Source organism: Sus scrofa, chromosome 6 (genome assembly GCF_000003025.6).
Source record: "Sus scrofa isolate TJ Tabasco breed Duroc chromosome 6, Sscrofa11.1, whole genome shotgun sequence".
NCBI lineage: Eukaryota > Metazoa > Chordata > Mammalia > Artiodactyla > Suidae > Sus > Sus scrofa.
The window spans coordinates 89,058,119-89,182,800 of NC_010448.4; the positions used below are offsets into that span (position 1 = coordinate 89,058,119).

Consider the following 124,682-nt stretch of genomic DNA (forward strand, 5'->3'; position numbering starts at 1 on the left):
AGGCAGGAGTGCTCTGGGGACTCACAGCCTGACCCAAGGGTAAACTGAGGCACGGCTCTCCTCATTTCCAGGCACCGCAGGATGAAGCTCCAACCCAGGAAGCATGGGTCCCAGGTCCACACCAAGGACCGATAGAGGCTGGGGGGAGGATGTGTCGAGGGAGGAGAAAGGAGTGAAGGAAGACTGCCCAGTCACCAGATGGGAGAAAAAGGCCCACTGCCGGTCCCAGGTCTCAGGTGGGTCTGAAGTCTGTCTATAGAGCAAAACCTCCAATACTGCCCGAATCTTGGAAACATTCTCAGGATTCCCAAGTCCCAGAAAACGAATTGCAGAACCCCCCATCTCGACCCGAACCACACTCGGGACAGCGAGTTCTCTTGGGGTCCAACCCCAACATTTCTCTTCCTCCTTATCCTGAGCACCCCCACCCCAGTCCCCGGACTTCCCTCTCCGGACCCAGCTCTCTTCAGTGCCCACTCCGGAACAGAACCTCGGTCCCGCCCTGCGACCCCGCCCTCTCGTCCGGGGCCCAGTCGGACCGTCTTCCCTCCGGGCCCGACCTCGCCCTCCCCAGCTCCCGAGCCCCCGAGCCCCCGGACCGGGTCCGCGGACCAGGAGGAGGCGGGGAGGGGCCGCCGGCAGCACCGCCCCCGCCCCGCGGCCGCTCCCTCCCGGTTCCGTGCCTCCCGGCCTCCGCGCCCCGCCCGCCGCTCCGCGGCCCCTCCCGCGCCGCTCCCGCCGCCCGCCCGCTCGCCCGCTCTGCCTCCGCCGCCCAAACTTTTCTCCGGGCGCGTCTCCCCGCGGCGGCCGCCTGCCCGCGCGCCCCCGGTCCATGGGCGCCCCGCCGCAGGGGGCCTGACCCCCGCCGCCAGGTCCGCCCGCCGCGCCATGGCGGCCCGCGAGCCCCCGGCCGCACCTGCGGCCGACGAGCCGGGGGGTCCCGGCGGTCCCCCGCGCAGGAAGAAGTCCCGCTCCGGCGCGTCCGGCCTCCGCCGCGCCTTCAGCTGGCTGCGGGGCAAGCGGCGCAAGAAGAAGGCGGCGGGAGCCGAGGGTGCCGAACCGGCCGCCCCCCGGGCCAAGAAGGCGGACGACAAAGCCAGAAGGGCCAAGGGTAAAGGCCGAGGTAAGGCGGCCGGGCACCTGGGCAGGCGCCGGGCGGCGCCCAGGGTGCGGCCAAGGTGACGCCGCTGGGGGTCCGCGGCGTGTCGGAGGGGGGTGACTCCTAGGCGCCGGTGCTGGGGAAGTGAGGAGCCCAGGGCTCAGCCCGAGCACCCTTCCTCTGCGCCGCCCCGCCCCCAGAATTTCCCAGACTCAGCCCAGCTCTGCTCTAGTGGGAGGGGACCCTCCAATTGGGGCAGGGATCCCCAGGCTTAAGCAGGAAGTGCTGGCCGCCAGGCTCTGGGGATGGTGGGGCAACCCCTCCTCCCCCAGCTCGCTCGGTTTCTGCCCTCTGCTGAGTCAGGGGGTCAGAGACTTGACTCTGGCCTGGGGCCAATGGGAGAGGCAAATGGCCTCGCATCTCTGGTGGGGGTCCCTCTGGGTCTGGAAAGTCGACCGGACTCAAAAGGTGGTTTAGCCTTGGAGGTGGATCTGGGTTTCCATCCCCACAAAGGACCCAGCACGGAGCACGACAGGCATTGGGTTCTTCACAGTGTTAGCGTTTCCTATCTGGCCCCCTTCACCACTCACCTGGGCCAAACCGCAAACATCCACCTCCTGGGGTGGTGAGCTCAAGATAGGAGCCAAAGGCCTCTCCCACCACTCCTTCCCCCAGCCCTGGTAGAAACGTGTCGAAACGTGTCGAAAGTGTGCTTGCTGGAGAGGGAAACTGAGGCCCAAGTTAATGGAGAGGCTGTACCTGGGTGGAGGCTGGGTACTTGAGACACTACAATTAATCCCCTGCCTCTAGGCGCCTTCCACCTGATGGATGGCAGCCTGAGGGGAAGGGTGGCTGACCTGGCCCATCCCTGCTGGGGTCCGTTTTCTTCTGGCCACTTGGCTTGGTCCTTCCCTCATCTTCCTCTCTGTTTCTGTCTCCTGTTGGAGAGGGAGGGAATGAGTCTCTGCTAGAGGGTGGGGCTCCCTTGGGGCCTGCTGTCCTAGGAAGTCTACTTTGCCTGTGCTCCTGCTGCATTGCCAGAGGTGAGGAAATGGCGGTGTACGTCGGGCCCATCCCATTCTGCCTGTGTTTACCCTCCCAGTGTCCTTTAACCGCCTCCTCCTCCGGAGAGTTAGAAGGAACACTTTAGGGATCAGGAAGAGGGTGAAAAGCCTCTTGTGTGATTGCATCCGGCCTGATCTTCCTTTTGGATCTGCGCCCTGCTCCCCTTCGGTCCAGCCACAAATAGAAGTTGGGTGCCGGGGCTGAGATGACTGGGCCAGGCCCTGAGGGAAGGTCTGTGTGAGAGGTCTTTCCAAGGGCTCTGTAGCCCCAACAATATCTGAAGCCTGTCCCAGGGCTGCCCCTCTGAAGTCATCCTCCTGTCACTCAAGGGGGCATGGGTCAGAATTGCAGCAGAATGGATTGTGGTCAGACTGTCAAGCTTGGAGACAGAAGGCTAATGGTATATCCCAGGGCAATGGACCCTTTCCCCCTGGGAGACCAGCCTGGAGGCAGGCGCTGGAAAAGCTGACCCTGTAGGTGTCTGCTTAGGCAGCCTGGGTTAGGGGTCACTGGGTCAGTGGTAGGCCTCCGCCTGCCTTGTGTTTGGTATTGGGTAGCACTGGGCTTTCTGGGCAGCAGCCGGCCTGATTTGGGCCCACGTGCTTGGACAACACCTCCCTGCCTCTGGCTGCTGTTTCCCCAGGTCTGGGGGTGGCCCCGGGTACGTCTGGAGGAAGTCTCGCTGCCTTTTGCTTCAATCTCCTATTATTCCAATTGTTTCCTTGTCACCTGCCTGGCCAAACTTCTTTTCTGTTTATTAAGAGAAATAAATCTGATCTCTCTAATCTCCACTGGCACTGCTGGTCAGGAAGGGGAAGCCCAAAGCAGGCTTAACTCTTTCTGGGGAAACTGTTTAGAATGGAGATTGGGGGAGATGGGGAAGAGGCACACATAGACAATTCCTGGGAGGTCAGGGGTCTTTGCTCGGGGAGGTAATTATCTCCCCAACTCAGATGTTGGACCAAAGAGCCATAGATGCAGGTCTTGGCTCCCCTAATCTGGATACCCTACTATAAATGGGAAAACTGAGCTTGGGATAGATTTTGAGCCTCTGTCTTCCAGGACTCCCCTGCTTCCTCATTGCCCTGCATAGACTTAGAAAGGAAAGAGAGGAAGTCTGACATTTATTGATTATTTTTAATGTGCCAGGAGCTCCGCATCCATTATCTCATTTGCACCCATTTGCAGGTGAAAGGACTGAGGTTTAGAGACAGTGAGCAATTGATTTGCCCACCTGGGATCTTCTGCCTCCAAAACTGATCCCGCTTCTATATGGTTCTCCCAAGGACATAGATCAAGGGGTAAGGCTTAAAGATCTTCTCATCCAGGGAGTTCCTGTCATGGCGTAGCAGAAACAAATCTGACCAGGAACCATGAGGTTTCGGGTCCAATCCCTGGCCTTGCTCAGCAGGTTAAGGATCCGGCGTTGCCGTGAGCTGAGCTGTGGTGTAGGTCACAGATGTGGCTCGGATCAGCCTTGGTGTGGCTTTGCTTTGCTGTGGCTCTGGTGTGGGCCGGCAGCTGTAGCTCCGATTCGACCCCTAGCCTGGGAACCTCCATATACTGCGAGTGTGTCCCTAAAAAGCAAAAAAAAAAAAAAAAAAAAAAATCTTCTCATCCAACCTATTCTACAGAAGGGAAGAGGCCCAGAGAAAAGTGAGGGAATGTGTTTGTGAGAGTATCAGAGTCAGACAAATTAATGAGAGTTCACATCCTGGCTCAGCAGTTGGCAAGCCCCATTAACACTGGGCAAGCAAGTTCTCTGTGGCCTCACTTATTCCATTACTGTCTCTGGAAGACGGGGGACCTTCTCATTGGGGTGACCCTCTGGCTGGACATATCCTTGATGAGTCTGTGAACTTTTCTGGCTCTCCAAGATTCTCACAAGAGAGGATGTGAAAATTAGATGAAAGTGAAGTCACCTCTGTAATGTAAGGGGTCACTATTATTGTTTGTTGAAGCACTTGAGTTGTAAGGACCCAGTCTGGAAGGAATGGGCTCTGAGGCTGATAGGACAAGCCCTTCCTGGGCCCTGGTCTGCCCCTCATGGGCCATGTGACACTGGCAGATTATTAACCCCTCCAGGCCTCAGTTTCCTTATCTGTAAAACAGAGATAACAAAGCCTGGTTTACAGGGGTGTTTCAAGGATCAAATGAAATAACAGACATGTAAGTGTATTGTCAACTGTGGAGCACGGTCTGGATGGCAGCAGGTTGCTGCCACTGTGATGCTGAGGACGTGGGCATTAGCTAAGTCTATCCTGATCCATGTTTGGAAAACAACCCACTGGTTCCACCTCAGATACCCTTGATGATGATGGTGATGGTGACTGAGGGGGATCCACAGAACGTGGAGTCTTACCTTTGTCCAGCGGAGGGCTCAGGCCCAAGAAAAAAAGTAAAAAACAAAACCAAGCCAAAAAACAATCAGGAATCCATATTTTACAGAAATATCACCTGGACTCTAGACAAGTATGTGGGGAGGAAGTGTTTCCAGGACAGATGCCAGGACTGGAGCCCGGCAGATAATCAGGGGAGGCTTCCTGGAGGAGGTAGACAGAGTGTGGAAGGAGGGCAGGGTGCTGGCTAATTTAAGGGGAACAAGAGGGCTGCTACGCAGCAGATGCCTGACAGGCATTTTCATGAATGTCTTTCTTTGCTGTCCTCACAGGACCGCAGGAGGAGGTCAGTCATTACTATTTAGATGAAAAAATAGGCCCAGAGGGTGGAAGTAAGTTAGTCAAGGTCACTCAGCTTCATTCATAGGAAAAAGACAAATTCCTTACTGTAGCGTCAGGCACTGTTCAGGGTAACACACATACTTGGGACAAGAAAGGCGAGGTTCTGGCTTGCACGGAAGTGGTGAACACAGCGGGGCAGTGACAGAGCCCCCCAGCCTGCCTCCAGAGGCCACACTCTCCAAACAAGAGAAGATGAGGTTGGATGTGTTTCTTTTTTTTTTTTTTTTTTTTTTTTTTTTTTTTGTTGTTGTTGTTGTTGTTGTTGCTATTTTTGGCGCTCCTCGCTATGGAGTTCCAGCTAGGTTGAATCGGAGCGTAGCCACCGCCTCGCCAGACCACAGCAACGCGGATCCGAGCCGTGTCTGCACCTACACCACAGCTCACCACGCCGGATCGTTACCCACTGAGCAAGGCAGGACGAACCCGCCTCATGGTCCTAGTCGGATTCGTACCACTGCCACGACGGAATCCTGGATGTGTTTCTGACTCTGGGGAGTAACCGCTGCAGAATCTTAGGACCAGTTTCCGGAGAAGGAATATACAGCTTCCTTCAGGCCAGTGGGGAGGGGCTGGGGGTGGGGTGGGGGTGGGGGTGGGGATGGTTCCAATACCCATAGTGAGAATTTAGCAGCTACCCTGTCAGGCTCAGCAGATTTAACCCCATGAACTTTGGCCACTCACTCAGGAGAGCTGTCCTTGGCATGGGGTTATGGAGAGACCCTTGAGTTTGGGTTCTGCTTTGTCAAGTCCTGTCCCACTCTCCTTGGCAAGACACTCCTCAGTCTTCACAAAGATGGAGTTTAATGGCTCTGACCATTTTAGAATTCTGTGTGTTTGAGAATGGGCTGGAGGAGCAAGCTGGGAGGGGCTGGGGACCTGGGGGTGGGAGCTGTGTTCAGGAAAGGAGAGCCTACCTTTGGCCAGTGTGACGTTGGGACCCAGTGGCCTGAATATCTGACCCATAAGGAAGGTGGGTGAGAAGGAGGTGGTGTGAATAATGCCAACTCTCCCAGTTGAGGAAGGGGCCCGTATAGCTCTAAAACCAAGTGAGGACCCAAAGGCACTCTGGTTAGCGGTCACTTTGCCTTTCTGAGGTCAGGGTGGTATGTGTTTGCCTGTCAATAAACACTCCATGTATTTCCACATTCTCCACTATTGCATGTGCTGTTCCCACACCTAGGATGTGCTTCCCTTCCCTTTTCTATCCAGGACTTATCTTCATAGGTCTGGTACAGCATCATCATCTATGTAGTACTCCGGGGAAATGACAGCCCCCAGACTCTAGAACAGGGTGTTTGAGAGATGTGGAGTTGGACAGGCTAAGCTTTTCCTGCCACCTTCTTCTTGGGGAAGGGTATCTCAGTGTCTTTCGCCTGGGGCCTGGACTGATGGGATGTGGGCAGGGCTCCCTCTGCTGTGGAATACATCCAGTTGGGGAGTGGCTCTCATAGTGGAGTCTAGTTTGGGTGTACCTCTGCCAGGTCCCTCTGAAGGGATGAGCATTGTCTGCCTTGGGTCCATATGGGAGAGGGGGTCTCACCGATTTATTCCACCAATACTTAGTAAGTATTTACTATCAGGTACTAAGTACCTATGGTGTGCCAGACCCTGTCCTGGGGGTGAATGAAAGACAGGGGCCCAGTCCTCATGAACCTCACAATTTGAGGCGAGGTAGCAGACACTGAACAAGGAATTAAGGGTCAAGAAGTGTGGACCAGGGAGTTCCTGTTGTGGCTCAAGGGGTTACAAATCCAAGTAGTATCCATGAGGATGTGGGTTTGATCCCTGGCCTTGCTCAGTGGGTTAAGGATCCAGTATTGTCATAAGCTTTGGCATAGGTCACAGATGTGGCTCGTACCTGGCAGCTGCAGCTAGACTGGGAACTTCCATATGCTGCAGGTGCAGCCCCAAAAAAGCAAAAAAAAAAAAAGTGTGGACTAAGGAGGGAACAGAGTGATACCTAAAGGAGGTCAGAGATGGCTTCCCCAGGAGGTGACACTTGAGCTAAAATGGAAGGATGAGGGGAAGCTGGGGTTGAGGGATTTGTAGAGCTGGAATCAGGGAAGGTACCTGCTGGGACCAGCTGGCTGTTGAGTTCAGTGGGGCACAGGGATTGCCATACCTCACTGTTTTGAACATCCTAAGGGCAGGAGCCAGGGTGACAGGGCCTGGCACTAAGTGCTTTTGGGTGATAGGTGAATGATCCAGTGTTGGCAGAGCACGGGCATCTCCAGATCCTAGCTGCTCAGAAATGATGGCCTGAGATGTCACAGGGAGCCTTCGTGGCACATACACACGGGCAACTGAGGCTCAGAGGAGGAAGCGGCTTGCTCAGGGTCATACAGCCAGCCAGTGTTAGAGGCAGAACAGGAGCCCACACCTGCCAGGTTGGCCTCAGCTTCCCTGCTCCTTTGTTCTGACTTCAGATGGAAAATCCCATTCCAGAGAGGTGCCTCTAACAGGGGTGGGAAGAGAGGAGCAGGAAGCCGAGGCCAAGAAGGCCTCATCCATCCCCTCCCTTACCTCCGACACCTTCAAGGGCCTGTTCCAGCTGCCTCTCCCTCCTCCTGGAGGCCCCCCAGTCCCCACCCATGGCACGCGGCCCAGGTTCTCCTGGAAATCCCCCTCAGGCTGGGGGGCCACCCCCCACCTCCTGCCCCTGAAGCAGGGCTGCCAGCAAGGGTCTGCTGCTTTGGGGGTGGCCAGAAAAATCTACATTCCGTTGTCTGCAGAGGGCGGGGGCTGTCACTCACCTGCCCCTTGGAAATTCCCCTCTCCCCAACCCCTCAAAGCAGTCTCAGCTGCTCCAGGCCTGTCACATGCCAAAGAAAACTAATGAGAGGAGGCATTATATATAGTTTAGGCCGCAGTGAATGTGGTCCGGTGGGGGAGCAGGTATACACACCTCCACCTGCCATCTATAGACCCCATGGCTACCTCCACCTCAGTGGCTGACTTGGGAAGGAAGTAGGTAGAAGCAGCTTCCTTGGGTGGGAGGGATGAACTCTTTGTCCACCTCCTTCAGTATTATACCCCCCCCGGATTCAGCAGCCTAGCCCTGGTACCCATTCATCCATGGGTGCTCTGTGCTGGCATGGAAGGGAGATGGAGACAGCTTAGTCTGCCAAGGTTTAAACCCTGGATCTTCTGGCAAAGTGCATGCTTCCCAGGAGGCTGCTGGTGGGGTCTATTCTAAGTAGGGCCTCCTCTCTGCTTAAGGACACCCTTTCCTCCAAGCCCCTAGCCTTTACTACTATTTGCCAGGAGGGTCATGAGACACTCACTTGTTTGCCTTATGGTTCCAGGAGTTCTGCTCCATGCGCCTTCCATACCACCTACTTCTTCCCATCGGTCTTATCTCAGGCTCTCCCATGCACTTGGTTCATGGTAGTACTCTTCCTCCTGGATCCTGGAGCCAGCACACGTTGCAGTGAAAGAATGGAGGACTGGGAGAGTGCCCTGGGCTCCCTGCCTGTGCCTCTTCACCTCCATCCGTACTCAAGTGCCATCATCACTATGTCCACCAGTTTCTGTTCAACTACCTCAGCCCTGTGCTGAGCCTGGGGCTACCAAGAGAGGATCACTGTCCTAGAGGAACTTGTTTTCAGGTTGGAATGGGGAGGTCGTGAGACAAGTGCTGGGATGGTGTCACACAGGGTGTTGGGGGAGCCTGGAGAACTGAGCTGGGGGAGGACACTGTTGAGCAGGGCTTTGGGGACCAGGCAAAGTTGGAAGAGAAAGGAGCTTGTGTGAGGCCTGGGGGCATGGCAAGCAGTTTTATGTGGCTGGAGCTCTGAGAATGAGAAGGGTGTGGTCAGAGATGAGGCTGAACTGGTGGGCGGGGGCAGCTCCTGCAAGGTCTCCTGTGAAGGCCAAGGCACCCGCTGCATGCCAGACAGCCTTCTAAGCTCTTTGCATGCCTGTCCTCTCAGTTCATGCCAAGGGATTGGGACTTTACCCTTGGCTTTTCTCTCTGCTTCCCCATACCATCTTTCCCCTTTATGGGCCTCAGGGTCCCCACCTGTAAATGAAGGGAATAGAGCTAGCAGATCCCTGAGACCTCATCCAGCTCTGACATTAGGACTCTCTTGTGCAAAGCAGGGAGCCTGGTGTGCACAGAGTGCTATATAGTGTATGCTCAACAACTCTTTTCTGGGTGGGTGAATAAAATGCAAGTCCCTAAGGGACTGTACTGTTGTCAACCTCAGTCTCTTAGCAAGAGACCCTTAGGGAGGATGTGGATCAGCTTTAACTCTTCCATTTTGCAGGGAGGGAACAGGGCATCTTGGAGCTACTGGGCATAAGTGTGGTGTAGGGGAGGGACTTTTCCAGGTGGCAGAAGGCCAAAAGGGGATTAGAACCCAGGGCTGTGGAGTCCTAGCCCATCAAACTGTACACCATGATAGCTCTGGTTGGAGAGACAGCAGAGTGATGATGGAAAAGGAGACTCACTGCCCTGATGTGGGGTCCTGGGCAGGTCCCTGGAGGCAAGGACACTTGTAAGGGGCCTGGAGCAACCTGGAAGGCTTTCAGAAGAGGTGTAGCTTGGCCTGGGGTTTGAAAAACAAGGACTTGTATAGGGGAAATGAGAGAGGGGCACATAACTCCACAGATGCACATAGATGGGTGGTTTCATGTATGTTTACCATATGCTCCATTATACCCCCCCATGTAGTTATGGGTATATCAACAGACAGTTGTACAGTCATACTGATTCACAAAAACACATGCAATTACACAGTCTTAGAGACATTTTCACTTATATGCACACAGGCAGACTGCTATACACTTAAATACACAAAAATCACTGATATTGGAGTTCCTGTCGTGGCTCAGTGGTTAACGAATCCGACTAGGAACCATGAGGTTGCGGGTTCGGTCCCTGCCCTTGCTCAGTGGGTTAAGGATCTGGCGTTGCTGTGAGCTGTGGTGTAGGTCGCAGACTCGGCTCGGATCCTGCGTTGCTATGGCTCTGGGTAGGCCGGTGGCTACAGCTCCGATTCGACCCCTAGCCTGGGAACCTCCATATGCCGCGGAAGCGGCCCAAAGAAATAGCAAAAAGACAAAAAAAAATATATATATATATACATATATATATATATTTAAAAAAAATCACTGATATTCAGCCACCTCTGGAGAGAGTCACAATTACATAGGCAGAGACACAAAAGCACACATCCAAACCTATGTAAACAAACTCAATTATATGGATACAGGCATGCAGTCACACACAGATGATTACACGGAGAGGAATCCACACATTCAGGGTCACAGATACACAACTACACAGCCACATTCAAACACACAATTACAAATGCTCAATTACATGCCCTCATTCAAGGTCATACAGAGGCAAAGGCAAAGTGAAGGTGTGGGTAGCCTGGAGCAATGGGTATTGGAGTCAGTCTAGGTTTGAGTACTGGCTGTGTAGCTTAATGCCTTTTGACTCTGGGCTAATCATTTGACTTTATGGAACCTGTTTTCCCATCTGTAAAGTGGGGATGATAAAAGTACTTACCTTATAGAATTGTTTTGTGAATGAAATGAAGTAATGCATGAAAGCAATTATCACAGTAAGTACTATATAAGAGGGTTCTAACATTTTGAACACCATTACTGCAGAAATACCGTCAGACAGATATATTTGTACAAACAGAGATAGGAGATACACAGACCTGTGACACTCACGGGGTGGTGGTGGGTGGGCCTTAGCAGCAGCAAGGCTCCAGACCTGGAGCCCGCGCCCCTAGTTCTCCTGGTTCTACAGTCCTGAGGCAGCTCCTGGGCTGGGAGAGCGAGTGATCCGTCGGCCCCACCTGGACAGGCCCAGCCTTTCCCAGAGCGTTCTGGGCGGGGCGGCTCAGCAGGTCTCCCAGGTCCTAGGAGGGGTGGAGCCAACGGGACGTGCGCCAGGCCCCGCCCCCCTACCGGTCCCGCCCCGGCCCGGCCATTGGCCGCAGAGCTCGGGGGCGTGGCCGAGCTGGGGCTGGGGGCGCCTGCGGTGGCCGCCCGCGCTTCTCTCTGCCTCCCTCCTGTGGCTGCGGGCCCGGAGGCCGGGCTGGTTGGGCTTCTCTAGGGTTCCCGCGCCGGCTCCCGCGCCCACCATGGGCAACTCACACCACAAGAGGAAGGCCCCCAGCGGCCCCCGGGCCCGCAGCTTCTGGCGGTTCGGGCGGTCGGCGAAGCGGCCGGCAGGTAGGGGTTGGGAGTGGGGGCGGGGCAGGCGGGGAGGAGGGTCTCCCAGCCGCAGCCGCCGCCGCCGCTGCTGCCCCCTCCCGGGGCTTGATGGGTGTGAGTGTGGGGGGGGGGCGGGAATCCCCCGCACAGACCCCACCCCTCACATGCACACAGAGGCACATGTACGCACGAATACCCACGGGCAGGCACGGGTACATGTTCAGAATTTACACGGTCACATACATAACACCCACTCCGATGTACCGACATGCAGAAAAAATCATATACACATTCACACCCACGCCATCGCTGTGGGGCTCACAGATCCTGTGACAGGTACATATACCTATGTATATGGTTTACACAGCCACACGAGCTACACCGCACGCGCAGATTCAGACACAGCCATGTAGGTACAGTTGTCCAGCGTCTTAGGCACACGTATGTACACACAGGTTCAAACTATACAACCAGCCAGGCTCACACTTAGGCTCAGAGACAGACCCTAAAGCACTTATACACACTTGTTCCCCAGGCTTTAGCCCCCACTGAAAGGCTGAAAGTTTGCAGGAGGGAGGGGAGACAAAGGTGGAGGGGAGAAGCAGGAAACAAGGGGCTGGAGACTCGAGCCGCCTCCATCTGGCGTGACCGGGAGTCGGACTGGTTCTCTGGGCTCCCTCCCCACCCCCATCCGCTGATGGCTCTCTCTGTCCCCCTTCCCCCCAGCCGCGCTCCCCGTGGTCGCTGCCGCATCTCTCCCCCCTTTCAGTGCAGCCACCCAGCTGGAACGCAGCCCTTCCCGGCGTGCTGCGGGATCCCTCCGCAGGTCACATTCCGTCCTCTAAGGGGGGGAGGGGGCAGAATGGGGAAGGCCTCTAACCCAAGCGCTGTGGGAGCTCGGATTCCTGGTTTCCCCCAGCGGGTGTGGCGGTTTAGGGTATGCCCAGATACTAAAGGGAGTTGGAGGAGGGCCTGACGAGAGTGTCTAGTTCCTTCACCTGATGAATCAAGACATGGGGTAGGGGCAGGGACGTCGTCCCCCCCCCCCCCGCCCCTACCCCCACCCCGCCCCACGAGATAAGGGGTCTCCAACAGAACTGAGTATCTGCTGGTCCTTGGGATTGAGAGAATCCTGGAGAAGGTGGCTTGGGGCGCTTCCCAGCTGTGGTGGGAGAATCCACCCATGTCTACCTAGGGTGGCCCACATTCCTAGAGGTTCTGAATTGAGCCTGATGATCTCATCCCTCAACGCAGAGGTTGATAGAAAGGGCCGAAGCTGGGAATTAAGGGGTCTGGGTTCTCATTGTGGCTCTGGTATGGGCTCTGTGACCTTGAGCAAATTGCTTTCCCTTCTCTGGACCTGGCTCCTAGAGGAGGACCGTCTGTGAAATTAGGGTGGCTTAGCTTAGGTTTCTTGGGACGCTTCAGTTCTGGCTAGCCATTTCATAGTTAAAGAGACTGAGGTCTAGAGAAGGTGGGCTTGTCCAAGGTCATTGCCTGCAGTGCTTTGAAGATTAATCATGATTAGTAGGAAAAGGGTTAAGTAAATTCTGGTAGGCTTTTTGAGGCTCCTCCTAAGATGTGTTGATGAGAGCCTTCTGGATCTTCATCTAGTCTCCTTGTCCCAGTAATCCTGAAATCCAGGCCGTGCCCACCTGTCTCTCTTCTTGGAATCTGCACTGAGAGGGTGGGGCTGGGGCTGGGGATCTTCATCTGCCACTCTAATCTGATGGTTTCCTGAGAACTAACTGTGGGTCCAGACTTGTGACCATTTGTGGTGGGGGAGAGAGAGATTAAGAGGGCTGTGTTTACAGTCTTTTGCCTGCTGGTCCTATGGAAGTGGCCTGGGGCTTCTAGCAGCCCTTGTGCTCTTTCAGTTCCTGCTGGAACTCAAGGGTCAACCAGGCTTTACAGGTGTTCCTAAAAAAAGAGAAAGCAGTGTCAAGGCAACACAGAAGTAAATGTGGGGGCTGGGGAATGTTCTAGGCTATATATTAAAAGGCCTTTGGCTTGGGGTCAGTTTTAGAAAACTAGGGAGCTGGTCTCAACTTGGTCGTTGAAGTAACTGTAAGGTTGGATTTAGTCCTGAATTGTGGATTAAACGAGAGAACCTGGGCAGGGATGCATTTCAGCTCTGGCGTATGGTCATGAGCAAGGGCATGGGGTTGAGACTGGGTATGGAGGTTGGAAAGAAAAGTAGTTGAGGCGTCTTCTTTGTGCTTGGGAGGAGAAAACGTTCCATTGTGAAATGCAAACTTCATTCCCTTGGGTTTTACTTCTGCTGAGGCTTCCCTGGACTCAGCCTTTGCTGTCACAAAGGCTTAGGAATGGGACTGGGGCTTGAGTGCTTATTTGACTGGTCTGTGAAAGGATGCGGAAAAGAATGCAAGGTGAGCAGAGAGACTGGAGTCTGTAGGCCATAGGGAGCCAGTGAAGGTGTCTGAGCAGGGGAGGAGCTACTAAAGTGGTGTGTGGAAGGAAGATGGAAGGTGCAGGCTGGACAGGTTGGGGGGTGGAGTGGGGAGAGTGGAAGCTCATAGAACAGTCTGGAGACTGTTGCAGTAATCCAGGGAAGAGGTGATGAGGTGAGGGCTGGGAACAGGGTGAGGGCTGTGGGAGTGGAGAGGAGTGGCAGCTGCAGAGACACTGCCAAGGAGGTGGCAGAAGTGATAGGACCTGGGGTTTCCAGATGTTGAGAGTAAGGGCCAGAGAGGCTCTCTGCTTGAGGCTGCTTGCCTGGGGGATGGTAGCAGAGATAATGCAGAGATAAACGCTAGGCTAAACCCTTTACATTGATTAATTCATTTGTCCTCCAACTGTCTTTAGAAAGCTCGAAGCTATTATTGCCCCCATTTTACAGATGGGAAAGCTGGAGCTCAGAGAAATGAAGTCACTTGTCCAAGGCGATTCAGCAAGGAGGTTGCTGAACAGGGATTCAAACCCAAGCCTGTCAGATTCTGAAGCCTGTGCTCTTAATCGTTTTAGGGACAGATGGGTTTTCTCATGATGGAGGGGCCTGCAGGTCCTCTGGACAAAGAAAGCCTGAGCCCTGGGGGATCTGGACTCTGTAGGGGACACAAGTGGAGGAAGCACTGTGGTGGAGGGGCAGGAGTTGAGAGCTAAGCATTTTTTTTTTGCCTTTTCTAGGGCCGCTCCTGCGGCATGTGGAGGTTCCCAGGCTAGGGGTCTAATCAGAGCTGTTGCTGCTGGCCTACGCCAGAGCCATAGCAATGCCGGGTCCTTAACCCACTGAGCAAGGCCAGGGATCGAACCTGCAACCTCATGGTTCCTAGTTGGATTAGTTAACCACTGTGCCATGACAGGAACTCCAAGAGCTAAGCATTGAAGGCCCCAAGGGCTCAGAGGGAGCTAGCTGTTGGGCAGTGGAAGGGGAAACCGAGATTCCCGTATGTTACAGATGCCCTTGGACCATAGAGCCAGGGTGAGGGTGGATGGGGAGAGGCCTCTGTCACTGCAGGAAAGACTGTAGCTGGCTGGAATCATTAGGCCTCGGTTCTCTGGAATCCAGCTCAACCTTCCCCGCCCCAGGCCAGCTGGGGCCTTGGTCCTGGGAAATTTGGGGGATTGGTGGAGGATGTGATTTGGGAGCTCAGGGAGCATCCCTAGCACTCTACCCTCCTGTTCCCAAGTATTATACTGTTAGGTTTATATCCAGGGCCCTCCTCTAGGTAGGGTTTATTGTCCTTCTTTCCAGATGACAAGACTGAGGGACCAAGTCATTGGTAGAGTCAGACTCCCTCTGCCTCTGGACCTGGATCGCCAGGGGCCACTGCTGGGAGAAGGCCTGCTCTTATTCCCTCCTCTGCCCCCTTTCTTCCTATGTCTCCCACCTTTACCCGGGTGGGGAGACTTGTGACCGTGTTTAGACTTGCTTGTGGGAGCCCTGGGCTTCCAGATAAGGGGCTGGCCCAGCCCTCTCTGGTCTGAGGGATCTGAGATAAGCTGAACCCCCTTACCGCCCCAGGCCCTGACCCAAAGTGGGGGACCACTGCCTTCCTTCTAGGGGAAGAGTCATACATGCCAAGGGCTCTTTAGAGATCATCCCTCCAACTCTCCCACCTCACAGATGAAGAAACTGAGGCCCAGAAGAAGGTAGTGCCTGGCTCAGGATCTTGCTACAGTTGAGGGGCAGTGAGAGCTCAGGCCTGGGACCCCTGACTCCCAGGGCAATGGGATATCTGGTCTGGGCTCTGAATTTCCCCTCCTCCCAAACAGGGGTTAGGGCTGCCAGATAGGGCTAAGTCACTGAGGAGCTGATAGGGAGCTGATGTTAAGTGTCCTTTATCAGACCTTATCTTAATAATGGTTCTTAACTCCACTTGAGGTTTGAAGAGAGCTCCGGAAGTGGACGGGAGAGGAGGCCTCTGGTGGCATGGGAGGAACAGGGCCGGTCCCAGCTGGGCTCACATCCTGACTCTGCCATTACTAGCTGTATGACCTTGGGCGAGTCACTAAGCCTAGGGGAGTGCCTCTGTATGTGAGGGGATTTAGTGAGACCCCTGTGTGTCTCAACTGACAGTTGACAATAAATGATAGCTTATTTTCCTTGTAAGTGGAAAGGCCCCCACACCTGGAGAGGCAGAGGCTCTGCTCTCTCTGATGACAACACTTTGTATTTACACTTGGTGGCCTGGCTTTAACTTTGCCAGGCCCTCTGTAAGGTGGTATCTGTCCCACGTTACAGATGAGACCGCGGCCCTGAGAGGCTGATGGATTTGGCTAAGGCCTGGAATCCAGACTGTCTGACTCCCGGCCTTTTTCTCTCCTGGCTTCATGGTGGCTGCCTCTCCGGCATCTATAAAATGAGGATAATCATGCCTTGAAGGAACAAAAGAAAGGGCTTTGGAAAGTCAGAATCGCACCCTGGCCGAAAGAGATTATTATGTCATTGTCAGCAGCACATACTGACCCGGAAACTCATTATGACATTTATTAATATTGTGGTAGCTAATTCCTCCCTGTGTCACTGCCCGCTCCCCCAGGCGTCTGTGGGATGGGATCCTCCCTTCCCTGTCCCAGGCACTCCCTGCCCCCCAATATTTACCTTAGAACCGGCCTGTCTGCTCAGCCTTGGCTAGGGCAGGGCTTCGGACTGAGAAGAGGAAGGAGGGGGACTCCCTTTGTGCAGCGGCAGGGTGCAGAGCTCCCCCACTTTGGGCAGTGACCGAGGCTGCACCTCCCCACCAACTTCCTCATTAGCACCACTAAGGCATTTGAAGGGAGACCCAGGCCCCAAAGTGGGCTGGGCCACTGCCTGGTTGGATGACCTTGAGCAAGTCACTTTCCCTCCTTGCGCTCATTTGCTCATTTGTTAAAAGGGAACTCACACCTACCTTTCAGGTTTCTTGTTCTGTGAGACAGAAGAGAAAGTGTCTTAGAACTGTAAAGCGCCTCCACCTGCAAGTTAGGTTCACGTCCCTTTGTCTTATCTCTAAGAGTAAGATCTACGCATGCTCAGGCTTCTGTGGGAAAACCCTGGGCCTCTCTGGGCCTCGGTTTGCCCACCAGTACAACACTGAGGGGTTGAGACTTAGGGCCGCCAAACACCCTGAATCCTGGCCCCAGCGCGAGGCCACCTGGGCCGCTGGGCCCTCCCCCTTCATTCCTCTCCCCTGAATCAGGCCGGCCTGGCTGTGGGCGCGCCTCAGCCCCCGCCCCTTGCTCTGGAATGGGGCAGGTTGAGGCCTCACCCGGCAGAGGATGTTGCCAAGATAGTGTGTACGCATGCGCACTGTGCGTGGCCTTGGGGCGCAGAGCGCGGGCTCCCTCCCCCATTTAGTCTTTCCTGTCCCCAGGCTCAGGAAAGCCCCTGAGTGGTGGGTACATGCACCTGCCCTGGTGTACACGCAGACGCCCAGCAGGGCCCTGTGTGAATCTGGGCAGTGGCTGTGCGTGCGGAGGACGTGGACTAGGGAGGCGTGGGTGTGCTTTGTGGACGTGGTCGTGAGAGTGCCCGTCTGTGGGAGTGGCCCTCGTGGGCCACTTGGGAGGTGTGTGCCACCCATCTCTGCTGGTGCACTGTACCTAAGCCTGCAGGTGTGTTTCCTGGTGTGCCCTGCGTCTTGGGAGGTGTGGCTGGGAGCAAGGTGTCTTCTGAGATCCCTGGAAGCCTCCTCTTCTTTCCCCCCCGCCCCCCCCCGGAAGGTAGGGGAGGCAGAGGCTGCATGGCGAGCCTCAGCCCCAGGCTGCACCTCTGGACTGTGCCAGGATAGACAGTGCTGGAAAATGGACTCCGTGGGGCCTTGGGCAAGGTCCTTCCATTTTGGGGGCCCCAGTTTCTTTATGAAGCGCCTGCCCTCCTGAGGCTCTTGCTGAGCCCAGCGGCAGACAAGCCACAGGTGTGTAGACCTGTGCCTGGGGTGGCTCAGAATGGCCTCAGGCTTTGGTCAGGGCCCGGGTGGGTGGGGGGAAGGGTGTTGCTGAGGGAACCAGTTGTTACTGGTTTGTGAGAGCCTTGGATCTGGCTGGGAATTTGCAGCCGTGGCCCTGATTGCCAGGTGGCCTTGACTGCCGGCTGAGCCTGGAACCTTGATGAGCTGATGGCCCCCACCTCTGTCATAGCGGAGCTCAGCCCTTAGTTTCCCTGCTTGGGGGAGCTGAGCATGACTCTGCCCTGCATGGTTGAAGTCTGCAGGTTTGCAGCCAAGTAGAGCTTGGGAGGTCACTTAGCTCTCTGAGTCCCACAGGTTCATGATCAGTTACCAGGAGCGTTATCATTGAGTACCTGCCTCACAGGGCTGTTGTCAGATCTGTCGGAGCAGAGCTGCCTTCCACCAGCCCCTGGCCTGAATGAATCAGCCTGCACGTGTTGGTCTACTGCTCTTTTCTGTTTGAGAGGAACTAATGAGCGGACGGGATGGGTCTGGCCTACGAGGGAGGGAAGAGGGGAGAATGCAGTCAGGAAACCTCAAATTTGTGGGGATTGTAGGGGCCTTCAGCTCTTCTTCAGAGGGGAGATTGGGTTTGTAGTTGGCACAGTGGACAAAACTTGACTTTTGGATTCAAGTGGTCTTGGGTACGAATGCTGCCCCCTCTGTTTATCAGCTTTATAATGCTTGCCCTCTCTGGCCTCTGTTTCTTCATCTCTAAAACGAAGATAGGAGTTCCTGTTGTGGCCCAGTGGGTTAAGGACCCAGTGTCTCTCTGATGATGTGGGTTTGATTCCTGGACTCGTTTAGTGGGTTAAGGATCCAGCGTTGTTGCAAACTTCAGTGTGGGTCGCAGATGTGGCTCAGATCTAATGTAGGCCTCAGGTGCAACTTTGATTCGACCCCTAGCCTGGGAATTTCCATATGCTGCAGGTGCAGCCCTAAAAATTAAAATAAAATGGAGATTAAAGTGCCTACTTTTTAGGAGTGTTTAGATTTCAGTGATTTGTGGATATATACTATGCAGCCCCACAGAGTTGGTGTTGTCCAGAGTGAAGAGCTGTCTTTGGGAGTGGTCCCTGAGAAGTGGCACAGCAAATGGGGAAGGACCAGTAGAAGGATCTTGCATCATGGGAGCCACTGTGAATTCTTAGATTCCTAGGGACTCAGAGAGAGAAGGGTGCTGTGGGAAGAGTGCCCTCAGGTGAGTTTGGGGGACAGCACTTTATGGTTAACAGACCTTCTCTCTTCCACAGTCTCAGCTACTCTTTCTTGGTTTTTTTTTTTTTTTTTTTTTTTTTTAAAGGGCCACAGCTGTGGCATATGGAGGTTCCCAGGCTAGGGGTCCAATTGGAGCTACAGCTGCCGGCCTACACCTCAGCCACAGCAATGCAGGATCCAAGCCACATCTGTGATCTACACCACAGCTCACAGCAACGCCAGGTCCTTAACCCACTGAGCGAGGCCAGGGATCGAACCTGCAACCTCATGGTTCCTAGTTGGATTGTTTCTGCTGTGCCATGGCGGGAACTCCTCAGCTACTCTTTTTGGAGTTGCCGGGGTCTCTCTTTTAACACTGTCAGTACTCAGCTTAACCTTCAGTACCCCCTTTACCCCTCCTGGGCTTCTTCTTTTTTTTCTTTTTTTTTTTTTTGTCTTTTGTCTTGTGTCTTTTTTTGTTGTTGTTGTTGTTGTTATTGTTGCTATTTCTTAGGCCGCTCCCGCGGCATATGGAGGTTCCCAGGCTAGGGGTTGAATCGGAGCTGTAGCCACCGGCCTACGCCAGAGCCACAGCAACGCAGGATCCGAGCCGCGTCTGCAACCTACACCACAGCTCACGGCAACGCCGGATCGTTAACCCACTGAGCAAGGGCAGGGATCGAACCCGCAACCTCATGGTTCCTAGTCGGATTCGTTAACCACTGCGCCACGACGGGAACTCCCTTTTTTTGCTTTTTAGGGCCACAGCTGAACCATGTCGACGTTCCCAGGCTAGGGGGAGAATCAGAGCTACAGCTGCCGGCCTATACCATAGCCACATCATCACAGGATACAATCTGTGTCTATGACCTGCACCACAGCTCATGGAAATGCCAGATTCTTATTAACCCAGCGAGCAAGGCCAGGGATTGAACCTCATGTTTCCTAGTCTGATTCATTTTCACTGCACCATTACGGGAACTCCAGAGCAATCTTCTGTTTTTTTTTTTTTTTTTTTTTGGTCTTTGCCATTTCTTGTGCTGCTCCCACAGCATATGGAGGTTCCCAGGCTAGGGGTCTAATTGGAGCTGTAGCTGCCAGCCTATGCCAGAGCCACAGCAATGCAGGATCGAGCCTCGTCTTCGACCTACACCACAGCTCACGGCAATGCTGGATCGTTAACCCACTGAGCAAGGCCAGGGATTGAACCCACAACTTCATGGTTCCTAGTCAGATTCGTTAACCACTGCGCCACAACAGGAACTCCCCAGAACAATCTTATAAACAAGTTATTGGCCTTGTTTCCTATAAGGTCATGGCTTGTATGTGATGGAGTAGATTTGAATCTGGACTTAACTTCCCTCCATGTACCTCCCCTCTGCCTCCTACTCTTTTTTTTTTTTTTTTTTTTTTCTTTTTTTTAAGTTATAGTTGATTTACAGTGTTGTGTAAAGCCCCTCCCCCCCGCCCCCTTTTTAGCCACATCTGAGGCATACAGAAGTTTCCCCGGGTAGGGATCGAACCTGAGCCACGGCAGTGACAATGCTGAATACTTAACCACTGGGCCACCATGGAACTCCCCTGCCTCCTACTCTTACTGCCCTCACCTATGAGCTGTTTCTTGGCTAATTCTGTTCTCCCTGCCTGGTGACAGTCACTGAGTCACAGAGTGAAGCCAGTGGGGAAAATCCTGGGACAGAGGAGCAAGAGGTCTGCTTTGAAGGCCTGGCTCTGTTGTGTTACCTTGAAGAGTTCCCAGTGCGTCTCTGGGCCACTGATGGGCCACCAAAGTGGGAAGATAGTCCCTTGGAAAATCTGGGGCTGAATATATACCTGAGGGGTTGTTAGCACCAGCCACTTGATTCCCCTCTGGGCATCTCCCTGGCTTCCCAGCACTGTGTCCTGGGCTGGCTCCTATCCCCTCCAGGGACCTCTGCCAATGGCTTTGACATCCCGACAGGCGGTCCTGGGCTTCTGCCTGGCTGCTCCAGGCTCTGAGCTCCTTCCCCAGGGAATCACTCTCACCAGCCAGGAGGACTTAGGGGTGGGCATCATGCCAGGTCTAGTCTGGTGGCTCTTCCACCTACCATCTGGCAGCTGCGACCCCTGCCTTAGCTCTGGCTCCTGACCGTTCAGAAAAGGACTTGGGGCCCGGGGTAGTGGGCTGCTCCTGGAATTAAGTATCTTTGAGTCATCCTCTCCCCAGGAGCCCCGCCTCCAGAGCCTCTGGGCCTCCGTTTTTCTGTCGGTGTCTGGGAGGGTTCATGCCCCGGCCCGCACTTGAGGGGCGGGGTCGGTGGAGGGGCGGGATCAGTGGCGAAGGTGGGAGGAGGTCCTGGAGAGCAGCCCCTCCCGCTCCTGTGACTGGAGCGGTGGCTCTGCAGCTGGGCGGCAGACTCATCCCCTCTGCTCTTGGTTATGGTGAAGGCAGCCGCGGGCGCTCTGGAGAGGTAGACTAGGGGACGGTCCGACTGGCGCCTGCAGCCATGGTGGTGTTCCTGGGCCGCCACCTCCCGGCGCTCCTTGGGCTCTTTAAGAAGAAGGGTGAGTGGGTGTGGCTGGGGGGTTGGTTGAAGGACCCTTGACACCCCCGTTTGCCCAGAGTCTTATGTAGAATGGGGGACCAAGGCTGGGGAAGGTGATGTGGTGGGGGATGGGAGCTAGTGAAGAGGCCAGACTCCCCTGTCTGCCGCGGTGCCTTTGTCCAGCTGCTTTCCCACCGCCTTTGTCTGATCTCTGCTTGTGTGTGGGAGGATGGATCTAGGTGTCTCTGACCTTGAAACCTGCCGTCCTTGGGCAAGACTGCCTTCCTCTAGGAGTACCCTCACTTTACCACCTCAGTTCTAAGAGGTAGGGCACCCCCTCGCAGGTCAGCCCAGTGTATGGGGAAGGATGGGGTGTGGGGAGCAGCGTAGAGAGGAAAGTAGTACCCCTGGAAGTTGGGGAGCAGATCAGCGAAATCGTACTTAGAGGCCGGGGAGTGAAGTTTTGGGGGGCATAGGGGGAGGAGCCTGTGTGCCCACTTCCTTCTAGGAACTGGGCTTTCAGGCCTGGATTAAGATGTGGGGGGCAGAGGGCCCCCAGTTTGAGTGTGATTTAGAAGTCCCTTCTAGGAACCTGGTGTTCAATCCTGCCCCTTTCTGACTCCAATAAGCTGGGTGACCTTAGGCAAGACCTTTCCTTTTGGAGCCTGTTGGTGGACTGGTAAAATCAGGAGGTTAGGAAGAGGATCGCTGAGAGACCTCCTCGCTCTGAACTGGTGGAATCCTGGAGGATTCCCTGGGCAGGAGCTTGGCTGCTAAAGAAAGGGCTGAGGAAAGAGGAAAGGGCAGGGCAGTTGTCTGAACTGAAGACCCTGGTCTCGGGGCGGGGCCCTTTAAAGGGCTTGTTTGCTTCTGTCCCTCCGCAAGGTGCTGCCAAGGTCACATGACCCTCTCAGAACTTTTCTTATGTTGTGGGTTCCATGTAAAGGGGGGCTGGGGCTGTAAAGTGCTGACACAGCCCCCTATTCCCAGGATTAGATGACCAGCTCCTTCGTGGGCGGGGCTTGTAACTAGATCCTTTGTAATGGATCTCTGGCTCCTCTGCACCAGGGGCCTGGGCCTCCGGGAGAGGGGGACACCTGGGACTGTTCCCCCCAGAGAGCTGGAGCTGCCTCTTTTGGGAGTGGAGGGGCCGGGTCCCTCTTTCCCCTCCCCTGCCTGTCTTTCCACTAAGGGACAGCTACATGGGTGAGTAGGGAACCCAAGAGGCCCTATTCTTGGTTTGGCCCACACCTTAGGACTTCCTGGGAATCTAGTTATGACCTTCTCTAGTGCTCACCCCTTCCTAGTGTCCCACGGTGTCTTTTTCTTGGAACTGGGCCAAGGGGGTGTACAAAAATCTGTTTTCCTGTAAAGTGGAGCTTGGAATCTGGAGATAAGAGAAACGTATTTGCTATGGGCTGTGTGTACACTGGGGTACTTGCATGGGACCCTGAATGGTAGTTGTATGTATGTTTGGGAGCTGTTTGTATATATGCAGGATGGAGACTGGGTGTTGTGTGTCTACATAGGGGCTGGGTGTGCTCTGGTGTACACAGATGTGATTATACTCAGATGCTGTTTGTTTGTATACATACTGAAGCCTGTGGGTGTTGTGTGCGGATGTGGGGGGCGTATGTGCCCTGGGCATAGTGCCCTGGATGGGGCCCTTTGTGTGGGGGGATGCTCAGATGTATATACCCTTGGTTGTAGTTTGTGTAGGTACTGGGGGTCTGTCTATATTGAGTGTATACCCCAGGATTGTGGGCTGGGAGTTCAGACTGGGAGAAGTGGGCATTGCCTATATGTGCAGGTGCCTGTGCACCGCCGAGGCCCACATGCCTTTGGGCCTCACTTTCCCTCCTCCTCCATCCCACTAGGGTCTGCCAAGGCTGAGAGCGACAAGCGTCTAAGTGCAGGGCCCAGCCAGGGGCCAGGGTCTGTAGTGGATGAGCATCAGGACAATGTCTTCTTCCCCAGTGGCCGACCGCCTCACCTGGAAGAGCTGCACACGCAGGCCCAGGAGGGGCTCCGCTCCCTCCAGCACCAAGGTAACCCCCTTCTCCCCTCCAGTGCTGCTCTCAGCTCCCAAGGTCGGGGGCCTAGCTCAACACACCTCTCTGCTGTCTTCCAGAAAGACAGAAACTGAACAAGGCTGCCTGGGACCATGGAGACACCCAGAGCATCCAGGTGAGCCCTCCCAGTTCAGCCCTGACTCTTCCCTCCCTGCTTGACCTCTGGCAAGTGCATCTTTGGACCCTTCTGGATCTATTTCCTTTCTGTATCATAAAGGGCTAGATGAGATGCCCCCTGAGGGGCTGGTCCAGGGTTCCTCTGGCTGATGCCTGCTCAGTGCTAGGTGATGCTGCAGTGGTAGGGGGATGGGGTGGAGGGAGGCGAACCTGAGTCCGAATTTCCAAAGGGGGGGCCTGAGAAGGCCAGGGTAAGCTGCACTTAGCCTTGGGGCTGGTCGGGTCTGAGGCCAGGGCCTGATCCTTCTTCCCCCAACAGTCCTCCCGGACAGGGCCGGATGAAGACAGCATCTCCTTCTGCAGCCAGACCACGTCCTACACGGCCGAGAGCTCCACAGCAGAGGATGCTCTCTCCATCCGCTCTGAGATGATCCAGCGCAAAGGTGTCCGCTCACCAGCCAGGATTCTTGGGCTGGGGAGAGGGGTGGCAGGCATCATCTGGGTCCCAAGACCTGCATCTTCCCCTTTTCCTCTTCATCTAGCATTTCTCAAGGCTCTGTGATTCAGTGAATTCGGAAGATATAGTACCCTGTGTCCTTTTGGAGATTCATGAACATTAACCAAAAAGTAGGACTGTTAAGAGTTGGGGAACCTGGATCTGAGCCTAGCATTGCTGTTTACAGCTGTGTGATCTTGGGCCAACCTTTAACCTCTCTGTGCTTCGGTCTGATGTTCTTTAAAAATGAGGAGAAGAATACTAAGTGTTTAGCATACTATGGAAATGATCCTTATTGACCTAGTAGAGCCTTCAGAAGGCTTCCTGAAAAGAAGCTTCTAGCTTTATTTAACTTAGCTTTGCCCATGACACCTTGACTGGAAATCTTTTTTTGCAGAGCTCTTGCTAAGAGTCTTTAAAAGTAGTGCTTTGCAGACTGTGCCCCCAGACCTGCTCTAACAGTTTGTCTCCCCTGGACTGGCCCCCAGGCTCCACCTTCCGACCCCATGACTCATTTCCCAAATCATCTGGAAAGTCAGGACGGCGGCGGCGGGAGCGGCGGAGCACGGTGCTGGGACTGCCACAGCATGTGCAGAAGGAACTCGGTGAGCACCGATGAGGGAGGTGTTGGGTGGGGAGCCCTGGCCACCCCCTCCGCTGACTCCCTCGTCTTCCCTGTCCATTCCAGGCCTGCGGAATGAGCGTGAGGCACCGGGTACTCCTCGGCCTCCTGGCCCACGGGATGCTGTCCGAATCCCCACGGTGGATGGCCGCCCGGCAGGCCTGGCCTCAGGGCCAGGGGCCAGGGTGTCCCTGCAGGCGCTGGAGGCAGAGGCAGAAGCCGGTGCCAAGGCAGAGGCCATGCTGCAGCGCCACATCGACCGCATCTACCGGGATGACACCCTCGTTGGCCGGTCCACGGGCGCCCGGCCCCCGCCACTCACCCGGCCCATGTCCCTGGCAGTGCCGGGACTGACAGGAGGGGCAGGGCCTCCAGAGCCCCTGAGCCCCGCCATGTCCATCTCGCCCCAGGCCACCTACTTGTCAAAGCTGATCCCCCACGCAGTGCTGCCACCCACAGTGGACGTGGTGGCCCTGGGCCGCTGCAGCCTGCGCACACTGAGCCGCTGCAGCCTGCTCTCAGCCAGCCCGGCCTCCGTCCGCTCGTTTGGCCACTTCTCCTCGGCCTCCAGCCCGCGGCCCCGCAGCCGCCATCCTTCTTCCTCCAGCGACACCTGGAGCCACTCTCAATCCTCTGAGACCATCGTGTCTGACGGTTCCACCCTCTCCTCCAAGGGTGGCTCTGAGGCCCACCAGAGGGCTCCGTGGCCAGCAGCAGCGTGGCGCCCCCTCCCCAGGGGGGCAGCGGGAGGGGCTCTCCCAGCGGGGGCAGCACTGCCGAGGCCTCAGACACTGTCAGCATTCGGAGCGGTGGGCAGTTGTCTGGCCGAAGCGTGTCCCTTCGGAAGCTGAAGCGGCCCCCGCCACCTCCCCGCCGGACCCACTCGCTCCATCAGCGTGGCTCAGTGGCACCTGATGGGCCCTTGGGGTTGCCTCCCAAGCCCGAGCGGAAGCAGCAGCCACAGCTGCCCCGGCCCCCCACCACTGGCGGGTCAGAAGGGATGGGGGCAGCACCCTGTCCATCCAGCTCAGCAGGCAGCTGGGCACCTGTCCTGTCTCCAGGTGGCTCCCGGCGTCCCCCACGCTCCCCGGAACGGACACTGTCACCCTCCAGTGGATACTCGAGCCAAAGTGGTACCCCCACCCTCCCTCCCAAGGGTCTAGCAGGGGCCTCTGCTTCCCCAGGCAAGGCCCAACCCCCTAAGCCAGAGCGCGTCACTTCTCTTCGATCTCCCGGGGCCTCTGTCTCCTCCTCCCTCACGTCTCTGTGTTCTTCCTCCTCTGATCCAGCCCCCTCGGACCGCTCTGGTCCACACATGTCGACCACCCTGGGTGACAGGTTTGTCATACCTCCTCACCCCAAGGTGCCTGCCCCCTTCTCCCCACCTCCTTCGAAGCCCAAGAGCCCTAAGCAAGCTGCCCCTGCTCCGGCTGCCCCTGCTGTGATCCCCGGGCCCATTTCCATCACTGCTACCAGTCCTGAGTCCCCACCCACTCCCCAGATATCCCTGACTCCACCGCAGGCATCTCTGGTTGCCTCCAAAGACCAGTCACCCCCACCATCCCCACCCCCATCTTATCACCCACCCCCCCCACCCACTAAGAAGCCAGAGGCTGTTGAGGAGGCCCTGTCTGCCCCAGAGACTGCTGAGGAGCCCCTCCAAGATCCCAACTGGCCCCCACCCCCACCTCCTGCACCAGAGGAGCAGGACCTTTCCATGGCCGACTTCCCTCCACCTGAGGAGGCCTTCTTCTCTGTGGCTGGCCCTGAGTCTGCAGGCCCTTCCCACCCCCTGGAGCCCTCCTCAGCCGCTGTCTCTATCCAGAACCAGCCCTGTGGTACCCCAGACCCTCCTCCAGCTCTGCCAGCCCCGCCTGCTGCTGGTTCTGTCACAGGGCTTCTGGCCAAGGTCCCTGGGAGGGAACCAGTGGGATGCAGCAGGGGTGGGGGGCTTCCCAGGGAGGATGCCGGTGCCCCCCTGGTCACACCCTCCCTCCTGCAGATGGTTCGGCTGCGCTCTGTGGGTGCTCCCACAGTGGCTCCAAACCCAGCGTCAGCACCCTCAGCCCCCCAGAAGCCACTACGAAGGGCCCTATCAGGGCGGGCCAGCCCAACGCCGGCCCCCTCCTCAGGGCTCCACGCTGCTGTTCGACTCAAGGCCTCCAATCTGGCTGCCAGCGTGGGCCCTGTGAGTGCCCAACCCAATGGACCACCTGAGGCAGAGCAACGGTCCCCTGCCTCTACGGCCAGCTTCATCTTCTCCAAGGGCTCTAAGAAGCTGCAGCTGGAGCGGCCCCTGTCCCCTGAGACGCAGGCTGACCTCCAGCGGAACCTGGTAGCAGAGCTTCGGAGTATCTCAGAGCAACGGCCACCCCAGGCCACAAAGAAGCCACCAAAGGCTCCCCCGCCCGTGGCCCGCAAGCCTTCTGGGGGAGTCCCCCCACCCACCTCCCCCAGCTTCCCTCCGGCTGAGCCCCTCACTGCTCCTCCCACCAACGGGCTCCCTCACGCCCAGGCCGAAGACAGGACTAAGGAGGAGCTGGCGGAGAATGGAGGTGTCCCACAGCTGGTGGGCCCAGAAGAGCAGAAGCTGGGTGTGCCTGGCTCAGGTACTGTGAGCAGCGATGGGGTCAAGGGAAAATAAGGCTCAGGAGTCCTGCCATTAGCGCTTGCTCTTAAGATTTTTCTGGCCTCAAGTTGCCTGGGAAGGGTGGCCTGTCACCTCTGATGAGCTACAGTCAAGGAGCATGTTCCATGAGGCTTTAGTTGGAGCCACTGAGTGGGAGTCCCAACTTTGCCGTTTTATCCACCCATCCGAGCCTCACGTTCGTCACGGTGAAGTGGGAGGCGGTGAGACACTGTGGTGGCATAGGGAATGGATGTAGAATGCCTAGCCCGGTGCTGTTGGCGTGGTTAGTAAAGTGAGGGGGTGAGGATGTGCCCTGGGCTCTTAGTGGCCAGAACCAAACTAGGAGGCCCCTTGCTGAATGTCCCTTCTTTTCCGTCCACAGGCCCGCAGAAGGAGCTGGTCTGACCATCAGGCATCTCTCTGGCACCACTGGCCCATCCCAGGAACATAATCTCAGGGACCTGTGCGGCTCCAGGGATGAGAGGATACGGCAGACGCTTAACCTGATGGGGGGACGCCTGCAGCCTTAACCTCCACGGCCTTTGATATTTATGCAAGCCTGGTGTGGGTCCTGTCCTCCGCGTCATCCAGCTCTCATGCCTTTTCCTGAATGGATTCACTTCTGGCAGCTGCCGCTTCAGTCTTGGCCTTAGTCTCATCTTGAAGGAGGTAGGGGGTGGGAGTGAGTGGCTGCGCCCCCTGCTGGCCTCAAGGCCACAGAGTTGGTTACAGAACACCTCACCTATTTTGTTTTGTTTTTTCCCATTTTCTTTTTCATGTCCAAATCATGCACATGCTGTAGTCCAGAATCAAAGCACTTTTGAAAAGTAGCTGCATGTCCATCCTCCAGGGCCCATGAAGACACATTCCAAGGGCCTGTTTACGTGGCAGCAGCATCAGTCCCCAGCAGCCAGCCCATGGCTGGGACCAATCTGTCCCCCTCCTCTGATCTAGCTTGCTCCTTTTCTTCTTGGAGGTGGGCAAGTCGTATTCCCGCAGGCTTCTCCAGGCTTGAGGCGGGAGTGGGGCTGTGGAATTCCAAAGCACAAAAGGTGCAGCGGGGGCTAGCCTTCCTGTGCCTCAACTTAGCACCAACCGCCCTCCTGCCTTCTAGGGTCTGCCAGGTGCTCCACGCAGGGGACGGGAAGCAGGAAGCTGCCAGGGCCCAAGGGAGTGAGGGAGAGGGAACCAGAGGGGGGCCCACAGGTTCGTTCTGTCCTCAGAGAGCAGAGCAGAGTAGGGAGTTATCTCATGGGGCACTTGGCTCCACTTGATCAGGTAGGGGTGGGCCAGCACGACCCTTCAGATGGAGAAGCCCATGGGCTGTGGCAAAGCTCACCCCTCTCAGCTCGACAGGAAGTATTGAAGACACGGATGGAGGGGAGGGTCTGGCCGGGAGGAGCTTATCTGGCCAGCGGGCCCAGACCTGGCCGCATGGATTTCATCCCCTGACCCTCCTTTCCTCTGCTGCTCTGGCGTGTCCTTTCTGCAGCTGCTTTTCAGCACAGGTGGTTCCACTGTGGGGAGCTGATGCTAAGTGACAGGATGGGAAGCAAAGGTGCATTCTATTCCAGATCCTTCCTAGTCCGTGTGGGGGCACTCAGCACTCCTAGGGGCCGGCTGGGTAGGCCCCCCTTGATAGCAGCCCCTGCTATGCTCCTCCGGGAATTTTCACCTTTCCTTTTTCAACCTGCGCCACCTATCTGGGTTAGCTGGTTTCCACACTGGCCCCAGCGGCTCCATGGGGATGGTCCTAGTGCCTCCTTCCACCGCAGTGTGGCTGTCACCAGGGCCGCCCTCCCTTGGTCCTTGAGGACAACAGTGGCTTGGGCTTAAGACTGGCAGGGAACCTTGCTTTCAGTTGCTTTTCCTCTACCCAGAAGTGAGGCTGACCCCCTCCCAGGACAAAAGCTAGGAACAGGGGATGTGGGCTGAGAGCTCTCTCTCACCGTCTTCTCCCTGTAGCTATAACCCCTTTCCTACCTTGCCCTTTGGGTAACGGAGAGCTGCTGTTGGGCATGTCTTGCTCCTGACCAGTGAGGTGGGGAAAGAGGACGGTCAGGAAGCACTGCTATGCTCAGAGCTCCTGACTCAACCCCCTGGGGAACCAAGAACCAGGACCAGGCCAAAGCTTACAGGATGCCAGGCCCTGGCAGCAGCCTCAGAGCTGCTGGAGGTGGGAGGGTGCCCACCTTCTGGATCTCTGGGCCAGCCCTCCTTGTGGTACTTGAGCTCCTTATCTTCAGTTAGAATCCTCCGAGCTGGTTTCCCCACAAGGAGGGTGGGACGGAGTACAAAGGAGAAGGGCGGGTCTCGGGAAGAGGCAGCCCTTCTTTGGCCTCTGGGGCAGATGAGCTTGACCTAGTGCACATGGAGACCAAAAGCCTCTGATTTTTACTTTCCATAAAAATGTTAGAGAAGTATGTATATATACATACATATATATATATATTTCTTTAAATTTCTGAGTCTTTGATATGTCTATATAAGCAATTCATTCCCTCTCCCCTGAAGCTGGAGTGAGACACATGGAAGAACTCTGTGTGGGTTTCATTTGAAGGTGTTAAATAATTAAATGATTAAAACTTGGCTGTGGTTGCTGCTGCTTAATGGGGCAGGGTAGGGCAATGCTTTGGGCCCACATTTCGAAGGGAGAATGTTTTGGACCGGAAACCGAGCCTCTTCTGTTTAACACTGCCTTTCAGTGTTAAGGTGTCCTCTGTCCGGCCTCGTCCGCCCCTGCCTGCCCCCTTACAGGGTCAAAAGCCCAAGATCCAAGCAGCCCTCGGCTGGGCGATGGGCCCAGAAGCTGCTACACACTGTGTGCTTCCCTCCTGAGATGTTCCAGCTCACTGACCGGTCCCATCCACATATCCTTGTCCAGACGTTTTATTTGAATTCATGACAGTGATGCTTAGTGGTTCTGATTGATGGAGAAGTACCCCCACCCTCCCTAAGAAAACCCAGGCTGTGCCACCCACCCTAATTCTGATGTTAACAACACACAGCTGGTTTAGGGAGGGTCCCCACCCAGCAGGATCAAGGAAAATTCCAGGAGCAAAGCCTCAGGGCTGGCAGGCACTGGGGAAAGCTGCCAACCACTTGGTAGACCACTAGGTTCTCTGTTTTCCCTTCCCTTTCCTTTTCAAATCCCACAGTTTCCTGTTGGGGAGAGGCTGTAATTAGCCCAGTACAGGCACAGCTCCCAGCCAGAGGCACAGCTGCTGGGAGAACTCTAGGAAAACTGGCAACCGATATTTTTCCAATTAGAAGGACTGTGGCATAAACTTTTTGAGTTACATTATTATATTGAAACCAGATTTCTCAGGTCAGCTGCCAGGGGTAGAAGGCAGAGCTGGACTCCCGTGCTCCCCTGCCCTCATCACTACTTGGCAGGCCAGCCTCTCCCTGCAGGCACACAGGATGATCCTGGATTCTGGGGAGGCTGAGCTGCCCCTTACTGAGTCCTGCCCCTATCAGAGTCTCAAACTTTCTGCTTCAGTGTCCTGAGAGATGGGTAAATGGGTGATGGATGGATGGAGCAAATTAAGGAGACGGCAGATGACTCGGGATGACGGGAGAAAGGATGACACAGGGTTGGCTAGCTGATGTTCCCTCCTTTCAGCGATTTACAGGAGATGGACCCCAGCTTGGTCATGAAGTTAGTTTGCTTCCACTGTGCGATGCACTCCTCAGAAATTTTAAAGTCAGCCTGGACAAGAAAAACAAAAAGCGATTATGTAGTGATGGTGGTGGACCTGCAAGAAAACAAAGACTCTTATACTACTAGTACTATAAAGTAACTCAGCTGCTCTAAGAGAGCAGTTTGTGAAAAGCTTTCACTTTGAGGTGTCTTTTGCCTAAGCTAAATTCATTTTTTTAGGGATTTAGTTTAAGAAAATAATCATGAACAAGTACAAAGAACTAGGCCAGCCATCAGTGCACTCTAAGAGGGAAAAACTTAACCTCGACATCTAATAAAGTTTTGGTTAAATGATGATAATTATGATATACCACCACATACGTGATGAGGTTCCCCCCTCAATACTTAAAAAGATGGGGACATTTTTGAGGCATAAAGGTAAATTAAAAAAGCAGAATAAACCCATGGTAATACCTCAAACTGAAACTATATTATTACTGCTGGGCAGAGAAAAAGTGCAGAAGGAAATGATCACTAATGACATTTTCCAGGATCTCTGGGTGGCAGGACGATGGATATTTTCTTTTCTTTGTTTTCCCCTACATTTTAGACATTTATACAATGAAAACTCATTTTATAGCCAGAAAAAAATGAGTGAGTCAAAGAACCAGCTTGGAAAACTAGGAAAGAACAGAGGAGACAAAGCCGTGTGCCACTTGCGGGAGGATGGAGAGAGGCAGAAACCACTCTAAACGCCCTCCAGAAGCAGCGCTTCGTCTAGCCGAGGAGCTAAGGCATAAACTAGAAAAAGTCACCCACGTGGTGGTAATTCCACGAGAAGAGTGAATGTGTACGTTCACGGAGGTAGCCCAAGCACCCAGAACAGTGACTTGGGCTCGCCGTGTGCTGAAGGCATGAATGAATTCGGGGCAGGCCATGCACGTCAGCGCCCTTCAGGGCAAAGAAAGAATGGGAGCTCTAAGGTCAAGGTGGGCAGGAGGGACCCGGGAGGGCTCTGGTCCTGGCCCCGGCACTTCTGGTGACCCGTGTGGCTTGGCAGGTCTCCTGGCAGGTGAAATGAGGATCGTCTCCTGTCACAGACTGCAGAGCAGATGAGGAAATGTGTCAAGTCCCTCACACAGAGCCTCAGCCTGCCAGTCTGAGTACATGCAAGGGCCCACAGGCTCCTCAGGCACCTCATCTGAAAGGTCTGGAACAAAGAAGGAAGACGCAGGCTTAGACGCAGGAAGGCCCAGCTTCCTCTGGATTCCTGTGGATGCAGTCTGGGGACACAGGCAGCCCGGATAAGAGAGAAAGAGAGCAGCTCGTTACCTGCAGCTTCTCAAAGACTTTCTTCTTGGGCTTAAGCTCCTCATCTGGTTGGCCCTTCTCATAGCCCTTCACAAACACTCGCTCCCCAGGAGCTGAGCCTGCAGGAGGGTCCAGAGGCTCAACCTTGCGGCTTACCCCTTCCCTGGGAAGATACACAGGACAAGAGAACAGTGAGGCTGTGGATGGCGTCCCGCTGCCATCGAGGCCAAAGCACCAGGCCTTGACCAGGGCCCTAGTGGGATTCAGGGCACCCTCCACGCCAGAGCCAGGAGTTCCTCACTGCTGTACTGTCTCTACATCACCGGCACTGGGTTCACCTGAGCTAAACGGAAATCCTATGTCAGGAGAGAGTCCAAACTCTGGGCTTTCTGGGGAGGAAGTATGACACAAGAGCCAATAACTGGGTTCGGATCCTGGCTTTACCTCTTACTAGCAGTGAGACTTGAGCATACACACAGCTTTGAATCTTCAATCTGTTGCTTTGTTTTGTCTCTTTAGGGCTGTACCCATGGTACAGGGAGGGTCCCAGGCTAGGGGTAGAATCCAAGCCATAGGTGCTGGCCTTCGCCACAGCCATGGCAACACCAGATCCGAGCTGCACAGATGACCTGTGGCAATGATGGATTCTTAACCCACTGAGCAAGGCCAGAGATTGAACGCACATCCTCATGGATATTAATGGGGTTCTTAACCCACTGAGCCACAAGAGAACTCCAATTTCTTTTCTTTTTTTTTTTTTTTTGTCTCTTTGCCTTTTCTTGAGCCACTCCTGCGGCATGTGGAGGTTCCCAGGCTAGGGGTCGAATCAGAGCTGTAGCCGCTGGCCTACACCACAGCCACAGCAATGGGGGATCCAAGCCTCGTCTGCAACCTACACCATAGCTCATGGCAACGCAGGATCCTTAACCCACTGAGCAAGGCCAGGGATTGAACCTGCAACCTCATGGTTCCTAGTCGGATTCGTTAATCACTGTGCCACGACAGGAACTCCGGGAACTCCAATTTCTGTCTTAATAAAGTTAACTTTAGGTAAAGTGCTTCCGCATGTCCTTGTACAATAAATAATTCCTCCATGCATTATCTTCTGGGTAGTGTTCTCAGGCCCGCAGCTGGCACGCGGAAGGCATCATGTGGGCTGAGCCCCGGCTCTTCCCGGCCTCCCCAGGCCCTGGCCCCACCCCAAGTCCTCACTCACACAGAAGCACACAGAAGCATGCCTTGGGACTCGATTCCTCTCATCTTCTGGGGTTTCAGATTGCACAGCACCACCACCAGCCTGTCCTGCAGGTCCTCCTTGGGCACAAACTGCACCAGGCCGCTCACCACAGTCCGAGGCTCAGCTTCCCCCACGTCAACCTTCTCCACATACAGGCTGTCTGCATCCGGGTGCTGCGGCAAGACACCGGTCTCAGATGTATCACAACAGAAACAGATCGCGGGGCCTGGTGAACCCTCTGACTTCAGAAAGGACCATCCCCTCCCTACAGAGGCCCTGGAGGAACCCTCTAGGGCCAACTCTCCAGGTCCAGACAGCAGATGTGAGAAGGGGCCCTGAAGAGGGGCCCAGATTTGAGTAACAGGAGCCTAATTACTTGTGTCTGAGGTGGAAGGAACCCTCGACAGAGATTAAAATGGCTGAACTGCCGGGTGGCCCTGTGTGCGCCAGGGCAGGCCCAATCCCAGAGGATGGAGGACGGGGGAGGACAGCTGCTGGCTCCACTGTCAGAGAGCACCGGCAGCTCTCAGGGCAGTTTTGGTGGTTGGTCTACATGGTGAAAAGCAAATCAGTACAGAGAGGAAAAAACACCCAGACTACTGATCTCAGGCCCCTGGTTGCATAACCGCCTGTCTGTGGGAAAAGGGAAGTCCTTCTCCCTTCACCATGTTCTGGGGTGGGGAGAGGGAAGGACAACGTGGCTGATGCGAGACAAGGCCTGCGGCTAGTCCAGACAAGCTGGGACCAGGTGAGTCCATCAGACTGGATGTGATGGATAAACAAAGCTCCCTCTAACATCCGCTCCGTACTCGGAGTTCCTGGCTGTTTGGTTGCATAAGGTCCAGAGTCAGCAGAAGGAAAGCCTGATGCCTGGAGTGAGATGCCGGGGTTCTAACTTGCGCTAAGACCTCAGGGATGTTACTTCCCATCCCGGGCCAGGTTTCCTCCGGATGGAAGCAGACAAACCTGACCCCTGTCTGCCTCTCTAGGACGTGGTCAAAAACAAGTACCTTGTCCACACTAATGACTCTCCCCACGCGGATGTCCAGCCGGGACGGGATGACCTCCTCTGGTTCCGAATTCTTGGCAGGGCCTTTGGCGACTGGCTCTGGGGATGAGAAGAACCCAAGGCTCGAACTCTCCTCCTTCCCACAGCAGGCCAGTGGCTGATTCCACCAAATGAGGACACGAGCAGGACTTAGTGCAGAATCCCCACAATCTACCCACTGAATTAGACCTTTTTGAGAACAGCGGCCTCTGAGAAGTGACTGGCCAGATTTCATCTCTCTCTCCCTCAGGTATTGGGCTGGAGGGGAGGGAAGGGGCCCGTGTAGCTTTGCCACCATTCACAAATTCCACATACATGTCCTGAGCCTTTTCTGAGACGGCCACACAAACCTACCAATATTAACATCTTAGCATCATGGTTACGTGGATGGCCAACCAACAGCCAGTCGGGAGCATGCGGAAAATCTACAGAGGAGCTTCCCTAAGGGGCCCTGCCCAAGCAGCCTGTCACCCTCATGGTCTAAGCCAACCAGTCTCCTTAACCGAAGAGGTGGATTTTGCAAAAGGACCGGAGTACGAGTCTCCCACCAGCACTCGCAGCAGTGCTGGCATGGCAGGATGTAATCATGGCACAGAGCTGCCCAACTCCAAATCAAAATGACTGGAGTTCCATCTCAGGAGCCAACGGGGCATGACATTCCCGCACTTCGGATCCCCCGGCTTCTCAGGCCTGAACTGCAGATGGAGCCTTTTCTGAGGCCCACCGCCAGGCCTCTACCCCGCAATGTCATCCGCCCACCACCCCTCCCCTCGGCTGGCCTTACTCTGCTTGGAGGGATCTGGGTAGGCAGCGCTGGACAGTTTCTTTAGAGCAGGGGTATTAAACTTTTCCCGGATGGGATCCAGCAACTTGTTCAAGGCGACTTCAACAGAATTCTTTAGGTCTCCAGGGTGTACAACCTGCAAGTGCACAAGGCCAGGTGAGAGCGGGCGCTTGAACAGGGCACAAGACACGTGAATCTACTCAGAATAATGTGCGCGTGAGGATGCAGGGTGTTTTCACACCTCAGAACAACCCTGTGAAGATGCTGGAGCAGGGAGGGAGAAATGGATTCAGCACGGTTATCTCATCTGCCCAAGACCCAGGTCTTCTGACTCTCAATTCCACACTGACCTGAGGCATTTTAGAGGCTGAATGCTTTTATTAGTCAAGTTCTTCTAGTCCCTTCATTTATGCTCAGAGTAGCAGCATAAACCAGGTGTTATTTACAGGCAGGGAAACCCAGGGGCTAGAGACAGCCTGAGGGGAGCCAAGCACGCAAGAAGGAAGACTAGGGCTCTGGCGGGACACCACCCGGGGTGAGTCCCAGCTGGCTGGGTGACCCCGAACCAGGCACTCGCCCCTTCCAATTTTGCGATTCTTCATTTAAAAAAATGACAATAATACCTATATCTGCTCGAGTCGGAATGAGGATTAAATCACACAGCGTGGGTGAAAATGGTGAGGAGTGCTAGTCCGTGGCAGGAGCTCACCAATTCAAATTTTTTTCCCTTGTGTCCTGTCACTAGCACTCACACCCCCCAAATCTGGCCTGAAAGGACCTTCTAAGAGATTCTGAGGGGATGTCCCTTAGGTATGCATACACGTAATAAAACAATTACCTATGGTTTTGTTTCTGATGTTATTTCTACCCTTGGGAATGTTTAATTTTTAGCAATAGAAAAGCTTTCTTTTTTTTTTTTTTTGTTGTTGTTGTTGTTGCTATTTCTTGGGCCGCTCCCGCGGCATATGGAGGTTCCCAGGCTAGGGGTTGAATCGGAGCTGTAGCCACCGGCCTACGCCAGAGCCACAGCAACGCAGGATCCGAGCCGTGTCTGCAACCTACACCACAGCTCACGGCAACGCCGGATCGTTAACCCACTGAGCAAGGGCAGGGACCGAACCCGCAACCTCATGGTTCCTAGTCGGATTCGTTAACCACTGCGCCACGACGGGAACTCCTAGAAAAGCTTTCGACTTGCACTGTCCAGTAAGGTAGCCACGAGCCTCAGGCAGATATTTAAATGTAAGTTAAAATTCAGCTTCTCAGTTGTACTGGTCACACTGTGTGAGGTTCGACAGCTGCACGTGGCCAGTGGCAACTGTGTTACTAGTGTATAGACAGAAGCGCTGCTGGTTAACACTGCCCTGGCTCTTCCTTCAGAAGCATTTCTGGAGTTCCTCTTGTGGCACAGCGGAAATGAATCCAACTAGTAAACCGTGAAGTTGTGGGTTCGATCCCTGGCCTCGCTCAGTGGGTTAAGGATCCAGTGTTGCCGTGAGCTGTGGTGTAAGCTGGCAGCTATAGCTGATTTGAGCCTTAGCCTGGGAACCCCCACGTGCCCTGGGTGTGGCCCTAAAAAGCAAAAAAAAAAAAAAAAAAAGGAAGAAGCAGCATTTCTTCTACTCCTTCTCATCATTCCCACAAAGGACTGCTCACAGGGCTGAGGAATGGGGAGCGTGGGTTCTGTGGCCCACCTCAGACTACAGACAGAAGGGTTTCAGAGCAACGGCTGCCAAAGAGCCAAAAGATGGGCTTTAAGGGCCCTCAGACCTCACTGAGTCTTTTCCTCCACTTGGTGCTCACACCCGCACTGCCTCCGGGGGTCCTCTGGCCTCGGCCTGAACCCTCAGTGATGGGGACTGCAAGGTCAGGGGGGCAGCCCTGGTCATCACCACACAACTAAACAAGCCTCCCTGTGGTCCCCACCCGATGCGGCTGGCTGAACACACCAGTCGAACAACTTGCTTCCCAGCTGAACGTGCTCAGTTCCTTCAACTGTGACTTTGCGACATGGTTTGCAGTCTGTTTCCTCTCATGGCCTCCTTCCTCTCCCCACCAGCACACCCCAGGCTGTCAAATAACCCTCACAGAACTGAAGTTCAGGGCTGAAGGCACAACCCCAGAGCACCCAAAACAATGGAGAACTGACTGGACGATCAATTCCCTGGTTTCGACTCGACATTTCTGGTGACCCAGGCCAAGACCTCACGAACACTCTGACAGCCCCACGGCAATGCCTGTTCAGCCCAAATTCACAGTCAGTCCAGACCTCCCCCTTCACTCCCCATATACAGTTACCACTCCCTTCCTTCATGCTCTGGCCCTGCCTGCCCCCTGCAGGTGAGTCTAAAGGCCCACCCCCCGTGGCAGACCCTAGTCAGGCCGACCCACTCATGCTTCCTACACAACACACTGCGTCATTTCACTGTGTCTGTGCACAACTCCCCTCATAAGTTTTCTCCTTTTTCTTTCTTTCTTTCTTTTTGTTTTGTTTTGTTTAGGGCCACACCCATGGCATATGCAAGTTCCCAGGCTAGGGGTCCAACTGGAGCGGCAGTTGCCGGCCTATGCCACAGCCACAGCAATGCTGGATCTGAGCCACGTCTGCAACCTACACCACAGCTCATGGCAATGCCAGATCCTGAACCTGCTGAGCAAGGCCAGGGATCGAACCCGTGTCCTCATGGATGCTAGCTGGGTTCCGTAACGCTGAGCCACAACGGGACCGCCCTCCCCTCAAAGATTTCCTCATGAACTCCTACTCCTCAAGTGTAACGGTGTCTGCATGTTGTCCCCTCCCCACAGCTTTCCCAGACAGCTGATCTCTTCCTCCTGTTCTACTTGCACACCAGGTACACATCTTCACTGCAGAGTAACCAGTAAATGGTATTTATGCACACGTCTGCCTCTTCTCCTGGACCACAAGTTTCACGAGGATTTAATCCTCTGTGTAACATCAGCCCCTGGCATGGTGCCCAATGCATGGGCATCTAGTAAGTCTTTTGTTAAACTGCTGAAATGTACATCCTCTATTCTGTCCTTGCACAGTAGTGTCCCTTTTCTGAACCTTGATTTTTGCACCTGTCCCCACAATGCTTCAACCTGTTGGGTTTGGACCTTCATTCCAGGTTAGGCCCTTTGGAGAGTGATGAGGACACCAATATATTAGCCGTGTGCCATTTGCTAATCTGACCCGTGAGCCACTTGAATCCTCATCTAAGCCATGAGCACAATCTACAGCCCTGAGAGCATCACGGCAGAGCCCTGTGATGCACAGTGGAAACCTTGGCGAGGCCAAGATGGAGAGGCTTATCAGCATGAGTCCAGCAGAAATTACGCCCCCTCTGGTATTACCTCATCAGCAAAGTCCTTTTCCAGGTCCGAGTAAGCTGTGTAGGTTTTGTTTCCACCCCATTTTTCATCTCGAAGGATCACAAACTCTGTAAGAAAAAAGATGCATGCCAACGAACCCACTGATAACGGCAGAGTCAGCATTCCTGGCCGGAATGTATGGGGATTTGCAATTTCTGCCATATATTCTGAAATTCATCATATGGTATTTTATTGTTTTGAAACTGGACGAGTGGTAAGGTGGCAGACCCAGCTAGCATCCAAGCTCAGGGCAGAGGAGGGCGTCTTACCTCTCTCTTGTATTCTTTTAGTCCGACATGCCTGCCCCCTTCATTTCTACCACTGCTGCTCACCCTGCCATCCCTCTGCCCCTCTTAGACCCTAACCTGGTAACAAACACACAACTCAATGATATACCCACTTCAATTGCACATTAATACATGAGAAAGCAGAGCAGAGCATCAGGAAAGCTAGCCCCTGGAGGAAGATTCTGTGACAAGCTTCAAGTATGATCCCAGCACTGGTTTTGCTATTTCAGTCTGGCCTCCGAGAAGAAAACAGGGAGTGTCTTACCAGACTTGAGGGGAAAGAGGACATGCTTGATGAAGGACAGGACGCCATTGTTGTCCACGTTCCCTGGCTCACAGAAGGCCTTCTTCAGTTTTTTCTTCACATCCTCTTTCCGATCAAGGAGATCAATCTTGGACTCCTAGAAGCCAGGAAGGGGAAGAGGACCTCTTGTGGTTGAAAATGACAATATGCTTAACTAATCTGCTTTTCTTTCTTTCCTTTTTTTTTTTTTTTTTTTTTTGGTCTTTTTGCCTTTTCTAGGGGCTGCTTCCCACAGCATATGGAGGTTCCCAGGCTAGGGGTCCAATCGGAGCTGTAGCCGCTGGCCTAGGCCAGAGCCACAGCAACGCAGGATCCGAGCCACGTCTGCAACCTACACCACAGCTCACGGCAACGCTGGATCCTTAACCCACTGAGCAAGGGACCGAACCTGCAACCTCATGGTTCCTAATCGGATGCGTTAACCACTGAGCCACGACGAGAACTCCCTTTCTTTTGGTCTTTTTAGGGCTGCACCCGTGGTAAAAGGAATTTCCCAGGCCAGGGGGCCGAACCAGAGCTGTAGATGCTGCCCTCCGCCACAACCACAGCAACAGCAGATTCCGAACTGAGTCTGTGACCTACACTACAGCTCATGGCAACGCCGGATCCTCATGGATACTGGTCAGATTTGTTATCACTGAGCCACAATGGAAACTCCTGCTTAACTAATCCATATTTTACTTGTTTTGGACAAAGATTTAAACATTAAAGGACTTTAACAAAAGCAAAATTAATTAGAGTGGAGGATCATTCACAATACGAAATAAGAGTATTTTAATTTTTCTCTCTTCTTCTTAGGGCTTGTTTGCAGCATATCGGATCATTTATACATATGTAGCTGGAGAATAAAAGGCCTGTGTTTTTTCACCTAAGACTATATTATAAGTATTTCTCAGTGGCTAGCTGGTCTTCACTTGCAATTTTTATGCTATATTATATTCCCAAGTATTAGTGACTACATAATTTTTCAGCAATTCTACACTGTTAGGTTATGTTCTAGTTTTTACAATTACATACACTGCTACAATGAACACCTCGCAGAAGTCCTTTTACCTTCTCTAGTATTATTTCCTTAAACCACCCAAAGCCACTGGGCCCTAAACTGTTTTGTGATAGGCGTATACCAAGTGACATTGGCACCGGCAATGTTTGGATACATGCTTCACAGCAGTCACCAACACCAGGTGTTGGGTATTATTTGTAGCCATTTGTCCTTTTCAGGGTAATAGGCTGTGTTCCTTGTTTTGGAGTGAATGAACTCATGCTCACTTGTGTTCAGTGGTCACCAAGCTCTGGTCAACATATGACTGTATGTGAATCACCTGGGGTGCTTTAAAAAAACATAAATTATGGGCTTCCACCCAAATCTAATAAGTAAAAATGTCTTGGGGTTGGGCCAGCCATGTGCATTTTTTTTTTTTTTTTTGTCTTTTCTAGGGCCGCTCCTGCGACATATGGAGGTTCCCAGGCTAGGGGTCTAATCGGAGCTGTAGCAGCTGGCCTACGACAGAGCCACAGCAACGCAGGATCCGAGCCGAGTCTGCGACCCCCACACCACAGCTCATGGCAACGAGGGATCCTTAATCCACTGAGCAAGGCCAGGGATCGAACCCGTAACCTCATGGTTCCTAGTCGGATTCGTTAACCACTGCACCACGACGGGAACTCCAGGCATTTGTATTTTAAGAAGCTCTCCATGTGGTTCTGACATAGTCACCTTTAGGAACTGCTGCTGGCGCTGATTTCCAGGATTAAGATAGTAAATGTTATCAAGTAAGATGAGCAATATACTTTGTCAGAGAAACAACTGACACATGGAGCATCGTAATGAGAGAAAAACGAATGAGTCTATTCCTTTAAAAATAACAACAACAGTTTATATTCACCAATTCCTGATCGAAGTCAGGAATTAAAGAATTAGGTGAGTGTCCAAACATGATTGCAATCAGAATCAATTAGTAGGATTTGAAAAAAAAAATAAAGATTTCCTGAGTTGTTCCCCCAAACCACTTTATCAGAATCTTTAAGGACAGGGCCTCAATCAACTCTCTCTCTCTCTCTCAAAGGTTCCCTAGGTGATTCTAAAGATCAGTCATGTTTGGGAACCCAGAATGCAACCTTCCTTTGGGTTCCATGAACTCCTCTATCCTGTGCCCTTAGGGATCAGTATTTTCCCCAAGCAATACTTTTAAATGTTAAAAGACATCATATTTATCAAAATCATTTTATCAGACCTCACCCTAAGGATCAACATGCTAATTGGTGAAATGCAACCACAACCTTCTCATTAAATAAAGTTGAATTTTATCCCAGTTCTATGGCTGAAGAAATTACTTTTGCAGGTGCTTTTTATCTAAAGCAGTAAAAAGCTTAAAATTATGACTGGATCTCATTAGGACTGCTTCCTGGGTCCTTCAATACTTAAGAACCACTGGAATTAATTGGATAACTTAAGATTTCTTGTAACTCAAATATCTGAGAATTCTAGTTAGAACACGTTACTGTCCTTTCTAGCCCTCAATTTCTTTATCTCTTGCTGAAGACTTCTCAAGTTCGAGTTGACAACCTACCTCTTCTGAAGAGCTCATTTTGCTGCCAGTTAATCCGGGAACCATAGGATTCATCAGATGGACCCGTTTTGAGTAGCCAAGCGCAGGTAGGTACTGAGGGGTTAGAAAGAAACACAGAAAAGCAGGTATTAGTATAAATTCCCCCTTAGTACCCTGATCTCATCTAACCTGGCCAGCCACTTAACAGTTTGATATGCTCCTTCCAAGACTTTTTCTACTGAATATTACAACTTTTCTTTCTTTTTTTTTTGGAGGAGGGGGTGCATCTGCTGCACAGGGAGGTTCCCAGGCTAGGGACTGAATCTGAGCTATAGCCACTGGCCTAGGCCACAGCCACGGCAACACCAGATCCAAGTTGCATCTGTGACCTATACCACAGCTCATGGCAACGCCAGATCCTTAACCCACTGAGTGAGGCCAGGGGTGGAAACTGCGTCCTCAAAGATACTAGTCAGATTCGTTTCCGCTGAGCCACGACAGGAACTCTTTTTTTTTTTTTTTTTTGTCTTTTTTGCCTTTTCTAGGGCTGCTCCAGTGGCATATGGAGGTTCCCAGGCTAGGGGTCCAATCGGAGCTGTAGCCACCGGCCTATGCCAGAGCCACAGCAACACGGGATCTGAGCTGTGTCTGCAACCTACACCACAGCTCACGGCAACGCTGGATCCTTAATTCACTGAGTGAAGCCAGGGACCGAACCCACAACCTCATGGTTCCTAGTCGGATTCGCTAACCACTGAGCCACGACGGGAACTCCTAAGCAGAGATTTTAGAGGCTGCACAGTACTGGAGAGACAGATGTTGAAGTTTAGTCCAATCAAAGCAGAGAGGGCTTTGTGAACACCTGGAAATTTCAGTTTGAGACCCTCAAACGGCCACATCCTAAGATAAGATCCACATCACAGGAGGAAAAGCAAACTGAAACAGACCAGTTCTAACAAAGCCTCAAACGGACCCTTAACAGGATCGAGGGAATAAATCAGTAATTTAACAGGCTACAGAAAACACAACACTCTATAAACATAATCCAGAGCCTCTACACCATATCTATGGTGTCTTTGACATAATAAAAAGTACTAGAAATGGGAAGCAGAAAAAAGCGACTCACGGTCAAGAGGGAACAGTCAATAAAGGCAGATGTGGACAATTCAGATATTGGAATAAGCAGATCAGGATGTTCAAAATAACTATGATTGATGTATTAAAGGAAACGAAAAGATTGACAAAATGGATAAAAGATGGAGAACTATAAAAGAGAATTGCAACCTATAAAAAAGGAATCAAACGGAATTTCCAAAATAGCACAGATCAATACTTGATGGATTTAACAGGAGATAGGAATGATGAACATGAAGAAATGTCGGTAGATAATATCCAAACTAAAGCAAAGAGGGAACAAAGAAGGGAAAACAACAGAATAGGCTATGAGACATGTGGGACATGGTCCAGAGGTCAAATCTATGTAAAATTAGAGGAGAGAGAGAGACTAGGACAGAAACAATATTTAAAGGAAATAGTAGGGGATGATTTTCTAATTGTGATGAAAATATTGACCCTCAGAATCATGAAACTCAGCAAAATCTAAATAGGATAAATACAAAGAAAACTACAGCTAAAAACATCACAGTCAAATTGCTGAAAATCAAGAGGCAGAGGAAAACCTTAAAAGCAATAAGAGAAAAGATTTATTATCTGCAAAGGAGAAACAATGATATTTATGGGTGACTTTTCAATGGACACTATTTTTTTAATTCTTTTTAAAAATAAGTATAGTTGATTTATGCTGTTGTGCCAATTTCTGCTGTACAGCAAAGTGACACAGTCATACATACATATACATTTCAACAGAAACTATCTTAAAAGCCAGAGGCAACAAGATAACTCCTTAAAGTGCTAAAAGAAAAAGAACTGGGGAGTTCCCATCATGGCGCAGTGGCAACGAATCCGACTAGGAACCAGGAGGTTTCAGGTTCAATTCCTGGCCTCATTCAGTGGGCTGAGGATCCAGCGTTGCTGTGAGCGTGGTGTAGGTCGCATAAGCGGCTTGGATCTGGTTTTGCTATGGCTGTAGTATAGGCCGGCAGCAACAGCTCTGATTAGACCCCTAGCCTGGGAACTTCCATATGCCTCAGGTGTGGCCCTAAAAAAGACAAAAAGAAAAGAAAAGAAAAAGAACTGCAAACTTAGAATTTTACACCGAGTAAAAGCAAAAGAAAGATGTTCGCAGACAAAAGGAAGTCAAAAGAACTCATTACCAAGAGACCTGAATGGCAAACACAAAATACAAAGGGGTCTTTAGGCTGAAGTAAAATCATCCCAGGTAGATACACAGAGGCACAGGGAAGAATCGAGAGTATCAGAAAAGGTAAATGGGGGAGTTCCCACTGTGGCTCAGTGAAAACGAATCTAACTAGTATCCATGAGGACTCAGGTTCCATCCCTGGCCTTGCTTAGTGGGTTAAGGATCCGGTGTTGCCATGAGCTGCAGTGTAGGCTGCAGACGTGGCTCAGATCTAGCATTACATGGTTGTGGCATAGGTCAGTGGCTTCAGCTCTAATTTGACCCCTAGCCTGAGAACTTCCATTTGCCGCAGATGTAGCCCTAAAAAAAAAGAAGAAAAGAAAAGAAAAGGTAAATGGGGGTAAATATACGTGAAAATTGATCGCTTAAAAAACAGTTATAATCAGGTCTCTGGGATTTAAAATATATGTGAAAGTAAAATATATAACAATAGCACAAAGGGCAAAAGGGTTTTTGCTTTTTTTTAAAGGGTGTCAAATGTGAAAAACTTATGGTTTCCAAATGAGACAGGTTGTGGGGTGGGGGGCATGCACTGAGGGTTGGGGATGGATATGCCTTAAAATTTGTTTGTGGTGATTGCTATACACCTAGAAATGTAATAAAATTCTTAAATAATTTTTAAAAAGGGTGTTAAATGGGATAAAACTATTCTAGGTTCTTGCATTGTTGGGAAGTAGTAAAAATACCTAACAAACTGTAATAAATTATAAAGATAGATGTTTTAATCTCTGGGGCTGGGCTGGGCAAAACTTTTCAGTAAAGGGCCAGATAATTAACATTGTAGGCTCTGTAGGTCATATATGACCTCTATTGCATATATCTAATTTTTTTTTTCTTTTTTCATTTTATGGCCACAACTGTAGCATATGGAAGTTTCCAGACCAGGGTTGAATCAAGCTGCAGCTGAGGCCTATGCCATAGCCACGGCTATACTACATCTGAGCTGAATCTACAACCTACCCCTCAGCTTCCAGCAACACCAGATCCTTAACCCACTGAGCGAGGCCAGAGATTGAACCTGAATCCTCGTGGAGACTATATCAGTTCCTTAACCTGCTGAGTCACAATAGGAACTCCCTTTTTTTTTTTTTTTTTTTTTTTTTTTTCCCTTTGGCTGTGCCTTTGGCATTCAGAAATTCCTAGGCCAGGGACTGAACCTGTGTGCCACAGCAGTGACCTGAGCCTCATTAGTGACAATGCTGGATCCTTAACCAGCTAAGCCAACAGGGAACTCTAAGAAATACTTGAATAATAATTATAAAAAGAATATTTACATCGTAAACATTTTCCCATGTATTAAATCATCTGAAAATCACTTAAAAATATTATACAGGGAGTCTTCTGTTGTGGCCCAGGAGTAACAAACCAAACTAGTATCCATGAGGATGTGGGTTTGATCCTTGGCCTTGCTCAATAGGTTAAGGATCTGGTACTACTGCAAACTGTGGTGTAGGTCACAGACGTGACTCAGATCTGACATTGCTGTGGCTGTGGCACAGGCTGGCAGCTGCAGCTCAGATTCCACCCCTAGCCTGGGAACTTCCATATGCCTCACCTGCGGCCCTATTAAAAAAAGAAAAGAGCCTTTCCTTGGAAACTGAGCTGTTAGAAAAAAAGCAGGAGCTCCTACTGTGGCACAACAGGATTGGCAGTGTCTTGAGAGTGCTGGGACACAGGTTCGATGCCCAGCACAGTGGTTAAAGATCCAGCATTGCCACAGCTGCAGCTTAGGCTGTAACCATGGCTTGGATCTGATTCCTGGCCTGGGAGTTCCAAATGCTGAGAGGCAGCCAAAAAAGAAAAAGGAAAGAAGCAAATTCAACAGGCGTAGAGGCAGCTTCCAGGTGGCAGCAAGAGCACAGACTACTGAGTCACACAGATCTGAGTGCTAATTCCTGCTAGGTCACTAAGTGTGTGACATGGACAGTTCCTTACTCTCTACCGTCAGCTACCTCATCTGTAAAACAAGGAGAATAACAACTACAAGACGATTGCTGGGACTGAAACTTTTACGCATACCCCTGAGGCTCAAAAGAAAAAAAGGCAGGAAAGAGGACACTAACCTTCTCTGCAAAGGTGAAAATCTTTCTCTGATCAACGCCTCCAAATTGGGCATCCACTTTCAAATATTCTTCATCCAAGGCCTGTGGAGAGAAACACACGAGCATAAATTCCTACCATATTTCTTCTATATGGGTCTGAGAAATCGGAAACTTGAAAACCACTTGATTTCTACTAAAAGGTAGAACCTGAAAGCAAATAGGCAGCACTCAGCCAGCTTGTTGGCTTCAAGAGTTAGATACATATTTGCTGAGTGCCCACAGTGGATAGTATTCCACATGGATGTCATGGGGTAAAAAAATAAAGAGTCTTGGAGTTCCTCAGCAGTAGAGCCAGACTAGTATCCATGAGGACTTGGGTTCGATTCCCGGCCTCAATCAATGGGTTAAGGATCCGGTGTTGCTGTGAGCTGTGGTGCAGGTCACAGATGTGGCTTGGATCTAGCATTGCTGTGGCTGTGGTGTGGGCTGGCAGCTGTGGCTCTGATTCAACCCCTAGCCTGGGAACTTTCATATGCCATAGGTGCAGCCCTAAAAAAAAAAAAGAGAGAGAGAAGAGTCCCTACCCTCAGGATGCTCAAGATGCAGTAGGGAAAGGAGGGAAGAAGACATTCCACAGTTATGCCAAAGGTACCCAGCGAATAAGGCAGCCTGTGACAAGCATCAAATAACCGATATAAGAAGCAAGCGTGGAATTCCCGTCGTGGTGCAGCGAAAACGAATCTGACTAGGAACCCTGAGGTTGCAGGTTCAATCCCTGGCCTTGCTCAGTGGGTCCGGCGTTGCTGTGAGTTGTGGTGTAGGCCATCAGCAACAGCTCTGATTAGACCCCTAGTCTGGGAACCTTCATATGCTGCAGGTGTGGCCTAAAAAGACCAAAAAAAAAAAAAAAAAAAAAAAAAAAAAGCAAGTGCTGTGAGAGCTTAGGGAAAAAGGCAAGACTCAACTAGTGAATGGTTACTATCACTTACTACTAAGCCCTACTGCCAGTCCTGTGGATACAGAGATGAGTCAGACCCAGATTCTGCCAAGAAGCCAATTACTTAGTTGAGGAGAGAGACACATAAACAGATACTTTCAATACAGCATGCCAAGGGTTAACTTACATGTTTATTTAAGGAACCTGCTAACATGAAGAAAGAAATGATTGCCTCTACCTGGTCGTAGAGGTGGCGGTGAAGGCTTCTTAGAATCAGACTGTGGGCTGAGCTTGGTTTTGAGGAATATGTAAATGTTTTTCTTTCTTTAAAAAAATTTTTTTCTTTCTTTCTTTTTTTAAGGGCTGCACCTGTGGCATATGGAAGTTCCTGGGGTAGAGGTCAAATGGGAGCTGCAGCTGTCGGCCCATGCCACAAATACGACAATGTGGGATCCGAGCTGCATCTGCGACATGCCACATCTTGCGGCAATGCTGGATCTTAACCCACAGAGTGAGGCCAGGGTTTGAACCCACATCCACAAGGATACTAGTCGGGTTCTTAACCTGCTGAGCCACAATAGGAACTCCTATAGATGTCTTTCACCATGTACAGGAAACAATGTGAGAAGGCATAGAGGTGTGAAGTGTTCAGGGAAATTATGAGTGATTTAGTCTGTAAAAGCATAAAACCCAAGGGATGTGGGAAGTGGTGAATGACGAGGTTAGAAAAGTTGGTGAGGACCCTGAGTGTCATGTGAGGGTGCCTAGCATCATCCTGGCCAGCAGATAATTTTAAGAAGAAACATGAGTCATGCACTGTAGAAAAGTCACACCAGTATGACGGCAGAGTGTGGAGTGTTGGCCCGTGGGCTGGAGACAAACAAAACAGCTAGAAGGTTGCTGTGAGAGTCCAGATGAGAAGTAACAATGAACCAAGTTGGTGGGGATGTAGAGCAAGAATGAATTTAGGAGTTCCCGTCATGGCTCAGTGCTTAACGAATCCGACTAGGAACCATGAGGTTGCAGGTTTGATCCTTGGCCTCGCTCAGTGGGTTAAGCTGTGGCTGTGGTGTAGGCTGGCAGCTGTAGCTCCGATTAGACCCCTAGCCTGGGAACCTCCATATGCCTCGAGTGCAGCCCTAAAAAAAGGACAAAAGACAAAAAAAAAAAAAAAAAAAAAAAAGAATTTAAGAGATTTTTAAGAAGCTAAATTGATAAAATTTAGTGTCCAATTGGATGGTGGGGTGGGGGGAAGAGGAAGAGAGAAAGAGAAAGGTGAGCAAGCACTTAGAATCTAGAATGGCATTGTCCAACAGAACTTTCTGTGAGGATGGAAACGTTCAGTTTCTGTGCCATCCAACAGGTTAGCCACCAGCCACACATGGCTTGTGAGCAGCCTGAAAAAAAACCAATGTGACTGAAGAACTAAAAATTTAGTTGTTACCTTTAATAGCCACGTATGACTATGGCTAGAGGCTACCAGAGTAAAAGTGCAGATATGGAGTGTCTGACTAAGGAAAGACTCGATTTTCCTTCTTCAAGTTTTTAAAAAATGTATTTACTTATTGGCTACACCTGTGGCATATGAAGTTCCTGGGCCAGGGACTGAACCCATGCCACAGCAGTGACTTGAGCCATAGCAGTGACAATGCCAGATCCCTAACCAGTTGTGCCACATGGGAATTCCTCATTTATCTTTTTTTAATTAAAAAAATTTTTTTAATTGAAGCATAGTTGATGTACAATGATATTAGTTTCTGGCACATAGCAAAGGGATTCAGTTTTATATGTATACAAATACGTTACATAACATAACATAAATATAACATATACTATATAATTATACAGTATTATAAACATTATATAAAATATATATTTTTTAGAGTCTTTTTTTTTTTTTTTTGTCTTTTTGTCTTGTTGTTGTTGTTGCTATTTCTTGGGCCGCTCCCGCGGCATATGGAGATTCCCAGGCTAGGGGTTGAATCGGAGCTGTAGCCACCGGCCTACGCCAGAGCCACAGCAACTCGGGATCCGAGCCGCCGCGTCTGCAACCTACACCACAGCTCACGGCAACGCCGGATCGTTAACCCACTGAGCAAGGGCAGGGACCGAACCCGCAACCTCATGGTTCCTAGTCGGATTCGTTAACCACTGTGCCACGACAGGAACTCCTAGAGTCTTTTTCATTATGGCTTATTATAAGATATTGAGGGAGTTCCTGCCCTGGCTCAGTGGAAACATATCTGACTAGCATCCATGAGGATGCAGGTTTGATCCCTGGCCTTGCTCAGTGGGTTAAGGATCCGGCGTTGCTGTGAGCTGTGGTGTGGGTCTCAGAGCGTTGCTATATGGTTGTGGCATAGGCCAGTGGCTACGGTTCCAAGATTTGACCCGTAGCCTGGGAACCTCTATATGCTGTGGGTATGGCCTCAAAGCCAAAAAAACAAAAAACAAAAAACAAAAAAACATATATTGAACATACAGGTGCTTGTGCTATACGGTAGGACCTTGTTGTTTATTTTATGTGTAGTAGTTTGCATGACCTGATTTTATCATATCAAACAGTAGAGAAACATACAAAGGAAAAGCGAAGTCTAATGACTTTTATCCCACCTTTCAGAGCTAATAACCAGCAATAGCTTGGTTTGACTCTTCCCATGCTTTCTCCATGTTCATACAAACACACACACACATGAAATATGTTTATTTTGCTTAATTGGAAAAAGGATCATGCCTAAAATTCACTCCTTACTCTTCAATTAAAGGATCATTATTACCATAAAGAAGACCTGTGAGGTGAGCAGTGTTTTAAAGGACAGATGTGTAGGGAAGACTTAGAGTTGAAGAAGTCAAAAGAGTGTTCCAGGAAGTTGGAGGGAGGGACCAAGGGAAATGAAGGCAGGAAGGAAGGCCTACAGCTCGGTGAAGGCGCAGTCGGTACCCGGGTCTAACTGGGGCTAAGAGAGAGCTTTGTGACCAGTCGTTCCAGAGCAGCAAAGATGCCGCTTCCGGGCGACGCCATCCCCCCACATACCTGCAGCCCTGGGTACAGCAGGCCGCTCAGCAGGGGGTGCTCCACCTGCTTGACCACCTCCGCTCCAGCCTTCTTGGCGTCGTGCTGAGTGACCACGGAGGAGAGGCGATACACATCTAGCGTGTACTCTCTGAGGAGGAAGCAAGAGGGGACAGCAGTGAGACTGTGCCCAGGCCTCAGCTGAATCCGAAAGCACAGTATTACGCCACTCTTTCAATCTTAAGATGTTTAGAACACTGCCTGGTAGTTTCTAAAATGTGAGCAGTCCACGCTCTCTTTTAAAATACTGCTTTATTTTTACGTTTTTCCTTTTTTTTTTTTTCCTTTCTTTTTCAGCATATGGAAGTTCTCAGGCCAGAGACTGACTCTGAGCCAGAGCTGTGATCTACACCACAGCTGTACCAATACTGGATCCTTAATCCACTGTGCCAGGAGGAAGATCGAACTGGTGCCTCCACAGTGACAAGCTGGATCATTAACCCACTGCGCCACAGCAGGAATGCCTTTTTTTTTTGGTTGTGTCTGTGGCATGCAGAAACTTCCAGGCCAGGGATCAAATCCAAGCCACAGCGGTGACCCAAGCCACCACAGTGACAATGCCAGATCCTTAAATGCTAGGTCACCAGGGAACTTCCTTCACTTATCTCTTGAAATACAGCTTCTCTGCCATTCCCCTCCATTCTCTTCTCTGGAATGTCTATTAAATAAAACAAAAGAATTTCTCGAACTGTCTTCCATGTCTTTTTTTTTCTTATAACTTTAAACACATGTAAGGAATAATGAACAATATTAAAATAGACTATCTATCATTCAGTTTAAGTAAAGGGACGTAGGAGTTCCCTGGTGGCCTAGTAGTTAAGGACTTAGCATTGTCACTGCTATGGCTTGGGTTTGATTCCTGGCCCAGCTCTCCAGAGTAACCATTAGCCTAAACTTTTGTGCTTCTTTCCCTCCCACCCCGCCACCTCCCAGGGCCACACCTGTGGCACATGGAAGTTCCCAGGCTTGGGGTCGAAGTAGAGCTGCAGGTGCTGGCCTACACCACAGTAACCCCAGATTGGAGCTGCATCTGGGGCCTATGCCTCAGCTTGTGGCAACACAAGATCCCGCTGAGCCACAACAGGAACTCTTCCACTCTTCCTTTTTTCTTTTTTTTTTTTTTTTTTTTTTTTTTGTCTTTTTGTCTTTTTGTCTTGTTGTTGTTGTTGCTATTTCTTGGGCCGCTCCCGCGGCATATGGAGGTTCCCAGGCTAGGGGTTGAATCGGAGCTGTAGCCACCAGCCTACGCCAGAGCCACAGCAACGCGGGATCCGAGCCGCCGCGTCTGCAACCTACACCACAGCTCACGGCAATGCCGGATCGTTAACCCACTGAGCAAGGGCAGGGACCGAACCCGCAACCTCATGGTTCCTAGTCGGATTCGTTAACCACTGCGCCACGACGGGAACTCCCCACTCTTCCTTTTTTATACTGTTTTTATACTGTTTTTTATACTGTTTGAATCCCTAAAAACTGTGCTGTAAATATTCTTATGTGTATCCTGGTATACATGTGCAAGTTCCTTTTTATATGCTTAGAATTTCTGGATCATAGAGGATTTGCATCTTCAACTTCAGCTCAAGATAATATCAAAATACTTTCCAAAGTGGCTTTTTATCAATTTTATTACTTACTACTGTCATTATTTTAAATTTTGCCAATTTGGTAAGTATGAACAGTTTCTCACTATAGTTTTAACCTATATTTAAGGGAAGTTAAGCATTTTCCCATAAATGTACTGGCTATTTGGTTTCTTCTGTGAAATGCCTACTTAAATTTTTCCGATTGGACTGACTCATTTTTTGACATTGACTTTGTAGTTTTTGACATACATAATACTGGACGTTACTCCTTTGCCAGTTATATTATGTCATAAATATCTTCTCCCAGTTAGTGGCTTGTCTTTTCACTTTGCTCTCAATGTACTACTGAAGGTCTTAATTTTAATGAAGTTGAATCCATCCATCTTTTCCTGTGATTATCTACCTATCTATCTATTTATTGCTTGCCTCACCTGTGGCATACAGAAGTTCCTGAGCTATGGGCTGAATTGTAGCTGCAGCTGCAGGGCTGCACCACAACTAAAGCAACATGGATTTGAGCTGTATCTGTGACCTACGCCTCAGCTTATGGCAATGCCCTATCCTTAATCCACTGAGCAAGGCCAGGGATTGAACCTGCACCCTCATGCATACCGTGGTTGGGTTCTTTAATCCACAGAGCCACAATGGGAACTCCTTTTCCTATGATTTGTGATTTTGGTGTGTCTTATTTAATTTTCCCTGACCTGTGATGATAAAAGTCTTTTTTTTTTTTTCCCTTGAGGCCACACTTGTTGTGTATGGAAGTTCCCAGGCCACTGCTGTCCTCAGCAGTGACAAGGCCAGATCCTTAACCCACTGAGCCACAAGAGAGTCCAAGATAATCTTACATATTGCCTTTTAAATGGTTTTTTTTTTTTTTTTTTTTTTTTTGCTTTTTAGGACTGCACCCATGGCATAGAGAAGTTCCCATGCTAAGGGGTCAAATTGGAGCTACAGCTGCTGGCCTACACCACAGTCACAGCAATGCCAGATCTGAGCCGCATCTGCGACCTACACCACAGCTCATGGCAATGCCAGATCCCCGACCCACTGAGTGACGCCAAGGATTGAACTGCGTCCTAACGGATACTAGTCGGATTTGTTTCCACTGAGCCACAATGGGAATTTCCTTAAATGTTTTATAGTTTGGCCTTTACAATTAAATCTTAAATCCACTTGGAATGAAGGAATCATTTTTTTCCCTATATGGATAACCAACTGTCTCTGTACAACCATTTTTTCTTAAAAGTATTTCTGCTTTGCTGACTTGTAGTGTCAGCTCTGTCACATACCTAGTTCTCATATTTGTGAGGATCTATTTCTGAACTCTCTATTCTGTCCCAGAGGTTAAGCCTCTAACCCCATGTTATATAAAGGACAAAGGGCTTGGAATCCAGAACACAGAAGGTATTCCTAAAAAAATTTTAAAAATGGGTCAAAACACCTGCATAGATATTTGAATGACAGAAAAGGAAACACGAGTGGACAACAGAAACATGAAAATAAACTTTTTAAATAAATATTTTCAGATATTTTACCTTAACACTTGAGTGGTAGTTTGGGTGCGTCAGATTTTTTTGGTTGGAAATTTCTTTCTAAAGGCTTTGCTTTATCCCCTTTTAGCTTGCAAAGTTCCTTTGGAGAAATGCAAAACCATTCTGATTCCTGACATTTTGTATGTGACTTCTTTTGTCCCTGTGTAAGTTTATATAGTACTTGTGCTTTAAAATTTCAAGATAATGCACTTTAGTATGAGTTTATTATTTACATTTATTGTATTAGGCCCTCAGTTGGCCCCTTCAATCTGGAAACTCATGCAGAGATGTCCTTTAATTGTCCTTAAGTTAGTATTTCATTAATGATTTCCTTCCTTCTGACTCTTGGTTTTCTTTTCTGGTACACTTATTTTTCAAATATTGGACTTTCTGGCCTAGAACTCCACTTTCATTTTTCCCTTTTTCTTTTTATTGCGGTCAGTGAGGCCACGAAAACCGAAGTTCAAGCACGTACAATTCAATGAGCTTCCAACATGTAGTCTTCGGTGTTCCTCTTGTCACATTTTACAGATTCTAATACACATTTTTCTTTCCTTTTTATGGCTGTACCTGTGGCACATGGAAGTTCCCAGGCTAGGGGTCCAATTGGAGCTCAGCTGTGACCTATGCTACAGCCACAGCAATGCCAGACCTTAACCTACTGAGCGAGGCCAGGGATCGAAGCTGCATCCTCACAGACACAACGTCTGGTCTTTAACCCAATGAGCCACAATGGGAACTCCTCTAAGTCACATCTTTTAAAAACATAGCATTTCTGAGATCTAGATGACTCTTTTATCGCCAGGGATCAAACCTGTGCCACAGCAGCGACAATGCCAAAACCTTAACTTGCTGAGTTCCCATGGACCTCCAATTTTAGATTAATTAAAACACAAATCTCTGTATTCCCACTTTCACTTGGCTTCTGGCCACTGAATATTTTTGACTAATTTGTGTTTTGTTTTTTGTTTTGTCTTTTTAGGCCTGTACCTGCAGCATATGGAAGTTCCCAGGCTAAGGGTCGAATTGGAGCTGTAGCTGCCGGCCTATGCCACAGCCACAGCAACACTGCCCATTGACAATACATCTGGTCACCCAAGAGCTCTAAGGGAGATGTACAATGGGATTAATGTTGTTTACATGCATGCTAAGACAACATCCATTCCGCACCCCACGTATCAAAGAGTAATTTCGATTTTCAAGTCTCATTATTCTAGAAATGTGTTCCGTAAGGCTATAGCTGCCACAGGCAGTTACTCCTCTGATGGATCTGGAAAAAATAAATTGAAAATCTTCTAGAAAGGATTCATCATTCTAGACGCCATCAAAAACATTCCTGATTCATGGGAAGGGGTCAAAATGCCAACATTAACAGGCATTTGGAAGAAGCTGATTCCAACCCTCACAGATGAAATTGAGAGGTTCAAAACTTTAGTGTAGGAAGTAACTGCAGACGTGGTGGAAACAGCACGAGAACTAGAATTAGAAGTGGAGCCTGAATTGCTGCAATCTCATGCTAAAACCTAAATGGATGAGGAATTGCGTCTTACGGATGAGCAGAGAAAATGGTTTCTTGAGATGGAAACAACTCCTGATGAAGATGCTGTGAAGACTGTTGAAATGACAGCAAAGGATTTACAATGGTACATCAACTTAGCTGGTAAAGCAGTGGCAGGGTAAGAGGATTGACTCTAATTTCGAAAACAGTTCTACTGTGGGTAAAATGCTATCAAAAAGCACTGCCAAGCTACAGAGAAATCATTCGATTCAATTGATGTGGCAAACTTTATGGCCGTCCTATTTTAAGAAACTGCCAGAGCCACCTCAGTTCTCAGCAACCACCACCCTGATCAGTCAGCGGCCATCAACATCAAGGCAAGACCTTCCATGAGCAAAAAGATTATGATTCACTAAAGGCTCAGATGATGGTTAGCACTTATTTGTCTTTTTGCCATTTTCTTGGGCCGCGCCTGCGGCACATGGAAGTTCCAAGGCTAGGGATCAAATCGGAGCTGCAGCCACCAGCCTACACCAGAGCCACAGCAACGTGGGATCTGAGCCGCATCTGCAACCCACACTACAGCTCACGGCAACACCGGATCCTTAACCCACTGAGCAAGGCCAGGGATGGAACCCACAACCTCATCATTCCTAGTCGGATTCGTTAACCACTGAGCCACGACAGGAACTCCTGGTTAGCACTTTTTAACAACAAAGCGTTTTTTGTTTTTCGTTTTTTTTTTTTTTTTGGTTGCACCCATGGCATATGGATGTTCCCAGGCCAGGGATCAAATCTAAGTCACAGTCGTGGCAACGCTGGATCCTTAACCTACTACACCAGACTCTCGACTGAGCCTGCAACTCAGTAGCAACCTGAGCCACTTTAGAGACAGTGGTGGACCTGCTGCATCACAGAGGAACTCTACCAACAGCAAGGTTACTTTTATTTATTTATTCTTTATTTTTTTGTCTTTTCTAGGACCGCTCCCGAGGCATATGGAGATTCCCAGGCTAGAGGTTGAATCGGAGCTATAGCCACTGGCATATGCCAGAACCACAGCAACATAGGATCCTTAACCCACTAAGCAAGGCCAGGGACTGAACCCGCAACCTCATGGTTCCTAGTCGGATTCGTTAACCACTGCGCCACGACGGGAACTCCTCTTTCACATTTCTTTTATCCTTATTTGTTGAAGCTGGAAGGAGAAAGGGAGGCTGTGGTTCACCACTCTCCCACACTGTGAGGTTTGCAAGGCCAAGGACTTTGTTATGGTTACTTATATTTCCAGCAAACAGTATGGTTCTTAACAGCTAGAGTCCAACAGCTTCTTATCCAAATTTAAAAAGTGCATAGACTTCCCAGATCTGTAATTAGCTAGAAGCGTCAGAGCCAAAAAGGAGGGGGGATGATCAAGTACTTACTTGCTGAGCTGGTAATCAGTGCCTTTGATGAACTTGAGCTTCTCCAAGGGCACCCCAATGCTCTCTAGCATCGCCTTGATCACATTCTCATAGTAGCTGGTTCGGAGTTCTAGAAGTTCCCATGGGGCTTTCATGTTATCCAGGTATGCGTGAAGATCCGCAAATAGAATTGTTACCTGGACATCAGAGATAAGGGGCCACCAAAACGTGAATGTGTCGAAGCACTTCCAAATGAGCGGGAGAGGACTGGTTAAGTCACTCTTCTGGCCATTCCCCAAGGGCAACTGCTTGGATTATAACTTTAGTTCTTTTTTTTTTGTCTTTTTGCCATTTCTTGGGCTGCTCCCGCGGCATATGGAGGTTCCCAGGCTAGGGGTCTAATCAGATCTGTAGCTGCCAGCCTACACCAGAGCCACAGCAACTCGGGATCCGAGCCACGTCTGCGGCCTACACCACAGCTCACGGCAATGCCGGATCGTTAACCCACTGAGCAAGGGCAGGGATCGAACCCGAAACCTCATGGTTCCTAGTCGGATTCATTAACCACGATGGGAACTCCTATAATGTTAGTTCTTACCTCACATCCTGCTTTTAGGAAGTCCGCGATTTTGGACATAGGCACGAAGTAAGCCACATGGGGCTTGCCTGTGGTTGCCGTCCCCCAGTAAACTTTAAGTTCCCGCTCCTTTAGGATCTCCTTCAGCTTTTCTTCCCCAAGAACCTCCTGTTGGCAGAAGCAGAGGAGCTGGTTTAATGCTGGTGCCCCACCCTGCTCATCCTTTACTCTGTGACAAGAAAAACAAAGGTGTGTGTCTCGGAGGGTCCAGGCTCTGAGCCAGCAGGGAGGTCCAGCCAGGTTCTCCGTGTTGGGAGACAGCCAACCTCAGCCAGTGCTGTTGCTAGTACCACTCCAGTGGAATGACACTGACGTTACGGGAATACAGCATGTCCCTGACTGGACCTTCCCCAACTCACATTCTTTCCTTTCACAGCCAATTTCTTTTATTTATTTATTTATTTATTTATTTATTTATTTTTAGGGCTGCACCCATGGCATATGGAGTTTCCCAGACAAGGAGTCCAATCAGCTACTGCTGTCAGCCTACACCACAGCCGCAGGAACGCTGGATCCGAGTCACGTCTGCAACCTACTCCACAGCTCACGGGAACGCTGGATCCTTAACTCACTGAAAGAGGCCTGGGATCAAACCCGCCACCTCACAGTTCCTAGTTGGTTTCGTTTCCGCTATGCCACAATAGGAACTCCCACAGCCAAGTTCTTGAAAGGTGTCTCTTCTGTTCTCCATTCCTCAACTCCCATTCTAGTTTGAATTCCATACAGCAGCACACCATTGGAAATATTCTTGCTAAGATCACAGATAGCCTCCCGGTTGCTAAATTCAGTGAATATTTTTTTTTTCTTTTTCCACCACACCTGTGGCATATGGAAGTTCCCAGGCCAGAGATTGAATCAGAGCCGCATCTTTGACCTCTGCCACAGCTGCGGCAATGCTGGATCCTTAACCCGCTACACCAGGCTGGGGACTGAACTGGCAACGCCACAGAGACAAGCCAGATCATTAACCCACCACACCACAGCAGGAACTCCAGGGACTACTTTTTAGTGCTCACTCCCCCCAAAACAATCTCCTCTTTTGGCTCCTCTATTTTACTCTCTTAGTTTTCCTATTTCTCTGACTGCTGGGGCTCAGATTTCTTTGCAACTATTCTTCCTAGTCACGAGACACGAGCAATCCTTAGGGCCCTCTCTCTTTTCTTCCTACTCTCTTCTCCCTGACCTTCTTCAGTTGCTTCAATCACTCCTTATGAACTAGTTAACTACCAAATCTCCTGCTCACACCTATACAGAACATACTCTTGTTATCAAAACAATTAACTCAACTCAAGTGCATCCTATTTGAAATTGGACTCATGCTTTCACCTTCCTGCCTCACTCCCTAACCATGTTCTTCACCTATAGTTTCACCCCTAGTGCAGTAAATGGGGTAACACCATTCACTGAACTGCATAAGTTACTCTCAAATAGCTCTGAAGTCCTCCTACTTCTCTCTGCCTCTATGCCACCAACCTAGACTTGGTCACCATCACATCACATCAAGACCAGTGTAACAGCCTCTTAACAGGTCTCTCATATCTACTTTGGTTCTCTCCAATCCATATCCCTAAAGGAAGCTGGAGAGGTCTTTAAAATGGCAAATCTGGTGAACTCATTTACCTATTTGAAAGCTTTAATAATTTCCTTTTGCCCCAAGACAATATTGGAAAAATCCTAAAGCTGTATGCTACTGATAAGAGAGATTTTAGTGTTTCCTAAAGTAGTGGTTTGAATCATCTTATCAGCAGGGCTTGTTAAAATTCAATTTGGGTTCCAAGCCAGCTGGAGGCTGATCCTGCATCCTCTGAGCCCCTGGCTATTTGGACACTTGGAAAATTTTCACTACTCAAGGAAAGGTTGTTATCACTTACCCTTTAAAACCTAAGTCATCACCATTAGCTTTGTGTGTCATTTGTCCCCAACCTCTATTTTATGGAGAGAGGCTAAGAAAGGATATGGCTAAGGGGAAACATGCAAAACATCCCTCTGGTTAAGATCAAGTTATGAGTGAAAAGAACCCAAATGTCTATCAATGGACAAATGAAGAAACAAAATGTGGTATATCCATACAATGGAATATTATTCAGCCATAAAAGGAATAGAGTTCTGATAAATGCGAAAACATGGATCAAACTTGAAAACATTATTCTAACGCAAAAAACCAGATGCAAAAGCCCATATACTATGATTCCATTTCTATGAAAGGTCCAGAATAGGCAAATTAGAGACAGAAAGATTAGTGTTTCCCTAGGGTTGGGGCAGGGGAGGAATGAGCAGTGATTGCTAATGGGTACAGGTTACTTTTGATGATGAAAATGTTCTGGAATGAAATAATGGTGATAATTGCACAACCCTGTGACATCAAATTTCACAGAGCTGCACACTGTAAAAAGGGGTGGATTTTATGGCATGTGAATTCCATCTATTAAAAAGAAAGAAAAACAAGCTGTGGCCAACCAATGTATCACTGCTCTTAGAATACACCCCGATTTTATTTTATTTTTTTCTTTTGCTGCACCTGAGGCATGTGGAAGTTCCCATGCCAGGGATCGAACCTGCACAACAGCAGCAGCCTGAGAAGCTGCAGTGACAAAGCAGATCCTTAAACCACTGTGCCACAAGGGAACTCCAATGCCCCAATTTTATTTTATGTCTTTTTAGGGCTGCAGCCACGGCATATGGAGGTTCCCAGGTTAGAGGTCCAATCGGAGCTGTACCTGCCGGCCTACGCCACAGCTCATGGCAATGCCAGATCCTTAACCCACTGAGCTAGGCCAGGGATCGAACCTGCGTCCTCATGGCTGATAGTCGGGTTCGTTAACCACTGAGCCACCATGAGAACTCTCAATACCTCAATTTTAAACACAGCCTTCAAAGCCCTCATAACCTGGTCCCTGCCTACTCCTCCTAAACAAACAAGTCTAAACAAACAAGTAAAATATATAGTTATGTCAGGCGGTGATAAATTCTAAAGGGGAAATAACAACAGAAAAAGGTAGAGCAAGAGATGAAGCAGTTCTGGTGGCAGGGGGGTTGTTATTTACATAAAGCAGTCTGGAAAGGCCTTCTGGACAATGTGACAATAGAAGCCTGAAAAAGTCAAGGGAATGAGCAATGTAAATATTTACTAAGTGCTTGATCCGCATTTTGCTCCCTTTACTCCAGCCAAGTTAGCCTTCTTTCTGAACCAGTGTTCTCTCTCCCCTCTGCTTCCCGACCTGGGTTCCTTCCACCTGACAAGTTCTTCCCCTCATTATTCTGGTTAACATCTACTCCTGAAGGAAACAGCCGGAACAAATGTGGAGTGAAGAGGTGATCTGCATCGTTTAGAGCGCAGTTTAGAGATCACTTCCTCAGCCTTCCCTGACACTCCCCAGCCCTCCCTCATAATTTCTTTTCAAGAAAGATCTCTGCATAAAGTACCTTCCACTGCTTGTTTCAACCGCAATTAAATGTCTGGATTATGGGTCATTTTCAACATCTGGTTTCCTCCGGATATGCTCTGGGAGGGCAGGGCCCTGATGTATCCACAGCTCCTAGCACCGCGCCTGGCACATAATAAAGTGGGTTGGGTGGGAGCCCTGGATTCAAAGCCTGGCTCAACACAAGTAACTGCACGCATGAGGTGAGCTCAACCGTGATTTCTGTGGTACCTACGTAACGGCTGCTAGACTGACTGACTGACGGAAGGGCAGTGAAGACTGCAGCTTCTCTCAAGGCTGCGGAGTGCTCGGCCCCACAGCCTTAGAACCCTGAAGCCCTGCTCAAGATCACAGGACTTCCGGCCCCCTGTCCGCATCCGCGCACTTCCAACCCCGAGGCTCGACCTGTAGGTTCCGGGTGATAAGGTGCAGCTTCTCTTCAGGGCTCAGAGCGTCTCCCATGGTTTTGTCGATCCCGTCTCCGGCGTTCCGCCCGACACCCGTGCGCCTTCGGTGGCTACCGCCACCGCGTGCAGGGAACTGTCACGCGGGTCCAGTTAGGTTGCATCAGCTGAGCTCGTCGCTCGGCTTGCTCGGTCTGGACCCTTCTCCTGCTAGTGGCCAGGAGAGAGTCAGGAGCAGTGGAAAGTCGAACGAGTCGATGAGACGAAAAGGGGTGGAGCAAATAGGCGGGGTAGGCAGTGCAGGGGCGGGGTTGCGACGCCTGCGCCGGGCCCAACCCTCTGGTAGGCGGGGCGGTTTCCTGCCAATCACTAACCGTTTGCCCTCCCCCTGGCGTTGGACCGGCTGCCTCGGGGTGGGGGAGGTCGGGGAGGGGGCGATAAAATGGCGCAGGGGGCGGAGTGAGGCGCAGTCGTTCGTCTAGGTTTCGGCCCGGCTTCCGGAGGTGAACAGCCGGAGGGAGGAGGGGGTCGGCGTTCCTTGGCTGGGCGGGGGATGGGGGCGCCTGTTGCTTCTCCAGAGGGCCGCGCACACCGTCCGCCCCTCTGAGGGGTTGAGAGGCCCTTGCCCAGCTGGGAAAGGGCTTATTATCATTTCTGAGGTGATGGCGGCGGGAGGGGGATAGTGTCTCTGCCTCCCCACCTCCTTGTCGGTGGGCGATAGATGCCCCTCACTCTGCCGAGGCAAAGGGAGGCTGTCTGGTTACCCGAGAGCGCGGAGCGAGGTCCGTTCTCTCTACCCAGTGGGGGTGGGGTGGTGGAGGTGAGGGGGGAGGGTTGCCTCTGCCCCCTACACTGCGGCGCGGGTTGGGGGGGGGTGACTATTTTTCCGGCCGCGCCTTGCGGGCTGGGGAGGGGAAGGCAGACCCGCCCCAGGGGAGAGCCAGCCCCGGGTCCAGCGGACGTCAGGGTGGGCAGCCGTCTGCAGGGTGAGGGTGCATCGTTACCAGCTGGGGGGGCCGCTTTTGCCCCTGCTGGGGGAGGGGTGGGGTGCCAGCCCAGCGCTTCTCCCGCCTTCCGCGGGGAGGCGGGAATTCTTGGTCTTTAGGGAGGAGGGAAGTGCGAAGGCCCTGCCCCGAGGGCGATGCCTATAGCACTTACAAGGGAGAGCTGGGGGAGGTAGAACCGCATCCTACGAAGGGTGGACTGCGGCCCCCTTCCTCCAAGCTCTCGAGCACTGGAGGCGCCACCAGTTCCTTCCTGGGCGGGATGGCAGGCATTTGGCACCTCAGGGTGGGCCCTGGAGAGGAAGTGATTCAATTGCCCACCTGCTACCCCAACCTGATCTCCAGTTTCCTGTGGATTTGTTAGAGGCTTCAAGCTTTAACAAACCTGTCTTAAATCATTTCAAAAACATTTTCTTGTTAAAAAGAAACCTGTTGCTGCAGCTGAGTGGTATTTGGTCTCTAAGCCCACGTGGGAGGAAAGTTCTGGCATCTTTATCTAAGTGAAGCCTTACCTAAAACAGATTTCCAGCCCTGGGTTGCTTTTCTGTCCTGCATTGTTTACAGTTATCTCAAAGGTAGTTGCAAAATTCTGACAGATAATTTCAGTTTACTTTGATTCAGTTTAAATGTTAATGCCCGTTTTATATAGTGATAAGCCTAGTGAGTGCCATTAGTGCTGTCTGTCTCACATGTATTGCATTTAGGAAAAGTTGGAAATCATAGGTCCAGCCTTTGATTGAGGAAGTTTGGTCTCTTGGAAACAGTCCTTGCCCTTGGCCATACCTGTCAGATACAAGTTGGTAATGGTCTTGGTTTTAGAGCCTTGAAAGAGGGTATGGGGTTGCATCTGTTGTTGCAGTTTCAGTGACCTGAGTAAAATGAGGCTTTGTGCTTTCAGGCAGTAAGTTTTCTTGGGTACAATAAAAATAGAAAGGGAACCAGTTTCTGAGGTTGCAACCAGGAGGTTAGAGAACAGAGCGAGGGGGTGGTAAACTGAAGTGAAGAAGTGGGTGGACAGGTGAGAGAGACTTGGAAGGACAGAATAGGGTCAAAGGAGGATGGGGAGCAGAGGAATTAAGAGACTTGAGAGATGGGAAAAATATTTTTCCCTTAAAAATCAGGAGATCTCATATTTTAGATCACTGCAAAGCAAATGCCAAGGAAGTCAGATGATGGTAGAATGGCAGATAGAGAAGTGCTCATGTTGTCTTGTGGAACTTCACTTTGGAACTTCAGTTTTATCTGAGATTTTATTTTCCTCCCTTCAAATTTACTAAATTCAGCTTTCATAAACATCCCCTCATTTGATCCTCGTGATAGATAATCTGTGTTTGATGTTAACAGCCCCTATTTCACAGATGGGTATTCTCATCCATATTGAAGTTCAGAGACCTCAAGTGAATGACAGAGGTCTCTAAGTTTTAGTCCACTGCCTCTATGTAAGATACTTAAGTGGCCATTAATTTGCAGAATTTGCCTGATATTTCAGATGTCTCTACAGCCTCATTTTTAATCAATTTATTGTGACAATGTGGTTGGTAGTATGCTGGGTTAAATTAGAAGGGATTAGAGCATATTGGATAATTTCTTAACAAGCCAGGACCAGGGGAAGTTTCCCATCAGCTTAATGCTCTTTTCCTACCATTCCTAAGCTTCTTTTAAGGCTGACTCTTAAGGGAAGCGATGATGGTGGGGTGAAATAATAACTATAGCCACTACTTATTTAGCTTTTAACATTGTACCTCTACTATGCTAAGTGCTTTATGTGCATGAACTCATTTAATTCTTGTGACAACTTTAATGCGGTAGGTACTATGATGATCCCTATTTTACAAGGGAGGACAGTTGAAACTTCAGATTGTTATCATTGTATCTTTCCCCACTGAGACTTCTTAAATTTTAACACGCTTTTAAAAAAATTATTATTTATTTTGGGCTATGACCATGGCATGTGGAAGTTCCCAACCCTCGCTGCAGTTGCAACCTGTGCCACAGCTGTGGCAACAGCAGATACCTTAGTCAGTGGGTCAGGGATCTGGCAGTGCTCTGAGCTGTGGTATAGGTTGCAGACGTGGCTTGGATCCCGAGTTGCTGTGGCTCCGAAGCAGGCTGGCAGCTGTAGCTTCAATTCAACACCTAGCCTAGGAACTTCCATGTTGCGGGTGCGGCCCTAAAAAAGGCAAAAAAGTAAATAAATAAATAAAAAAAAAATGACCTTTATAGGGCTTTCATATTGCGGCTCAGCAGTAACGAACCTGCCTATTATCCATGAAGATGCGGGTTTGATCCGTAGGCTCGCTCAGTGGTTAAGGATCCAGCATTGCCGTGAGCTGGGGTGTGGGTCACAGACTCAGCCCAGATTTGGCATTGCTGTGGCTGTGGTGTAGACCAGCAGCTACAGCTTTGATTTGACCCCTAGCCTGGGAACTTCCATGTGCCGCAGGTGAAGCCCTAAAAAGCAAAAAAAAAAAAAAAAAAAAAAAAAAAAAAAAATAGCATTTATAAAATAACTGGAAATCTGAACTAAATATTTTATAATAAGGAATTCTTGTTATGTACAGATGAAATGATGTGATGCCTGGGATTTGCTTCAGAATAATCTGGTAAAGGGGGCAGTGGGTGGGACAAGATTAGCAATGGGTTGATAGTTGTTGGGGCTGAGTGATGGGTATGGGGGAATTCATTATACTATTATATGTCGCTTTTCTATGTTTTAAATTATAATAAGTAGTTTTTAAATGAGGAAATAAAATTTTGAAAAGAATGACTTGTGTAAGTTAAAAATTATATGTATATGGTATTGTTTTGCATGCTTTTACTCCTAGACCTTTCAGAACATCCTGTGAGAAGCTCAGAAGAGCCAGCTCTGTGCCTCTGGATGTCAGGTGGCATAGGAAGTGATGTTTTCAGTGGTTGAGAAGAATATTGGTCCTGTGAGTGCACAGTACAGTTTGCAAGTAATGATATTTTTCTTCCAGTGAGATTTGGCCACATTCAGGGGTATTTCTCAGATTATTCCATTCTGCTTGGGAAATCAAGGGAAACCTATGCATAATAAGGTGGCTTAAATTACTTTTGCCAAGAGACCAAAAGCTCTTTTTGATGTCTGCATCCTTCATAAGATCTTAGAGTAGATATTGTATTTAGAAGGCTCTGCTGCTGACTGCCTCTGGGCTAGTCTGTTCACAAGGGTGGTAGGAAAAACGAAAGAAAAATCATTGCCTTTGGAATTAGGCTTGGGTTGGGACCCATTCTAGCATGTAAGCTCTTTGTTCTAGGTTAAACTACTAATGACTCTGAGGTTTAGTTTCCCGAGGGTGAAAATCTATTGAACTCTTCACTAGGTCAAGCAGGTGCTTGGACTGTACCTTTTGGAAGGAGTTGGAGAATGGGGATATGACTCAGAAAGAGCTTCTCAGGAATGCAGCTGCTTAACCCCAGTGCCTATGATACTTATGCTTGACAACCACCAACTTTGTTAAGTGAAAGAAAAGTTTTTCCAAAAGTAAACTTTTTTCTTACTGCTGCCTAAAGAAGTAATTTCACTCTATAAAATAACCCAATCACTGGGCAGAGAAATTACTTTCTCTCTTTTTTTTTTTTTTTTTTTTGTCTTTTTGCTATCTCTTTGGGCCGCTCCCACGGCATATGGAGGTTCCCAGGCTAGGGGTCGAATCGGAGCTGTAGCCACCGGCCTACACCAGAGCCACAGCAACACGGGATCTGAGCCACGTCTGCAACCTACACCACAGCTCACGGCAACGCCGGATCGTTAACCCACTGAGCAAGGGCAGGGACCGAACCCGCAACCTCATGGTTCCTAGTCGGATTCGCTAACCACTGCGCCACGACGGGAACTCCAAATTACTTTATTGAGACACCTGCTTCAGTGCCTAGGACTCTCTCACAACAATTACTAGAATATTGGTAAAGTAAGATAAAAAGCCATTGGAGTTCCCTTGTGGCTCAGCAGGTTAAGGATCCAGTGTGGTCACCGCTGTGGCCCTGATTATAGCTGTGGTGCCTGTTTGATCCCTGGCCTGGGAACTTCTGCATGCCATGGGCACAGCCAAAACGAAAACATAAAAACTAATAAAAAAGTCCATAGCAACTCTTAAGTTTAAATATAACAAATAGAGTTATATTGAGGGATTAGAGTTGTAAAATATGTCTCACAGCGCCTAGTTTGTAATGGGTACTTAATATTTCTTCCCATTCTATTCCATCTCATTTCTAAGATCGTATTAAAGTATACAATGTAATGATTTGTTATATGACATTACATTACTTTAAGGTATATAACAATGATTTATATATATATATATATATATATATAGCAAAATAATTGCCACAGTAAGTAACATACATCACCTCACATAGTTAGAAATTTTTTTTTTAGTGATGAGAACTTTTAAGATCTCTTGGCAACTTTAAAAAATATAGTATTGGGAGTTCCTGTCATGGCGTGGCGGAAACGAATCTGACTAGGAACCATGAGGTTTTGGGTTCGATTCCTGGTCTCGCTCAGTGGGTTAAGGATCTGGCATTGCTGTGACCTGTGGTGTAGGTCGAAGACGCCGCTCGGATCTAGCGTTGCTGTGTTCTGGTGTAGGCTAGTGGCCAGCTCCGACTGGACCCCTAGCCTGGGAACCTCCACATACCGGGGGTGTGCCCTTTAAAGACAAATAAATAAATAAATAAATAATATAGTATTGTTAACTATAATCATCACACTATATATTACATAGGTCCCTTCTAATTCTAAAACCTTTAATCCTTCCCATTTCCTTCTCTTTCTCTAGGACTTTATTTTCCATACCATTTTGTATTTTCTCATATTGGTGCTTAACATTCAGTGTTGTCTCCCTAGGAAGATTATACATTCCTTGAGGGTGGAAATCATATCTTTATTTCTTAGAAATCATATAGAGGCATATTATCTAGCTCAGTGCTGTGTGATGAAGGTAGTTGAGAAAATGTATTCTGAAAGAATGCATGAACCAAACCTAAAATTCAGGGTGCAGTATGGGGCGGAAATTCACAGTGAAAAAGCCACAAGAATTTTGCAAATTTTGGAGTTCACTGTTCAGGCATTTCTTATAGCTTCTCAGATGTTGACATGTGATAGATGAATATCAACTTTCTATCACCTTTGCCATCTAGAAAATAATTATATAGTAGGTCCATTATTAGCTACTTAAGAACTAGGTTTTTTTTTTTGTTTTGTTTTGTCTTTTTGCTATTTATTTGGGCTGCTCCCGCGGCATATGGAGGTTCCCAGGCTAGGGGTCGAATCGGAGCTGTAGCCCCGGCCTACGCCAGAGCCAGAGCAATGCAGGATCCGAGCCGTGTCTGCAACCTACACCACAGCTCACGGCAACGCCAGATCGTTAACCCACTGAGCAAGGGCAGGGACCGAACCCGCACTAGTCAGATTCATTTCCACTGAGTCATGACGGGAACACCAGTATTTTACTTTTTTACTTGAATATTTACATATTATTTGTACAATTAAAACCTAGTTCTTGGAGTTCCCGTCGTGGCACAGTGGTTAACGAATCCGACTAGGAACCATGAGGTTGCAGGTTCGATCCCTGGCCTTGCTCAGTGGGTTAAGGATCCAGCATTGACCTGAGCTGTGGTGTAGGTTGCAGACGCGGCTCAGATCCCACGTGGCTGTGGCTCTGGCATAGGCTGGTGGCTACAGCTCCAGTTGGACCTCTAGCCTGGGAACCTCCATATGCCATGGGAGCAGCCCTAGAAAAGGCAAAGACAAAAAAATAAGCACAAAACATCATGGGTACAATATATCATGTGGAAAAAACATGTGAAAATAAGATTCAGTACAAAGCATCTTGTGGTTAGCTAATCTTTAACAGTTAAAAAGGTTACAGACATAAGAATTTACAAATCTTGTTTTTAGATTAGTGCTTATCTTCAAAGTGTCATAGGAAGACAGTATGAGAAAATATTAATCAACTTTTTTTTTTTTTTTTTCCTCTTTAGGGCCACACCCGCGACATACGGAGGTTCCCAGACTAGGGGTCGAGTCAGAGCTACAGCTGGCGGTCTACACCACAGTCACAGCAATGCCAGATCTGAGCTGCATCTGTGACCTACACCACAGCTCACAGCAACACCAGATCCTTAGCCCACTGAGCGAGGCCAGAGGCCAGGGATCGAACCCACAACCTCATGGTTGCTAGTCAGATTCGTTAACCACTGAGCCACGACAGGAACTCCTAAATCAACTGTAATTAACTAAAACTTAAAAGTCTCTTAGAAGATCAGAGGCAACTGATTATGTCTTTTTAATCATGAATAATATATGTCTAACCTTGTCTTAAATCTGTAGTACATCCCAACTTCTAAAGCTTACGGTTGATTATAACTAGTTAATGGATAAATGCTATATATTTAACTGAATTGAAATTTTTTTTTTTTTTTTGGCTTTTTGCCATTTCTTGGGCCGCTCCCGCGGCATATGGAGGTTCCCAGGCTAGGGGTCTCATTGGAGCTGTAACTGCCAGCCTATGCCAGAGCCACAGCAACGCTGGATCTGAGCCGCGTCTGCAACCTACACCACAGCTCACGGCAACGCCGGATCGTTAACCCACTGAGCAAGGGCAGGGATCGAACCCGCAACCTCATGGTCCCTAGTTGGATTCGTTAACCACTGCGCCACGACGGGAACTCCTGAATTGAATTTGAATGGGGAAAATCCATTTAGGGTGAAGTTTTTATTATTATTGTTTCAATTTTATTAGGTCACAAATCAGTAAGAAAAACAAATAATAGTAAAGACTAAGGGAGGACTGGGTAACAAGTGAAAAACAGGAAAAACTAAGTCACCCAAGGAACAATCCACATTTTGGGGCACAAACATGGACATTGTTCTCGGGAAAAACCCCAGTCCCCTCTATCGTGTAAACAGGAGAGCCATATGTTTTATGGTCAGTTCTTGGAGAGGAACCGTTCAGGCAGGCCCTTTTCCTTAACAGAAGCCCATCCTCAGATTTACACGGTGCAGGTGAGCTCCCTCTCTCTGTCAGGACCTTGCCCTAGGGCCTACACCGTTACGCAAGCTTACTTTCCTTGGTTTCCTGCATCTCCTTGGCTCCCTGGCCTTGCTCAGTGGGTTAAGGATCTGACATTGCTGTGACCTGTGGTGTAGGTCGCAGATGCAGCTTTGCGACCTACACTGGCATTGCAGTGGCTGTGGTGTAACTGGATCCCCCCACAGGTTATAACAGTTACCAGTTTTGTGTTGTATTTTTCCAGACCTGTTATTTGTATTTATGTATGTATTGAAAATGAGAGTTTTGTATGTATGATCATGCTTATAACTTTTAGATCTTGGTGGAATCTTAGACATTGCCTAATCCCCATTCTCCATTCCTTCCCCATTAAAAAAAAAAAAAAAATTTGTATCTCTTCCCCATTTTATAGATGAGGAAACAAGTCCCGGTTAAGTGGCATGCCCCAATTATCACAGCTAGTTCATGACAGAACCAGGACCACAGCCCAGGTCTTTGGACTCCCCAAGACAGTATTCATCTTACTGGAGCAAATTATATTCTTAAGAAAGTATAAATTATTGGGAAGACAAAACTAGTTCCTTAGTTGCATAAGTTTTCTTCTAAAGATTTTTCTTTGATGTTCTTGACTCGAAATCCAACTTTCTGGTATTTAAAAAAAAAAATGAAGATCAAAATTAATACATGGAGCACCTTAAAGCATAATGCAGTTGACTTTGTAATTAGCAGAGTTGAAAGTGATGAGAAGATCCTCTAATTTTCTTTGTGCCTGCAGGAAGGTGGGAGTCAATCATTTTGACAAGTCTCCTGAAAGGAACAGCTAGCAGGAGCTGAACCCTTTTTCCATCTGGTCTCGTGGCAAAGGCAGAGATCACTGCAGCTCTACACAGTATGAAAGACAATTCTTTATCTTCTTGTATGCTTAAGGCCTTTTTTAAACTTTATTTTAAAAGTAATACATGTTTTTTAAAAAGTATAAACCAAAAACCCAAACATTTTACATATGTATTTGTTTTGTTTGATATTATTATTCCATGATAGTGTATGCAGGTCTACTTCATTGTGTTTTTAAACAGTTGTAAAGTGTTCCGTAGCGTGAATGTACATTGATTTTACTGAATAGTTCTGGTGATGTACATTTATGTTGTTTCCAGTATTTGGATATTTTGAATAATGATGCTTTGAACATCCTTGTAAATCTATCCTTGTGACTTTGTACAGGTACTTCTGCAAGATAAATTTCTAGAAGTGAAATTGCTATTACCAAATTACTCTCCGCAAAATACTGTACTGACTTATACTCTCACTGACAGTGTATGAGGATACTTGTTTCTTACATTTTTACCAACCTAGATTATTGTGTCATCTTAATTTTTCTCAATTTGATAAGGAAAAAGTATCTCATTGTTATATCGTTCCCATGAATCTGGTAAGGTTAAATATCTTAAAACTATATCTCATGTTAACAAGTCACAGGGCAAAGAATTCGAAATACTAAGACATCAGCACTTTCTAGAGCAGATTGGAGTTGATATAAAGATATTTCCTCTTCCTCAGCAAAACTGCCTCTTATTTCTCCAGGTATGACGTGCTCACTAGTGCCCTCTGAACAGTCTTCTGGTGCCTCTCTCTTGCCTAAAGACAGTGCCCCATTTTCTTGGGGTTCCTTGGATGAAGATGGATTGGATGACTCCTTGCTGGAGCTGTCTGAGGGAGAAGATGATGGCCATTTCAGTTTCACGGAGGAAGAGATTCAGGAGCTCTTGAAAGATGATGACCTATCAAATGAGCACCTTTCTAAGGAAAGAGGGTTGCTTAATGGTGACAACAGGAATGTTGAGAAGGGAGGTAAAGGGAGTCAAATTCTACTTGACACTCCCCACGAGAAAAATTCATTGTACAACTTGGGACCAGTTACTGAGACCCCTGGCCTCTTCAAACTACCTCAACTAAGTACATCAGTTGGTCATGGACCAACTCCTAAACCATTGAACCGACGCTTTGCACTAGAAAAGAATCTTATAAAAGTAACAGTTGCACCATTTGATCCAAGAGTTTGTGATGTTGTACTTGATAAGGACAAGACTGATACATCCAAAGATATTGAAAAACCCTCCTCCCTTGGAGAAGAGATGAGAGAAGATGGTCTTAGTCCAAAGGAGAACACACTTTGCACAGAATCTGAAGGGATCAGCCCCAGTAACTCTGCCTATAATGGGCCCCCATTCCCTTCTTCAAACAATAACTTTCAACAAACTGTCTCTGATAAAAATATACCTGACAATAAGAAACCCACACCTGCATCCTCTCAGATCTTGGACCATTCAGAGACTCCTAATTTGGGGTCATCCTGGAGAAACAGGTCACATAAACCAAATCTTGAAGTGAAGTTTCCGGTTGTTTCCAGTTCATCAAACAAAGTAAGTATATTTTTGTAAAGACAGAGGAATGAAATTATTTTCATTCAGAAGCCATATAGCAGCTTTGTGTTAGATAAATTGAAGTTTGTATCCTGACTAGTACTGTGATCCTGGGCAAATTATTTAGCTTCTCACAATTTTTTTTTTTTCCCTCCCTGCAGTATAAGTTTCTGGGTCAGGGATCAAACCAGAGCCACAGCAGTGACAATGCCAAGTCCTTAACCACTAGGCCAGGGAAGTCCTCTTCACGATTTCTTACCTATAAAATGGGCTAAATAATACTTCACAGTAAAAGTTAATTAAATATTTATAGTAACTGGTACATAATATTAAGTGAATCATTTATTGGATAAAACTAAGATAATAATAATTTTGCTATTATTTCTCCTTTTTTGGGGGTTTCAAGCTAAGTCTTAATCTTGAATTGCCATGCTGTGCATGTTAGATAAACCAGTTCTGAGTCAGCCACTGAAGAGGTGGAAAACCTTGCGCAGTTTACATAATGTCTTTGAGCCTGATTGCCTATCTGTCAAGTGGATATAATTGTCCATACTGCTTAGAGTTTCTTTTTTGTTTTTTTCTTGGGATTACCACCGCTATCTGATTGAAAGCACCTACTTTAGTGTCTGGTACACAGAGGGTTCACAAGTATGTTTAGGTAGACTTTAGTTCAAGAATATTTCCATAAATAATGTTTTCAGTTTTCTTATAACTAAGGGCCATCTTTCCTTCTTCATTCCTTCTGCTCTGAATAAAAGAAGGATGTTCTTGACAAGGATTCTGGGAAGCTGAAGGTCCATGAGAAAAGACTAGGCAAAGTCATTCCTGTTCTGCAAGCCAAAACAAGGTAACAGTATAGTGAAATATTCTGGTTTCTCTTTGTTCTCTTCAATTACTTTCTTCCTTTCCTGAGTTCCTCCTTAGTGTGGGGAAAAAACTCTGCATCAGGGGTAAGCATACTTGAAGTTCTGGAACTAGCAGTAACTGTGTGACCTTGGACAAGTCAAATATTCTCTGAACTCAGTTTCTTTGTCAGTAAAATGAAGCTAATGATGCCTTCTCTGCTGTCTTGGGGTTATTTTGAAGAGGAAAAAGACATATTAGTGAAAGCACTGTATAAATGTATGATTTCTTTTCCTGTGTGTGAGGGAAGCCTGATCATAGATATCATAGGAAGTTAGAATAATTTTGACAAAAATGTTAAGATATAGCTATGTAGAAAAACATTTACTCATCTCTCTCAACTTGCTTATGACTGTCCTTGGGGAAAAAATTTTATAGAGGTTGCAGATTTGGGTCACCTTTTCAGTCTCTTCTCTCGTTGCCAGGAGATGGCAGTGTCTCTCCATGGCCCTTTTCAATTAGCAAGGCTGTATTTTTAGGTTGAGTCAGATTGGTTTCCTTACAATGAGTTAAAAAAAATTTTTTTTTTTTGATTACACAATATTAAGTTTATTTAGCTTTAAATTTTTTTCAATATTGTAGATAGGGCTAAAGTCCTCCTTGACTAACACCTCTAATCTGTTTTCTGGTGGTGTTTTTTTTTTTTCTTTTGGTTACCTAAGGGAACTTTGTGAATTGCTTACAATGGAAGTTATACCAGAGTACACAAGTCAGGCCATTTGGAACAGTAATAAATACACTATCTCATCCACAGACTCCTCGGTACAGTGTAATCGGTATAAGCAAGGACCAGAAATTGTTCTCGTCAAGGTCATCAGTGTTTTAATTGCCAGATCCAGCTGGTTCTCTTTGGTCTTTTATCCTATTCAGTTTTTCTGTGACTCTGAAGTTAGAGCTTATTTCCTAACTAACCTTGAATTACTCAACAGATGCTTTCTCTATGGAGTAGGTAGTCTTTACTTTGCTTCTTTTTTTTTTTTTTTTTGTCTTTTTAGGGCCACACCTGTGGCATATGGAGGTTTCCAGGCTAGGGGTCTATTCACATCTACAGCTGCCAGCCTACACCACAGCCACAGAAATGCCAGATCCGAGCTGTGTCTGTGACGTACACCACAGCTCACAGCAACACCGGATCCTCAACCCACTGAGTGAAGCCAGGTATCGAACCCACAACCTCATGGTTCCTAGCTGGATTTGTTTCCGCTGCACCAGGACGGGAACTCCCACTTTGTTTCTTATCAAGAGGTTGTAGCTGTTTCTTTTTTCTCTCAAGTTCATACTTGATTTCAGCTTCATACTATGTGAATAACAGTGTCTTTTTGTCATGGGATCTTAGAGAGTATTTTGCTTCTGAGAGTTAGGTCTTCTCACCCATCAGCAGTATGACTTCTGTGTACAAAGCACTGTACTGATGGTTCTAACGGATTGTTTTTCTTCCTTCTGGTTTGCTTTGTTCAAGGACTAATGTTCCGACGTCTTCACCATCAGATCTAGAAAAGCAGAAGCAAAGTTATCTCCGGAATGTCATAGCTCATATAGAAGACCCAGTGGACTCCAACCAAGGTAACATAGTAACCAAAGAATTGCATGTAAAAGATGTGGTAGGACTTTTTTTTTCTAGGGGTGGAATTGGAGCTGTAGCCACCAGCCTACACCATAGCCACAGCAATGCCAGATCCAAGCCATGTCTGTGACTTACACCACAGCTCGTGGCAATGCTGGATCCTTAACCCACTTCGAGAGGCCAGGGATGGAACCTGCATCCTCATGGATCCTAGTCAGATTTGTTTTTGCTGAGCCACAATGGGAACTCCGAATTTTCTTAAATTGGTGAGAAAGATAACTTCCTTTACCCCAAGATATTCACCTCAAGGGATAGCCTAACCAGATAATCATCAAGATGGTTTGGCTAATCAGTATCAGAGAGGGGTCAAAGGAGACTCATACTAGTACATGAAAAGTATAACCAGACTGGTTATATAGTTGAAGGCTGTAATTAGACCTTTTTTGCTTCAGATTTTTTTGTCTGAAAAATAGTAGAAGTGGATGACTAGGCACTGCTTAGTAATCACTATTTTTTTATTTGAAATTATTTTCCCTGTTGCCTTCAGCATTTAAATGTAGAGGAGGGGAGTTCCTGTCGTGGCGCAGTGGTTAACAAATCCGACTAGGAACCATGAGGTTGCGGGTTTGATCCCTCGCCTTGCTCAGTGGGTTAATGATCCGGCATTGCCGTGAGCTGTGGTGTAGGTTGCAGACGCGGCTTGGATCCCAAGTTGCTGTGGCTCTGGCGTAGGCTAGTGGCTACAGCTCCGATTCGACCCCTAGCCTGGGAACCTCCATATGCCGTGGGAGCCGCCCAAGAAGTAGCAAAAAAAAAGACAAAAAATAAATGTAGAGGAGGGCATTTCAAGTACCATCTTGCATCTTGGCATCTGAATTAAAGCTCTTGAAAGGTTTTGACGACCTTCCAGTTCCTTCAGTCTGAGTTTTCCCTGGTTCACTAATAGCTATTACAAACAAAATGGCTAGATTCTTTCTCCAGCCCTCAAGAGACTATAGTCCATGTTATTATTTATCCTGAACTATTGGCTGATGGGGAAAACCCCTGAAGGGAAACTTGTGAGCTGTACTGCAGTTGTAGAGGTTAGAAAATATTGATAAAAAATTCCTTCTCATAAAAATAACTTCATATTCTGTTACCTTTAGCTTCTTTCTCTATTCATTCAGCAAACCTTTCTTGAGTACTTGCAGTGATGCTCGGTTTGAAGATTAGGAATTGGAAAGGTAAAGAGAAGTAAGGTAGAGTCTTGGACCTCTGGGAATTGATAGTCCAGAGAGGAAAGGTAATTACACTGCAGTATTGACTAATGCTCTGGCAGAATTATGTATAAAGTGCAGTGGGAGCAGGGAAGGAGCCCTTCTGTTTGTGTCCGGGGAGAGTGGATGATAGGGAAGGAGGATGCCCTCCGTAGGCTCCACAGAGAAGATAATTTAGTTCAGTTACTCTAAGATCTATTGTAAATCAGTAGGGAGGGTTTTAGAAGAATTTTTGGCCAAAGATCAAAGGAGAACTCCTCTTTCTTTGACACATCTTGAATTATTCAGATGTTTTCTTTTTTGTTTCGTAAGGCTATGAGTGAAAGGTTTAGAACTCTGAGATATCAGCCAGAAGAATTTTTTATTCCAGGTTCTTTTATTTTTTACTCGAAAATTTCATGGAGGCAGTCAAATACTACTCATACTGATTGCTCAGCCCTCTGCTTATGAGATCCCTTTGCTTGAACTATTTTATTAAATTATTTTAAAGGACTTGTGGAACTAGAGACACCCCCACCCTATCCCTGCCATCATTGGAGGGGCAAATTTTTAAAAGTTTGTTTGTCTTCAGCCTCTGTGGAAGAGACTTGATCGTTACTTTTCCTCTATGAAGTAACTTTGTTTTATATCTTAGGCAGTTGACAGTGATGATATCCTGTCACATTTTCCTTTCTCACTTGGGACAGTTAGAAAAGAAAATTTCATAAGAAAAGCAATGAAAACTGGTCATATCATCGCTTCTTTTTCAGTCCCTTCCTCATTCATCAGTCCCTCTTCCATTTTATCATAACAATCTATATCCCCTAAGGAACAGTTAGAGTAACTAGTATAGAGGGAAGTCAGCTTACTTACTCTAGGTAAAGGGAGAACAAAGTCTGGTCTAGACTCAACTTCTGGGTACATATCCTAGCACCACTGCTATCTGGTGTTGTGACCTTGAGCCAATAAAAAACTAAGTTTTCTCATTTATAAAATGGAGATTATAATGAAGCTTAATTTATATGAAAATTACACATTTAGGTCATAGTATAATGCATAGAATAGTATCTAGCCCCAGCAGCTAATATTTATTGAATATTTACTATTATTGGCAAGAAAGTGTATCGTCTCATATTGAAGTTTTTATAGGTAAAATAGTGTGATGTCAGGAGTTTATTTTTTTTTATTTTTTAATTTTTTTGTCTTTTTGCTATTTCTTTGGGCCGCTCCCGCGGCATATGGAGGTTCCCAGGCTAGGGGTCCAATCGGAGCTGTAGTCACTGGCCTACGCCAGAGCCACAGCAACGCGGGATCCGAGCCACATCTGCAACCTACACCACAGCTCATGGCAACGCCGGATCGTTAACCCACTGAGCAAGGGCAGGGACCGAACCCACAACCTCATGGTTCCTAGTCGGATTCGTTAACCACTGCACCACGACGGGAACTCCCAGGTGTTTATTTTTAAATCTAAAAACAAACCAGAAAAACCCAACCTGGAAAATTAGAGAAAACAAATTTACAAAAATGTTAATAAATGAAGCTGGGTGATGGGGAGTGAGCTCATTATACTCTTCGCTACTTCTGTGTATATTTGAAAATTTCCGTAACAGGTTGCTTTTTTTTTTAAGTGCATCTTTTTGGGGATTCCTTTTTGACATCTAAGAATTTTCAACATTACCAGTTCCTCTAAAATTTTCTTTTCTGTCTTCCAGGAACCTAGTGTGATACTTAAGTTCTGTGTCACTTTCCACTGCCCAGTGTTCATACATATAAAATTTAAAGATTTTATATACCATATTGCAGGTGGGATGTGGCTATATTCTTCATCTCTTTTTTCTTTATGTATGAATTACAGGGTAGCCAAAAGCAAAAAGAAGGAGCACAGTGCCTCCTGCTCTTCTTTTTGAGATGTTTAGTGCTGTTTCACTTTGGAAAAGTGTTGACTCCTCAGGGTCCTTGTTAGATACAGAGAAATTAATAGGGGACATGTTCAAAATTAGTTCCTCTCAATTCAATTTGAATTTTCTCCATTAGGTTAATTGTCTTTTTTCACCTTGTCAAGTAATGTGTATACAATTGATATAGAATGCAAAAATGTAAATCATCCTTTAACCCCATTATTCTTATGTAGATATGTCTTTTTGGTACCACATAAGTCTTTACAAAGAAATATCAACCACTTCCTTCCTGACATCCGAGCTAATAGAGAACTTTATATGGGATTATAAATCCTTAGAGTAGAAAGAGACTGTTAAGATCTTCTTAAATCTGTTCCATATATCTTTGCCAAGTGACTATTCAGTCTTTGCTTAGATTTCCCCCCCCCACTAGAGTTCTAAACTCTACCTCATGAAGTAGGCCTTTCGTTGCTTAGAAAATTCTACTTGTTAGAAAGTTAGTCTTACATCGAGCCAAAGCGTGCTTCCTTTTAATTTCGAGTGGTAGTTTCTAGTTCTGCCCTAGGATCACAAAAAATAACTACTCTCTTCCATTTACTTAATGTATTTAGGGACCTTTCCATGTTAAATACCTCAAATTAAGATTTTTAATCATTACAAAGTATCATACTTTATTATTCAATCTTGGATAATTAGGTTTTATATATATGTGTGTGTGTATATATATATATACACACACACATATATATATGTATATCCCTTTTCATTAGTAATGCTTCAGTGAAATTCTGGTCCATAAATGTTTATGTCCAACTCTTATTTCTATAGGATGAATGCCTAGAAGTGGAATTGCTGGGTAAAGTATTAAACATTTTTAAAACTTTTATTACATGTTACCAGATTGTCCTGCCCTCCAAAATTGTATTGATTTTTGCCACCGATTTGTTAGGTAAATTTTCACATTTTGCTTTAATAATTAGTGAGGTTGAACATTTTTTATATGTTTATTGGCAATTCACATTTAATCATAATTTTTAAAAATCATTTAATATGTAGTCCATATTCCAATTTCCCCAGTTTTCCCAAAAGTGTCTTCTTGTAAATTGTTTAAACAGGATCTAATCAAGGTATATGTGTTATCTTGTAATACATTAAGAGAGACTAAGGAATTATTGTCTCCTTGGTCTCTCTTAATCTAGGTCACCTGTTTTGTAGATTGTCTCACATTCTGAATTATGTCTGATTGTTTCCTTGTAGTGGTGTTTAACTTGTTCCTCCATCCCCTGTATTTCCTGTAAACTGGAAGTTGGATCTAGAGGAGGAATTAGATTCAGACTAAGCATTTCATAAAAGATGGAATAATTCATAGGTACCATTGTGTATTCACCCCGGATCAAGTTAGGAGGCACCACCTGATGACAGATTATTCCACTAGTAGTGATGCTAAATTTGATCACTCTGTTAAAAAGTTAACTGCCTGGAGATCCCATTGTGGCTCAGTGGTTAACGAATCAGACTAGGAACCACAAGGTTGCGGGTTCAATCCCTGGCCTTGCTCAGTGGGTTAAGGATCGGGCGTTGCCATGAGCTGTGGAGCTGGAATCCTGTGTTGCTGTGGCTGTGGCGTAGGCTGGCAGCTACAGCTCCGATTGGACCCCTAGCCTGGGAACCTCCATATGCTGCAGGAGCAGCCCTAGAAAAGGCAAAAAGACAAAAAAAAAAAAAAAAAAAAAAAGTTAACTGCCTGGAGTTCTCGTCGTGGCGCAGTGGTTAACGAATCCGACTAGGAACCATGAGTTAGTGGGTTCAATCCCTGGCCTTGCTGAGTGGGTTAATGATCCAGCATTGCCGTGAGCTGTGGTGTAGGTCGCAGACTCGGCTCGGATCCCGCATTGCTGTGGCTCTGGCGTAGGCCGGAGACTACAGCTCCGATTGGACCCCTAGCCTGGGAACCTCCATATGCCACGGGAGTGGCCCAAGAAATAGCAAAAAGACAAAAAAAAAAAAGTTAATTGCCACATCTCTTCATTCTAAGGTGCATTTTCCCCTTTGTAATTACTAAATCATCTGTGGAATGATGTCTTGGTACCATTTGAATATCCTGTCCTTGACAACATTGATCACTTAATGATTTGAGCATTCACTGATCTCTGCCTGAATCAGCTACTACATGGAGAGTTGCATAGAAAATGTTTGTTTTCTTTTTTTCTTGTCTTTTTGTCTTTTTAGGGCCTCACCTGCGGCATATGGAGGTTCCCAGGCTAGGGGGTCTAATCGGAGCTGTAGCCGCCGGCCTACACCACAGCCATAGCAATGCTGGATCTGAGCCACGTCTGTGATCTACACCACAGCTCACGGCAATGCTGGATCCTTAACCCACTGAATAAGGCCAGGGATTGAACCCGCAATCTCATGGTTCCTAGTCGGATTCATTTCCGCTGCACCACGACAGGCACTCCGAAAATGTCTGTTTTCTAAATATACCATTTCTTCTACAATTATTAGCTAGCGTTCTTGTATAAAGATTTTAGTTTTTTCTTTCTTTCTTTTTTTTTTTTTTAGGGCCACACCCACGGTATATGGAGGTTCTCAGACTGGGTTGAATTGGAGCTGTAGCCACTGGCCTGTGCCACAGCCACAACAATGCCAGATCCGAGCTGCATCTGCGACCTACACCACAGGCAACACTGGATCCTTAACCCACTGAGCAAGGCCAGGGATTGAACCTGTGTCCCCATGGATGCTAGTCAGATTCGTTTCTGTTGAGCCATGATGGGAATTCCCAGTTTTGTTGTTTTGATTTTTAAATTTTTTGGGGTGGCTGTGCCCATGGCATGTGGAAATTCCTAGGCCAGAGATGGAACCTGCACCACAGTAGTGACAACACTGGATTCTTAATCTACTGCACCACCAGGGAACTCCCAGCCATTTTTAAGTGTACAGTTCAGTTTTGTTCAGTTTATTCACATTGTTGTGAAACAGATATCTAGAACTTTATCTTGCAGATCTCAAATTCTATACCCATTAGAAAATAACTAGGCTTCCAACCTCCCAAAGCCCCTGGTAACTACCATTCTACTTTGTTTCTATGAATTTGACTACTTTAGATACCTCATATATGTGGAATCATACAGTACTTGTCTTTTTGTGACGGTTTATTTAACTTAGCATAATGTCCTCCACGTTCATCCATGGTGTAACATGTGCCAAAATTTCCTTCCTTGTTATGGCCAAATAATATTCCACTGCATGTACATACCATATTTAGCTTATCCTTTCATCCGTTGATAGACACTTGGGTTGCTTCCACCTCTTGCCTGTTCAAAATAGTGCTGCTATGAACATGTGTTTAACAGATATCTCTTCAAGACCCTGCTTTCAATTCTTTTGGATATGTACCCAAAAGTAGGATTGCTGGTAGTTCTATTTTAATTTTTTTTTTCTGGTCTCATCCATGGCATCTGGAAGTTCCTGGGCCAGGGATCGAACCTGTGCCACAGCAGCAACCCCAGCGGCTGCAGTGACAACACCAAATCCTTAACCCACTGTGCCATAAAGAAACTCCTAATTTTAATTTTTTGAGGCGTCTCCATACTGTTTAATACAGTGGTTGCACTATTTTAGAATCTCACCAACAATGCACAAGGGTTCCAGTTTCTCTACATCCCCACCAATGCTTATTTCCTGTTTTCTGGTAGTAGCTATCCTAATGAATGTTAAATCAATATTCATTATTTGTATTACAACTAAGTAATATCGTTTACTGCAAGCCAAGTAGTATGCTACTTATAGCTTCATTTTTCTTTCTTGAATTATTTGCTTTTCTGGGGTTGTTAATTACCTCACTTTTGGGATGGAAATTTTCTAAAATTAGGTTGTGATGTTGGTTGTACAAGTATAAATATAATACAATTCATTGAATTACAAAAATTACCTCACTTTCTAAAAACTACAAATGAATTTATCTTTAAATTTTTTACAAATGTGACTTATATCCTTATCAATGTTCCCCTTTCTCTCCCTGCAAATGCTCAAACACACCCAATAATCTGTCAATTCCTGTTTTATTTTTTTCTGGAGACCTTCTTCCTAGAGCCTTCTGTTCTTTTGCTCCAATCTGTACTGTTTGTTCCTCTAGGCCTGCCTCAGGGCTGACATCCCAGTATTTCCCTTTGCTGCCCTTCTGGGTAAAATCCTGTTTCTATTTCTTCCTTGTGTGTGTGTGTGTGTGTGTGTGTGTGTGTGTGTCTGCATTCAAGGCATGTGGAAGTTCCTGGGCCAGGGATCGAACCTATGCCATAGCAATGACCTAAGCCACGGCAGTGACAACACTGGATCCTTAATCTGCTGAGACACCGAGGAACTCCCTCTTTATTGATCTGTCTTAGTGGAGAATATCCTCTAAGAATTTCTAAGTAAAAGTATATAAGAGATTCATTTTGGAAGCTCTTGCATATTGGAAAATGTCTTTATTCTATCCTTATACTTAATTAGTGGTTTGATGGAGAATTCTAAATTGAAAAATCGTTTTTGCTCAGAACTTTGTTGTTTTTGTTTTTGGCTTTTCAAGGCCACACCTGCAGCATATGGAAGTTCCCAGGCTAGGGGTCAAATGAGTGCTGCAGCTACAGGCCTACACCACAGCCACAGCAGTGCCCGATCTGAGCCGCATCTGCGACCTCCACTGCAGCTTGGGGCAACATTGGATCCTTAACCCACTGAGCAAAGGCCAGGGATTGAACCCACATCCTCATGGATACTAGTTAGATTCATTTCTGCTGTGCTACAATGGGAACGCCTTTCCTCAGAACTTTGAAGGCATACATCCAGTGTTGACCTTAAGAAGTCTGGTTTTGGAGTTCCTGTTGTGGCTCAGTGGATTAAGAATTGGACATAGTGTCGGTGAGGATGCAGGTTTGATCCCTGGTTTCACTCGGTGGGTTAAGTATTCAGTGTTGCTGCAAGGTGTGGTGTAGGTCGTGGAGGCAGCTTGGATCCAGCGTTGCTGTGGCTGTGGTGTAGGCCTGTAGCAGCACTCATTTGACCCCTAGCCTGGGAACTTCCATATGCTGTAGGTGTGGCTGTAAAAAGAAAAGAAAAAAAAAGAAGTCTGGTTTCAGTTTTTTTCCTTTGTATGTAACCTGTCTTTTTCTCTCTGGAAGTTCTTAGAATTTTCTCTATCCATTGTATTTAAATAATTTGTACTTATTACTGAAATAATAAGTACAATACTGTTGCAGATATATCATTGCAGATCTTTCTTTTTCTTTTTCCTTCCATTCTTTATACTGGATATTCAGTGGGCCTTTTAAATTTGGATTCCTTTGAATATAATTTCTTATATTTCTTTGATAGTTGTTTCTTCCCAGTATAATCTATTCTAAGAAATTCCTAATAGTTGGATATTGAACTTCCAAGGATTAGTCTTCTAGGTCTCTTGTCTTTTCTCTCCCTTTTCTGCCTCTCTCTTCATTCTGCTTTCTGGGATATTTTCTATTCTTTTATTGACTTCTTTTTTTTTTTTTTTTGTATTTTCAGGGCTGCACCCGTAGCATATGGATGTTCACAGGCTAGGGTTCATATCAGAGAGGCAGCTGCTGGCCTGTGCCATAGCAACACCAGATCCTAGCCGCATCTGTGACTTACACCACAGCTCTCAGCAATGCCACATCCTTAACCTACTGAGTGAGGCCAGGGATCAAACCCACATTGTCATGGATACTAGTTGGGTTTGTTAACCACTGAGCCTAGACGGGAACTCTTTTTTTTTTTCTTTTTTTTCTTTTTTAAATATGAATGCTTAGTTGTTCTAGTACCATTTGTTGAAAAGATATTCTTTCCATGGGTTTATTTCTGAATTCTCTATTGTCTTCCTTTGATGTATGTGTCTTATATCAATATTACACTGTCTTGATTACTGTCATTTTATGGTAAGTCTTAAAATTGTTTGGTCTTTTAGACTTCCATAAATTTTTTATAAACCAATTTTAGGTTGTCAGTTTGTTCAAAAATACCTGTCAGGTATTTCATTGGGATTGTGTTGAATCTATAGAACAGTTTGGGGAAAGTTGACATAATAATATTGAGTCTTCCAACCCATGAACAGGGTGTATTTCACCATTTATTTGTGTTTTTAATTTCTCAGCAGTTGTATGTACAGGTTTTGTATATATTTTGTTAAATTCTTTCATGGGGATCTTACACCTTTTTTTATGGTACTGTAAGATAATTTTTAGTTTTCAATTTCCAGCTAGTTATTGTTAGCATATAGGTATATAGTTGATTTTTATTGACCTTATGTCCTACAACCATGCTAAATTTTTCTATTACTTTTGTTAACTTTTTAAGAGATCCTTAGAAGTTTATATGTTAACATGATATTATCTGCAAATAAGGACAGTTTATTTCTTCCTTTCTAATCTATAAGCCTTTTGTTATCTTAACAGCACTGCCTAGGACCTCTGTTACATTAAGTATATTAGATGTAGTTTTATCATAGATACCCTTTATCAGATGTAGACATTCCCCTTCTATTTGTAGTTTGATGAGAGGTTTTTTTTGCTTTTTGTTTTGTCTTTTGTCCTTTTAGGACCACACTCACGGTATATGGAGGTTCCCAGGCTGGGGGCCGAATCGGAGCTACAGCTGCCAGCTTATACCAGAGCCACAGCAACACCAGATCCGAGCTGCATCTGTGACCTACACCACAGTTCACAGCAATGCCGGATCCTTAACCCACGGAGTGAGTCCAGGGATCAAACCTACAACCTCATGGTTCCTAGTCAGATTCGTTTCTGCTGCGCCACAACAGGAACTCCCTAGTGGGAGTTTTTATCATGAGTGAATGATGAATTTTGTCAAGTGAATTTTTTCTGCATTTATTTGAGTCATATGGTATTTCTCCTTTATTCTGTAATATCATATATTTATTGTTTTTAGGTTTTCTTTTTTTTTTTTTTTGTCTTTTGTCTTTTTGTTGTTGTTGTTGTTGTTGTTGCTATTTCTTGGGCCACTCCTGCGGCATATGGAGGTTCCCAGGCTAGGGGTCAAATCAGAGCTGTAGGCACCGGCCTACGCCAGAGCCACAGCAACGCAGGACCCGAGCCGCGTCTGCAACCTACACCACAGCTCACGGCAACGCCGGATCGTTAACCCACTGAGCAAGGGCAGGGACCGAACCCGCAACCTCATGGTTCCTAGTCGGATTCGTTAACCACTGCGCCACGACGGGAACTCCTGTTTTTGTTTTTGACTCTCATCCCAACTTGCATTCCTTGGATAAACACACTAGGTCTTAATGAATTGTCCATTAGTCAATTGCATAGTATTTTTAAGAGCTTTTTGTGTCTTTTTTTTTTTTTTTTTTTTTTTAATGGCTGCACCCATAGAATATAAAAGTTCCTGGTGGAGTTCCCGTCGTGGCGCAGTGGTTAACGAATCCGACTAGGAACCATGAGGTTGCGGGTTCGATCCCTGCCCTTGCTCAGTAGGGTAACGATCCGGCGTTGCCGTGAGCTGTGGTGTAGGTTGCAGACGCGGCTCGGGTCCTGTGTTGCTGTGGTTCTGGCGTAGGCCAGCGGCTACAGCTCCGATTGGACCCCTAGCCTGGGAACCTCCATAGCCGCAGCAGCGGCCCAAGAAATGGCAAAAAGACAAAAAAAAAAAAAAAAAAAGAAGTTCCTGGGCCAGGAATCAAACCCGCACCTCTGTAGCAACCCAAGCTGCTGCAGCTGGATTCTTTTTTTTTTTTTTTTTTTTTGTCCCTTTATTTCTTTTTTAGGGCTGCACCTGTGGTATATGGAAGTTCGCAGGCTAGGGCTCAAATCAGAGCCACAGCTGCTGGCGTCTGCCACAGCAACTCAGGATCCAAGCCACGTCTGTGACCTACACAATGATAAGAGAGATTTTAGTGTTTCCTCAATGCTGAATCTTTAACCCACTAAGGCCAGGGATCGAACCTGTGTCCTCATGAATACTAGTCGGGTTTGTTTCCACTGCACCATGACAAGAACGCCTTGCAGCTGAATTCTTAACACTGCACCACGCAGGGAACTCTGGGTTTTTGTGTCTTATTCATGAGGAATATTGATCTTTAATTTTTCTTATATATATATATATATATATACATATATATTGTCCTCCTCTAGTTTAAGTATTATGGTGACACTGGCTTCATAAAATTCTTTGGGAATTGTTGTCTCCTCGGTTTCTCAGTTTGTGCAGGATTGGTATTGTTTCTTCCTAAACTGTTTGGTAGAATTTACCAATAAAGCCATCTGAACCTAAAGTTTTCTTTTTGGCAGGGTTTCTAGCTACAGCTGTAATAGATAACAGGGCTTTTCAGAATTTCTTTATCTTCTTGAATCCATTTTGGTAATTTGTGTCTTAAAAGGAATTTGTCCATTTTATCTAAGTTGATGAATTTATCGGCATAAAATTATTCATAATACATCATTATTCCTTTGATTACTGTAGGAGCTGTAGTGATGTTCATTATTTCATTTCTAATTTTTTTTTTTTAACAAATCTAGTTAAAGGTTTATCAATTTTAGGAGTTCCCTGGTGGCTCAGTGGGTTCAGGATCTGAAATTGTAACTGCTATGGCTCAGGTTGCTGCTGTGATATAGGTTCAATCTCTGGGCTGGGAACTTTTGCATGCTGTGGGCGCAGCCAAAAAAAAAAGGTTTATTAATTTTTACCCAAAAGTAACTTTTAGTTTCATGTTTCTATATTGTTTTGGCTATTTTCTTTATTATTTCTTTTTCATTTACTTTGAGTTTAATTTGCTCTTGTTCTCTAGCTTTTTTTTTTTTTTTTTTTTTTTTTTTTGCTTTTTAGGGCTGCATCCACGACATATGGAAGTTCCCAGGCTAGGGGTTGAATCGAAGCTACAGCTGCTTGTCTACACCACAGCCACAGCAACGCGGGACCTGAGCCGAGTCTGCAGTCTGCACCACAGCAACTTGCCAGATCCTTAACACACTGAGCAAGGCCAGGGCTCGAACCCGCAACCTCATGGTTCCTAGTCGGATTCGTTAACCACTGAGCCACAACAGGAACTCCACCGTTCTCTAGCTTTTTTTGTGTGTGTGTGTGTGTGTGTGTGTGTGTGTGTGTGTGTCTTTTTTTGTTGTTGTTGCTATTTCTTGGGCCGCTCCTGCGGCATATGGAGGTTCCCAGGCTAGGGGTCCAATCGGAGCTGTAGCCACCGGCCTACGACAGAGCCACAGCAACTCGGGATCCGAGCCACGTCTGCAACCTACACCACAGCTCACGGCAACGCCGGATCGTTAACCCACTAAGCAAGGGCAGGGACCAAACCCGCAACCTCATGGTTCCTAGTCGGATTCGTTAACCACTGCGCCACGACGGGAACTCCTCTAGCTTTTTAATGTGGAAACTTAGGTCACTGATTTGAGACTGTTCTAATTTCTATAGGCATTTAAAGTCTCAGGTTTCCCTTTACATGCTACTTAGGTGTGTCTCACTTTTTTTTTTCTCTCTTTGTAGGGCTGCACCTGTGACATATTGAAGTTTCTGGGCTGGGGGTCTAATCAGAGCTATAGCTGCCAGCCTTTGCCATGGCAGCGCTGGATTCCAGCTGCATCTGCTACATACACTGCAGCTCACAGCAACGCCGAATCATTAACCCACTGAATGAGGCCAGGGATTGAACCCACATCCTCGTGGATACTGGTCGAGTTCTTAACCTGCTGAGTCACAATGAGAACTCCACATCTTACAAATTTGATGTTGTATTTTCATTTTCATTTGGTTCAAAGCAACTTCTAACTTCCCTTGTGATTTTTTTTTCTTTGACCTATGGGATAATATAGAAGTGAGATGCTTGATTTCCAAATATTTGTGAGTTTTCAATTAATCTTCCTGTTATTAATTTCTAGTTTAATTCTTTTCTGGTCAGAAAATATACTTGGTGTGATTTCAGTCCTTTTAAATATACTGAGGCTTACTTTATAGGCCAGCATATGGTCTTATTTTGGTGAATGTACCATGTGTACTTGAAAATGTATATTCTGATGTTGGTGGAATGTTCTATAAATTTCAGTGAGGTTTTGTTGGTTGATGGTGGTGTTCAGTTCTATATCCTTCCAGATTTTCTTATTAAAAGAGGAGAGGAGTGATCATATCTCCAACTCTCACTGGGGACTTTTTTTCCTTCTATGGCTGCAGGCTAGGGCTCAAATTGGAGCTGCAGCTGCCAGCCTATGCCACAGCCACCACAGTGCTGGATCTGAGCTGCATCTGTGAACTATGCTGCAGCTTGCAATGACACTGGATCCTTAACCCACTGAGCAAGGCCAGGGATCAAACATGCATCCTCGTGGACACTACGTTGGCTTCTTAACTTGCTGAGCCATAATGGGAACTCCTAGTTGTGGATTTTTTTTGTTGTTATTCCTTTCAATTCCATCATTTTTGCTTTTTTTTTTTTTTTTTTTTTTTTTTGCTGCATCCTCAGCATGCTGAATCCAGGTCCAGGGATTGAACCCTTGCCACAGGTGTGGCTCGATCCACAGCAGTGACAACACTGGGTCTTTAACCTGCTGAGCAACCAGGGAACTGCCTTGCCTCAAGTATTTCGAAACTGCCATTGGATGCATATACATTTAAGAATATTACGTCCTCATGATAAATTAACTCCTCTATCATTATGAATTGTTTCTTTTAACTCTTAGTAATATTCCTTGTTTGGGGGTCTAATTTGTATTATAAGTATAAGCCATCCTTGGAGTTCCTGTTGTGGCTCAGCAGTAATGAACCCAACTGGTATCCATGAGGATGTGCGTTCTATCCCTGGCCCTGCTCAGTGGGTTAAGGATCTGGTTGTGCGGTGAGCTATGGTGTAGGTTGCAGACATGGCTAGGATCTGGCATTGCTGTGGCTATGGGATAGGCTGGCAGCTGCAGTTCTGATTGGACCCCTAGTCTGGGAACTTCCATATGCTGTGGGGTGGCTATAAAAATATATATATATATACATATATATATATATATATATAGCCATCTAGGCATCCCAGCTTTCTTTTGACCAGTATATGGATGATATATTTTTTTCATCCTTTACCTTTTAACCTATCCATATCTTTTTTTTGGTTGTACCCACAACCATATGGAAGTTCCCAGGCCAGGGGTGGAATCTGAGCCACAGCTGCAGCAATACCGGATTCTTAAACCACTGTGCCCAGCCAGGGATCAAACCTATCCATATCTTTATGTTTAAAGTGAATGTCTTATAAACAACTTATACTTAGTTGGGTCTTGCTTTTCATCCTTCTGTTCACACTATCTCTTTTAGTCGAAGTATTAGTTCAGTCACATTTAGTGTAATTATCAGTAGAATTGGGTTTAAATCTACCATCTCACTACTTGTTTTCTATTTGTCTATCTGTTCTTTGTTTCTTCTTTCATTTTTTCCTGCCCCTCCCCTTTTTTGTCCTTTTTTGTCTTTTTAGGCACCCACCCTCAGCATATGGAGATTTCCAGGCTAGGGGTCCAGTCGGATCTGCAGCCACTGGCCTACGCCACAGCCACAGCAACACAGGATCTGAGCCGCATCTTCGACGTACACCATAGCACATGGCAATGCTAGATCCTTAACCCACTGAGCAAGCCAGGAATTGATGCTAGTCAGGTTCATTAATCCCTGAACAACGATGGGAACTCCCCTGCCTTTTTTTTGTTTTGAGGTTTTTTTGGTTTTTTTTTTTTTTTTTTTTTTTTTTGTCTTTTTGCTATTTCTTTGGGCCGCTCCCTCGGCATATGGAGGTTCCCAGGCTAGGGGTTGAATCGGAGCTGCAGCCACTGGCCTATGCCAGAGCCACAGCAACGCGGGATCCGAGCCGCGTCTGCAACCTACATCACAGCACACGGCAACGCCGGATCGTTAACCCACTGAGCAAGGGCAGGGACCAAACCCGCAACCTCATGGTTCCTAGTCGGATTCGTTAACCACTGCGCCACGACGGGAACTCCTTGTTTTGAGTATTTTTTGGCATTCTCCTTTATCTCCATGCTTGACTTGTTACCTGTATCTCTTTGCTTTATTTTCAGTGGCTGTTCCAGGATAGTAGTTCTCAAAGTTTTTGGTCTCAGAACTCATTTATACTCTTAGAGATTATTCATACTTTTAAAAAAAGTTTTTATTATTGTTTTTGTTCCATTTAGCTATGCCAGCAGCATGCAAAAGTCCCCGGGCCAGGGATCAAACCCGAGCCACTACAGTAACCCGCATCATCTGTGACAACACTTGAGTTCTTAAATGCTAGGCCACCAAGGAACTCCAGATTATTCATACTCTTAAAATTGAAGGGAGTTCCCACTGTGGTTCAGTGGAAACAAACCCCACAAGTATCCATGAGGACACGGGTTTGATCCCTGCCCTTGTTCAGTGGGTTAAGGATCCAGCATTGCTGTGACTTGTGTAGATTGCAGATGTAGCTCAGATCCTTTGTTGCTGTGGGGCTGTGGTATAAGCTGGCAGCTATAGCTCTGATTTGACCCCTAGCCTGAGAACTTCCATATGCTGCAGGTGTGGCCCTAAAAAGACAAAAAAAAAAGAAAAAGATAAGAAAAAAATTGAGAACCCCAAAGTGTTTTTGTCGGTGTGGGTCATAGCTGTCTATATTCAACCACATTAAAATTTATAACTAGAAGTTCGAATGTGGAGCAGCAGGTTAAGGATCTGGCATTGCAGCAGCTGTGGTGCAAATTGCAACTGCAGGTTTGATCACTGGCCCAGTAACTTCCATGTGCCATGGTATAGCCAAAAAACAAGTAAAGAAACAGTTATAACTGATAAATTGTGAAAATATGTATTAATATATTGAATATATTAAATATATTCAATATATTAAATATATTCAATAATATTAAATATTCACATGTCAATATTTGTATTTAATATATTTAAGGTAATAAATTTATTGCATGTTAACATAGTGGGTTTTTTTTTTCTTAAATAACTATATTTTTCAAAACAATACCAAAAATTTAGGGAGAAGAATGCATTGATTTACATTTTTGCAAATTTCGTTAACATCTGGTTTAATAGAAAATTACCAGCATCTTGTGTTTCTGTATTCCATATCATGTCATGTAGCCTCTTGAAAACTCCACAATATACTTTTGAGAGAATATAAGTAGTAAAAACAAGTTACACTCTTAGTTTTGCCATGAAAATAATTTTGATCTTGTGAAATCTTAAAAGGTTGTTGGGGACTCCCAGGGATCCTGGGACGTACTTTGACAACTGTTTTTTTTTTTTTTTTTTTTTTGTCTTTTTGCCATTTCTTGGGCCGCTCCCGTGGCATATGGAGGTTCCCAGGCTAGGGGTCGAATCAGAGCTGTAGCTGCCAGCCTATGCCAGAGCCACAGCAACTCGGGATCCGAACCGTGTCTGCAACCTACACCACAGCTCACGGCAACGCCGGATCGTTAACCCACTGAGCAAGGGCAGGGACCGAACCCGCAACCTCATGGTTCCTAGTCGGATTCGTTAACCACTGCGCCACGACGGAAACTCCAACAACTGTTTCTGTGAGTGTACAATAAAGATCTTTAATTGGCCTACTTTTTTTTCTTTTTGGCCACCCTGTGGCACATGGAGTTCCTGGGCCAGGGATCAGATCCAAGCCACAGCCACAGCAATGCCAGATCCTTAACTCACTGAGCCAGGCTGGGGCCAGGGATCGAACCCATGTTTCAGAGCTGCCAAGATGCCACCGATATCGTTGTGCCACAGCAGGAACTCCTTAATCAGTCTACTTTTAAATAACATACCACTTAATATATATTGTGGTAACAACAATACCCTTCCAAATCTCCATTTTTTTGTTAGTGTTTTCATACATTTCACATACACATATATTTTAAACTCTTCAGTACATTGTTGTTTTTGGTCTTTTAGGGCCGCGCTTGAGGCATATGGAAGTTCCCAGGCTAGGGGTCCAATTGGAGCTGCAGCTGCTGGCCTGCACCATAGCCACAACAACACCAGATCCTAGCCGATCTGCAACCTACACCATAGGTCATGGCGTTGCCGGATCCTTAACCCACTGAGCAAGGGCAGGGATCGAACCTTCGTCCTTATGGATGCTAGTCAGGTTCGTTACCACTGAGCCACGATGGGCATACCTAAACAGTCAGTTATCTTTTAAAGACATTTTTTTTTTTTTGGCTGCATCTACAGCATGTGAAAGTTCCTGGATCCCTAACTAGCTGTGCCTCGGGAGGATATCCTAAAGATATTTTTTAAATGAGAAAAGATCTTTTATGTTTACTCACATATTTACCATTTCTGGTGCTCTTGATTCCTTTCCATCTTATATTTTCTTTTATCCTGATAAACTCTTCAGTTTCTTAGAGTGCAGGTCTGCTGATGATGTCTGTTTTTGTTTTCTTATTTACAAAAGTCTTTGTTTTGCCTTCATTAAAAAAAAAAAAAGACTTTGGAGTTCCCGTCGTGGCGCAGTGGTTAACGAATCCGACTAGGAACCATGAGGTTGTGGGTTCGGTCCCTGCCCTTGCTCAGTGGGTTAACGATCCGGCGTTGCCGTGAGCTGTGGTGTAGGTTGCAGACACTGCTCGGGTCCCGTGTTGCTGTGGCTCTGGCGTAGGCTGGTGGCTACAGCTCCGATTCGACCCCTAGCCTGGGAACCTCCATATGCCACGGGAGCGGCCCAAGAAATGGCAAAAAGACAAAAAAATAAAAAATAAAAAAAAGACTTTATTTTGAGAAATTACAGATTCATAAGAGGTTTCCAAGCTCACCTCAGTTGTTTCCTTTCCCTTTCCTTATGGATGACAATTCTGAGTGTTCTGAAAAGAATTATTTCATACGTTTTGCCCAGTCTCTAGTTGCAGACAATGGAGGTAAGCCCGTTCATTATGATTATAAGTGACATTCTCTATTTTGACTTTTTTACTGAAGATCATAAGCAGCAATGGTTATGTAAGTTCTTTCTGCATTTGCCATTAGTGTCGAGGACATTCATACATCATTCAGTATCCCCTATATATTACAACACTTCAGAGATGAGTTATATAATAATTCCTCTTTCTTTTGCTTTTTGCCTTGTATGCACAGAAAATCAGTCAAGACTTATATTAGATCATCACAGTTTTGTTGACCTGGAGATGACACATTTGCATTCTTGCTTTCTACTTAAGTTTTTTTTCCCCTTTTTTAATCCTATTTTGTTAATCTATTGTAAAAGCAGTAGCCTATATGCCTGTAGCATGTTTTTTGTTTTTCTTTCCTTCTCTCTTGATTCCCTCCCCTGTATTAGGTACTTTTTTGATTGCATTGAATAGCAACACTGTTTAAGTAACTGAGTTTAAGGATATACAGGCAAAGATGAAGATTGGAGGCTCAACAACATAACTAGGCCTCATAGTAAAAAGAAGCAGCCACAGAGCTGGGCCCCCTCAGAACCGGATGCCTTTGTTCCTTATTGAATAGGTTTTCCTGCTGAGTTAGTGATTCTGATACTACTTATTTGTCTCTATGATGAGTGTTTCTGCTACTCTCTATTAGCTGTAGCCAGTGTCGGCTGTCTCCTAGAGCCCTGCCTGTCTGTGCTGTTCTCTCTCTTATTACTACAGCTCACGTTCACATTCCAAAGGAGAATATCTGATTGATTCACTTAATGATGTGTTGGTGCCTGGCCAACTCTTCGGTCACTATCCCAGTGGAGAGATTCTCTGTTCTTGGGTTTGTGGTACAAAGTATGGTGATGTATAAAACCTGTCAGAGGGGCTGTTGGCATAGCAAGCATTCAGCATTATCATTCCTCCTCCTTTATAACAATTGACTCACTTTTAACCTATTAAGGATGGTTATTAGACTGGATTTTCTCCCAATTCAGTCAGCTGCATATTTATAGATTAAGGTTTAGGTGAACTGCTAATCTCATTCCTGAAATGTTGAGGTTTTTTTCTTCCTAATTTCATTCTTAGATGAATTTCATTCTTAGCCGAAAAACAAAGGATGATCTTCTACCTTTTAGCCACAATTTAAAATAAACCCTTGGTACTGATTGTTGGTCCAAGAAAGCCCATCTGTTAGAAACTATGAAGAGAAGAGAAAATTCAAATGTTTCCATTCTTGTTAGCATCTCTAAATTTGGAGGAAGAAGAGATTGAAGCTGTGAGCTGAAATAAAGTTTTTGGATTAATAACCCCACATAGGATTGAATCCTGGCTTTCCCGTTTACTAGGTGATAGACGAGTGTCTTTTCAAATAAAATGGAGATTATGGTATTTGCCTCATGTGGTTGTTAGGATTAAATGATAGGATACATGCAAAGCAGTTAGCAGTGTCTGGCACATAATAAATACTTGATAAATATTAGTTCCCATTATCTCTAGATCAGTAAACCTTATTAATAATAAAGGTTACCCTTATAAATCTGAGTTTTCCATGCTAATGAAAACTTAACATTTCTTGGTTATGTAAGCCAGGATCTAATTATTGAAATCTTTGTGTACTCAGTGCTGTGCTAGGTACCAAGTGGGTATACAAGAGACATATTGCAATATGATTCTTGCCTTTTTTTTTTTTTTTTTTTTGTCTTTTTGCCTTTTCTAGGACTGCACCTGAGGCATATGGAGGTTTCCAGGCTAGGGGTCTAATTAGAGCTGTAGCTGCCGGCCTACGCCAGAGCCACAGCAACGCAGGATCCTTAACCCACTGAGTGAGGCCAGGGATTGAACCCACAACCTCATGGTTCCTAGTCGGATTCGTTAACCACTGAGCCATGAGGAGAACTCCTGATTCTTGCTTTCTAATCCCCAGAGTGAAATATCAGTCCTAGAAAGTTTTTAAGAAAACTCAACCCTATGAGGGTATCATATTTGGAATTTGGGCTGTGTTGTTAGCTGTGTTACTTTGGGCCAATTACTTATCTGTGCCTCAGTTTCTTTATAAAAATGGAGGAAATACCTCATAGGATTGTTGTAAGGAATAAATGAATATATGCAGAGCGTATAGGAGAGTGATATAAAGTAAGTGCTATAGGTAAATTGTCCTGCTAGATTATGACTCCTAGAAGTTGAATACTTAAAGCCACTCTGGGCCTAATCGATCAGTCTTTCCTTGTTTTGGTTTAAAGGGAGTAGGTTTCTTCATGGGAAGTTTAGCGTATCTTGAGTCTCCATTGTCAGGACAGTTTATAGTGTTTCGGTGGTAAGAGATGAGTGAGCTGAAGGATGTGATCTGTGGATGATCCTGTTCCATTTTGAGATCGGACATTAGACTTTCCATATCTCACTAGCCCTCCTTTGGTGATCTTGAAATTCTTGCAAAGCTATTTTCTCCTCCACTGAAATGTCCTTTTTGTGGAGGCTAGGGGCAGGAGGTGCTAGGGATGTAAAAGTACGGTAAAGGAAAGGCAGTTCGAATAGAGAACTTTGATTTTAGCTTAACAAGTCAAACAGGCAGGGGATTTTCTAATCAAAAGCTGCTTCTATCCTAAAGGGAAGACTCATTTCTGATTTGTATTTCCTTCTCAATAAGTGAGATCACTATGTTTTATTTCCGTATTAGTGAGATTGAGTATCTTTTCATTCTGTTTATTGATTACTTGTATTTTGTGGATTACCTCTTCCATTTTCTTTGTTTGATGAGGAGGCTATCTTTGTAGAATGAGGACATTAAGCTCATGCAAATCTGTTTCAGATATACTTTTCATTTTGTCTGTTGTATTCTTTTACCCTTGGTTGTGCTTTATATTTTAACTGCATAGAAACTTTTCTGTCTTTTATTTTTGGCTGTGTCCGCAACATGTAAAAATTCCCTGGCCAGGGATTGAACCTGTGCCACATCAGCTAATTGAGCCACAGCAGTGACAGTGCTGGATCCTTAACCCACTGTGCCACAAGGGAAATCCTAAACTTTTAATGTAATGAATCAATAAATTTTTCCCAAAAAGCATCATCTCATTATGGTTAGAGAATTTCTACTGAATGTTATAAAACATGTCATAGTTTATATGTAGACTTATCTATTTAATAAGCATTTTTCCTTATAGATGATTGTCATAAAATTTGAAGACCCTTTGCAAACTTAGTTCTGAAGCTATAACATCATAATAATTATAGCTACCACTTACTGTACACTGTATGCCAAGAAATATGCTAAGTCTTTTATGTACTATATCCCTAATATTTAGCTTTAAGCGAAGTATTATTATTGTCCACATTTCATAGATAAGTGGAATAATTTGCCTAGGGCCACAGAGCTAGTTAGTGGCTGGATTGGAATTTTAACTTGAGTCTGCCTAACTCTGAAGTATGTACTTTTTCTACAAAGTTCAACTTCTTGAGGCTTCAAATAAATTGGTTCTAAAAGTAAATAAGGAGTTCCTGTTGTGGCACAGTGGAAAGAATCTGACTAGGAACCATGAGGTTTTGGGTTCCATCCCTGGCCTTGCTCAGTGGGTTAAGGATCTGGCGTTGCGGTGAGTTGTGGTGTAGGCCGGCAGCTGTATTAGACCCCTAGTCTGAGAACCTCCATATGCCATGGGTATGGCCCTAAAAAAAAAAAAAAATTTTTAATAAAGTAGAAGTTAAATAAGTATCTCTTACCAGAACATGAAAAGATGATCTGTCGCCTACTTGGACAGTTCTTAGTTCCTGAGAACAGAGTAGGTGAGTTAATGAGATGTAAACCAGCCGGAAGAAAGGTGTCCACTGTCTAGGGCGGTGGTTTTCCAAGGGTGGTTCCCAGACCGCCAGCAGCAGCATTAGCAGCAGCATCACTTGGGCATTTTTTAGAAAAGCAGATTCTCAGGGCCCGCTCCAGACCTCAGAATCAGAAACTGGGGCTGGGGCCCAGCAACCTGTTTTACACCTCTATCTGATTATATGGTCGATGTTAAAATTTGAGAACCACTGATCTAGAGAAATTATTTTATTCTAACAATTTTTGCTTTTGTGAGATTCAGTCTAAGTCTCAGCCCTTAAGTACAAAAAAAGCATTATCAAGTAGTGGCAAAAGCACACAATCAAATAGGAGTCAGTTTAATAAGCATTTTGGGCAGGTTTACCCCTGAGCCACAGTTTCCCACCTCTAAAACGATGATGATGAAGTCTATCTCCTTACAAAATAATTTTTCAGAATTAGTTAGGATAATATGTAAAGTTTATGCCTTAGCACCTTGCCAGGCCCCCAGGTGTTTGAGAAATTGCCTCTAGCGATTTTTCTCAGTAAGCAAAAGTCCCCACCTGCCTTCTAGTCTCAACTTCTCTTGTTTCTTGAATGTATTTTACTGTCTTGTGTCTCTGGGCCTTTGTATTAGCTATTTCTCTTAAGACGCCCCTACCTCCCACCCCTTTACGTCACTAATTACTATACACACTTTAAATTTTTGCTTATAATTTATCTCCCTTGGCGGGGGCTTTCTTTAACCCCCCCTCTCCAATCTCTGTGCTCATATAGCAGCATGTATTTCTCCTGTGGCTGAACTTATCACAACTTTTGGAATTGCCTGTTTCCTGTATAAACTTCATTGGGTAGGTACAGTGTCTTGTCTATACCACATTCTAGGGACAGGTAAATCTCCTCAAATATTATCAGAGCTATTAAATGTTGAATGAATGAATGATGGCTGTCATTGCTGCTGCTTCATTATTTATCATCCAAGAGCAAGGTCCCTCTCTGGTTTATAGTATTTGTGCTGACTGCTTGTGATAATCATAGCTATTTTAGGACCAATGCCTGCTTTCTCTTTCCCTGAAAACATGTTTTGACCCAGGCTGACATTGTGGTCCCTTGAGCTGAGCTGCTTCCTAACCACTGATCTCTCTGTATCACAGGTGCCTTGGGGGAGCTGTGTACCTTGATGGATCAAGTTCATCACATGCAGAACCAAAAATGGCAGCATCCTTCAGACCTCACCAGGCGGTGAGTGGATGATTAGAAGAAAGAGGAAAAGGGTAGAATTTGGCTGCAGGAGAAACGTGGTAGGGCTTTGGGGTAGTAATTACTGTTTATTTCCAGAGGTAGAAAAAGAAGCTGTATAGTATAATGGAATAAGAATTAAACTGTAATTCAGGAAACCTGGGTGGGTTTTTGTTTTTCTTTTTCTTTTTCTTTTGCCACTTTTGCCATACCTGTGGCATGCAGAAGTTCCCAGGCTGGGGATCAAACCCATGCCACAGCATATCCTTAACCACTAGGCCACTAGGGAACTCCAGCTTTATACTTTTTTACTAGCTATATGGTTTTGATCAAATCACTTCACTGGTCCTGATAACAGTAAAATTAAAATATTAGACTAATTGATATCAGAGGGCCTTTCTAGTCCTGAAATCTTATGGGTTTTTTTTTTTCCTCCTCCTTCTCTGGTTTCTTGATGCAGTATGGTTTTACAGATTTATTAAGCTACTTTGATCCAATTACTCAGAAACCTTGGAGTCATCTGTGCCTTCTTTCTCTTTTGCTCCATAGTCAGTCCATGAGCAAATCCTTTAAGCTCTACATATACTATATCCAAATCAAAATATACCCAATATTTGACCATTTCTCAGTAATTTTCACTTGGACTGTTGCAAGTCTCCTAAATGGTCTCCCTACTTCTGCCTTTTTTTTTTAAGTCTTTTTCTAGGGCCACACATACGGCATATGGAGGTTCCCGCACAGCAACGTGGGATCTGAGCCACGTCTGCAACCTACACCACAGCTCACGGCAACGCCGGATCCTTAACCCACTGAGTGAGGCCAGGGATTGAACCCACAACCTCATGGTTCCTAGTCGAATTTGTTAACCCCTGAGCCATGAGGAGAACTCCTGATTCTTGCTTTCTAATCCCCAGAGTGAACTCCCCTCCCTACTTCTGCCCTTGCCTGTCTACTATTCTCAACTCATTAGCCAAAGAAATTCTTTTAAAGCATAAGTCAGATTCTCTTTCTTCAGAATTTTCCGGTAACTTCCTATCTCCACAATCCCCTACAAGGGCCTGTATGCTTTAATCAAGGCTCACTTGGTTAGCTTACCAACCTCATCTACTATCTGCCTTGCTCACTCCGCACTAGTCATACTGGCTTCCTTTCCTTTTTTTTTTTTTTTTTGCCTGCACTTGCAACATATGGAAGTTCCCCAGCCAGGGATCCAACCTGAGCCACAGGTGTGACAACACTAAGTTCTTAACCAATAGGCCACCAGGGAACTCCTTGCTATTTTTCAAGTATGTCATTCATGGTCCCACATCAAGGCCTTTACATTTGGTATTTTCTCTGTAGTTGCCAAAAATGACAGGAGTTCTCAGAAAGGCAGTCTTGTTTAATGCTTATTAAATTCTGCACTCAGATGTAAATTCAGATCTAGGCTCTTCTACTTATTCCACTGTGTGACCTTGGGCAAGTTATTTTATCTGAGGCTCAGTTCCCAACCTGTACAAGAAGTTAATGAAAGTACTTTTTCTGATAGGATTGTCATTAGTGTTACCTGAGATGAGGTGTTTAAAGAATTCAGCAAGTTTTTACATATAGGGCTAGATAAATGTCAGGTACTGTTATTATTTTCAACCTGGGCTGTTCCCCATAATCACCTATGGAGATGTCTAAAAATACAGATGTCCAGGGCTTTACTCAAGGGATTTGAAGGTATTAAGTTTGGGGTGGCGGAGAGAAGGGCCAAGAATATGTATTTTTAAAAAAAGCTTGGGGTTCCTGCTGTGGTGCAGCAGGTTAAGGATCCGGCATTGTCCCTGAGGTGGTGTGGGCTCCATCCCTTGTCCAGTACAGTGGGTTAAGGATCCAGCATTGGCCACAGCTGTGGTGTAGGTTGAAGCTCTGGCTTAGATTCAATCCCCCACCTGGGAACTTCCATATGCTGTGGGTGTGGCTGAAAAAGGAGAAAAAAAAAAAAGCTTCCCAGGTGGTTGTTAGGAATAGCTGGAGTTGAGAATGGACACAGAGGGTCCTGTTCAGAACCCCAGCCCAGAACGTGACTAAGGGAGACTCTCAAGAAACTTTGAGTCTGTTCAGTCTCTGAACTTGTGGTGTGATGCTCACATGATGCCTTACCTTCTCTGGGAATTTTATTCTAATTTTAACTGCTGTGTCCTGAGCAATCTTGAGCTGTGTCAGACGGTGTGGTCCTGTAGGAGGCACAGGTCTGATGCAAGCAATGAAATAGAGATCCTGTTCTACATGTTTCCAGAGGGACAAAATTTCTCTTTCTGCTTAAACATCACTGTACATTATACTTTGGGTTTTCTTAGAATATGGGTCTATATGGACCATATCACCATAATACCTGCATGGGAATTAGGTTGCTTTGGAAGTTAGAATGAAATAGTATTTAAGTTTATTTTTTTAATAATACATGTGTTTGTTTTTTGTTTTTGTTTTTTTTATTTGGCCATGGTGTACAGCAGCTTAATGTGGGATCTCAGTTCTCAAAGCAGGGATTGAACCCAGGCTGCAGTGGTAAAAGTGCTGAGTCCTAACCACTAGACCACCAGGGAACTCCCCAGGAAGTAATACTTATAATGTCATTTTCATATAGGTGAAATAGTATAAAATTTATAAATATAAAATTTATATAAAATCGTGCAAATCGAAATATAAAATGAATATTCAGTTTCCAAAAGTAATGATATTCTTTAAATAGTTGTCTTGGCCTCTTTTGTGTACAGAGAGCCATTCCAACTGAAACCTTTATCTTTCCTCTTTTCATTTTCTTTCTCCCCTGTTAGTAACTACGCCCGGTTCCGACAGAAGTCTCTGCAAAGATACAGTCTGACTCAGTGGGTTGACAGGAACATGAGAAGCCACCATCGGTTCCAGCGTCTACCGGATTTCCAATACAGTTCGTTTGTCTCCTCCCATCAGCAGTGAAGGTCCCTATCCAGGGTCCTGTCCAGAGCAGCATCTCATCTTCTTCTGTTGTTTCGTGCTATGTAGATGCTGAATTTTATTTTTCACAACATTTTATTTAAAGAACTTGTCACCTTTTGGAAATGCCCGTTGCTGACTTGAAATTTTTTTGTATAAGGTGCTTCTTGTTTGTGTGTGTGCGTGTGTGTGTGTTTGTATGCATTTAAGCAGTGTTGAGTTGATATAGTTTTAATTTTTTAATTTAAATTGAAGGTGGCTGCCTCTCGAAAGCCAGCATTAAGCCGAAACACCCAGGTTCGAGCAAAACACCTGTCTCTCTGCAGAGGTGAAGTCTACTTCTGGTGCCCAAAAGAAATTATCTTTTAATCTCCTGTGAGGAAGAGATTCTTTATCAGGCTGCAAGCCAGTGTTAATTCTTGCTAATTGTTAATCGTAAATGGATACAAGTCACTTTTAACAGCCCCTCTTTCTTATTTGAGTCTCTGAATATTTTAAAGTTGGTAATCCAGGACATTTGAAGTATTTGAAAAGACAAATTAAAAGTGTGTATCTTTTCTTTTTGTACCTACTAGCTGCCTTTATTATTTTTTTTCATTCTTCTTTAAATTTATTTTGCAAATAGTGTTTATAAATCTTATATAATCTTAGCTGAGACAAAAGACTGGTGACTAGCAAATAACCCCTGTTGATTTGTGATCTTGTGTCTGGTCACCTTTTCTGCCTTTCTTCAAGGATTTTTTTTTTCCTCCAGTGACCTTATGGCTCTACCAGCACATTCCTGTATCCTGTTAGACAAAGATATGCCTCTTAGGAACAGCCTACCTGCACTCTTTCCTGAAAAGCTACCCACCCAGAGTCTTGACTCTAGGACAGGCCAGAAAGCCTGAGAGGCCTAGCCTATTAGGTGTCAATTCAAGGTGAACCCCAACCCCAACCTCAAATATGAGCTGGCGTGTTAGTCAGTGAGCCTCCGTCTGTAGGAGAGACTTTGGAGAGGCGGTCTTTTGTCTCCATTGTTAGTTAATAAGAGGTGCCTTTTGATCCTGGATGTTACCATCTCACTTGGTCAAACCTCTGATGTATATGTTTACAAGACTACTAGAGTGGATATAATATAGTTTTGATTAAGCCTGTGCACAAAGCCTTACCTGATCTTAAGGACTGGTATTCCAACCCAAGCTGGCAGGCTTTGTTTTTTTTTTTGTGCAGCCGTCTTAATGGATGTCCTAGGAGTTTGTTATTCTCTTTACAGACAGCTGTAGACATCTCTTGGGAGATTTTGTAGTCTGGCGTTTGTGCTGCTGTTGTTCACTGTCTGTGAAGATTGTACCTGGTTGCTGTAGCATAGCCTGTGACACTGGGCTCGCTGCCTGTGTCTGGTTTTGTTGTCTTTGTATGCAAGTAATCCATCTTAAACACCCTACCCTGCTTTAGAAACTGACTTGGGAAAAGCTTGGTCATAGTTACCAGTAAATTTAGCTGGATGTCCTTACATGTTAACTATTTCTATCTCGTCAAGTATTCTCTTTTCCTTGGATATCTGGTTTAGAATGTGGGGCCAAAATACAAAGGAGAAGTTCTGTTCAAAGGCAAGAGTCAAAATCTTTTATTGCAGTTGGCATTTACTATCTCAGTCACTTCTCCGGGTTTCCCTAAATTAGCTTGATGGAGTGAGAGAAACAGACATCCACCTTTGGAACAGTAGCATAGTTAGAATTAATAGTAGCTAGGATAGCTAGCATTGCAGTTGTCTGGTTCCCCACAGACAACCAAGGAGTAAAGGGACAGCCTTTTGCTTAGACTCAGGCTCCTGCCTCCCTGGTACAGGAGGGCCTAAGTCTGATGTGTAATGGGAGCATAGCCTTTGCCAAATCAAATGAGTGACGGGTTAACTAGAAAATGTGACAATCACATTTCCTTTTGCTCAAATAATTCTGTTTTTCCCAAAGCTTTAGCAGCTAAATTAAATCTGTTGGACTGGGGGAGGAGAGAACTGTTCCCTAACGGTTAACATGGTATTCTTTAAGCAGAAAAACAAAGCCAAAGAAAACTCATTATCAGGCATGTTGGCCTTAAAGATGGTAGTGGGTAGAATCTGGAGTTTTAATCTGTTTTTAAAGCTACATTTCTCATATTTGGTTTTGGCCTCTCAGTCTAATTTTCATGTAGAATTCTTGCTGGGTTGTTTTATTTGAGTAAGGATTGTGTGCGTTTAACGGCCTACCTAGCTTTCTTCCTCTGTGATGACATTTCACCACAGGGGTCTTGACAAAGCAGAGTAGAAATGTGCTGTTTACATGGTTTACTTGTAAGTAAAGAGCCTGCAATAACCTGTAGTTTTGCATCTAATGCAGACCCCGATTTACTTGTCAGGATCAGTTATGAAACTGAAGTTTGGCGCCTCCTCTTTATCATGTTTTTCCCCTTGTAGCAGTTGTGTTTAATGTCATTAAAAAGAAAATAAAAGTTCTTGTCAGTGGCTTATGTACTGTGGCCGTCTGTTTCGGGCTTTGAAAGAGGGTTCCTTCCTTCTTTGCATAGGTAGGTTAGTGGGGTGTGGGAGGGGGCGGCAGTTAGGAGAACGTGGTATAGGGAAGGCGAGGGTGTGTGCGCCCTATTCTTTTGAGGGTAAATTACAGTGTTGAGAAAGGCGTTCCAGTAGTTCAGAAATGTTGAAATTGATTGGGATTTGCAGCTCCATATAGTGCATGTCAGGAGCCTGACATAGGGAGAGCCTGAAATATCACCGTGCTGCTGTTTTTGCAGAGGGGCCTGATGGCTTGGCCCCATCACACAGGCGTCGTTGCCTCGCATTCCTTCCTCTGGCTGTATGGCTGGCCCCCGTGTCTTTCTGCCTCTCCAGAGCCAGCACTGATGAAGGAAGAAACCAAGCTGCCTGGGGCATTCTCCCTTTGAAAGGGATGTGAGAAACCAGAACCCATAGTTGTTCTTGGCCCGACTTCTCCAAAAATTGCTCTTAGAACCTGGGGTGAAGGTTGAATATGTGTGGGTCGATGTGGGAGACACGGTGTTCCTTAGGTCTCTTTTGTGAACCTAAGCTTCTTAGACTCACCCCAGGAGCAAGGATGAAAGGGGAGGCAGTAATAGTTTGTCACCCGTATTAGCCAATGCTTTTACAGTCTCAGCTCGTGCTGAGAAAATAAGCAGCAACATGTTTGGACAGGCTCTCTGTCCTGCTGTTCTGTAAGCTGCGTCTACTGTGCATTCTACAGTCCAGGCGAAAGGCTCCGTATATATTTGCACAATACTCAGCTATTTGACACTCTTGTCGGAGCCTGAGATTCTCTATACCTATATATATCCATTTTGTCCTGTCGGGTAGATGTTCCTTTGTCCAGTAATTGCTTACTTCCTTTTTAGCAATGTGTTACTATAGGCATCAAAGGTTTCCGAGACCGGTCTGAGTTCTCTGAGATGGTGGTGCTCCTTCCCCTCAGTTCATCTCATGTCGTGCAGAAGGGAGGAGGGAGAGAAATGAACCTTCTCTAAAAGCTCATTCTCTAACCAGCCTGTTGTGAGTTTTTATAGGAAGAAAAAACCCCAACCACCTAGAACTAGAAAGCAGAGTTTCCTGCTTTTCTCAGTGCTGCTCTGCTTTTCTAAGCGAAAACAATGATTCCTAAGCTGATTCTAGCCTATGCTTGCTTTGTAGGCCAGAGCACCTGTCGGGGGGTGGAGGGGGGGATGTCCACTTGTCCAGGAAGTATCAGCTGGTCGGTAGTGGAATTCCTTAACCATAAGCTCCCGCCTTGTCAGTCGTTCCCACCTGTCCTCCCCCTGCGACAGCTGGAACATGCCACAGACAGAAAATGGGACCTAGCACCTGTTGAGAAGGGCTGGAATGTAATCTTCTGAACAACCTTTAAGCCTTTTCGTCTTGAAATGCTGTATCATTAGGGAATTATTTGTATACGAAGATCTTCAGTTTAGCTTCAAATAACATATGAGGGCTTGGGAATATTGTACCGATGGAGCTTGGTGGGTCTGAAGCTGGGGCAGGTGTATATTCCATTTACAGAAGCATTTTGTTCTCAGAGGCTACTTTTTGGGGATGGGAGGTTGCACCCATGGCATGTGGAAGTTCCCAGGCCAGGGATCAAACCTGCACCACAGCTGTAATCAGAGCCACAGCAGTGATAATACTGGATCCTTAACCCACTGAGCCACTAGGGAACTCCTTTAACGCCCTTTTTTTTGGGGGGGAGGCTACTTTTAAAAAGCTAAATCCGTAAAAGTGTCAAGTAGATTTAAAGACGGTGAGAAATAAAGTAGAATTCTGAAGCATCACGTGACTGGAGTGGGGCAATGTTATCTATATATCCGAAGAGGTGAACTAGAGATCTGAAGAGTGGGCTCTAGATGAGGCCCACACTGAAGAGCTGGGGTTCGGGGCCAGGACTGGAGAGAGGAGAGGACTCCTGCCCTACAGAAACACCAGTCCTCCTCCTCCTCCCTGGACCCTGGGGTCTCCCTCCTGTTCCCATAAAGAAGCCCTCCGGCTCCTACTCCAGGCACTGGCTGAGTTCTAGAAACCCTCTGTTCTTACCCCTTTGTTTGTGACAGATAAAGAGACCAGGACCCCCGTCAGAGGAGTAACTGACCTGAGGTGGGACCAGGGAGGGTCTCCCAGTCAGAGCAGCATCCCTCCCACAGGCCTGCTCTCGTCTGCCAGGCAGCTGTCCTAGTCTCAGAGAACCTGCCAGGGCCCTTCCTAAGCTGTGAGGAATCTGCAGATCTAAGTGAGGGGGGAAGAAAGGACCACAGCCCGAGTCGCAGCCATAGGGATCCCCTGTGCAACGGCAGTTAATTCAGGAAGAGCTCCGTTGTAGAACCTGGGGGTTTAGGGAAGTGATGAAAGGGAATGGAGTTTAGTAGGAGCATGGTTTCCTCCACTCCCCTCACACTCTCAGATGATGTACTACAGCCACAGAGGAGGGGAGGACAGCAAACTGCCATCTGCGGCGCACCCTGGACCTCACTGACAGCTGTCTGTCCCCGATGCTGACCTGGGGCTCCTTCCTCACCTGGCCCTAGACAAGCACAGAGGGCCTGGGAAGTACCTCTCTGAGGTCTGTGTGCGAATCGATTTCCCACTTTCCCACCCAGCCTCCAAGACCTGCTTCCAAGACCTGCTTCCCGCTGCGCTACCTTCCAGAACAGCCTACCCTAAGCTCTGCTCGCCTGACATTTTCCCTCTAAGCTTCTCCTGGCTCTGGACAGAAATGTTCAAGGTGCCCCATTTACTGGTTCGCTCATTGGCTAACGGCATCATCAGTCTACCTTTCAGCCTGCTGCGGGATCAGAATGATGCTCCTTTAACAGCCCAAACAGCATGCTGTGAATCCTGAGCTGCAGCAAACAGCTTTTGCAGTTCCTCTTTCCTTCCCCCTCCCACCAGGGAGAAGCAGGATGGCATTCCTTCGGCCAGGGAAAGCACCAACCCCAACCAGAGGGGAAACCCTTTGTTTTAAACAACTGAGCTCCAGCCTGTATACCTATACGGTGAGGCAGCCCCAGCTTGGTTTGTGGGGCGGGGGCGGGGGGGGGAAGAGGCTCAGTAATAGGATGAGAGAGCAGCTATTTTCTCCTCCTACACGTGCACCCCCATCTGTTCGAGATTTCCCTTCCAGCTCCAGCTTGGCTGGCAGGCTTGTCCCTGAGAAGCTGCAGGCCAAAATGGAGAGAGAACTGACTCCCTCCTCCACACATCCTGACTTGCTGCCAACTGCCAGAAAAAGAGGGCAACATTTGGGCATTTACCAGAAGACAAGGATGTGCCTTTTCATTTGTCTTTTTATTTTACATTTAAAAAGTGGTTATTGCTCTAACTGGATCGGAGGTAAGGACCTCTCCCCCTAAGGAGACTTGGCCTTGCAGCCCCATTCAGCAGGGATGGAAGTCACAAGACAATGAGTGGAGCCTCATGCCCTCCCATGAGGAAGCCCTTAGTGTCGCTGACATCTGCCTTTTACCCTGTCTCTCCTCCTTCCTTGTGCTTCACACTCCGGCAACGCAGAGTTGTGGCTGACCCAGCCGCGAGAGCGCTTAGAGACCGGAAGGAAGGGGCGGTCGCTGGGTCATGGCTTTCAGCTCTCCGACTGGGGGCCATTGCTCTCATCCTTCAGTTCAACTGGTACTCAGTGGGCGCCTACTGTGTGCCAGGCTTGTGCCAGGCGCCGTCTGCCCGCACTCTCATCTCAGCCACCAATGGGGACGCAGAGGTCCGTCTCTTCCCACGCAGGCATTCAGCAGTCACAACTTGTCAGTCCGAGGGAAGGGTCTGCCTTCGCTTAGCAAGCACCATTTGTGTTTTAAACCAGAAAGAGGCAGTGGAGAGAGACCTGTCACCTCACACCACTCAGGCTCTAGGGGAGGACATGAGGCCCCTGGGGAGCTTTCACAGAAGCCCCGGATGAGATGGCAAGACATGGAGACCCCAGAGGCCAGGCCCACTCTGACTGTCCGCAGTGAATGGCTCAGGCCTGCCTTCCAGCAGCTTCCACCCCAGAGGGGTGATTTAGCAGCCCCCAGGTGTCCCACGTGGACATACCTGTTCAGTTGTGCAAGCCAGCATTGTGGCAACTCCAAGAGACTTTTCCTAAAAACGGAGCCAGTACCTTCCAGGTCTCTTTCCCACTTTGTCTTCTTCAGACCCCAGACCGATGATCTTACAGTCAAAACATGGGCCAGAGAAGATCGAGGATGCAGGCAACCAGCTCAGGAAATCCTTCTGCCCTCTGGAGTAAAGCCCTTCGATTGTATTTTCCAAAAGACAGAACAGATATCATCTTATACACTTGCAAAGTTGTGCATCGCACCCCAAGCAAGTCCTTCCTTGATGACTGGATCCAGCAAAGGCTTGATGGCAGCCAGGACGCTGCCCGGCAGGCAGCCCCACAGCCTCCCTGAAAGACACAGCTTCTGTCAGCCTAGGTGCTTGTCATCTCCCAGGAGCTTTGTGCATTTTCTCAAAAAGGAAGCCAGTCCAGGAGAGGCGAGGAGGCAGAAAGAAGGCTGTGTCTCATGCAGCTTTGCCTTTTCCAGAATAGGGCCAGGCCTTTAGTTTTGTGGCTTGTTTATTTTTTGCAGAATTTGGGTTTGTAGTTCAGCCTTCTTCACCAGACTAGGATGGGGCGGGAGGGCAGGGGGCAGAGGGAGAACTGTGCAGCTAGCTGTGCCCCCCTCCCTGGCAGTCCCCTCTCTCCCTGTGCTCATGGACCTGGCAACCAGCAGAGAAGAAAAATGAAATCCTTCTCCCTGCAGACCAGCAGTCATGCTTCAATGATGTTCACCGAGGGCTTGTTTGGAAACTGGGAGGAAAAAAATGAGAGAAGCAGCCAGGGCTAATGGAATAGACTTCTTGCAATGTTGGAAGTGGGGAGGAGATACAAGAAGGAAGGGAGCAGCAGGGCTGCAGCCTAAAAGCCAGGCTCTTGTCTCAGGTGGAAGGAAAGGAGGAGCCCTGCCTGGACGTCTTGTCTCTGCCTTCGCAGACCCAGCCTTCGGCCTCACCCAACTGAATAGCCAGGACTGGATCCTGGGCCCCAGCAGAGCCACCCTGCTGGCTGGTTCTCTCACATCCTGCAGATCTGCCTCTGGGTGCAGCCCCAGCCACTGACATTGCTGAGGTGCTTCTGGAGATGGGGGTTAACAAGAGGCTTCAGGAAAATGCGCCAGAAAGAGAGAAGCCAAGAGAGAGGACAGGAAGCCAGAGGGTGTAAGGAGATGGGAGGAGGAGGAAGTATAGAGAGAACCAGGCGTTTGGTGGATAATCATCGTCAGAACCATGAGATCCTCTCCCATTCTCTACGTCTTTCTTCTGAGCTGCTCAGAGCGAGCCCTGAAAAGGTTTTCAGATCTGTTTTACAGAAGAGGAAATGAAGGTACAGAGGTGAAGCACCTGTCCAAGGCTACACAGCACAGCAGGAGCATGAATGAGCCCAGAACCCCTACTCATGCCGTTCCCGCCAACCAAGAACTATGCCCTCCCTGTTCGCTGCCCTTATTTAAAACCCCTACAATGGAGTTCCCGTCTTGGCACAGTGGAAGCGAATCCGACTAGGAACCATGAGGTTGTGGGTTCAATCCCTGGCCTTGCTCAGTGGGTTTAGGATTTGGTGTTGCTGTGAGCTATGGTGTAGGTCAGCAGCTTAGCTCTGATTCAACCCCTAGCCTGGGAACTTCATATGCTGTGGGTGCAGCCCTTAAAAAAAACCTGCAAAAGGAGAGAATCCCAAATCCACTTGCAGTGTTCCCCTGTGTCACACAGACACTGGCCCAGCTTGGCTCTGTCCAGCTGCTGCCATGCCAGGCCCTGAGTGGACCCCTCCTGCAGCCCAGGGACAACAGTGCGCCAGCCACCAGGCACCCACCCAGGCCCAGGGCTTGCCCTCACCTTGCTGCGGAGAAGACCCCCGCCTTGGTGCTCCGGTGTGCTGGTTTCTGATGCACTCTTGGTTTTTTCTTTGCTATTATTGGGTTCATTGTCCTTGATGATATCATATTGGCGGCAGAAGAGGGCAATGACACCTGAAGAGGACAGGGAGCACAGTCAGAGGTCAGAGTCCAGGTCCTTGCCCCTCTGCTTCATTCCCATGAGACCTCACTGAGCTGAGCCCCTGGGGGTACCGGGCTCCAGCGGCCTCTCAACTGCACGACTGCAGGAGTCAGCCTCTGGCCTCTGGCTCCTGTGTCTACCTGTCCCCTCCCTGCCCCCGCCTCCCTGCTGCTAGGTTGATCCTCCTACAGCATGCTTCTGGTTGTGCCTCCTCCCTTCCCTTCTTTTACTTTTTAAAAATATTTTATTTTGCTTTTTAGGGCCACACACACAGCACACAGGAATTCCCAGGCTAGGAGTTGAATCAGAGCTACAGCCGCCAGCCTAGGCCACAGCCACAGCAACTGAGATCTGAGCTGCGTCTGCAACCTACACCACAGCTCATGGCAATGGCAGATCCTTAACCCACTGAGCAAGGCCAGGGATTGAACATGCATCCTTGTGGATACCAGTCGGGTTTGTTTCCACTGAACCGCAATGGGAACTCCTTTCTCTCTTTTTTTTTTTTGGCCATGACCACAGCATGCAGAAATTCCCAGGCCAGGGATCAGACCTGTGCCATAGCAGCCACCCAAGCCACTGCAGTGACAATGCTAGATCCTTAGCGGCTAGACCATCAGGAAACTCCTGTAGTGCTATTTCCTGATCCATCTGTTTTAGAGATTATCTGTTGACGTCCCACTGTGGTGGATAGAGCCTAACAACTCTCTCTACTTTCTTCCCCATCCTGCTAACAGAATCACATCACAGTTGTGGGTTAATTCACTATGTTTATATTGTTATGATTATGTGCATACAGCCTGTGCCAAGTCTAATAATGCACCATAAGCAAACCTCCCCTTTTCTCCAATCCTTTGTTTTCCCTGCTTTTCTCCCCCAAGTGCCTGTTTTCCTTTGTGCCTACGGAACATATTTTTCCATATGCTTCTACAACAGAGCCTGCCCTCTCAACCACGATGCCGATGCAGCTCTGACGCAGTGATTAAGTCCTCAGAAAGGACTCCCGTCCACATGGCAGCCTCGCCATCCTCTACTCCCCCACTTTCTACCTTCTCTCTCTCGGGTCACAGCTGCACTGAGTCAGACTGAGCTTACTTTGCTTCTTGAACACACCAGGCCCAGAATACCCTTCCCTTTCTTGGCTGCCTGGTGAACTCCTATTCATTCCTCAAAGCTCAATTCCCATATACCTCCTCTCTGTGTTTCTCTTGATTTCTACTCCTAGGCCCAGAATCAATTCCCTGGCCTCCGCTCCCAGATGCTGTACTATCACAGCACTCGTCACCTTGAATCACAGTTAAGTGCAGGCGCGGTGTCTCCCAGATGGAGTTCCTTACAAGCACAAGGCCCTTCTTAGCTACGACTGTAGCACTACTTTCTGGAATGGAGTGGTCTTTTCAGTACATTCTGGTTGAGTTGAGTACAAAGATTTTGGTCTTATACTCTGAGAGCTCATAGACGAATGGGAAAAGAGAAAGATAGCAGCCCAACTAACTTATCTAAAAGAGTCTAAATTTCTTTTCTTTTTTCTATTTTCTTTTTTTGTCTTTTTGCTATGTCTTGGGCCGCTCCCGTGGCATATGGAGGTTCCCAGGCTAGGGGTCAAATCGGAGCTGCAGCCGTCAGCCTAGGCCAGAGCCACAGCAACGCGAAATCCGAGCCATGTCCACAACCTACACCACAGCTCACGGCAACGCCGGATCCCCAACCCACTGAGCAAGGCCAAGGATCGAACCTGCAACCTAGTCAGATTTGTTAACCACTGAGCCACGACAGGAACTCCCTAAAAGGGTCTAAATTTCGAGAGGGGCACACAATGCGCTGTGGGGCCATCAAGACCAGAGGGACGGTCTAGTGGATGGAGCGGGGCGCTTCCAAGGAGGCGGTCTCAGAGGCATGTCTAGAAGGATGAGTGGGTTAAGAGGGTGTCCCAAGCCTGAGCTGCCCGGGCCTGAAGCACCTGAGCACAGCAACCCCAGAAGAGGAAGGAGAGGCTGCTGCAGCCATGGCTAGAAGGCCAAGGGCCATGGGCACTTATGAGGGCGGGGACAGGCAAGCACTCATACACGCCTACAAAGCAGCCCCTGAAACTCTTATGTTTTTGCTGAAGGGTGGATCGGAGGAGGGATCAGTCAGACCTGGCACCCACAGCAGGACTTGGGCTCCTAAGCCCTCTTCTCTCACCGCCTCCAACGGCCCCACCCTTCGTTTCTGTGGGAAAAGGGTCTGGTGGGGGTGAAGGGCGGAGGGCTCAGGGCCAGACTCACCGGCCCACATGAACAGGACCACGACAATGATCAGCACCTCGCCCGTCCGCAGCTGTTGGTTCCTCCCCATCTCCTTCATGGTCACCTCGTCTGGGGGGAGAGAGACACTGGGTCTGGGGCTCCTCTCCTCCCCCAGCCACCCCGCTAGGTCCGGGCCCCAGATATTTCAGGGCTTATTTCTACAGCTACCCCCCCCCACACACACACACAGAGCTAACAAAAAGATTCGGGAACATGCTGATGGCTGCTTGGGTGGCAGCGACTGGACGTGACCCCACCTTGGGAGTGCGTATCCCAGAAGGACGCTCGCCCCCTCCCTCCGGGGCTAGTTTACTGGGCAGCAGGGGTCTGGGGAGGAATGGGGGGGGGGTCGTGCTTTCCTCGAGCTGCCCACTGCTCTTGGCCCTGACCACCCCCGGGGTCCAGGCCTGCCTTTGTTCTTGGAGGCCATCTTCTCCGCCTCGCGAGGCGTCTTGAAGAGCACGGGCTCGCTGGCCGGGCTCTGGCCCTGAATGGAGATGGCCTGCACGTGCACAATGTACTCAGTGTCCTCCTCCAGGTCCCAGAGCGCGCACGAGCGGGTGGTGGTGTTCACCTCCTGGATGAAGCGCAGCATCCGCACGTCCTTCTTCTGCCAAGGGAGGCAAAAGCCAGGCCCCAGTTTTCAGCACCCGGCCCCGTCTCCAGGGCCGACGAGGCCTCGCCAGGCGACCATGCTAAGCCCCCGACATCTGCAGTCTGACCTAAGCACCCCGTCCCCTCTGCAGGTGGGTATCAACATCTCCATTTTACAGGTAAAGAGACAGGCTGCCAACGTTTAGGGAAGTTGCCAAGGCCATCAAGTGAGAACTGGCGCCAGGTCCTACACTCCGGTCTGTTATAAGACCAAACGCATGCTGGAGTTCCCGTTGTGGCTCAGCAGTTAATGAACCCGGCTGGGATCCATGAGGATGCAGGTTCGATCCCTGGACTCGCTCAGTGGGTTAAGGATCCAGCGTTGCCATGAGCTGTGGTGTAGGTGGCAGATGCGGCTCAGATCCCACGTGGCTGTGGCTGTGGCCAGCAGCTGTAGCTCCAATTCAACCCCTAGCCTGGGAACTTTCATATGCCGCGGGAGCGGCCCTAAAAAGCAAAAAAAAAAAAAAAAAAGACTAAACGCATGCTGGAGTTCCCATTGTAGCTCAGCAGTAATGAACCTGACTAGTATTAGGGAGGATGCGGGTTTGATCCCTGGCCTCGCACAGTGGATTAAGGATCCTTCATTGCTGTGGCTGTGGTGTAGGCTGGCAGCTACAGCTCTGTTTTGACCCCTAGTTTAGGAACTTCCATATGTTGCACATGTGGCCCTAAAAAGCACTAAAAAACAAAAAACCCCAAAACTCATGCTGGTAGCGCCAGGTTCTAATCAAAGGAGTCCCTCCTGGGGCCTCCCTTCCCAGCCACATGTGCAGCTTCCCGCCCATCAGCTCTCTGGCTCCTTGTTGCTTCTTCCTGTCTTTCTGCCCCTCTTCCTCCTGCATCCTCCACTTCTATCTTCATGTGTTCTTCCCTCCCAGGAACCCTCGGGGGTTACCTGCTGAGAGATGGCAAATCCGATGACAACCTCGTCCTCCAGGACGTCCCAGCTCACCACCGCAGAGTTGGCCTTGAGGTGCCTGACAGTGACGTTCACAGGGGCTGAGGGGCTCTCTGGGGGTGGGGAGGGACCTGAGCCTGAGCATCCCCTGCTGTGAGGCCCAGGCCCATTGTCTCCTAAGTGTGAAAGGGGAGCCTGGGGATGGCCATGCGGTGGGAAGGAAGAAGCCCGGGCCTCCAGTGGGCCTGGCACCTGGGTCTCAGTTCCTTACTGGCTGAGGAGCCAGGCCTGAGAGGCCCCAGGCTCCTTGTGTCCAGGGCGGGAGCCCCTGCTGGCCACAGCTGGCCCCACCGGGGTTCAAGCTAAAAGTGATGAGCCTGGGCCAGGTCTGGTGGAGGGGCAATGAGAGGTGGGGGGACAGGCCTGGGGGAGATGTAGGTGGCCAGGGTTGCAGGAGCTGAAGGTTAGCCTGGTGCAGAGCAGGCAGAAGGCCTCCCAGTCCAGCACTCTTTCTAGAGAAATGCACTGTCAAGTGAGTGACCTTGAAGGAAGGAGACCGACCCAGAGGTCGAGAAGAGCCAAGCTGGGGGATCCCTGGGATGGGAGTGAGGATCAAAAGAGGAGCCCCCAGTATTGTGGGGAAGGGCCTCTTCTCCACCCCGAGAGGCCGGTGGGGAGGCGGCAGAGGAGGATGGGTTCACTCGGAGCAGGGCCCCTCGGTGGAGTCAAGAGTACAGGGTAGGGCCTTCTAGATGGGGGAGAGGACGAAGGAGATCAGATGAGAAGGCAGTGATGGGGATGATGGGGGTCAGAGAGGGGAGAACCTTCTAGGAGAGGGGCAGCAGACTCACACAGCTTCTATAGCCCCAAGGACAGGCTCTAAAAGGGGAAGACCTAAGCTGAAGCCGCACCTCTCACCCCACAAGCGAGTGAACCTGAGACCCCAGGGGCTGTGCCTAGAGCCTGGGGAGACAAAGCCAGAGGTGGAGTCGGAGAGAGACAGAGACACACATGCAGGGGCAGCAGACACAGAACCAGAGAACTGACAAGTGGGGTATCAGAGACAGACGCGGGGCGGAAGCAGAGAGAGCACTGAGCCAAGGAGAGACGGGCAGGAGAGATGAGCAAGACGGGCGGCAGCCAGAAGGGACAGGGACAGGGCGTCAGGAGAGGCTGGGAGAGGAGGAGGCCAGGCCCCGGGGGCAGGCCAGACTCCAGGCTCAGGGTCCACCCCCACCTGTCCCAGCGCGCCCTCGGGTGCCAGTCCCATCCCTCCCACACAGCAGAACCCCATCCCGCTCAGACCTGCAGAGTTGGCCTGCAAGGCTTGGGGACAGGGAGGGAGGCCCAAGGTGGGGAGATCAGTGTCCTCAGCTGCTCCCTGGGCCAGCGAAAGGAGCTAGGGCTTCTGAGGGAAAGGTCTGGGGTCAGGGCAATGGGAGGAGGGGACTGGGGCATCCCAAGACCCTTGACCAGGGCAGGGGTGAAAGGAAGGGCTTTGAGAGCTGGAGGTCAGGTCTGGGGGTCAAGAAGGCAGGAAAGGGGCTGCGGGTGGAGCAAGGGGAGCAGTGAGCGGGCCAGAGACTGGGTCCTCAGGGAGCAGGGAAGGGACCCGAGGATACCAGCCCGCGCCCCCCGCCCCCCGCCCCGGGCCCCCTTACCCGCCTGCACCAGCGCGAGGCAGACGCAGCCCAGCCACAGGCGGAGCGCGGCGCGGGGCGGCCCGGGGTGCATGGCGGCTGCTCCGGCCAGCCGGCTCGGGGCGGCGCAGGGGGACGCGGCTCCGGCGCCCGGCGGCCGCTCGCACTGGCGCTCCGGCCCGCGACCCGCCCGGCTCGGCCGCCCCGCGCCGCCCCGCGCCGCTGGCATGTCGGCTCCGCGGACAGCGACTCCCGCGCGGCGGCGGCGGCGGCGGCGGCGGCGGCAGCGGCGGCGGCCGCGTCCACGTCGGGCGCCCGGGGGGCGGGGCGCCCCCGCTGCGGGGAGAGGCGCGGGGGCGGGGTGAGGGGCGGAGGGCGCCCCCGCGCCCCCCCCAACCCCGACAGCCCGCGACGCGGCCCCCCTCCCGCCATCTCGTCGGTACAGGAGCCCGAGGGTGTTCTCTGCGCTCCCCGGTGCCAAGTCCCTCTCCCCGCCGCGCAGCCTTGACCCGGCCCCCACCTCTGGCCTTTCCGGAGGGAGAGGGAGGGCAAGTGGCACGGAGATGCTCCTCTGTGCCCCCACGGCATCCCACCCCAAAGCTGACCTCCCCTCCCTCTGCTGGGGGTCCCCACCCCTCACTTGGCCCCAGTCCCGAGGCCTTGCAGGCTGGGGCAGGAGGGAGCAGAGGGGAGCAATGCTAGTAGGGATGGGGGTGACTACAGAGTTCTTAGTAGGTGCCGGGGTGCAGACAGGAGGTGCTGTTTACCATGGGGCCGAGAAGAGGGTGCTAGGAGGACCTAGCTCTGGGACCCCAGACCAGTCTTTCCCCTTCTTGGGCTCCTCATTTCTCTCCTTAATGGGAGTAAGCGTCAGCATCTCCTAAGTGCCTGGGGGCTGTTCTTGATTCATGACCTCCCCTCTCACTGCAGCCCTGGAAGACTGAGCGCTCTGCTGTCTGCCTTTTGCATAGGAGACTGCAGCTTGGAGAGGTTGCTTGACTTGCTCAAGGACCCACAGCAGAGCCAGGATTTGAACACAGGCTGAGCTGACTCCCCATGTGTGCGTGACTGGACTGTCTCCCACCCAGGGATCCCTGAGATGCTAGAACTTGTCTGTGCCAGCTTCTCTGGAGCCAGAGAGCTTTCTGGCACCGTCTCTTCCCAAAAGCTGGGTGAGGGAGAAGTGGCTCCAATACCGCTGCCCCCACCCTTCTGGCGCAGCTGAAGGCTAGGAGTAGTGAATGAGCTAATGACTCCAAGGTGCAGGGGGCTTTGGCGACATGGCCAGCAGTCACAGTTCAGAAAGGGCTTGGGGACCCCTCCCTCATTACCCTGGGGACATCCATATGCTTACCACCGTCCCTACCTCGGTCCCACACACCCTGCCTAAGCCACTCTGTTTCTGATCTTGGAGTGGCAGAGAAAAGCCCTCAGGCTGCAGCCACTGCCCTTTCCCTAATAAGAGGCCCTCTGGAGCACTGGGCTGGGGAAGCCCCGACCCCCACCCCAGGGACCTTCTCCGCCCTAAGTCCCAGTCAGAGAAACAAGGTTGAGGAGAGAAGCATAGACCAGGGGGCCCATCTCTCCAAATGAGCCCCCTCCTCCACTGTCTGAAATTCCATTAGAGGGGCATTCCTTTGCATCTTAAAGGCCTTCAGGTCGTCCAGAAGCCCTTATTCTTTTTGAAAAGGGTGACACCTTGTCAAGCTTTGTCCCACAAAGCATCCCTGCCCTGCCTCCATTTTCCATTAAGAAACTGAGATCCAGAGATGGGAAGAGCTGGGTACGAATTCACAGGGCAAGTGAGGAGCAGCAATGGCGCCCCTGTCTCCCAATGCCCATCCCATGACTCCTTACACTGCCCCCCAAGCTTCCATTTGGTCACCCTGGGAGGGGTGAGATGGGAGGGGGCTCAGGGGGTCCTTGCTGAGCAGCACAACCTAACCCTCTAACCCCTCAGGCCCCCAGGCCTGCTGCGCTGGGCAGGCCAACACCCCCCCACACCCCGGCCCCTTCTGCTTCCTCAGCCACATACCTTCTCCTGAGATGAGCCTCAGGTGGGGCCTCCACCTGTTTGGGAGAGCAGCCAGGGAACCAAAACACCTCTCCTTCCCTCTCCTTTTTCTCTTCTCTCTGTTTTCTTTCTCTCCCCGCTCCCTTCTCTCTCCCAGCAGCTGCTTTCAGCCCCACCCCGCCCAGCCCCGCCCCACCAGCTGCAGCTTGGCCCCTAGGGACCCTCCTCACCCACCAGGCAGGAAAACACAACCCAGGGGCCCGCAGGAGCAACTGGAGTCTCCTCAGGCCTCATCACAGGAGCCAGCAGAGACGAGAGGGGTCAGTTAGAGGTCACAGAGTCCACTCCTGTCCCTGCTGGGGAGAAAAGGAGGGAGGGACAGGGTCCTGGTGGCGTCTGGAGTCCAGTCCAGCGCTGGGGAAAAGGGGGTCTTAGCGCCACCTGCTGGCCGTGTCGGGTATAACCCCAGGTAGATGTAGGGCATTGGGAGGGGGGAGATGGCTGCGTCTGAGGGCTTGAGACGGATGGAGAAGCGTGGCTGGAGGGCGGGGGGGATGAAAGACAGAATTTGGAGAGCTGCGGCTGTAGGAATGCAGCCTGCCCCAGGCCCCGTGATACATGGAGTGCTTGAGGAATTACCTCGATTCTGGGAAAAGTCTTTTTTTTTAATTATTTTCATTTTATTTATTAATTTTTGCTTTTTAGGTCCACATGTGTGGCATATGGAATTTCCCAGGCTAGGGGTCAAATCGGAGCTACAGCTGCGGGCCTATGCCACAGTCACGCAACACAGGATCCAAGTGGTGTCTGTGAACTACACCATAGCCCATAGCAATGCTGAATCCCCAATCACTGAGTGAGGCCGGGGATCAAACCTGAAACCTCATGGTTGCTAGTCAGATTTGTTTCCACTGTGCCACAGCAGGAACTCCTGGGAAGTCTTGATGCCTGAAGCCTGGAAGCTGGGTTCCAGGTGGGAAAAGCTGGGGAGATTTAGAGGCCCCCTGGGTGATCTTTGGAGAGTGCTGTCAGGACCAGTTCTTTTATGCACACCACCTGTACCTCTTAGCATAGGGCTGAGAGCAGTAGACACTAAGTGTGTGTTGAATAAAAAAAAACAAAACCGTGTTCTTCCAACATATTTTATTGAGACCTACTATGTACCAGACTCTGCAACATTCTGGAAAGGCGGCAGTGAAAGAGTGAATGAATGCATGAACAGGGATCTGAGTGGGGGCTGAGGGAAGGACCTCTGTCCTCCAAAGCTGTGCTGATCTCCTTTTGGAGGACTCCAGACATCTCTTAGGGGCTGACTGGTCACTTACACATTGGCAGCTGCTGAAGTCAAGCGCATTTGAATCCTCCTGAGTGTCCAGAGCTGTTTAGAGCCCCAGCCCCTAACCCAGGCTGCAGGTAAGCCCTTAGAATGGGAAGGCTCCTCTTTATCACCTAAAATGGTCAAGGTTCTGTCTAGGGGGCCCCTAGATACACACACTCCAAGTCTCAGGAAGGATTAGGAAAAGGGCAGAAGATGGCTTCGGGGATATAGATATTAAGCACCTACTCAAAACTTGGCTTTTTGTCCATTTATTTTGAGTCTTGGGCTGATGAGTGTTATTAACTCCTGTTCCAGATCCGGAAGCTGAGGCTCAGAGAGGTGGGAGGACTCACCCAGGGTCACACAGCCAGTGAATTACGGAGCTGTGTCTCAAATTCAGTTATGTGACTTCAAGTTCAGGGCTTGCTCCAGTCTGCCTGCACCTCCCTTCAGCTCTGGGGGCTCCTCAGGCGTCCCAGGCCCAGGGCTCCCTAAAGGATATACATAGTCCTCCCCGAGGGCTTGAGGGGACTGGCTGCTCACTTGAGGGGGCCGTTGCTAAGCCCAGGCCCAAGACCATACTGGAAAAGGGACCCACCATTCACCCAACAGTGTCCAAGTGCCAGCACAGTACATACAGAAGAGAAGCCTCCTTTGAATCCTCGCAACTCTGAGAGGTTGAGATTGTTAGACTCATTTTACAGATGAGGAGACTGAGTCTCATAGAGAGGAAGTGGCTTGCCATGGGTCATCCAGCTGGGAGACACTGGTCTGGCCTATCGAATCCCCCAAAATCTCCATCGCAGCAGTGATGAGGCCAGCCCAGGTCAGTGTTGCTGAATGCCTGTGCCAGGCCCCCCTGGGGCTGGGTAACAAAGACATTGCAATGAACCAGATGGGTCCAAGTTCTTGAGGTACTCCTTAAGGAGAGAAACACTCTTAAAATGCAAGGAGAGGACTGCCCTCTGGTCCAGGAGGGACCAAGGATCTTCAGGGGCCAGGAGAGAGCATTAACTTAAAGGGAAAGCAAGGAGGGCTTCTGGGAGGAGGTGATACCTGAGTTAATTAGTACTGATGGTCAGGTGGAAATTAATCAAATGAGGGAAACAAGACAGAGGGGAAAACGCCTGGGAGAGCGTAGTGTCTCTGTGGAGGGGAAGCAAGAGAGGCAGAGTAAGGTGGCAAGGAGGGGCAGGAGGGGTTGCTACAAGCTCTGGGCTGGGACAGTGGGAACAGGAAAAACAGGACTGGATTTGGAAGAGTGCTGGGGGCTTGCAAGAGAAGTCCAGGCTGGGGAGGGCTTTCTGCATTCAGGGATCACCTGTTAAGTCTCAAGTCCAGTGCTAGGTCTTGGGGTCATATCTGTGAACAGGATGACAAGGTCTCTGCCCCCATGGATCTCACATTCCAGTGGGAGAGTCAGGCAATAAACAAGTGAGCTAATGACTGAGTGAATTATCATCAGAGACTCACAGGGCTATGAAAATGTGGAGAAATATGGTGAGAATGGCTGGCTGGGGGAATGTTAGGTAGTGTGGTCTGAAGGGGTAACCTATCTGAACCAGGAAGGAAAAGGGGGCAGGCATAACACACATCAGAGGAAGGGTGCCCCAGCAATAGGAACGACAAGTGCAAAGGCCCTGGGGCAGAAGCAAGCTTGGCTGGTTCAGGAAACCTGAGGACAGTGAGACTGGAAGGTGGCTAGGATCAATAGCACAAGGCCTGGGGGTAGAGACAGAGCTTAGATTAATTCCACTTGCGGTGAAAAGCTTCAAAGAGAGATGCGAGGTGATCTGATTTACATTTTAAAAGGGTCACTTTACTGGCTCCAGTATGTAAACCAGACTGCAGAAAACTGGGCCAGGTGACCTGTGAGGAAGTGAGGAGGCTGCTGCAGTTGCCAGGCCAGAAGTGATGGGGCTTGGCCTGGGTGGTGGCAAGGCACTGGGAGAGAAGTTGATGGAGTATTTGGGGACACTTTTTGCAGGAGGGCCTGATGGACAACATTTGAGCAGTGGAGAGGAGATGAAGAGGGAACAGGGCACGGGTCAGCTCACCAAAGTCTAAATTCTAAGCCTAAAACCTGGCTGGGTGTTGCTGGGCCAGTTACTCCACCTCTCTGAGCCTCAAATACCTCCTCTTGAAAAGAAAGATGATACCATCCACACCGCAGGGTGGTGAAAGTGATAGCTGGGCATAGAAAAGAGGAGGAAGAGAGAAAGGAGGGCAGAGAGGGAGGAGGGGCGGTAAAGAGGAGGAGGGAGGGGGAGGGGGAGGAAAAAGCGGGGTCTGAGGACGGGCGTTTTAACCGGGGAAAGGAGACCTCCTCAACTGTCTTCAATTCTTCAGCGTCTGCAAAGGAACAGAATCCCATCTGACGGTACTCAGAGAGGTTACACGTCCTGCCCAGCGTCACACAGCCAATCAGTGGCATCTCTATGCCTAAAATTGCCTCAAACCCTGAACCCCAGATTTGCCTTTGGAGACAGACTCTTAGCTACAAACTACAGTCACTGAGGTCCCTCAAGATCAGGGGACTAGAGGTTCTGTTTTTTTTTTATGTCTTTTTGCTATTTCTTGGGCCTCTCCCACGGCATATGGAGGTTCCCAGGCTAGGGGTCAAATCAGAGCTGTAGCCACCAGCCTATGCCAGAGCCACAGCAACATCAGATCCGAGTTGCATCTGAGACCTACACCACAGCTCACGGCAACGCCGGATCGTTACCCCACTGAGCAAGGGCAGGGACCAAACCCGCAACCTCATGGTTCCTAGTGGGATTCGTTAACCACCGCGCCACGACGGGAACTCCAAGAGGTTCTGTTTTATTTTACTTTATTTTTAATTTTTTTGCTTTTTAGGGCTGCACCTGCAGTATATGGAGGTCCAATCGGATCCAATCGATTGGAGGTTCCCAGGCTAGGGGTCTAATCGGAGCTGTAGCCACTAGCCTACGCCAGAGCCACAGCAACATCAGATCCGAGTTGCGTCTGAGACCTACACCACAGCTCATGGCAACACCAGATCCTTAACCCACTGAGCGAGGCCAGGGATCCAACCTGCAACCTCATGGTTCCTAGTCGGATTTGTTTCTGCTGCGCCATGACGGGAAATCCTAGAGGCTCTGTTTTAGGGGGTCCAGATGTGCTGGGACGTTGGCAGGATGAAGGCTGCTGGAGTAAAACTTCCCCACCAGGGAAGGGTGGAAGGACAAGAGTCTGAGAATCAGACAGCCATCAGGTTCAAACTTCAGCTTAGCCCCTGACTGGCTGGGTGACCTCAGGTACCCCCATCTATAGGGAGGATCTAGGAATTTCCACGTAGCTCGGTGGATTATGGATCTCTCGTCACTGCAGTGGTTCAGGTCACTGTTGTGGTTCAGGTTTGATCCCCAGTCTGGGACCTTCTGCACACGGTGGGCGCGGCCAAAAAAAAAAAAAAAGTGAGGATGTAGACTCAAGAGCCACCCAAGTCCAAGTCTCCCAAGTCTTGAGCCATCTCCCAAGTCTCAGGTTCTGGAGGGTCTCTCTTAGCCTGAAAAAGCGTGGCTCTGCAGAACCAGGGTACGACCAGCAGAGGGCGCCCACCTCAGCCATCGTGAAGCCAGTATTGCCCAGAACCTAGAAGGCTCAGTGTACCTGGAGCCTTAGCTTCCGCCCTACCTCTGGTTTTGCTCCCTGCGCCCCTGGCCAGCTCCCAGGTGGGCAGATCACAGACTCAGCAGCCAGGCTAAATCTTGCTGCCCTGCACTGTGCACAAGTCACGGAACCTCTCTGGGCCTCAGTTTGCTCATCTCTAAATGGGCCTAACAGTAGTGCCTGCCTGACAGGGTTCTGTGAGGAGTTAGTGAAGATCCACCACATAAAGACTGAATACAGAGGAGCTGCTTTTTTTTTTTTCTTCCTTTTTTCCTTTTTTGGCTGTCCGGCAGCAGATGGCATTCCCTGGCCAGGGATGGGATCCCAGCCAAAGCTGCGACCTACGCTGCAGTTGCAGAAAATCTAGAGCTTTTAATCAACTGTGCCTGACGTGGAATTGAACCTGTGCCCTGGTGCTGCCAGACACTGCCAATTCTGTTGAGCCACAGCGGGAACTCCAGGAGCTGCTGCTATTTTTATTAGCAGTGGTGGCAGGTGCATCCATCTTTTTTTTTTTTTTTTTGGCTGTGCCCACAGCATGTGGATATTCCCAGACCAGGGATTGAACCTGTACCACAGCAGTGACCAGAGCTGCTGCAGTGACAACACCAGATTCTTAACTCACTGTGCCACAAGAGCTCTCCAGTTCTAGTCTTTTTTTTTTTTTTTTTTTTTGTCTTTTTGCCTTTTCTAGGGCTGCACTTGCGGCATATGGAGGTTCCCAGGCTAGGGGTCTAATTGGAGCTACAGCTGCCAGCCTACACCACAGCCACAGCAATGTGGGATCTGAGCTGCATCTGCGACATACACCACAGCTCATGGCAACTCCGGATCCTTAACCCACTGAGTGAGGCCAGGGATCGAACCTGCAACCTCATGGTTCCTAGTCAGATTCGTTAACCACTGAGCCACGACGGGAACTCTAGTGGTATCATATCTTAAAGTGCCTGACATAAAGGTATCCAATCAGTGATGCTATGAAGACAGTGATGATGAGAATGATGTAGCCCTCAGTCACTATTTATCTTGAATCTCCTAACCAGGGAGCCTCCAATGCCTAGCGACTTGGGATGCCTGCAGTGACAGGCTGCTCACTCCCCACCCAGCAGCCCATTTTCACTGTCACATCAACTTTTGCTGAGAGCTGCCTCCTGGAAGACATCCCACCACACAACTCCCTGCTCAGAATGATCCTGCTGGCCTAGCCTCCAGACTCAGGGCCCCTTGTTTCCCTAGGTTCTGCCCGAGAGGCCCCAGCAATCGGGGAGCCAGGACCCCCAGATGGCTTCACCAGCAGAAGACTCCCAGTGGCCGTCTTGCTGTTCAGAGTTCCTTTTCTGCTGCCTGGGAGAAGTAGCGGAAGGAAAGCCTTGCAGTGCTCTGGGCCTCCCTTTACTCCTCCGTCTCAGGAATGGCTGGAGGCCAGAGAGGGAATCCAATGACTCAGAGCCACAAGCCCAGGAACACTGGCATCCTAGTTGGGAGGCCTCAGTTCTGGTTCCACCTGCTGCAGGCACCCCCATTTGTGTTTGTGGATCCCAGGGTGAGTGCGCTTGGGTCTGGCACCAAGGGGTCTTTTGGGGAGGTCAGGAGCTAAACACTCCTGGGCTCAAATCTTGGCTACTCTGTGACCTCAGGCAAATCACACTACCTCTCTGAGCCTGTTTCCTCACAAGGCACCCCTCTCAGAGTGGCATTGTAGGGAGTACAGGAGATGTTATATATGAAAAGGAAAACGCAATACTGGGCACATAGTAAGTATCAGTGAATGTATTATTATAGAGTGGAAGTCCCTTGTTTCTCCAGGACACTCCCTGTGCCTGAGTGGGCCAGGGTGGGAGTGGATCTTGTCAGGCAGGGGGATGTCCTGACCCACTTCTCAGCTAGCGGGCTCATTGTGCATGTGCTTTCATGTGCAAGTGGGCATAGGTGTGCATATATGTGTGCTGGGTGTGCATGCATGTGCAAAGGCGTGTGTGAGTGTGCGCAGGCATGCATGCATGCATGCACCTCAGGCTGTCCATCCCAGGGCTTCCCGGGGCACGTGTGCACCTGCGGGTAGCCGTGCAGTGTCCCTGTGCGGATTTGGGAGGCCCCTCTGTTCGCTGTTACTATGGAAACGAAGAGGCAATCCCCAGGCTTGGGAAGAACCTAAGGTGCCAGAAATGAGAGCTGTCCCAGTCTTCCCAGCCAGGGACGTAGATCCAGAGCGTGAGGCCCTTGGGATCTGGCAACCTGAGCCTCTGCAGGTTGGGTCCTGGGACTCTGCATCCCTCTGAGCCCTCTAGGAAGCTCTCACTTCTCCAAGGCTTCCTGGCCCACTGGCCAGAGCTCAGGCAACAGAGCTGGGTCCCATCCTGGATCTGGCTTTCACCCCATGCGCAGTCTCAGGCAGGGAACTTGATCTCTTTGTGCCTGTTTCCTCTGCTATAAAATGGAGTAAATGCAGGTGCCAGCAGAAGTCTTGAGCTGGGATTGTTACCTGTCCTCTTCCTGGGGGCCCCTGCCCTCAGGGCTGTCTGAGCATGCACCTCAGAGCCCTGGTGTGTCACTGAGCAGCCTCCTGCATGTGCACAAGCCTCCACAGTGTCTTGTGGGCTCCTCGCAGCAGCTCCAGGAGGGAGGCTTTTCCCAAAAGTAGAACCGAGGCTCTAGGAGGACACAGCTGGCCAGTGAAGGGAAGTCCATGGCCTCCACTGCCCCTGGGGCCCAGCCCGGCAGGGCATGTGTGGTCCCTCAGCCTGTGGAGCCACACCCACAGGTGACGGGATTCCAACTGCTTTTCTGGGTTATGAACAGCTAGGAGGAGTCACACTCGCCACAGGTGCTGGGTGCAGCTTTCAGCCTGGACAGCTCCCTAAGGCAGAGCTGTGCCGTCGGAAGACTTCTGGAGGAAGAGCCATCTTTTAAAAATCTTGAGTCTTTAGATTTTGACTCAAGTCTCAAATGTCCTGCATGTAGGTTGTCATACATCCAGGCAGAATTGCTTTATAAAGTCACAAGTGGGAGTTCCCATGGTGGCTCAGTGGAAATGAATCTGACGAGCATCCATGAAGATGCAGGTTTGATCCCTGGCCTTGTCTAGTGGGTTAAGGATCCGATATTGTTGTGAGCTGTGATGTAGGTTACAGACACGGCTGGCAAATGTAGCTCAGATTCAACCCCTAAAAAGCAAAAAAAAAAAAAAACGTCACAATGAACACTCTGCCTTCTGCCCTTTATTCCAAGAGTGACCATTCCATTTGCTGCTGTGAAAAAGTAACAATTTTCTTTTTTCTTTTCTTGACTTTTTGCCATTTCTTGGGCCGCTCCTGTGGCATATGGAGGTTGGAGGTTCCCGGGTTAGGGGTCGAATCAGAGCTGTAGCTGCCAGCCTACGCCAGAGCCACAGCAACGCAGGATCTGAGCCGCGTCTGCGACCTACACCACAGCTCACAGCAACGCCAGAACCTTGACCCACTGAGCAAGGGCAGGGATCGAACCCGCAACCTCATGGTTCCTAGTCGGATTCGTTAACCACTGTGCCACGGCGGGAACTCCTTCTTTTTTTTTTTTTTTGTTTAGGGCCGCACCCTCGGTGTATGGAGCTTCTCAGGCTAGGGGTTGAATCAGAGCTGTAGCTGCTGGCCTACACCACAGCCACAGCAACTCAGGATCTGAGCCAAATCTGCAACCTACACCACAGCTCACAGCAACGCCAGGATCCTTAACCCACTGAGCAAGGCCCGGGATTGAACCCGCCACCTCATGGTTCCTAGTCGGATTTGTTTCCGCTGCGCCGTGACAGGAACTCCTCTTTTTTTTCTTTTTTTCTTTTTCTTTTTCCTTTGGTCTTGCCCACAGTATGCAGAAGTTCCTGGATCAGGAATTGAATCTGTACCACGGCATTGACCAGAGCCACAGCAGTGACATCAGATCCTTAACCACTGAGCCACCAGGGAAATCCTCTTTTTTTCCGCCAGGAATAACTTTCAAATAGTCAGCAATGGACCAGGAGGAGCAGTCTCCAGAAATGAAAATATGTGAGAAATAGCTGAATGCTTATCTGTCACAGGAGGGGCCACTTATGCCTTGGGGAGGGGGGCCTCCTCTTGCTTGGGGGGTGACCTCGGGCAAGCCGCTGTCCCTCTCTGGATGAGTTGGAGGCCCTTCTCGCTAAGAGTTGATTTCACCAGTGGAAGGAGTATTGCACAGGCAAGAGCTGA

General features: G+C 48.4%; 4 protein-coding genes across 20 annotated transcripts; 2 read left to right on the top strand and 2 right to left on the bottom strand.

Moving 5' to 3' along the window:
* KIAA1522 (KIAA1522 ortholog) lies at nt 739-29,722 on the top strand. Its single transcript, XM_021095815.1, is given in 8 exon segments — nt 739-1,123; nt 23,074-23,244; nt 23,328-23,383; nt 23,705-23,828; nt 24,370-24,486; nt 24,570-25,184; nt 25,187-27,112; nt 27,515-29,722. Coding segments are annotated over 8 exon segments (3,267 nt in total). The 5' UTR covers nt 739-888; the 3' UTR covers nt 27,538-29,722.
* YARS (tyrosyl-tRNA synthetase) lies at nt 30,004-60,719 on the bottom strand. Of its 3 annotated transcripts, XM_013999119.2 has the most exons (14): nt 60,353-60,719; nt 60,119-60,243; nt 56,657-56,803; nt 56,080-56,255; nt 50,001-50,130; nt 46,051-46,131; nt 41,689-41,781; nt 39,080-39,215; nt 38,510-38,595; nt 35,156-35,291; nt 34,334-34,431; nt 33,303-33,496; nt 32,108-32,249; nt 30,004-30,844 (listed from the first exon to the last, which is right to left on the bottom strand). In XM_013999119.2, the coding sequence occupies exons 3-14, from the start codon at nt 56,693-56,695 to the stop codon at nt 30,734-30,736; spliced, it is 1,422 nt and encodes a 473-aa protein (XP_013854573.1). In that variant the 5' UTR covers nt 56,696-56,803; nt 60,119-60,243; nt 60,353-60,719; the 3' UTR covers nt 30,004-30,733. The 3 variants fall into 3 exon arrangements, with proteins under 3 accessions (XP_013854573.1, XP_020951476.1, XP_003356343.3); XM_021095817.1 differs by having other exon boundaries at nt 60,119-60,664; XM_003356295.4 differs by lacking the exon at nt 60,119-60,243 and having other exon boundaries at nt 60,523-60,636.
* S100PBP (S100P binding protein) lies at nt 60,885-101,932 on the top strand. Of its 12 annotated transcripts, none has more exons than XM_021095828.1 (8): nt 60,885-61,024; nt 64,351-64,458; nt 69,338-69,451; nt 70,144-70,982; nt 71,744-71,829; nt 73,345-73,448; nt 96,421-96,508; nt 99,307-101,932. In XM_021095828.1, the coding sequence occupies exons 4-8, from the start codon at nt 70,146-70,148 to the stop codon at nt 99,446-99,448; spliced, it is 1,257 nt and encodes a 418-aa protein (XP_020951487.1). In that variant the 5' UTR covers nt 60,885-61,024; nt 64,351-64,458; nt 69,338-69,451; nt 70,144-70,145; the 3' UTR covers nt 99,449-101,932. The 12 variants fall into 12 exon arrangements, with proteins under 12 accessions (XP_020951487.1, XP_020951478.1, XP_013854581.2 ...); XM_021095819.1 differs by having other exon boundaries at nt 60,886-61,024; nt 64,351-64,482; nt 71,741-71,829; XM_013999127.2 differs by having other exon boundaries at nt 60,886-61,024; nt 71,741-71,829.
* On the bottom strand, nt 105,245-113,753 carry FNDC5 (fibronectin type III domain containing 5). 4 transcript variants are annotated; one of them, XM_021095832.1, is made up of 6 exons: nt 113,531-113,753; nt 111,867-111,982; nt 110,726-110,924; nt 110,294-110,383; nt 107,865-107,998; nt 105,245-106,219 (listed from the first exon to the last, which is right to left on the bottom strand). In XM_021095832.1, the coding sequence occupies exons 1-6, from the start codon at nt 113,736-113,738 to the stop codon at nt 106,187-106,189; spliced, it is 780 nt and encodes a 259-aa protein (XP_020951491.1). In that variant the 5' UTR covers nt 113,739-113,753; the 3' UTR covers nt 105,245-106,186. The 4 variants fall into 4 exon arrangements, with proteins under 4 accessions (XP_020951491.1, XP_020951490.1, XP_020951493.1 ...); XM_021095831.1 differs by having other exon boundaries at nt 105,245-106,779; XM_021095834.1 differs by having other exon boundaries at nt 105,245-107,327.

Excerpts from the sequence above, each read along its gene's own strand:
- S100PBP (XM_021095819.1), top strand. The coding sequence starts at position 70,146 with ATGACGTGCTCACTAGTGCCCTCTGAACAGTCTTCTGGTGCCTCTCTC. Across the intron at positions 73,449-96,420 it reads CCCAGTGGACTCCAACCAAG|GTGCCTTGGGGGAGCTGTGT; the intron begins GTAACATAGTAA and ends TCTGTATCACAG. Across the intron at positions 96,509-99,306 it reads CCTTCAGACCTCACCAGGCG|TAACTACGCCCGGTTCCGAC; the intron begins GTGAGTGGATGA and ends CTCCCCTGTTAG.
- YARS (XM_003356295.4), bottom strand. The coding sequence starts at position 60,579 with ATGGGAGACGCTCTGAGCCCTGAAGAGAAGCTGCACCTTATCACCCGG. Across the intron at positions 38,596-39,079 it reads CCTCTTTCCCCTCAAGTCTG|AGTTTGTGATCCTTCGAGAT; the intron begins GTAAGACACTCC and ends TTTTTCTTACAG. Across the intron at positions 32,250-33,302 it reads ATGCTTCTGTGTGCTTCTGT|GGAAGGGGTAAGCCGCAAGG; the intron begins GTGAGTGAGGAC and ends GTATCTTCCCAG.
- FNDC5 (XM_021095830.1), bottom strand. The coding sequence starts at position 113,603 with ATGCACCCCGGGCCGCCCCGCGCCGCGCTCCGCCTGTGGCTGGGCTGC. Across the intron at positions 110,384-110,725 it reads GATGGCCTCCAAGAACAAAG|ACGAGGTGACCATGAAGGAG; the intron begins GCAGGCCTGGAC and ends CTCTCCCCCCAG. Across the intron at positions 107,999-110,293 it reads GGTCCTGTTCATGTGGGCCG|GTGTCATTGCCCTCTTCTGC; the intron begins GTGAGTCTGGCC and ends TGTCCTCTTCAG.